General features: G+C 36.0%; 1 long non-coding RNA gene across 3 annotated transcripts; it reads right to left on the bottom strand.

The window, feature by feature from the left end:
* Positions 1-43934: 43934 nt before the first annotated feature.
* LOC106019855 (uncharacterized) lies at positions 43935-118787 on the bottom strand. Of its 3 annotated transcripts, XR_005261835.2 has the most exons (6): positions 118355-118787; positions 107838-107912; positions 72360-72518; positions 59052-59160; positions 57549-57645; positions 43935-48934 (listed from the first exon to the last, which is right to left on the bottom strand). It is a non-coding gene; the product is annotated as an uncharacterized lncRNA (long non-coding RNA). The 3 variants fall into 3 exon arrangements; XR_005261836.2 differs by lacking the exon at positions 59052-59160 and having other exon boundaries at positions 43936-48934; positions 118355-118784; XR_005261834.2 differs by lacking the exons at positions 57549-57645; positions 59052-59160 and having other exon boundaries at positions 43937-48934; positions 118355-118782.
* Positions 118788-144179: the final 25392 nt, after the last annotated feature.

Raw genomic sequence — 144179 nt, 5'->3', positions numbered from 1 at the left:
AAATTTGGTCACTCCTCACACCATATCTAACTACATCCTTCATCTACTTCCAATGTCTTTTCTTTATGGGGATTGGGAAAACTTTCACATTTTAGAGAAACGGGGAAGAAAGCACAAAATGGAATTAATGTACAATTTTCAGAACTTTATTAACCTTTTGAGTGACCATGCTGAGACTAGCAACTAGTCTCTTTTGGATGACAGCTCCGTGTTTGGACTCCTTACTCCTGATGTCCTAATTGACAAAAAAACAAAACAAAAAACAAAACAAAACAAAACAAAAAACAAACAAACAAAACAAACAAACAAACAAACAAACAAAAAAAAACGTTTCAAGAAAGCTGTCTTGTAACCATTCTCTTCTGACAGATCTGGTCATTTTCTATTGTACTATACATTGTGTTTACATTCAGAATCATTGTAGGTAATCTGGGTATAGGTTTAGGTGTATCTGTCATGAAGTACCTCTTTTCTCTATTGATTGTACAAATCTTTGTTTTCTTACACAAGGATCATTTTAACACTGAGCTGTTATAGAGCAAGACATAACAGACAATATGCACCCCTGAGTAAACAATTTAACTTTAGGTAAGGAAATGAATTTTAGCCTATCTCCTTCCATAAGCTGAAAATAAAAATGATAATGAATTGGTAAAATATATAATATATATTATTACATATTATATATATATTATATATATATAAAATATAATATATATATTATTGTTATTTTACCAATATAATATATATATATATATAATATATATAATTATATATATATATATATAATATATATATATATTATATATATATAACAATATTGGTTGTAAAGGATTTTAATTTTAGAGATGAGCTTTCAATTACATCATTATAAATCCTGAAAATGAATTGAGACATTTTCAGAAGCACAGCCTTCTGAAAAATCAGCTCTCATTCTTTCAAATGTTTTGAATAAAAACTAAGGTAACACAAATGTTTAAATAGATAGCTCAGTGATATGTCTTTTTTTCTTTAATAATCACAGTTATTAAAGAAACCACTCTATTTTTTATTGTGTTTTAAATGGGCACAGAGAATTAGAGTCTGATAATGACCTTTGTACATCATGCTGCAAATTGATTTTGATGACCTTTCACTCTAAGATAATTAGGCTTCATGCACATTCATCTTGCTCCCACAGCACTGAGACTACACTGGGTCCTCCAAATTCCCACCTCTCATGCATTTTGCCTCTTGCTCTCTGTTGCTGATTTGTCACTGTTGGAGAACATTTTATTTATTTTCAAGAATTGCAGTTTATCTTCTGCTTAGATGTCAGTTCTTATACAGTTCTTTATGTCAAATTTGGTGTGAAAATAACACACTTAGCACTAGTTTTTTCTCTTTTCATAATGGAAGGTTAAAAAGATCAAATCATAATGACAAATAGTTTCTTAGTCACTTCTGTGCCTACCTTATATTTATTTTTGCCTCTAAGATAAACCTAAATAGATGGTTTGTTGACTCTCAGCCTAAATCTTTATTTATTTCTCCACAAGCTCTATGTGCTTAATACCATAATTTCTGCAAAAAAATACCATGATATCCTAGGGAAGTTTTGGGTTTTTGTTTGTTTTTTTTTTTCTAGCAGGAAACAAAACAAAACAAAAATACACCAAAACAAACAAACCACAAATGTAAATAAAACACTAATAAATTAAGAATCTATTTTTATTGAAATGTAATGACTAAAAGACAAAAAAGTAATGCACCCTACCAACAGAACATATTGAAATAGTCTAATCTATCTAATAATCTAATCTATCTTTAATAGAACATTTTTCCTTTGGCATCAGATGTTCTAAATATAAATATCATATAGCGAAGCATACTTTTTACTTCAGAATATATAATGTATCCATACAATATCCCCAGTGTATTCTGTGAACTATCAGAAACTTTCTGAATATGAACTGGTAAAAATCACATTTTTAAATGTAGGTATCCTAAAATGTAAAATATATTAAGTCTTACAGTAGAAAATGATGATAGATTTAAGTGGTCATCTGTCTGTACACAATGACTTATTCCTAAATACATTATTATAAGCAAGATTTTTTTTCCATCTTTTGACAACAGAAATAAATCCTATGTTTCATATCTAACAAGTTAATATGTTTAACTGATGCAACAGAGTTATTTCTAACAGAGTTGTTTCTAGACTAAGAAATATCAGAAAGATACACCTGCATTGGTAATTGTAATAATTGGATTGTACAGACAAATCACCCAAAGTAAATATATTTTTTCTTTGTATGCCTGTGTTATGGGCCTGAGTGGAAGATGAGGCTCTGCAGTGCCGGAGCTCTGCAACCAAAGATAAAGGCAAAGTCCTTTAATCCAGGCTGTCACAAGCAAGTTGATATGCACGTGCAAATGAAGAGAAGACACAGACAGAGACAAATAAGCAAAAAATTAAGGAATAGTACTGTTTTGTAAAAGGGTAGAAAGTTTCAGCTCCCTGTTCAAAAAAATAATTATTATTTACTTGCCCTGATGTCAATTCCGGGCAAGTCCTATTTAACTTAAATCCAACAAGAAAAAAATTGTGTATTTCTGTGTTGAAAGAGCAGGATGTGAAGGTCTCAGCGGGTTAAAAAAATCTTAAAAACATACAAGCTTAACGGGACATTCATGTTGAGATATTTTTTATTATTAATGTTATTATTGTATTTTCCAGAAAAGGGAAAGTCCAAGAGAGGTAAAAGTCTGGAACATAGCCAGAATGTGTTTACTGTCTTATAAGCAGGACGGAAAAGAACTTTCTATGTTTCTTTCTGCTTAAGATTTACTAGGGCAAGGACTTTGTGTTCTCCTTTATTCTGTACATCTTTAAACACAATGTCAGTTCTTAATAAACAATAAATAAAATAATGGCTTGGAGAACATATAAAAAGATGAGTAGGGAGGACATACTAAATTATTCATAAATGTTCCCAACAATGTCACTTTCCAATTAAAGTGTCATCCTATCGTCTGTGTGGGTGAGACAACAACCTTCATCTCACAGAAATGTGACAGCACTAAGAGCAAAAGAATTTTGTCATATTTTAGTACCTAGTATGTGATAAAACATTTAGAACAGATTTTCAGTAGTGGATTTTTTTTCTAAAATGTTTTGCCTGCACCACTGAAACTCCAGTCATATATGTATTATGTCTAGGCTAAAATTTGATAAAGATTTTATTTGAATTTGAGTAAAAACTCATGAACTACTTAATAATTGTCTGTTTGAACAAGTCACTATAATCAGAAATGATGTAATAATTCATAAAAGCTACCTGCCACCCAGTTCCCCTCTATCACAGACCTACTGACTTAGGTTAAAAGGCATTATTTTTGATCTTTCCCAGAAAATCAGGAGCAGTGTGGATCCTCATATCAAGCTGTGCAGACTTGTTTATGTCCATGTCTTTGAAGACTTACTATATTCCTGCATTTATACTCCATTACATGAAAGTAAAGCCTGAGTTATTTCACTAATCTTCATACAGTTGTTGTCATTTGTCTTCTGCTTCAGACAGAGCTGTGAATATTCTACATAATATGTGCATATTCTACATAATATGGGGCTGTATTTTCCATATCTTTCCCTGCTTAGTGTTTTCCTAGGTTCCTACAAAGACAGTGAGCAATAGAGTGAGAAGGAAAGAAAAACAGGTGAAAAATGTGTCTATTCTTCCATACCTGAGGAAATTATTCAGAGGTATAGGTTATTGCTCTTCTCCAGTGCTTCTCTTCTGAGCCTTGTAGCATTAACTATGGTTCTCAGAATTACAGCACTGGGAGCCAGGAAGCAGTATTACAATAAACAGTGAGATTCATTGCAATAAATAGTAGGTTTCTAGCTATCAGAGCCACAAAATTTGAAACACTAAACTCTGGAAGACTGAAATACAGAAAACAAAACAGAGCAGCTTGAAATGTATATTGTTAAATTTCATGATTCCTAAACATATCTCCTGACCTGCATGGAGATGACATATAGTTTGTGCTGTTAAGGAAGATTTCTAAGGTTCATCAGACTTAGAATCATAGAATCATAGAATATCCTGAGTTGGAAGGGACCCTTAAGGATCATCAAGTCCAACTCTTGACACCGCACAGGTCTACCCAAGTTCAGACCATGTGACTAAGTGCACAGTCCAATCTCTTCTTAAATTCAGTCAGGCTCGGTGCAGACTTCAGGCAAAACTCCATGTGACCTAGCTTACAGGTCCTGGCGAAGCAAGAATGTACTGAGAGAAAACTCAGTTTTTCTTACTCCATAAGAAAAGCTATTATTCTGAATTCTATTCTGAATTCTATTCAGAAAACTTGGAAATAAACACCGGTGATTTTGTCCTGCAACAGCTTTTTTTTTTTTTTTTTTTTTTTTTTTGCTTTTCTTTGTTTCAGAGATCTGAACTATGGTATAAAATTTCATAGCAGTAATGCTGTGCTGATCTTAATTTCCCACACATTACAGAGATATCTCATCTTCATGTAATTGATTTGTTCATTATATAAACAAATAAATCAAGGTCTAAGTATCCAGGTGAGGAAATATCACTAATTTCAGTTTGATTTAATGGGTAATAGGCATGAAACAATCTGTTGGCAAACTTCAAGGACCTGATTTTTTATTTATTTTTACAGCTGAAGCTAATAGTGGGTTTTCAGCATATGGCAGATGAATATAATATTCTGTGAAGAACACCAATACACATAATATTACCTTGATCCTACTTTTTATTTACAGCTGAGCTGGTGCGCAAACCTTTGAGCTGGCTTCTTAGGGCATACTGCACAATCACTTTCATGTCAGCAAGCTTTGGCTTGATAAATTAAAACACAAAAATGCTGGGTAAAGCACTGCAGACCTGCACTATTCATTTTGCAGCAATTTTCACAAGGCGGCCTCAAGAATGACCTGCTATCTTCCTCTTCTCCTTATCATTTTCCCATCTGGAAAAGTCTGAGCCATGTGGTACACCAGGGACTAAGTGGTCTGAGACTGCTGCATTCAAAGACCATTAACAATCATAATTCTTAAAACCACCACCCTCCTGCAGACAAGGTTAATAGTAGTCTATAGAACAGGTAGGCAGGTCAGGTGTTAACTTTTACTAAAATAAATACGAAGTGAATTGTTTGATTTTCTTTGTTACATCAAACATAAACCATAAATAGCAGTTTTTAGAGGCTGCTACTGAAAGTTACTGTTGAAAACATGGAATTTTAAATCTTTAGGACCTTAATGGAAGGGGAAGACACCCTTTGCATACATATCTTTTGGATTAGGTTATTCATTTCTTCTTCTGAAACTGAAAGACATCTCTATTTTCACAGAGGCAGGCAAGTATAGTTAATATAGCAATTATCTTGGAAGAATAACACAAGGTGTTAAAATCCCCCCAAACTGGAAAATGTTTCATTTTCAATAGAGAGGGACAAATCTGAAATAGACACTTATTAATAACATCAACTAGCTGTCAGTCAGTTCAAAGCCATAAAGAGAAAAATATCCATGCAGAAATTAAAAATAATGTCAATTTTTTAAGATCTATTTTCCCAATTAGAATTTGATTCCTAAATGAAATTCAAAAAAGTTATATGACAGAAAATAAAATGTTGGGGTTACATAGTGTGGGGTAGGCACAAAGGTGATATCACTAATGACAATTTTCTACAATGTTATATGATCTAAAAGAATAAGAAAAAAAGACTGGAACTGATGTCTGTAAAAGAGAGACATTAATTAGCATCTAAGGAACTGATAATAATTCACTAGAGTGAATCTATGAAAACAGGAAAAAATAGTTTGTCTTAATGGTAAAAACATACACTGCCTATTACCAAGTAATTATAACTGCTATTATTTGCTAGGTTAATAAAAACACTTATGATATTTCCACTAGTACATTAGATAGATCTATAGTTATGCTTGCAGACATGCATACGCACAGAAACATACACATATTCTACTTCAGAAGAATGGCAAATATCAATGCTAAAACAAAATATTCCACCTGACAGCCCACATATTGTGGTGAACTGAAGATGTTGGTAAATTTGAAAAGTTTGTTCACAAGAAAATATTAGGATTTGAGTGTTTAAAGTATTTTAAACAGGAACACTTTTTTCAAATTTTTTTTTACCTTATGAAATGGAGGAAAATTAAATATATATATATATATTGCTTCAATCCATATTTATTTGTAACACTAGTATTTTTCATTGCATTCTACACTCTTCAGTACATAGAGATCATACCAGAGATTCCGGATTAGTGAACCCTGTCAATATATTCTTGGTAAATTTTTTGCAAATTTTAGGCCCTTTTTTGAAACTTCTTGCCTCCTCCTTTTTCCTGAAGTCCTGAATTGTTCAGTGAATTGTTAAGGTGTTATGGAGCCTTTCACTCTGTGTCACTAGTTTGATTCAAGTCTAAGTCAGCAGTGAACCAAGAGTCATTACCATCTGAGGATGGCTTTATGTTCTTTTATAATTAGTTGGTGGCTTCAGACAGCTTCCTTTGAGGCACAGGTGATAAGCACCTTCACAACTGATAATTGTATGATTCAATATTAGATGAGAAAGATGAATTTCTGACCCATAGAGCAATCTCTCCAAGTCAGAGAACAGGGATGCTCAGGCTGTATTAAAATATCTACAAATTATGGATTATTTTTTTTCTTTGTGTAGAAAGTAATTTGTTTTCCAGAGCTATTAATCTCTGTTCTATTTTAAAAGTACCAGAATGAAATAAAAGTGAAGAATTTATTGGAGTCTATAGTCAACTTGTCAGTAAGAAAACTCTTTTAATCTGATAATGAAACTCTACCCAATTATGAAAAGACACCTAATGACTGAGAGGTTTGCCTTTCTATCAGTGGTCATTCTTAAGCTAGACTTTTCTATATTTTTATATTATCCTCATATACATAGTATTAGATGTTCTGGATAATTTCCTGTCCTTATCCCATGTTTTACAATTAATACTCTTTGATCTATACTCTTCATAGTAACATATAGAATCATAGAATAATAGAATCATTAAGGATGGAAAAGACATCCAACGTCATCTGGTCAACCATCCCTCAGCCACCAATATTAACCACTAAACCATGTCCCTAATCTAAAAAAATAACTGACTTCATCTTAATCTCATTTCATCAAGGGTTATCTGTCAAAATACTCAAATTTACTTAATAAAGAAATCACAGTTTTACCAAACAAGAAAACTGCTTTCTTATGTAGTAACACAATTCGCCTGAGCTTGGTGAAACTTACAATATTATTTCTCTAAAATAACATAATGGATGACTTTCCTAATTGTTTTCTTCAGCTTTCCATTCTACTCCTCCCTCTTTTATATATTTATATTTTTAAAAAATCAGTATCTATTTAACATGCTCCATTGAAAACATGTAATATGTATATATTTTGCACATAAGATTCTGCATATTGCAAAATTAACTCATTGCTGATTTTGACATGAGTAGCTATAGATTCAACTGATCAACCAGTGATCCAGTGCTCTTATTGATTGAAAAAACAAAACTATTAACTGAAGTAATTCAGAATAAATGTGAAGGTTCTTATTCTGCAGAACACCTATGTATATAAGTAGTTTTACATGTGTGAGTTATTTCATTGCTTTTAATATATAATCCTAACATCAAACATCAAGCCTTAATTTAATGATTAAACTTTATTATTATTATTATTATTATTATTATTATTATTATTATTATTATTATTATTATTATTATTATTATTATTATTATTATTATTATTATTATTATTATTTTAACTCTGAATTTGTTTGCTCTGATAGCTTAACCGAGAATTTAACTAACTCTTTGGATATGATGGGAAAAGCACACAGTCCATGACACTGTTGATATCTTTGTACAAAGTTCTGCTTATAAAACTGGAGCATATAAAACAAAGTACATTGAAAATCCTTACAGTTCATGTTAAAATTTGAGTTTACTGAAAAAATGAACAAATCCTTTTTGGTATAAGATGTTCTAATTGAATGTGTGTTCTAACTGAATGACAGGAGGTGATGCAATAATATATTTTAAAAAATAATAATATATATTTGTACATATATATATATTTAAGTGATCCAGTGAATCAATTTGAAAATGTAGTTAAAAAACAGGCAATGGAAAGGAGAGGATGTCTCATGTGCAGACTGAATTTTGCCCTCTGGAGAAATCCCAATGACCACACAGTTCAAAACCCATTACGGTTGTTCCACAACCAAACTGATCAGTGTCAAGAGTGGAGGTAGGGAATAGACACGAAATGAGACTGAGAAGTCTTGATGGTGCCGGCTGCTCTCTAACCTTGGCTCAAAGATGTGATTATTAAAAAAATAAAATAAAACAAGACAATAACAAACCACCAGAAAAAAAAAAAAAAAAAAGATAATAACAAAACAAACAAACAAACAAACTAAAGAGCAAGAGAAAAACAAGTAAGAAAAAAAAAGTTAGAAAATAGGACAGACGTTAAAATATTTCTCCTTCCATATAAGAACTTTCCTCTTTCAGCTGCTCAATTCTCATTATTCTCATTTATTCCTTATTAATAAATCAAATTATCAGAGCAGTCTTGTAGACATCAGCTATGGGCTTCCCAAGGGAAAGTTAAAGTCTTTTTACCTCCTTGAAGAAATAAAAAATATTGTCTTTAATTATTATTATTTCTGTTTTGTTGTTGTTGTTGTTGTTGTTGTTGTTGTTGTTGTTGTTTTTGTCTCCTTATTAGCTTTTTGGGGTGATACTGCTGTTCATTCTTTCTGCTCAGAAGCAGAAAGAATAATAAATTGAAGGCTTTCTATAGAAGAGTAGAATGAATGTATATTGTTAATGAATCAGAGAGATTTATTGTTCTTAACATAAACATCTGGGAAGCAGGCACAGAAGCCTGGAAAATATTATGAAATGACTAATATTAACACGAAAAAGAAACTTCCCACTAAAACTTGTTGTGGCTAATGATTTAAAACACTACTTACTATTTAAGTGCTGCTGTCCCTAGAACCCATATATTTTAAAACCTAGGACATTTAGTGGAACATAGTTCTCCTTTTGGAAGCTCTTATTAAATACTTCATGTTAAACACTGATGTCAAAGGTTAAGAAAACACCCCACAAACTGAGTAAACTATGTATTTAAGTAGTCTTCTTTAAATTATTAATTTATGTTCACACTGATAATAGATCTTTGCTTCACATTTGGTAAAACTACTCTAAACTATCAAAGTTAGGCTGCATCAAATGAGCTTTAATGGATAATTTAAAAAATTGAGCACTTGTAAAATGAGAGGAGTAAATAGTGCAAAGTGTGATTAGATTCAAGAGATAAAACAAACTCACAGCTGCATCTCACCAGTCTAAGATTTACAGTTGTGCCTGCTCATTGTTTTCACTTCTTATGTAGTGTGGTGTCTGTATCTAAGAAAGCTAGAGACAAGGAGTATTATACATTCACTGATATCAGGAAGAAGGTATGTTATAAAATGAAAACTAACTAAAATCTTTGTTGCAATCTATAACTAAAATAGAGTATTTCTATATGGCTTACATTACTTAAATTCACATTCTTTCTTATTTATTTATTTATTTTTTTATATATATATATGCCTGTGGTACTGTGGGATTTGGCTGGAATGTAAATACCATACAGTTTAGCTGTTCTCACCTTCTTTAATGTCAATTAAAATTTTATTCTGTCATTGAAATCTAAGTGAGCTTTAAACTTTTTGAAAATTTGGGAATTTATTTCAAAACAAACCTCCATTCAATTTAACTGCCTCTGGTAATGATGAAAAAGTAATTTATTAGCTGATCTAATGTCTCTTAGTTGAGGTTACACAAGCCAGATGAAACTCTGAAGGAGCAAGCAATCAAATTTATAGTGAAATTTACCCTATAGGACGAGATGGACCACTGGAGCTTTCCTTTAACCACTGTCAAGCTCAACACTGACTAGAGACACTTCCAAAGCTCTATACACACTTGGAAATGTGACCTGTCCTCAACTGGCAGAGTGACATTACCTGCACAATGCTTTTGTAGGATCTCTGGTACAAGAGCTGGGAGGAACTTAGGGGCCAGAATATAATGGCCTCCAACTACCCTCGAGTACTGTGTGCAGTTCTGGGCACCACAGTATAAAAAGGACATGAAACTGTTGGAGAGTGTCCAGAGGAGGGCTACGAAGATGGTGAAAGGCCTGGAGGGGAAGACGTACGAGGAACGGCTGAGGGCACTGGGCCTGTTCAGCCTGGAGAAGAGGAGGCTGAGGGGAGACCTCATCGCAGTCTACAACTTCCTTGTAAGGGGGTGTCGAGAGGCAGGAGACCTTTTCTCCATTAACACCAGCGACAGGACCCGCGGGAACGGAGTTAAGCTGAGGCAGGGGAAGTTTAGGCTGGACATCAGGAAGGGGTTCTTCACAGAGAGAGTGGTTGCACACTGGAACAGGCTCCCCAGGGAAGTGGTCACTGCACCGAGCCTGACTGAATTTAAGAAGAGATTGGACCGTGCGCTTACTCACATGGTCTGAACTTGGGTAGACCTGTGCGCTGTCAAGAGTTGGACTTGATGATCCTTAAGGGTCCCTTCCAACTCAGGATATTCTATGATTCTATGATTCTACCCTGCTTGGCAAAATTTTGCCAGGCAACTGCTACAGCAGAAATTCTACATTTAAAACAGTCCTCATAATGTATGAGAGGACCTGTTCACAAATTTGTTATACAAATTTATAGGGTATTCGTAGCACTTAAGTCCATCGTTTACCAGACCAAGAGATTCAGTGCAGCTGGGTTCAATCCTGTGGTTCACATTCAGTGGAGGTTCTTTTAACGAAGTGGTAGCCTCTCATCTTGAAATGACATTACATATCACTCATCACTATCTGTCAGAAGTTATATCAGTATAAGTAACAGCTGTTGCATCTTCTGGATGAAAAGTCTCAATGTTTACCTTTAAAATGTCAACCCTTCTGCACAACCAGCATTCACAGACCTGTTTATCAGTTTGTTCCTGGCAGCCCTAGAGGTGTGTTCAGAATAAATAAGAACAGGACAATTTAAATACAAGGAAGAAGCTGTTGTCAAAATCATATGCAGGTTTTACTTCACAGGCCAGTTCTCAAAGGAATCCTTCCTGCAACAATAACACATGACTATGATCTACCATTTACTTGGAAAGGACTGACATAATTTTGATAACAGACCTCTACTGAGATTAAAAATGTCAGAGTTTCTCTTCTTACATGACTGCAAAGAAACAGGAGATCAAAAGAGTGGGATGGACATTGCAGTTGACACTCTGCCCAGCATTTAATGGACTGTTATTCAAAGAGTACTACGTGCAACCCATGGTGAAAATCCGGATTCCATGCTAATCCTCAGTGACAGTCATCAAGATGTCTGACATCTCCAGATAGCAATGATGCAGGGGAGGAAAGGTAAGGCTTTGGTTCTCCATGGCCACCATAAAACTCAAACTCTGTATTGAAACAAGTTTTAAATAAACCAATACACATTTATATTTTTTTCCCCACGTGGAGTGTATTGCATGTTTCTGAATTTAAGAGCTTAGAAATTTACTTGTGCAACTGTATAAATGATAGGTTGACTTTGCCTACTTAGGGCTATTGCAATAATGTTTGTAACTAGATCATGAAAAGATACAAAAGATAATCACCACAATCCTTAGCTGTAGTGGATTAACTACTTAAGAATTACTTGGAAGTCATCATCATTCTCCAGTACCAGTTCTTGTATCTATGTTTTTCCTAGATAAAATACTTTCTTACTTTGTTAACTTGTCTAGAATTGTAAGTATTGTAATTTATTTATTCAAAATAGCTTTCTAGGACTACATATTTGTTGAAGTAGGAAGCATGACATGAGAATACAGAAGTACCATTAACAGTGACTTTCACAGCATATCCACACCAGGATCCATTTCAACAGAGCTTTTAAAATCATAGGGGTGTTTGAAGGAAACAATGGGTGCAGAACCATCTTTCTCTGCTTCAGATCCTCTCTACAGCAGGTTTCAAAGCTGGATTCCCAGAGGGACTGAAACATGTATGTAATGGATAAAATGAATAAAAAAATTTAGCTACAAATCACTTCTAAGTGGTAAGGGCATGTAGTCCATGCCTGGTGTCATGGCTTTGTCTGCAGGTAGGAGAGTAACACACATCTATTTACATATTTATTACATATACAGAGGAAAGAGAAAGATCTTAGAAGGTGTAGCAATTAGTGCCTTACTTCATAGCTGAGAAAAGCAAATAAATATTATGTGTGTCCTGGAGGTTACCTGACATGACAACTGTAAATACAGACCTTCCAATTTGGGACACAAACCTCTGGCACAGGCAGCTTCTCTTTCTACAGTGTCTCTTTTGACTCTTCTCTTGCTGAATAGGAATATAGCTTGAGACTGCCAATCCAGCACCTACTGAAAGCATAACATTCACTAAAAAAAATAAGAAAGAAAAAACATTTTTCTTTTGATTTACAGACCATGATCTGCCCCTAACTGTGCATTGTCCCTGGTAATGATCCTCCACATTAAATAAATAAATAATTAAACACACAATTAATTAATTAAAATAAATAAATAAAAATAGGTAAAAAAACAAAGCACATCTAAAACAAGTTCCTTTTTTTGTTATCATATGTGTGATATGTGTGAGCACAGACTTGATCATACAAAAGAATGAGCAGGTGGGACATGGCCAGGAAAAAAACTAACATTAAATCACATTCAATCATTGAAATTACACAATTTTACTGGCTCCTTTGGCCCTTTGTTTGGAACATTTGTGGAGGCAAATATTATTTGTAATTATCTGCAGAATAATTACAAGGGAAAAGCAGACTGTTTTCTGTCTCTCTCTGTCACAGACATCAGGAAATGGTGATGAACTTCCAGTCTTCCAGGTGTTCTTCCTAAAGATTCATTGACAAATGGACTCATTGACAAACGGTTGCACATTCCAAATGTTTTCCATCAGTAGACACCTATGATTATAATTATTCATTCTAAACTGTGGATTTATGATAAGGTATTATAATGCAAAACACAACTGAAATTTGATTTTGTTGTTGCAAAAAGAGAGGGAAAAATAGATTTTCTGAGGCAGACTGATAATTAAACTCAGGAGCACTGACAGAACAGCTGAATGCAATGGATAAGTAGTTGCTATCCTGCAATTATATGTTACAGTATTAGCAATCTCAGAAATTGTTTGCTACTCCATCAATGAATCTATCTGGATCATTGAGTTAAAGAAAAAAATCATCTAATTTCATTATGAGTCTTGGGGGTATGATGTCTGCTTTTATCTCTGCGTTAACAACGTACTTCATTTACCTCACTATCCATAGTGGGTTGTGGTTTCAAAGGAACAGCTTTTCTACATTTACACGTAACATACTTCAAAGCATATGATGTATGTTCACTCCACACAAGAGCTTGGTAGTGCCCAGTATACAGCATGTCACCATGCAAGTGATTTGAGAAATAATCTACTTGAAGAAAAAAACAGTTGTGCTGCTTCAGAGACACTGTTTAAACATGTTTATGGGTGGTTCACTGACAAAAATTATTTTTGCCCTACTAGAAGAGGAAGTTTATTAACAGTGGAATCCTTCTGGGAAAGAAATTTTTGACATTTCACAGTATAAAACTTTTGTAGAGATAGGAGCTACACAAATGGTACAGGTATCTAGGTGGTGAATATATAAATATGTTTGTTACCTGTTATATATAACAATGTCTTTTTGATGCACAGACCATATCTAAAACAAACAAACAAACAAACAAAAAACAATACAAGAAACAATTGTAAGAGGTGTTTTATATTTTAAACAATGGAGAGAGTGAAGGGAGGGGAAGGATGCAGGAAGACAAACAAAAAAAACCACAAGCCTTATTTTTGTAAACCCTGACATTTTAGCAGGCTAGGACTGAGACCCTTTTGTAGTTGCTTCCTAATTTGTTCATTTTACACTGTCTGAGTAACTAGATCAAAAAGCAGTGTCAAATGCTCAAAGCAGTGTTTGTCAGCAGTTCTTTTTTTATTTCAAAGCATCTGAATAGAGGAAGGCTAGTACTGTATTTCCAAACAGACATAGGAAGAAGGTTCTTGTTGGCAGCCCCTTGCTGCAGAATGAATACACACCATGAGTATAGACCATTTGTCTGCTGATTACAGCAGACCCCAGGGGAGTTGATGTTAGCTCTCATTTTCGCCTCTTTCTCTCACAGTGTCTCTTTGCTCTGGCAGTCTTGCCTCCCCTCCTGCTCCTTGCCTCCATTCCTCACAGCTTTAAGTTGATCTGACTTGGCAGTGGTATATTTAAGACTGTTTTCCAAATTTAAAATCAGACTAGGATGTTTGAAATGTGTTACTTTGCCTTGAAGGTTTACACAAGAAGGGAAAAAAAAAAAAAAAAAAAAAAAAAAAAAGCAGCTATTCTCATCTGGAATTCAGCACTGATCGTAATGAATGTATTTGGTATTCATGTGACTCTCACATGTATTTCCATAAGAGTGCTACTGTAATTTAACACTGGTACTAAAAACACTGAGGGGAGAGGGGCACTTAAAATAAAATGTCATGGAATAAATAATAAAGTATATACATCGTGTCTTTGCAGCAACTCTACAGTTGTTTTAGTACTTGATTTATAAGCTTTTTGTCCCATCCCCCTCTCATTTCCATAGAATTTTCTCAGAGAAAAGATGAGAAATATTCTTTTACTGTGCTAAATATGTGGCTTTATGATTCAGTACTCCCAGGGGCAGTGGTGATGTATGTGCTATCAAATTACATGGATTTTACACACCTATTTTCTCTAATATCCAATAAGAAATGTGTACTTACTGCAGTAACCTTGCATTACTCATGCTATAGTTCAGAGAGACAGAGCACACTGCACTAAATACATTCAGTAGTTTCCTGTCTCATTTTTTTTCCTTTCACGATATTTTAAAAGAGAAAATAAGTGTGCTGCTCTAGCAAATCATTTCCAAAGTTCCATAATTTATTTTTAAAGTAGGGTAAAAGGCCAAATTTCTGTGACAATGAACTTCAAAGCAACACTAAACCACAGCAGTGGAAAATCAGTTCTTCTGATGTAAATTTGCCCATTCTTCCACTTTTCTCTTTTTCCACACCCTGATTGTACTTGGCAGTCTTCTCTTTTTTTTCATGAAATAGTTGTTGCTGGAGCAACACAATAAACAAAAGCTTGTAATATTTAATTGTGGAAAAATCTATGCATATCTCTGTGTTGCTCCTATAAGCAGCCCTTCTAGAGTCAAAGGCTATCTCCACTCTTCAGTGATTCACAGACTTACAAGTTTTCTCCTCCAAAAAATTTGTCAGAGAACTCAGCTTGTCCACCCTAAAATTAGTGGAAAATGGGTGGTTCCTGCTTCTGAGTAGGAAAAAAAAAAAAAAAAAAAAAAGAATAATGGAGAGAGCAAAGTTGGGGTGGGAACATAGACTTGAGAAAATAAGGAGGCTGGAAAATACAAAATTCCTCTGTTAAGGCAAATATCATCTTCCAGCATGAAGTTCCTGTTTCAAATGAAGAGTTTAGGAATGAAACACTGTCTCCTGAAATTACCCTAGAAAAACATACAGAGAGCTTGGGACATAAATTTACTTGTTCATTTAAGAATGGGACCTATTCACTTGCAAAAGGAAACAATTTCCTTAAAAAAAGTCCCTAATAAATTCTCTACTCAAAGAATTTGGATATCTTGGAAAGTCCCTGATGATCTCTCTTCAAATAAGGAGATTAGGAGGAGGTCATGCTGGTTGCACCAGACCTTTTTCTGGAACCTTCCAGAAACATGACTTGCCACTGATTTACATGGAAGTGTCTTAAGGAGTCTCACTGGAGACAGTACTTGAATGTATGAGAAAAGAGAACTGAATCCTACACTAGTGACCAATGTCAAAGAAATACTTTAAATTGCTGTCCATTTCATTACTCATCATTATAAACATGAAAGGAGATTACATCATGTTATGATATACATTCTACTCTCCATAACACAACATAGCTTGGGCCAAATAAGACGTTTACATTGCATGAAGTAATATCCCAGTCTTTACCCTCCATTTCGTGAAGCCTCACAATCATGAGCGCTGGTCCTCATGGGGGACTTCAATTACCCAGACATCTGCTGGGTAAGCAACTCAGCCAGGCACGAGCAGTCCAAACGGTTCCTACAATGCATTGAGGACAATTTTCTGATGCAGGTGGTGGAGGAGCCAACGAGGCAGGGGTTGCTCCTGGACCTCAACAAGGCAGGGGTTGCTCCTGGACCTCATTCTTACCAACAGGGATGGCCTTGTTAATCATGTGAAGGTTGGGGGCAGCTTGGGATGCAGCGACCATGAGATGGTGGAGTTCCAGATGGAACTAGGCAAAGGAAGTAAGGCTAAAAGCAGGATTGCTACCCTGGACTTCTGAAGAGCCAACTTCAACCTCTTCCGGGACGTGCTTGGGAGTATCTCATGGGATAGGCTGATAGAAGGCAAGGGTGCTTGTGAGAGCTGGGCTACGTTTAAGCAGCACTTCTTCCATGCTCAGGATCGGTGCATCCCAAGGAATAGGAAATAGTGGAAGGGGGGCAGGAAACCCGCATGGAGGAGCAAGGAGCTCATCAATAAGATCAAAAGGAAGAGGATGGTCTATGAAATGTGCTAAAAGGGCATGTCCTCTTGGGAGGAGTATAGCTGTGTTGTCAGGGCCTGCAGGGATGCAACGAGGAAGGCTAAAGCCCACCTAGAGATGAGGCTTGTGAAAGAGATAAAGGATAATAAGAAGGTTTTTTTCAAGTATGTAAACAGCAAGAGGAAGACTAGGGATAATGTGGGTCCCTTGCTGAATGAGGAGGGTGTCCTGGTAATGGGAGACGCTGAGAAGGCAGAGATACTGAATGCTTTCTTTGCTTCAGTCTTTGCTTCAAGGACACTCCCCCAGGACTCCTCACCCCTGGCAATAGGACAAAGGGTCTGAGAAATAGAGGGCTCCCCCCTGGTGGACATGGGAGTGGTTCAGGAGCATCTGAGTGGGCTCAACACACAAAAATCCATGGGTCCCGATGGGATGCATCTGGGTGTGCTAAGGGAGCTGGCAGATGTGATTGCCAAACTGCTCTCTATCATCTTTGAAAGGTCCTGGAGAACAGGAGAGGTGCCTGAAGACTGGAGGAGAGCCAACATCACTCTGGTCTTCAAGAAGGTCAAGAAGGAGGATCCAGGAAACTACAGGCCAGTCAGTCTCACCTCTGTCCCTGGAAAAGTGTTGGAGCAGCTTGTTCTTGATGTCGTCTCCAAGCAATTGGAAGAGAAGAAGGTTATGAGGAGTAGTCAGCATGGATTCAGCAAGGGGAAGTCGTGCTTGACCAACCTCATTGCCTTCTATGATGGCATCACCAGCTGGGTAGATGGGGGGAGAGCAGTGGATGTCATCTACCTTGACTTTAGCAAGGTTTTCGATACTGTGTCCCATGACATCCTACTAGCAAAGCTGAGAAAGTGTGGGATAGATGAGTGGACAGCAAGGTGGGTTGAGAACTGCCTGACTGGCCGAGGTCAGAGGGTGGTGATTGGAGGAGCAGAGTCTATCTGGAGACCTGTAACTAGCAGTGTTCCCCAGGGGTCGGTGCTGGGTCTGGTCTTGTTCAACATCTTCATTGACGACCTTGATGAGGAAATAGTGTGCCCTCAGCAAGTATGCTGATGACACAAAGCTAGGAGGAGTGGCTGACACACCAGAAGGCTGTGCTGCCATTCAGTGAGACCTGGACCAGCTGGAGAGATGGGCAAGAAGAATGAAATTTAATAAGAGCAAGCGTAGAGTCCTGCACCTGGGAAGGAACAACCCGAAGTATCAGTACAGGCTGTGGGATAACCTGCTGGAGAGGAACTCTGAGGAGAAGCACCTGGGGGTCCTGGTGGATGACAGGTTGACCATGAGCCAGCACTGTGCCCTCGTGGCCAAGTGGGCTAATGGGATCCTGGCGTGCATTAAAAGGAACATGGCCAGCAGGTCAAGGGAGGTGATCCTCCCCCTCTACTCTGCCCTGGTCAGGCCTCAGCTGGAGTACTGTGTCCAATTCTGGGCTCCATGGTACAAGAAAGACAGGGATCCCCTGGAAAGAGTCCAGCGGAGGGCCACAAAGATGATACAGGTCCTGCAGCACCTTTGTTATGAGGAAAGGCTGAGAGACCTGGGTCTGTTCATTCTGGAGAAAAGACGACTGAGAGGGGATCTCATCAGTGTATATAAATATCTGAGGGGTGGGGGACAGAAAGATGTAGCCAACCTCTTCTCAGTGGTTTGTGGGGATAGGACAAGGGGCAATGGCTGCAAGTCAGAGCACAGGAAGTTCCTCACTGACATGCGAAAAAACTTCTTCACGGTGAGGGTGACAGAGAATTGGAACAGGCTGCCTAGGGAGGTTGTGGAGTCTCCTTCTCTGGAGATATTCAAGGCCTGTCTGGACGCCTACCTGGGCAGCCTGCTCTGAGGAACCTGCTTTGGCAGGAGGGTTGGACCTGATGATCTTTCAAGGTCCCTTCCAACCCCTTCAATTCTGTGATTCTGTGATTTACACTGTACATGCCTGCATTTTACATAAATAGAGAAATATTTTAGATATTTTTTCCCTTTTGCATTGAGATATGTTATGAAATACAACATAATTACAGCCAGACTGTTTTTGATGACTTTATCTTGATTTAAAGCAAGTTATTTTTCAGCGTGATTTTACAAGTCCCAACTGTATTTTAGTGGCCACAAGATTTAAAGACAGAATGATTTATTTTTTCTAGTAGCTCCTTTATAAGGGTGTGGGGAAAGCTGTCATGGTTGAAAATGAAATAAATCCCCACATCATGAAAGAATGGTACAGCAATATGTTACTCTCTCACTATCTCTCTTCTTTGAGATCAAACTGAAGTGACGGGACTAAGATAGCAAAAGCATTGCATAAAGCATGGCTTTACTTATTTCTTGATCCGACTGCAAGATTTGGTTACCTCTGTTCTTATAACACAAGAACTTTTGTGAGCAGAGATCATTATACATGACAACTACACAGCTCCTGACAAATGTCTACACTGAAGCCTTGCAAATATCTATGATCCAAATACATATTTTTAACATGGCTGCCATTATTCTCTGAAGACTTTTGAAATAAATTACTTTTCTATTTAGACTATATCATGGAATAGAATATTCCTTTGCAAACTATGTTAGAAATGTTACTCTTTAACATATATAATCAGAAATTCAAAATATAAACAGAAGATTTACAATACAATAGACATAATAAAAATTAATTGGCTGTCCTACAGGCTTTTTTATTTTTAACGTGATTATTATTTTTCATTTTTACCTACACTGAGGCTATAGTCTTATTTACATTTCCCCTAAACTGTTGCCACTGAAAAAAGTACTCCCCTTTTTGTCCTTTATATCTTCCGTCAGTCCATTTTCAACAGAGTACTTTCTTAGTTGTTCAAATAAATAGCCTCCTACTCCACTGAAAATACATCACATTCAAAGTGATATAAGCAAACTTTGCCTTTTTTTTTTCTCTGATGTGGAAAACGTACCTGTGCTTTGCTTATCTACTTACTGTATTTCATTGATAATTGTTTTCACCTGAGGACTGATAATATACTAAAATATATTAGCTTTTTCACCTAACATATAGTCATATGATCAAAACCACCACTTCATCCCACATTACTACTGCATTTCAGTCTGAAAATGCCTTTTCAGATGCAGGAAGATATAGAAGTATCCATGAAGTTACAGAGAATTAAATAACTGCTAAAAGAAAAGATGAAAAGACTAAGCTACAGAAAAAGACACTAAAAATTGTATGCTGAGCTGGAAATTTTTTATCTTCTTAGGATAATTTTTTGATATCATAAAATTGGGTAGAGAAAATAGAAATTGTAAAAGTAAAACAATAAGAGAATCATTTTCTAATTAAAATGATTGAAGAGTGGTTACTTGATGTAACCACTATACTATAGATGTCTACTAACCACTGTGCTATAGATGTCTGTTATATTCATAGCTTTCTATTTATAATCGCAGACTTATAGAATCATAGAATCATAGAATATCCTGAGTTGGAAGGGACCCTTAAGGATCATCAAGTCCAACTCTTGACAGCGCACAGGTCTACCCAAAAGTTCAGACCATGTGAGTAAGCGCACGGTCCAATCTCTTCTTAAATTCAGTCAGGCTCGGTGCAGTGACCACTTCCCTGGGGAGCCTGTTCCAGTGTGCAACCACTCTCTCTGTGAAGAACCCCTTCCTGATGTCCAGCCTAAACTTCCCCTGCCTCAGCTTAACTCCGTTCCCGCGGGTCCTGTCGCTGGTGTTAATGGAGAAAAGGTCTCCTGCCTCTCGACACCCCCTTACGAGGAAGTTGCAGACTGCGATGAGGTCTCCCCTTAGCCTCCTCTTCTCCAGGCTGAACAGGCCCAGTGCCCTCAGCCGTTCCTCGTACGTCTTCCCCTCCAGGCCTTTCACCATCTTCGTAGCCCTCCTCTGGACACTCTCCAACAGTTTCATGTCCTTTTTATACTGTGGTGCCCAGAACTGCACACAGTACTCGAGGTGAGGCCGCACCAGCGCAGAGTAGAGCGGGACAATCACCTCCCTCGACCTACTAGCAATGCCGTGCTTGATGCACCCCAGGACACGGTTGGCCCTCCTGGCTGCCAGGGCACACTGCCAGCTCATATTCAACTTGTTGTCTACCACGACCCCCAGATCCCTCTCTTCTAGGCTGCTCTCCAGCGTCTCATCGCCCAGTCTGTACGTGCAGCCAGGGTTTCCCCGTCCCAGGTGCAGGACCCGGCACTTGCTCTTATTGAACTTCATGCGGTTGGCAATCGCCCAGCTCTCCAACCTATCCAGATCCCTCTGCAAGGCCTTTCCACCCTCATTCGAGTCCACAACTCCTCCAAGTTTGGTGTCATCAGCAAACTTGCTCAAAATGCCTTCTATTCCTACATCCAGATCGTTTATAAAAATATTGAAAAGTACCGGCCCTAAAATGGAGCCTTGAGGGACCCCACTGGTGACCGCCCGCCAGCCTGACGCAGCGCCATTCACCATAACCCTTTGGGCCCTGCCCGTTAGCCAATTGCTCACCCATCGTATGATGTTTTTATTTAGCTGTATGGTGGACATTTTGTCCAGTAGGATCCTATGGGAAACCGTGTCAAAAGCCTTGCTGAAGTCCAAAAAAATCACATCAGCTGGTTTCCCTTGGTCCACCATACGGGTGATCTTATCATAAACGGAAATCAGGTTAGTTAGGCAGGACCTACCCTTCACAAACCCATGCTGGATGGGACCAATGACTGCTTTGTACCCCAGGTGCGCCTCAATATGTTCGAGAACCATCTTCTCCATGATTTTACCAGGCACTGACGTGAGACTGACAGGCCTGTAATTGCTAGGGTCTTCTTTCTGACCCTTCTTGAAAATTGGCACAACATTTGCCAGCTTCCAGTCTACTGGGACCTCTCCAGACTCCCAGGATCGTTGAAAAATAATTGAGAGAGGTTCCGCGATGACGTCCGCCAGCTCCTTCAGCACCCGGGGATGAATCCCATCCGAACCCATGGACTTGTAGGGATCCAGGTGGAGTAGCAAATCCCGCACACGTTCAGGGTCGGTTGGGAGTTTGTCATCCCCACCGTCCCGGACCTCCAGCTCAGGGCACCCTGGGTCCCGAAGGCCATCATCGGCATTGAAGACAGAGGCAAAGAAGGCGTTAAGCGTCTCTGCTTTGCCTATGTCATCGTCTGTGAGAAGACCTTCCCTATCAAGGAGCGGCCCTATGTATTCTTTAGTTCTCCTTTTTCCATTCACATATCTAAAAAAACCCTTTTTATTTTCTCTCACAGACACAGCCAGCTTCAACTCTAGGTGTGCTTTAGCCACACGAATTTTCTTCCTACAGACACGAACAGCATCCCTGTATTCTTTCCATGTCACCTGGCCCTCCTTCCAGTAGCGAAACACTCTCTGTTTCCGCCTAATCTCCATAAGAATGTTCCTGGTCAGCCACGCCGGCCTCCTGCCACGCCTGCCTGACTTGCGATATTTAGGAACTGCCTGTTCTTGTGCTTCTAGGAGGCATCGCTTAAAGAATGACCAGCACTGGTGGACATCGAGGCCTTCAAGAGCAGCTTCCCAGGGGACCTTGCTGACTAGTTCCCCGAGCAGCCTGAAGTCCGCCTTCCCCATATCTAGGGATGAGGTTTTGGTGGCACTTTTCCTTCTGTCACCGTAAATTTTGAACTCAACCACTTCATGGTCGCTATGACCGAGGCGGCCACCAATCACCACATCTCCCACCAGACCCTCTCTGTTTTCTAACAACAGGTCTAGGAGGGCACCTTTCCTAGTTGGCTCCGTTAGCACCTGCACCAAGAAGTTATCATCTAGATATCATCATCATCTAGACTTGAATAATAGGTTTAGATTTGGACTGAGATATGAATTATGTATAAGTGCAACAAGGTTACAGAAAAAGATACTCCTCATGGTACTACTGAATAGACTTTTCTAAGTTCTTTTATCCTACTTCCTCTATATTTCCATAAAAATCTGTTTTTTTGGTAATATAGCTAGACCTTGAATCTGTTTTTAAAAAAAAAAAAAAAAAGTAAAATCTAAATATTTGCTCAGCTTTAGATTTTCAAACTGTCATTTGGAATAATTGTACCTCTTTTCTCAAAATGTGTATGTGTTTAATGCATTGCTGTGTAAGAGGCTTAGAAGGAGCATTTTTTTTACTGAAATAGCTTTGTTAAATTTTAAAGATGAAATTAATAGAGGTGATGTCTCTGCTTTCCAGAATGGAGTTGATGTATTCCAACATGACTCTTTTCAGGATTTTGTCATTCAGTTGTCACTTTACAAAGCAGTGGCATCACAAGGCAAGCAGCACTGTAGTAAAACATATTTTTGTAGGAGTGAACATTGCCAGGCCAGTGTCAGCATCCTTAGTTTACGAAGTTTAAAAACTTTTCACCAATATAGAAAAAATAATGTACATTGCTTTATTGGTTTATAGAGAATACATGTAATTCTAAATTTCAGCTTAGGCAACCTTTTTCTGAGCTGGAAACTCTCATCATGTCTTGGTAAAGTATATGGTATTGCTTAGGCCAAAGGAAAACTTCACCCCAGGAGAAGTTCTTTTCAACATGTATTTTATCTTCAGAGAGAAATAATTAGAGATACAGATTGCATAAATTCTGTTATTTTAACCTGACAGATACTAGAGATTTACAGAATGCTTCCCACAAACTAAATTTACATCTTCTAATTTCAGAAGTTCTTACAGCATACAACTCACGGTTTAAATTGGATGAGTAACTAAGAAAAGATGGCAGATGCAATAAGAAATAAGTCATGAAACTAGATTAAATAGGGGAACTATTAGGAATGTGAACACTTTCCAGCATTTTTTCCCAGAAAATTACTAACCAGATGTATTTAATAACAAATTACAAATCCACTAGCACTCAGAATTATTAACAATTCAAAGGATCTTTGGAATTAGCTGTTTCAGTCAATGTTTAAGCTATTATCAGAATAGACACAAACGACTATAAATGTGAATGATACTTCTAGGTTAATTCATAATATTTTACTATACTATTTTAAATTATTTAAGTCTATACACAGGATTAAAGACTATTATTCTTAATGAATAAATAAACAAGTAAACAAACAGGTTTTGAGACAGAAAAATATCTCAGGTGAATTGAGTTTCTAGTTTTGAATATTTGTACCTACAGAAGAGATTTAGCCTTGACATGGACCTTGAATTTCCAGGAAAGAGGTCTGCAAGAGAAGGTCCTGAAAACCTGTAATATTTGCTGTCTATTATAATGATCCAAAAGTCTGTGCTGAATCAGAAGTGGAAATGTTAAAGTAATTACCCTGGAAAGTCAATTTAATGAATGCCCAAGATGTGAAAGCATTATTTCTGTAATCTTTTCTATTGCTCAATTTATCATTTTTATTGTTCATTTACCTATGTTATATAGTTCTGGTATGAATTATTTTCTCTAATACTCGTTTTTCGTTAATAAGACTTGTTAGATAGCTAGTGAAAAGATCTTTAAAGAGAGACCTTTGTACTTGAGAAAACTTTGAGATATAGTCTGTCTAAACTTAAGTCAATTCCCCTTTAATGTTTTTTGAATAAATAAATAAATAAATATATAAATACATGTATATCAGGAATATTTATTTGAACAAGGACTTTCATCTCAGCTGTTTCTTTTTACTTTTCATTTGGTTTGAAAACATGGCCATATGACATATGAATGTGTGGCTTTCAGCATCCAGTGTACGGTCTTCATCATGCAAAAACTTACCTGTAATTTATTCATAACAGTGCTTTCCTAACTTCATAACTGAAGCATGAGAGACTCATCCTAATACAATGTTTGTATGATATAAACAAAAAATTCTTTCCTAAATTCAGGGGTAAGACAAATTAGCTGGTGGAGAAAATGACCTTCATTAGGAAAAAATGGACTATCAAAAGCGGCTCGTAGGTCAGCATGTCATTACTCAAATGTTCCATTTTGAAGAAGTTTTCTGAACAAGCCTGCAGTAATCTTGCATGTTTGGGAGTGAGCATATAATTCTTGCCTTTATATTTTTATGTGATAATGTCACTAGCATTTAAAAATAAAATACAAAATAAAATAAAATAATAAAATAAAATAAAATAATAAAATAAAATAAAATAAAATAAAATAAAATAAAATAAAATAAAATAAAATAAAAAATTAAAATTAAAATAAATGCCTTAGAATCTTCAAGCTGTAATAATAAACATTGTGGTAGGCACCATAGTATAGAAGAGCATATTTTTGCACATTTGCAGTTTAAGTGTTTACCTGAAATAGACTGATGAGTAAATGGCAAGTTGTAAATAGGTAAGATGCAACTATTAGGAAGATGTTATTAGAAAATAAAATTAAATAAAATGGGTTAATAATGGAACAACAACAAGAAGAAAATGGAAAGAAAAAAATATATATTTTAATAAAATGTTTTGAAAGCCACAGAAGTGCTTTGCTTTCATGGAGTGCTGAAACATAGACAGATACTATAAAGTCCTTATGGTAACTGGCATGACATCTATGTCCCAGCAGGAAATCAGGACACACTTATAGCTATTCTGTATACCAGTGGTACAATCTTTCCCCACATCAACAAGAAAAAAAAGGAAAATTAATCAGTGACCAGTGAGAGAATTAGGGACTGTCTGGCCCATTCTCAAGAGTGAGAGAGATTAGGTCGTACTCCTATAAGATAATACCAACAGTTTTAAAGGCACAGGTTAAGGATGGCAATAGTGAATGCAGAGTGTAAAGCCATGACAGGGGCAACAATGTAATGCAATCAAAAGCATACAAAGTATTTCATGAGATTAAGACAAACAAAGTTGCATGGGCTTGTGCCAATAGCTTTCTTAGGCGTTTCTTGGCAAGATGCATTTTCTTGAACCTGCACCCAAGCCCAACATTAGCAGTTACTAGTGGGCATCCTTGTGAGTGAAATATTGTTGGTGTGCAAAATCACAAAGACCAATTTCTCCCTTTTGTTTAAGCTATGGTATGCTTCAAGCCTTGAGAGACTGGTTATCTATTCACTCTGCATGGCACCCATAGGCAATTAATATGGAAAAGAAAGCCAAGTTAAAAACTTCAAACATGGTCTTGCCAGTAAATATTCCACAGGGGACAAAATTCACAATCCAGAAATGTGAAGAGTTCATTTACACACATAGGACAAATAATGGCTTAGCAAGAATTGGTTTACAATCCTTGTAGACTCCTGTAGAGCTAGTAAGTCTAGAAATACCACTTGAATGGAATCATATGATAATCATATGATTATATTTTTGATGCATTGCATAGCACTTAAGTATAAAAATAAAAATGCATTTAGAGCTTAGGCTGTCCTTTATTGTACCAAATTAAATCGGATTTAATGCCTAGTTGTGTGTCATGCAGATCAGATCCATTTGTACAAGACTGTACAGAGTGGAGCTGGTTCAAGTGAATGAATAGCTTTCTCATTACTTCACCCTATTCTGCTGTCTCTTTTCCTGTCCTTTGTAATGTAATGGAGGACAGCTGTGGCAGTGAAGTGAATATTAACTAACCTCAGTGCCTCAGCAGATTGTGACTTTAATCCCTGAAAATACCACTAAAATCAAAATTTAATTACACTCAGCATAGCTCTGTTAATGCCTGAAAAATATTTAACAATTAGTGGTTGGCTTAATTAAGCAAACTGTCTTTCACAAAGCAACCTGAAATGTTTCTCCCCTTATTTTATCCCTCAAACTAATTAGTCTGATGTAAGCTTACAGCACTTCATTTAGTGTCACTGAGTCTGCTGCATTGCTGATCCACTTTCTGGGCTTTAACAGGCTTTAATGGAGAAGAAAAAAAAAAAAAAAAAAAAAAAGAGTGAGAAAGAAAGAGAGAAAAGAGCAAGGGAGAGTAAGGGAGGAAGGAAGGAAGGAAGGAAGGAAGGAAGGTGGTTCACTGAGCCCTGATACACTTTAAAAATTAAAAATCCTGTCTAGTACACCAAAAAGTATGATTATCTATTGCTCATAAGTGGTTATGTACTTCAGGATTACTTAGCTATGATCATATTATTTATATGGGTTCAGTATGTGTTGAACAACATGTTAATTCGTGTATAGCCATGTCTATGAGAGCACAATGGCTTACAAAACAAGAACCTAAAAAAGATGTTTACATCTAAGTGTAATGAAAAGAGTCAGCTTTGCGTGGCCTGATTCAGGTATTTTGTTCTGAAAATCTCTAATAAAGAGTGAGAAATACAAGGTAAAATGTGGCTCAGAGGTGATTTTGACAGTTGTCTTACTATTTCGATTAACATAACATTTCTTTGATCTTGTTTGTTTGTGCTGTTATGGTACAATATCAATTGCTATTGTATCTTTGGGTTTTAACAAAAGTTGCATTCCTGAATACCAACAATTGCTTTCTCTTTGCTTTCTGAAAATATAAGAGTTGCAACAAACTAATGTAAACTTTGGTTTGAATTACAACGTTTCCAGACAGTATCCTAGAAAAATAGTGTTCAACAGTTTAAAGTTCAAGATACATCATTTCAGTATTTGAAACATTAATTTGATGACACATTTACCATACTGTATTGATTAGCACAGATTCATTTAATTGTGGTGGCAGGTATTTGCCTGAGGATAGTTAATTATACATATTTTCAGCTTTTCAGGATAAAGTCTTGTTGTTCTTTATTTCTACAATTGATGTATGTAAGATTAGTTCATCCATTTATGAAGTATATAGATATATTTTGGAGGAACATGTATATCAGCATAATAAGAAATAATGAATTATCTCAATAGGGACCATTGTCTATGCAGAAAGAAAATTTAAAAATATTTTTTATCTTTAGATGGTTACAGTTCATACCACACCAGTCAAGGTTTGGGAATTCATAAAGTTCAGTTTGAATCTACTGGAAAGCTGCTTGAAAATAAATAAATAAATAAATAAATAAATAAATAAATAAATAAATAAATATATATATATATATATATATAAATATATATATAAACACATTTATATTTTATTTATTTATTTATTATATTTATATTTATATTATTTATTTTATATATATTTTACATTTATAATTATTTTTTATATACAAAATCTTAGCCATGTATAGAAATCTATCACACTCACATTATTTAGAAAGTTAAAGGACTCAGGTTTACTGCTGACCTAGCTACATAACAAGTAAAATGTGTTTGAGAAATGAGATTGCTTTTATCTAAATATACAAAACTGAGGTACAAAACTGAGATATTTTTTAAATCAGATTTTTTTATACTTTTAATATGTTTGACATTCACTGGGTTTTACAGGGACATGGTCTAGCTGTTTGATTTCTAAAATAATGGATATAGTTAATTTTTATTGATTTATTTCGATCTGATACCTATTTAGTCCTGTATATATAGGCTTTTCTCCGTTTTAAAACGCCACTTGATTTAGTAAAAACTCTCTTTTGTGGCAAAGACAAAAGAAATAAGAATTCTTATAATGAGAAATTGAATGTCTGAAATAAAATTATACATAGTTTGGTACAATTCAATATAATTGGCAACCTTAGCTTCCAGGCTCATGGTTGATTGAGGATGGAGATTAAATTACCATTCATAATACTGGAGAGGTGGTCCATTCAAGTCATGGCTGAATGTTCAAATACTGAATGTTGACTGAAAAAGAAAGCGAAACACCTGGCAACTGTATAAAGCTTCTGGGAGCAATTTAATTTACTATGACGGGGAGAAAAACAAATCAACAATAACAAAACAATTATATTCCAAAACTGAAGGAGGTGTAAAATTTATTTAAGCTATCCTAAAAAAAAAAAAAATTTAAAATAATTTCTGTAACATTTATATCAACTTCACATGCTTTTGACTACATCATCAAATAAAGTAACTATTTATCTGTGAATGTACACCTGCATTACCATTAAATTAAAATTCACCATCATATTCAGTTCTTACAGTCTGTTTGCTCACTGAAAAACACATAACTATTCTCCTTAATGATATAAAAAATCCACTTATAATGGTCTATTATACATCCTTTCACTTCTCTGAAGGATTATTATTATTATTATTGTTATTATTATTATTATTATTTTCTGTTAAATGCTGGAGTGTTTCTTATATGGTCCAAAGACCAATTAAATGGTCTTTGGATCTCACTGTATGAGAACAACATAAGAAAGAAAGAAAGAGAGAGAGAGAGAGAGAGAGAGAGAAGGGAGGAAGGGAGGAAGGACTTGATCAAATATGATTTACACAAGATCCATTGCTACATTTTTTCAAATGAGCAATTTTCCACTGTTTTCAGGAAAAGATCATGGTCCCTTTTACTAAGAATCCCACTTGCAAACTCCAGATTAGAGTTTTGAAGGAAGTTCATTAGTTTTTTATTTTTGTTTCCCCTGCTTTTCCTTCTTTTGAACTGTAACTATTATAAATCTGGAAATTTTGAAGCTGAAACAGCAAACAAATTTGTTTGCATCTTTACATAAATGTATATGTATGTACAAGTACACACTTAATTGCATGTTCTTCTAAGTGCTTAAAAATGTATTTCTGTCATCTGTAACACTCAATATTCTTGCTAAATTTAAAGGGGAGAGTATGTGTATGATAGACAAAAATGATCTCTTCCTTATGCTTACTGGTATATATATATATAGCATATATATACATATATATATGTTATGTCTAGAAGTACAGATTGTGTAAATTAGCATATCTCTATTAACTCATTATAAGAAAGAGTCAAGTAGGGAATCTCTGCTACATAAATGTGCTAGACTACTGTCATATAGATGACCACAAAGGGGTCCTTCTTAAACTTCGTAGAAAGGGAAGCATGGACCAAAATCTGGAAAAGGGAAAGTCTTCATTAGGATTGTACAGAGATTTGTGTGCATGGACTTATTACGTAGCTGTTACTATAATTTATCTTAACCCTTGACCCTTCTTGCAATATTATTTCCTGAATGAGGAAAAGAGAGTCATATAATTTAAGATTTTAGTTTAAAAAAAAATAAATAAAAATAAATAGCCAACACTCTGCAACATCTCTCTTGGACTTCTTCCTAGCTGAAAGAATTTGCTAACATTGGTGAACTTGCAGGTTGGATTTTGATAAAACTGTGAATATGACAACAGAAGCTTTACACTTTTCAGTTAATAGCTTAAAATCCTGCGCTCCTTTTCTAAGGGATATGATAGTGTCCACAACAATACAGTAAAGAAAAAACAAAACAAAACAAAAACAAAACAAAACAAAACAAACAAACAAACAAACAAAACTAGATCTTATAGATGTTTTATACATGAATCCTGAGATAACTCAGTTAACTCATATCTGAGTATGAGTGAATTTTGGAATTTTGTTACAGCAAACACATATTTCACTTAATTTACTCCTCTTTTTACATATTATTCTTATTTCTCTGGCATTTGCCAGTTGGCTGAGTCTTTGGCTCATATATACATACAATAAGTGCTTTAAAAAAATCGAGAATATTTTCAAGTTGATAAATGTACCTGAATAATACTAACAAATAATCTGAAATCTTGGTGAAAACTTCTGGAAAGATAAAGGATAGATGATGTTTTTAATGCTTGCTTAACACAGAGAAAGAGACTACAGACAGCCAAAATATGATTCAAAACTAAAAAAAAAAAATAAAAAAATTCAAACAAAATTTTGTCAGCCTTGAACTGTTGTAGAGAAAGGTAGGTTGAGATAAAAATTTATACTTTCACTTTGTATCTTAGAATTAAATCTGTTCAATCATGCAATCCACAGATGTATTTGGAGGTTTTGATGAGTTTTGCAGCAAAACATTAAGTATTAATTAGGAAAGTTTCCAAACCTATTCAGAAAATTAATAGATCTAGGAAACGTATTGAATTTGGTTTATATTTGCTTGCTTGATGATTTTTTTTTTCTTTTTTGGGGTTGGGGAGAAGGAGAAGAGGGAGTGAAGGTTAGACTAGACCAAGCTCTCTCTAACAAATAACAGTGTTACAAATCTACAAATCAGAAGCATTAGTGTGGGTCATATTGACATATTGAAAGGTGACCAGCATCTTTTATATTTGTGAGGTGAATCAAAATTGAGTTGCTTTCTGAGTCAGGCATGTTTTTAAACAAACAACAAAAATAAACTTCGTTTTTCTTGATTCCTAGTCACCATGTTGCAAGTCAAATCTAAACTATTTGTCTTGCGTTGTATAGCTGAACCATTATGCATTATTTACAATTTTTTTTTTTCTAATATTCAGGAGAGCTGTGTATATAAACGGCTTACCAATTAAACACCTATCTAGCTGATATCATAATTCTGGTGTCTACTACAAAAATTCCATTTATCTATTATTAAGATGGTTATTAAGAAAAAATAAAGTATATTTTTTACTATACTGTGATTGTACCAACCTGTGGCATAGACTGACCTTAAAAAATATGGACCATGTATTTAGTTATAGAGCAAATAACACTAAAATCCTTGCAGAGAAAAAAAAAAAAAAAATAATAATAAAAAAAAAAAAAAAAAAAAAAAAAAACTGAAGTTATTTTCCATATGAAAACCCAATGAATTTGGAAGGTGGAAGTTGTGTTATTACAATGGCATTTAAAAAATATCAAGTAATGTATTATCTATGAGATGATTTGGGGATTAAAATGTGAATTTCTTAAACAACACTTTTGTCTCAGCCAAAATTAACTTGAATGTGTTTAGGAGAGTTTAACCTCCTAGTAGATGTTTTTGCAAGGAAGAAGCTAAGGAAGGGAAACCAAAGAAAGGTGTAACAGAATTAACACTTAGTGTGGCTAATTCTGGTTCACTTATTAAATCAGAAAGGGCACAGAAACATGCATCACATAAATAATGCTATGAAAAAGGATAGAAAGAAGAGTCTTGTCTAACAAAGCCTACTTGCAAGTGGTACTTGAATAAAAAAATGGAAATTTATTTAAAAATGATAATTCACATTGTTTCATTGGTTTCTAAGCCTTTTCATATTTTCTCCAAACACAAAAGTTACAGAAAGGTGAATAAGATTATTCCAGTAACATTTCCGGTACTGTGGAATACTTGGAATCTTACTAAGACTGTTTTTACAATCCAGCAAATCTCTCAATGCAATTTCCAATGTAATTTCCAGACGTTTATTGTATAAGTAATACTAAGTTTCTGAGCTTATAAATTTTCTGGTTTTGGTATTTTGACATTTTTGACATTATTGAAAAACAATAATCTTAAGACTCCAAAAAATAACACCCATTATCACTATACTTTTTCTTCATGCCAGTTGACCATATGTACACCCATTATCACTATACTTTTTCTTCATGCCAGTTGACCATATGTAAAAAACAGCTATTGTATTTGGTAAGGCTATTTTTCACAGTTACTAATTATCCCTTGTCAGCTCGTTCAACATCAGATAGAGAGCATAAACTTTACAAGAAAACAAACAAACAAACAAACAAACAAAAACTACCAGTTTTAGACCCAACTTGGAGGCAGTCATGTTGATATATTCCGGTTTTTATGAACAAGGAAGTGAATCCAAAATACAACAAAAACACAACATGCTGGAACATAAACATAGAGCTCACATAACCTCTGTGCACTCAGGATGAAATGTGTAACTACATTAAAGATGTAGTAATTTTTAGTTTTGATTCAGAAACTGCATTTGTATCACCTGTATGAAGCATTATATCAATGAGACATATGTCACTGTGGTTTAGACAATTTTGGACAATTTGCATTTGTGATCAGTCTGTTTCCATAACTCTTACTAAATGGACTCGTGTCATGGAACAGTTATGTGGGAAATGGTTGTGTCAAGGGGGGGACAACCCTCTTTTATTCCCCACACATACGGACATAGCCAGGAATAGAGGGACTGGAGAGATTTAGAAACAAAACTACATCCTTTGCATTTGCACTTCACAAATTCTGGATCTGGAAAGCTAGGCATTAATAACACAAAGGAGCAGAAGCCACTTTAATAAACCAAGGTCCCAGAAGTTTCAGCCTCTGGGCAGTACAGTCCAGTATCTTTTTCCCTCCACAAATTTCCCAGGTCTAAATCTTTCTGGGCTCAGACTTTGGTTACATCACAAGAATTTCATCCTTTTTCTGAATTGTTATAACATGTTGATATCAAACAGGATCAACTGATATGAAACCCAGAGACTGATGTCAGGGGTTGTCAGACTCTACGTAACCTTAATACACAGATATTGACATCAGCCAACAACGTAAAAGAAGAGAAATTAATGTCTTTGTGGCAATTCTGAGAGCATCATTGAGGAAAATGGACATTTGGACACCGTGAATGTCAGGTTGTACACATAATTAGGATGCATGCATGACTAGGGAGTTACTTGAATGTTAATTTTCAAAATGCTTTAGGAATACAAACAAATTCGTTGATCAACTGGAAAATAAGTGGGAAAAGTTCCCCAGAACCATTTAGCTGCCCCCCAGTACCCTGATGGTTTGTAGCCTCTGCTTGGGAAGGGAGAGGTCCTCTTACATTGTTTATGCTAGTCTTTTGCAAGTAGAATGCCTAAAATAGTATCAGGTCTTTATTTTGAATCATCTATTTTTTTTCTGTGAATAACAGACCTGAATTTCTAACTCAAAATCACCATTATTGTGTCATAGGTTAATTTCCATTCAGCTTTCAAAGTCTGTCTTGAAACTACTAATGTTCCACTTTCCTGTGTGAAAATCATTCCAGGATTTTAGCAATCAGACAACTAGAAATGTTGTCATTTTTTTTTTGTTTAAATAGACTTATGACAAGTGCATAACTGCCCACCTTTTACTCATGTTTTCTTTTTGTTTAAACAGTTGGACATCCAAAAGTATATAGAACTGACAATGCCCCTCCTCAACTCCAGCCTCTTCTTTTGTAGGTTCACATGACAAGTTATTTTTAATCCCTCATCCTCAATAGTCTCACAGTTTTCCTAGAATTTTAGGCATTTATATTTCTGTTTTAAGTCCTTTGGAAATAAGAATTTTACTCAACAGTACGAGATTTTACTTTGCAGACTGGTACTGGTGTGTTGACAAATCTGCTCTCTTATTAAAAACAAAAACAAAACAAAACAAAACAAAAACAAAAACACAACCAAACAAAAAATCTTGCTTGCATACAATCTACATTTCATACAACTATTCTGTACCTTGGATTGAATTTGAAAGGTGGACCATTAAGTGGATAAGGAAACGGCTTCATGGCTACATTCTGAGGGTGTAGGTCGGGGTCAATACCACTATGTCCAGGTGGAGGCTGGTGATGAATGGTGTATCTCTGGGACTGTTTAACATCTTTATCAATGACATAGACAGAGGTATCAAGTACACCCTCAGCAAGTTTGCAGATGACACTAAGCTGAGTGGTGCAGTTGATACAACAGAAGGAAGGGGTGAGGTTCAAAAAGTCCAAGTGCAAGGTATTGCATCTGTGTTGGGGCAATCCCAAACATGAACACAGACTGAGAGAAGAACTCATTGAGAGCAGCTCTGCAGAGAAGGACTTGGGGTTCTGGTGGATGAGAAGCTCAATATGAGCCAGCATTTTGTGCTTGCAATCCAGAAGGCAAACTGCATCCTGGGCTACATCAATGGAGTATGGGCCAACAGGTGGAGGGAAGGGATTGTCCCCCTCCGCTCTGCTCTTGTGAGGTTCCACCTGGAGTGCTGTGTCCAGTTTGGAGCCTCCAGCACAACATAAATGTAGATCTGTTAGAGCAGGTCTAGAGGAGGGACAAAAAGTTAATCAGAGGGCTGGAGCACCTCTCCTATGAGGAAAGGCTGAGAGAGCTGACGATGAAGAGAAACAAGAGAAGGCTGCAGGGAGATCCTCCACTGAGGTTTGCACACCTCGACAGAAGCTGTTAACTCTATGGCATTGATTATGCATTTATCAGATACAAAGTTTTTGTCTGGAACAACCTATTTCTGATGTCTGTAACTAGCCATGATTTTGCCTGCAACTTGCTTCAATCATAAAGTGAAACCATAGGTCAGTTTTACTAAAAGGTTATGATACTCAGTGCCCAGTTGCAGCATAACATAGTTACTAGATGTTATGTGTGCCGGACTGATTCCCTGTGGTGAATCAGTGGAGAGTAAGTACTGGATATGGGAACATTGCTTATTTATACTCCTGGCCAGCACCTATGTGCCATATGTAATCAAGTTAAAAAATACTCCACTTTTAATCTAGTAGAGAGAAAAGAAAATACAGATAAAATATGATCCTATAGTTCTTTCAAACAAGAGGTCTTGTATCAATATAAACATTTTAAATGTATACTATGAGGTCTTTACTCTCTACATTATTTCTAATTTCTACCTGTAACAAGAAATTATTGCACTTGTATAATTTAAACCATAATCCATATGTAAGATTCAGGATGTCAACAGTATATGGTCTTTCCAATCAGAGTCACAAAACACATTGTTTTATAAATTTAAATATCTGGAAATCCAAACAAAACTAACTTTTAAGTAGAAATAAATAAATATATATATATATACATACTTTCAACACATGCAGCAAACTTAGACACATACCATGAAAAAACTGTTTTATTCCATCAGTGTGAAAATGAGATCATGGGAAATTAAGAGCTTTGAAAGATTCAGATATATGTTGCAGGTAAATCTTAAAACCAAGAGACACATTCCCAACATTTTATTGTAACAGTGTTGTCTTTACTCACTTACAAACTACAAGAACAGAAACATTAGAAGCAAGAGTTTCTGTCTTTCTTCCTACTTTACATTAATCATTTTTGTCTGGGTGAGGAAGACCAAGGATCACACTCTTGTCACTGAACTGTACTGATGAGAGGTTACACATGTTCACTTCCCTCACAGCTGGAGGGAGAGGGCAGATTCTTAATGTGGCAAGTCTCTAACAAGTCAGAACCACTTAAATCTTGTATTTCGCAGAGTGTGCCAAAGTGAACTTGGCTGGGCTTTCTGTAGCTGTGGACCACAAATTCTTCAAAAACACCTGAAGAACTGTGCATCATATGCCCATAACTGGCTTGCTTATGTAAGAGAGGAAAAATATTACTACTCCATGTTACTATTTAAGTCAGAATTGTTGAGGACACAGAAAGAGATGTGTTAAAAAGACCAAATATCAAAGACTTTTTTTTTTTGTTTCCCCCTCCCCTCCTCCTTGGGATAAACATTAGAAAATCTATAAGGGAAGAAGTAGATCACATCCAGAAAGCACTTGTCTGCAATTACAGACAGGGATCAGAGAAAATAATAATAAAAAAATCATGTTGAAAGATTATGAGCAGAACAGGTTAGTCACATTAAGTATCTGTCATGTAAATTTAATCCAAATAATAATAATAATAATAAAGAACAAAAAAGATTATAGAAGTGGTATACATGTGAAAAACAAACAAACAAGCAAACAAACCAGGAGCCAGAATGATATAGTATGGGGCCATTGTTACTGAATTATCCATTTAACATGCACACATCGTGACAATGACTGAGACCAGGGTAGGTGCCATGTAGGGATAAGTGGTTCCAGTCAGCCCTAGTGATACTGCCATTACCAAAGCAGGCACAAAATCATGCTTGTCCCTGCAGTCTCATTGATACTGAGCACCTGGATGTGCACATTAAGCTGTATCCCAATAAAACAGTGGGCATTTGTTAATTACATAAACAAACAAACAAAAAAAAATAGTTCCTGATGCCTGGAAATGATGCCTGGTATTTAAAGCTGCTTGGAAGTATCAGGAATCCAAAATGTTGATAGCAGTGGTCAAAGCACAGGCAGGTTTCTAATAGTTTCTTGGAGCGTTGTTTATAAGTCTCAGTTTCCAATATCCAATACTCTGGGGCAGACCTATCCATGCCAGTGTAACTAACTTTTATGTCTTTGCAAAATCCTGCACTTCAGAGGAGGAACCAGCAAGTCCTGGACTTACAGGAGCTGAGATTTCAGTTACATGACTCATGTGAGCATGAAAGGCCACAAATAACAAAGCTGCAAGACTTTCTGGCACTGCATGGTCTAATCCTGGTTACACAAGGGAGTCCAGCCAGGAGCTAGACAAGTTGGTCAACAGTTACTGGAGTCTCCTAGAGCTTTGGTCTTTTTGAACATTCACAGCGAAGTGTTTGGGAATTCATCATCTATGTACTCACTAGCTGTTCTTTTAAGTTGTCTTGCAGAACTAAGTGAATGTTTGAAAACAGAATATCACTGAGATGTTCTAATTTAAAAGCCAAAGGGAAAAAAAGACATAAAGGGTGATCTTAGCCTGGATCAGTGGTCTGAGCAGCATAACAAGCAATGAGAAAGGGGTAAGTCAGTGCTTGGTATCAATGCAGGGTTCTGATAAGAGCATCAGGTGGCCTGCAGCCAATAAAACAGCAAACGGTTGCTACAGCCCGGAGCAGTCTTCACCTAATATTAGCTATTATTGCAGACAGATCCTCTGCCTATTACTTATCTTGTACTCCTGGGCAAAAGGTACATTCAGGTGTGGTGCTGTGGGAGTGTTGTGGTACTACTGGAGAATTTTGTGACTCGTGATGTTGTTCAGGACTTTAAGAAAGGAGAGCCATTATCCACGATTATCCACTAACTGTTATGGGCTTGGGCTCAAGTCAATATATTGTAAGAAACATAAAACATAACTCACTATAGGACATCTGAGACTAAGAATCATTTTCTTTAGCTCATTAAAAAAAAAATGTTGATTTATTGCATATTTCTTCATACATTTACAGAGTTGGGATATCTGTTATCATAAAGGGCTCTAATTGCAAATATACCACTTGATTATCCAAAACCATTTCAAATATCTTTCCAAGGGGATAATTATTGTATAATCTGATTAAGGTAGAATAAAAAGTCCACAAGGTCTGACTATGGAAAATCATAATAACACCTGTAAAAAGGCTGTATCATGGCTTTCCCTTCAACATTGTCACGCTTCAGAAAATAACGAAAAAAGAAACAAACCTTACAAGGGCTAAGAAATGTTAATCTCACATAGCATTAAAAGTTCCACAAACAACATGAAGCAAGCAGTGTTTGCTTAGAGCAGTTAATGAACTCAAGGCTGGTGTAATTCAGATGTACATTAGCTTGTAAAGTTTAAAGGACTAGAAATATTGGCTAGAAGTGAAGTTATAGGTCTTGTTTCTGCAGAATAAGAGGAAAAAATCTGAGAAGGCTGAGTTCTCAAAAAGTGTGGACTGATTAATTAGTTGCCAAAAGTACACAGTGTTCAGGATTCATGCCTGCTGTTTATTTAACCATCACTTCATTCATTGACTATGGAGCCTAAGGAAATACAAATGATAAATTCTCTAAATGAATCAGAAACTGTCTAATGCAGATAGTTTACCCTTTAAAGAAATACAGGATGTATGCAATATTACCCAGATGGAAAATAGAAACAATGGTTAATTATTTATTTCATCCCTTTGGTTGCTTTAATATCTTCTCCACTTTCTGTCAAACTATTTCTCTTTAACCACTCTTCCTGCATCAGTAGAGAATTTGAGCATATGCCAAGAGTGTGTTGTGGGTTTGATGATGGAAATTTTGCTCTATTCTTCAATTCAGAGCAGTCAAGCTAACATTACCTGGCAATACAATGAATTTATTTATTTAATTACTTGAGAAATGTATTCCTTGAAGAGTAGAGAGGGTTTTGCTGCTTTGGAAATTTATTTATTGAAGATTTTATGTGTAGTGGTAGTGAAAGCACCCTGAAGTTTTAAGGATGCATTGTCCATTATACAAAAATGCCATTAGTGATAGATTTAGTCACATCTGTTAACCATTAGACTATGTAAGAGGTAAAAAAAAAAAAAAAAAAAAAAAAAAAGGTTCTGATATCAGCTGTCAAAATACTGCTAAAACAACAGAAGTTCTTTAAAAAGCTACTTTAAAGCCTAGTAACATGCAGATTATCCAGTTCTCCCAATGTGAACCCTTCTGTGATGATATTCTGAAATCAATCAATAAAGAAATAAATATAAAAAATTATATATTTTCTCTCCAGATCAGTCCCAAAGCCCTTCACAATTATGTATCATCCACCTGTTTCTGAGGTTAGAATTTAGAGTCCTCTTTCCAAGATTTCTCAAACATATTTCCCTCAGTTTTTCATTTTTGTTTTTATATATTTCCAACCAAAACTGCTCTTAACTAAGTCAAACAAGACCCAAATATGGTATACACGTATATGTGTATGTATACTTATATGTATATATAAGGTGCTAACAGAAAATCTTACTATCCAAAAGTAGCTGAAGTGGGTGGGATGTGAACTAAACAAAATCATCCCATGCCCTCTGCAAAGTGTGCTCATCAGTTTGTCACACTTTCTATTCCTGTCAGGGTATAAAATTTATGTTTGCCAAGATAAGCTCCTTTTTTTGTGTGTGTGTTTTTTGTTTGTTTGGTTGTTTGTTTGGTTGTTTGTTTGTTTGGTTGATTTGGTTTGTTTTTAACAGAAAAACTTGCTTTTTCTCAAGTTTCCTAAGGGGAAACAAAACTGAATGTTTTATAGAAATGTGAACTACTTTGGTCTCTTAATAGGAATATAGTGTAACATAAAAGCAAATGTCCTCAGATTGTTTGAAAAGGCCTGTCAGGACAGAAGAAAATAACAGATAAACTGGACTGTTTTCAAACTTCAGTCTTTGGACTGGTTTCCTTTAACAGTTCTGTTAATAATACTGGTATGATATTCCAAATATGTTCCAAACATGCCCTAGAGAGGATCATATTAGAAAGCATATATCATTGCACAGAAGAATCATGAACAGGCTCACCCTGAAGAATGATTATCTAAAGAACAAAGACAGAAAAGTCAAGGTCACTTGGAGTGAATAACAAGATCTGCTACATGTTGTGGGCTCCTCAGTTTTGAACATTTGAAGAAAAAGAAGAGATGCACACATTTACTAAAACAAAACATATGCAAGCTCCCAATAAGACCTATCATAAATAAATAAATAAATAAAAATAAAAACTGTGGTACTTAAAAAAAATATTCCTACAAAGCTAACGTTTATATTATTACAACAAGGCATATGTCAGAGAGATTACCTGGAAAACAACTCGAAAACAATATTCCCAGAAGATAAATTTAAAGAGAATTAATTCACCTTCTAGGATGGCCTTAAAAATAAAGCTTTGTGTTTTTTGTTTTTTGTTTTATTTTTTTGGACAATAGAATGTCTATCTAATATGAAAATGCTACAAAGTAGTTGGCTTCTTCAGCTTAAGTAATGAGGGCTGTAATCTGTAAGGGCACTAAATTCACATCAAAAAATACTGAAGGGAAAGAACAGTTTAAACTGAAACAGAAATAAAGTTGAATAGACTACTAGTTATTTAGAAAATCATACGAAAATGACCCTGAAGAACTGGGGCTCCCAAGAAGCACTCCCAAACAAGTTGTTGGGAAACAAAAAAACAAAATACTGACTTACACTGTATTTATGAAAGGCATTATCCAGCATGGTTTCCAGCAATATCAGAGGACAGCAGTCAAGAGCCCAGCAACTTACAGTATACCAAAATATATAAAAATATATTTTCTAAATATATTATATATTTATATATATTATAAATTTATATATATTATAAATATAAAAATATATTTTTATATTTAAAAATATAAATTCTCTAGGTTTTCTTCTTTTGCTTCTTTTGCTTTAAATATAGAATATGTGTTCAGGGCCACAGTTTTTGTTTGTTTGTTTGTTTGTTTGTTTTCTTTTCCCAATTCACCTTGCAAAGATATTTCTAAAGAAGATATTTGCAACAGAGAAATCTAATCTACACACATCTTCAAAAAGAGGAGGTGTGCAGGGGCTGCATAGTACTCCAAAATGTGAGTTACTTTTGCTCCATTTCATGAACTTAATGTTTCACTTTAAATTGCAGTGTTCATTTTCTATCAAAGTAAATATGGGTACCACAGCCTTTCAGGACTACAACAGTCTGGTCTTTCATTATTTCTAATTAGGGAGTTTTTTTACTTTCATGCCTGCCCATAACTTCTATTACTGTTAATAAGAATTCAGTTTGTGCATTGATCTGAGAACAGACCCCTCAGATATCGTGTAAATAGCTTTACAGTTGACTGGTCATTTCTGACCAACTGAGCAAACTGATATCCTCATGCACCACTACTTAGCAGAAGTTGTAGCTAGACTATAAAAAATTATGTCATGGATTCTAAGGGTTAGTGTAGGGGGAAATAAATAGCTTAGTTTAGTATAAAAGCAGCATGAAGGCATTAGTTCATTTCATCCTAAGTTAATGTTCACATTTAGCCCTCCTAAAGCTGTCAGATTTGAGAGACATTTCACCACCTCAGAAAACACAGAAAGCAGGATTCACTCCCAAAGACAAGCTATCTGTCTTTGGTAGGTTAATTATCTCCATCCATAAATAAGAAGAGAAAACAGTGGGAATAAATCTTCTCTGGGAAATATCTGGGTTTTTTCCCAGTATCAGTATAGAATGTATAGAATTCAATGACTAAAATCACGAGCTGAATCACACTCAGGCTATAAGCCACTGCAGGGGAAGCCTTGAGTTAAAAACTACAACTTTCTTTTGCATAGCGTATCTAAAAATGTATCAAGAAATATTATTATCCTTTTCTTACTTAAATTATACAAAATGAATATAAAATTGCATATCTGATTAAACAGATAATTTCTGAAACAACAAATGTTGGTTAAAAGACAGGTGATTAATGGAAGAATATGGTAACTAAACTGGAAATAATCATTTTAAGAAACTGTTGCTATTTTAAAAGCAGGTGGTTTATACAATATTAGCATAATTATTTATAGCTGTGGTGCCAGAAATCAGTGATTACTATGGAAAAAATCTGCATTTCCCTGCAGTAACCTTACAGGATTTCTCAATAATAAACTACTATGTTCTTTTTTCCAGGCAGTGTGGAGAAAGTCCCACAGCTGTAAATACTATTCTTTTTTATTAGCGTTATTATTTTGTTATTTCACAGATATAACACAACAGAAAACTGAGAAGCAGTTGCATAAACGCAATTCAAAAGTAGAAACAAAACAAAACAGTACAAAACAAAAACTCTAAGCTTGTGATCTGACTGCTCTATAATCTTGCTCATTATCACAAGCCTGGATGAACATATAAAGCTTACAGTGAAATCTGAGCCTACAAAAACATGAAGAAAAACAAATTTTGCTGACCTACAATGTGGGAAATACAATCTGTCCCATGTACAGCTGTTGAGATTATAAACAAGACCAATTCTAAACCTCCACTGAGGACATGACAGCAGAGATGAAGTAGCACTTTTATCTGTATTAAAAGTAATAAATAAACAATTTAAAGAGGAAAAATAAATTATCAGAGAGGAAAAAGGCTGTGAAATAATTTGTTTTCCTTCCTGAAAAGGCTAACTATTTGTGCATATGATATACAAATAAATTCCATTTTAATTCTCATGTGATAGATAGGTCCTATTGTTTTGTAATTAATTTATTTCTCACACCTTTCTTTTTTGACTCTGAGCAAACTTCATCAAAAGAGACTGTTACAAGAAACTCAAGCACTCTAAACCATAGTGAGAGTCTCAAAACAAACAGTGATTCCATGAAAATATCCCAGTGGGTGTTGAACAGACATTGGAGCTCTAAATAAAAAGGTGATAAAAACATACCTGTGATACAAATGTTCTTGACTTAAAAACAAACAAACAAACAAAACGCTGTGGAAATGCATTTTTCAGCACACAGTACCTAATTTTAAGTACTTTTCTTCCTCTCCTCAAGCTTTATGTTATTATGTCCTAAAGTTCATACTAAGTGGAATCTGTAATATATGTCTACATGTATATTCATACATACATGTTATTATGATTTTATCTCCTGTGTGGGATTCAAAGGAACTTCCATATGAATGCAATCCTTTTCTCCCTGTCATTCTCTTTCATTCAGTCACACAAAGAAATGAAGACCCAGTGAACTTACTCACCAGGTGGCTTTTTTCTTTACTTAGAGCAACAGCTATAGAGCTTTATTTAGTTTGGGCTTTCTCAAATACTAAACTTGTTAACACTCATCAAACACAAGAAAAATAAAATATCACATTTAATTTCTCTATCTATCTCTATGAAAGGGCTCTTCAAAGAAACAACATGTTCCTAACTAGACAGTAACAGGTACAGTGCAAAACATATTTACTAGACTTAAAATATCTGGAAAGGGCACTCAAATTGAAGTATAATCTTTTTGTTTGTTTTTTTTGGCATGTAACCGTCAATATATTCATAGGAAGAATTAGTACCCTACCCACCCTTTTACAACAAGTCTATCAAATAAAGAATGTTTACAAAAGACATAGACCTTGTTTTGGGAGAAAAGAAACCCATTTTACTCCAACCAAAGCAGAGTGGTGTGTACAGCTGGTAAATCTTCATTGCAAAATCAGCATCAAATTGCTAAGGCCACAAGCTACGTTAACACAAGTCACTCATTAATTTGATGGGTGAAGGTAAGATTTTCAAACAGCAGGCTTCTCATTCTAGTTTTTGTTTTAATCAGCTAAATAACGAGGTGGGGGTAGTGTGGCTTAACCAGGCCAAGAGAAGAAGAAAGCAGAATCATCTTAAAACACCAATCCTGGATTTAATAGCCTACAACAAAACACTAAGCAGGTCAGCTTCATGGTTCAGCAATTCCTAAAAGCCCTGTCTACTTCTCAACAGCTTATCTGCAGCCAGTGTGTAAGATCTACCAATGAGATCTGATTTACAGCACTAAAGGGCTTTGCTGCAAAAATGAAGGGCAGGACTGATACACTAATTTCTATATATTCTGTCTGTACACACACATATTAAAAAATAAAATAAATAAAAAAATCTCAGAAACTTTTTTAGCCTTTATGATAAGGATCTCTTTCATTGACATAAGGAGGTCACAGTGCCTGGAAAAATTTACATAGAACTCTGCATCAGTCTGGTTTGTTTTTTTTCTGGGTCAAATTCAGAGTTTATCTTGTTAAGCTATCTAATTGAACACAGCCCATGTGATACAACAGAACTAAGTGCATTAAATGAGGAGGCAGTGGTGGTGGTGGAGTATGTTTATTCTTTTTGGTGCTGGGTGGGTGCAACTTCCTGGAAATTCCTAAATTGCCTTTGGGTGGCTATTTTCATGGCTGGAGAAAAACATAAAAAATAAAAAAATCCAACTTCTGTAATACATTTTCTGTGCAAACACACACACACACACTTCAAAGTCAGTTTAGTCTGTTGTGATGATGAGATGGTATTATACCTCGAGCACAATGAACATGTCCTGATCCCTCTTTGCCTGGGGTAAATCTGGAATAATTTTATTGTTGTCAGATGAACAATGACAGATTTACATTGAGGTAACCAAGATCAAAATCAGACCCCAAATGTCAAGCAAGGTAAAACCACAAACAACATGATTTAAACCACAGTTGCAATAACCAGGGCCCTATGCAGATCTTAGTAAAGTGAATTATATATGATAACACTTACAAGTTTCCTAGTAATATTAGATTTGCCTTTTTACATAAATGCTTAAGTTATGATAAAAAACAGAACTATGTCAGTTCTTTTCAGTCTCAGCACATTTGCTATTAGCATAAGAAATGCTGCTTATGGCAGAGGCAGCCGTGCTTGAAATTTCTGAATTAATGGATTTGATTTCCTCTTGAGACAAACCATCAGCCTTTCAGTAATGGAAATAGATATAGTTGGTAAAACAAATAAAAAGCTGGCATGCAGATAAAATGGGTTTCAGTTTAAAATAGTAATGTTGTAATTGAAGTGAACAATTACAGGGTTGCTCCTAGGCACAAAAGAAATACCATGAAAATGAAGTAATGTTTTTGTTAAGTATAGTCATTTCATGAAAATGTAGAGCTGCAGATGTCATCGTCTGGAAAAAGGAAAACTATACTTACTCTCCTTTGCTGAGATTCTTTTATAACATTTTCCTGATTTTAATAATAATTACTAATATTAAACCTGGATTTTATATGGGGAAAGAGGAAAGAGAGAGGGAGAGCAAAAGCTATTTATCTGGTGCTAAGCCAAAAGTGCTTGCTTCCTTTTCAAGGGATTTTGGTTATCAAGGGTCAGAAGCTTTTAGTAAGAATTTTAGGAGAGCAGGGGGAGGGAAACAGTTTTCTGTTGGTAGAAGAAAGCCATCTTGTTTGCATTCTTTGTCAGGGCTGTGATACTAGACAGCACACGCAGGGAGGGAGGGATACTGGCAGTGTGGAGGGGCAGCTGTGAGATGGGGGACGGGCAGGAAACAGGCTCAACATCCGATCTCTTTACTGAAGACGTTTTCTCTAAGTGGGTCGAGCATCTGGCTGGCTTTCAGCTATGTACACTGCTGGAGAGAAGCAGAGACTTTCGGTGTTTGAGAGCTTTTCATGTTAATGTGTAATGGTAAAAGTAATGAAGCACGCTGAATGCCACCAGTGTAAGTGTCACCTCAAATCTGAAAGTGCATGCATTAACGCCATGCCAACAAAATATTCTGTCCTGTCCTGTGTTTCTTCTTGTTTCATTTTCATGACTGAGAATGTTCTCAACACAGTTCATTTTAGAGATTTATTAATTAACAGGTCATAATTAGTGACTTGACAAAGTGCACACGGCATGCCCATCTCCTTGAGATGGGCAAGCCATGCCTGGTACAAACAGTGCTGTCCACTGACAGTATCTATCCATACATTTGCATTTACAACACCATGTTGCCCAACACAAGACACCACTGGTGGCTCTGGAATGAACATGTTCTATGGCTGTGCAGTTCCATTGTTCCAGGAGCAAGTTTTCTTGCATTTTTGGTCTGCTGGTGTATTGGCAGGGTTAACTGTGGTGAGGTGTAGGGCAGCCTGGAGTCCCACAGTCACCTCTGTGCAGGGCTGGGTCTCTCCTTGAAGGCTGCAGCTGCCTCTTCCTCAGGAGCCTTTCGTGAGAAGATTCTAAATGCAATGTTTTGTTATCTTTCATTATTTAATTATATCAGCCTCCAGTGGCCTGTGTGGTATTTCATGCATCTAGGCAGAGCTCTGACACATAAATGAATTTTCTACAACTACTGTGTCAGGCATGTCTGTTCTGCAAGATATAATAGCAGCCTATTTACATATGTCACTCTAAAGTGCTCACGAGGAGATTTTACTGCTTTCTTCACACTCTTGCACTTATGTAAATACACCCACACAGTACAGGTGGATTTCTGAATCATCAAGTGTTTCTCTTCCATTAGGAGACAATTTTTGAAACAAATTAATACAAAGTGCATCATGGTTTAAATGTGTTTATTACTTTATTTGGTGTTTTAAAAGCTCTTCTGAAATGTTTTAAACAAGATGATGTTCATCCATAGAATTAAATACACACTTAATCTGTGGAGGAAATAAATGTCTGACATAAAGATTTAAATCTTTATTTTCCTCCCTTGACATAGTGGCTGGTGACACATAAATGTACTTTTTTTTTTTTTTTTTTTGACAGAGTAATAAAAATCTCATTATCTCTGAATAGGCAGCAATTTCGTTATCTAATCTTTTTACCAAAAGGTTAGTTAATTAATCAGAAACAAATCCTGATTATTATTTCAATAAAATTAGAAAGACAAATCACCAGAGTACGGCTAAATAGGGCAGGCCTGTGGTTTAACCTGCCTCATTTACATCCAAGTACAATGATTGTCAGGAGCTCGCACTGAGCAAACAGCCCCGAGAACATAAGCCAGCAGATGGTTTTCTCTCGTCGCTAGCCTTTCCTCTCCTCTAATGCCTCTGATCCCATTACCTCACTGAATCCGTTGCCAGGGTAACTGTTAAATTGCTGTGAAAGGCATGGTAATAAAGTAACCTGTCACACTGGCAATAAAAGCAGCAGAATTTTCCTGTTCACTGAACTTTTCAGCTCATCAATACTCACTTTATGGAGAAATTCAGCACTACACACAGGTCAGCTGCAGGAATTGTTCCATGAGGCTTTTGAAAAGCAAACCAAAGTTCATGTAAACATAGGAAAGGTATAATTAAAGACAGGACTTGGAGATGCACAGAGAGCTAATACTTTGCTATTTACTGTAGGTTAGGAGGAGATTAGAGATATTCAGGCTTCTCCCTTTTCTAAGCATGGTACACAAATAAACTTTACTGCAGGCACGAAAGTGATTAATCCAAAATCATTTTGATAGTGTTTCAGACAATTACCTCCTTGCTTTTAGCAGCTCTATTTTGACCTATTTGCTAAAGGGGATTTTGGTATCACCATAATTTAACACCAGAAGGATTCACTTAAAAGTATTTTCCACCATTTGTCTACATTCCATTGTTTTACAGATTTTTGAAGCAAGCTTTATGTCTTTAACAGGTTTTTGCAATATGTGGCTGATTCCATTAATAAAACCTTAGTGAATGCAATCTCAGGAAGGAGGGGAAAATAATAATAATAAAAAAAAGACAGTCATTTACCACATCTGAAAACACTTTTTCCAGTTTTCTAATGTAATGTATCTTACTACATTTTAGATCCAAAAGAAGAAGAGGAGTTTCAAAAAGAAGAGGGGTTTCAGTGAGGGCTTTTGTTTGTGTGTTTTGTTTTTCTGTTTTGTTTTGTTTTTCCTAGAAATACATGATTAGAGTTTTTTCCATAGGGTACAAGAACTGTTTGCCACTGATCAGAGTAGCAAAAACATGCCATGTGGAAAGACCCTTCTGACTTCAATTAGGCTCACAAGAAACTGGAAGAACATGCATGAAAAACAGAGTGCATACCTAATCCTTGTTATTAGCCGTTTGCAAACTCTATACTTTCAGCCCCATTTGGTAATTCCATTAATTATACAACAGTAACCTTGGAATATATAGGAGTTTGCTTGTTGAGATAACTTCTTTCTCTCAATCTCCTTTAAAATTTGCAGACACTTACAGCTTGTTATGAAAAATCAAAAACATTTATTTGACTGACAGCAAACATGAACTACAGAGCCAATTCCAGTTACAGGCCATAGAAGAGATATGTCTTAAAATAGGAATCACAGTCTATAGTCCTGAGAGTAAGGATTTAAAGTAAGGTCAAGCAGCTGTGGTAAGGCCAGATTATATCATTTTGAATGAGGCCACATTTGCTGCTTTCCTAAAACTTCTCAGAACTCCAAGAGCTGTATGAGGCAGAAAGGACAGGAAGATAGTCTTAGATATTTTAGTGACTGTTTCTATAATGTCAGATTTCAGTTTCTTGTGTAGACCAGCCTTTCTCATAGTGCTGGAAATCTTCAGTAGAAATTTCTATGAGGAACAAGCCAACTGCACTGTAAATTCACACCCTTTATCAGAGATATGTTTATTAAATATAATATGGTCACATAATAAAATACGTATGGTGACATAAGATAAAAGAATTTATGCTGATCTCTAATCTAGAATTAAGCTGGATCATTTCTGAGTTTCAGAAAACTCTACATTTCTCTGATATCTGGCAGGTATAGCACCTCCAGTTATAGCTAAAATTGGAAATATGTCTTCAAACAAGCTTGCTCTTTCAAAAATTCTTGCTCTTTCCAGGTGATTAGTAGAGTTAGCAACATTCATACGAGATCTTCAGACCATTTGGCAAGTGTAGAAAGCCCAGCTAAGATACCCTGGGCAGAGTCTTTGCTTCTTAGTTTTTTGTCTTTTAAACCAGAAAATGTCAGGAAAGGAGATGTGTGGATTTGTGTTTTTAATATCTGCCATTGTTCTAATTTAAAATTTACTGTAAAATGTGTGCATATGGTATTGTTTGTGATTACACTTTCGCAGCATGCAGACATAAATGAGATGTTGACATAGATAAACTCCTTCCTTTTAAAAAGTGTGTGAATAGTCATGAGCAACATTTGCTAGCTCATTTTCCCGGCTCTGGTCTGAATGAGCAGTGCAGGGTGTCTGTGCTTGGTGTGAGCTTGCTCTGCCACTCCGTAAAAGCTCCAGGGTGAAGCAGCACAGTCTTCCAGTGGCAGCTCCTCACTCCAGCTTGCTTCTACCATCCCCTCAGATGCAAGTACCTGTGCAAAAAACATTAGAGTTCATGTTAGGCTTAATAATAAATGGCTAAATTCTTGGTTGACCATAGGGATATATCGACACACTGTGGATTTCCCTCACTGAAGCATGCAAAGTTACGGTGCCAGAAAGAAAAAATGTTGTCAGAAGAACATTAGACCTGTGGTCTTTGGGAGAGAAAGAAAGAGAAGTAACTGTGTCCCTTCTTCCATCAGGTGCTGTGTCCTTGCCATTTTCCTCCACACACTCTGGCTGGGCTAGTTATACAACATGTGGTTCCTTTCTCCTCCGATTAAACTCATCACCAAGTGTTGGAGCGCCCCCAGCATCAGCAGCACTGCAACCCCCATGCAGCTCTATTTGTCACTTATTAAGGATTGCAGGGGCCTCACGCTGGCTTTTTGCAGGTGTGGATCATGGCCTTTCAGTTTAATTAAAATAGACAAATGAAGGTGGAAATGGTACAGGCCTAGGTCCACCTGTGGATTTTCTAACTTCACTGACCAGAGTAAGTATCTGGCTGCCCTCAGTAGCCATCACACCAAAGCAGCTTGCTTTTTAAAAATAGCTGCACATTTAGTGATTCTGGTGAAGTCAGGACACACTTGCTTGGAAATTTTTGTCCCTTCTCTAGCTTGGTTACAAATTAAAACCACAGCTCTATCAGAAGCAAAAATCCACCTCCCCACTCTCCCATATGTAGTGTTTATTTATTTCACCTCTTTTATCAGCTTGAAATAGGATTATTTTCCTTATTCCATTTCTTTCTCTGAACATTTTTCACTGTCTGTCATAGTTGTTGGTAATGAAGTTCAAAGAAAAAAAAAAAAAGGCATAGAAGCAATTTTAAAACATATTGAACTTCTCTTTCACAGCACACTTTGTAGTGGGCCAAACTCAACTGAGAACCACAAACAGGGAGTAAAATAACACACTGTAGCAGATTTCAATGGAGTCATATTGATTTGTATCAGTCAACTAACCAAAATGCACCTATTAATCTTTGTGGAGTGAAAGAATTGGAAAGAGTGAAAGATCTGTCTCTCAGGATTACTATATGGTTTATTTGATCTTACCTATGCTCTTGATTGATCCTGCTAGCTTATATTGTATCCATATCTTATTCTAGGACAGTGGAAAAATGCAAAAGTACATCTTTCTGTTTTCTTTTGTAATGTCTTACATCATGCTCTCTGTATTGTCCCTTTATTCATTTACAAATTAAAAATTTACAGCTCTCATATCCAGCATGGGCAATTATGTATGAACATCAATCCAATCACTTACTCTGAAATAAAGGTTTATGATGCAAAGCAGTTTTTGTAGATCTTTATATTGCTAGAGACCAGAGTAGTGATGGGAGAGGGAACAACAAAACCCTACATCAACCCTGCATTCTTGATTTTGCTGCTGTTTTGAGCTGTGACTTCCTGCTCCCTAAAGACAAAAGATGCATCAAGCAGTGCCTAAACCGTATCCCCTTCAAACACTGGGAATGAGTATTTCAGCAAGTTTTAGCTTTCAGCAGCAACATATGTGGCAGCAGCTGTGCAGTCGTACTTCGAGACCATGGGTACTTTGGAATCCAGTAAGAAAACTGTGACTAGCATATAAAGAGCAGGAAGAGGGAAATTTTCTTCATTGAAAATTATGCTGAGACTTGAGAAGCTTAAAGGACTAACAAAACAGATGGCTTGATTCACGTGCATCTGATATTCTACTCTCCAAAATTTGAATTGATTTTTTAATATATGTGAAATAAAATATATATATATATAAATATACTTCTAAATATATATGAAAGATATTCTTATTAAAAATCATCCACAATTTTAGCTGAGTGGTGTGCATCAAAGTTTTGCACCAAAAGAACATGTCTTTGATCCCTGACTAGCTTCGTTTCGTCTCCCTCTACTCAAAATATTCTGTGTAATTTTGGTTTCTATATGTTATCAACAGAAAATTCATGGTCACAGATTGAAGATCAAAGATGAAATTTAATCTTCAGATTCGGCTGCTCACGCTTATAAACCACTCAAGCGCCACTCCTGCTCTCTGCGACAGCAGTAGAATCCTTGATTCAATTATAGGTTACAGTCAATGGGGATCATGCTTTAATCTGTGTACAAACAAAAGGATGAAACAGAAACATGTATCCATTCTAAGGATGATACTTTATTATAGTGCAATGTCAGGCAGCATTGCAATAATACAGTCTGGTTTCAGAAAATAGATGAGATTAAATTGTCTGCTAGGTTATGCCTGCCTGTTATGTACAGACTGGCACACATACTGCTCTGTTTCTCTGTCATTTATCTGGCTCTCACAAAGACTCTGATCCACTATATACCGTGTGATCACACAAATTGCAGTGAGTCTGAAGGATTCCCAGCATTATGCAGGATTAGACCATTATTCTAAACATGATAGGATTTTTCAAATACCATTGAGTTACTAGATGTTATTCAAGGGAGTAATTCCATTGAAATAAATGATATTTTTGCTCAAGTGTTAGCATGTTCACATATCAGGATGTCTGGAATCAGTTTCCACATTTGCCAGCATCTTTTTAACACTCAGTGTTAAGTGTTTTTTCCATGGTCAATTTAAAAGGAGAAGTAACTTTGAAGACAGCAGAGCAGTCCATGGTGATGACAGCCTGCCACCGTGTTGCAGTAAGACACTTTTATAAATCACACTGGCATTCCCTGAGCTCCATTATTATTATTCCAGTTTGGGAAAGACCTTAAACACAAGCTTAATTTGCAGACACGTTTCAAATAACATGGGATTTTGGCATGTGCTTAAGTGCTTCCACAAATTGATTAACTGAACAGTGATGGGAGGCAACAGCAGAGCAAAAGTCTGTTTCTGGGAGTAATGACTCTTCTCTGGGTAAATTCAGCACTTCTGGCGCTGCTGCATTGCTCCCACCTCCCTACAGATTTCCACCCCTTGGAGTCCAGTGGCCTGAATGCTGTGACAGGGGGCAGAAGGAGCAGCCAGGGATGTCTCCCTGCATCCTTCTTCCCCATCTTGCTCTCTTTGGCCACCTTATGCACCTGCCCCTCAGTTACAGAGGGAAGCCTGTCAACCTGCAACAGAGTTTTTCCTGTCAAAAGAACTAGGCTTATTTTAGTGATCCAGAGAAAAGTTGTGTTGTTGATGAATTGTTGAGCATTTTTCTCTCTCCCTCTCATATGCCGGTTCATTATGTCAAGTGAGGCAAAATGACTTGGCAGAACTGCGCAGCAAGATGAGAATTAGAGAAACATCTTTTGGGAAGGAGAGCAAATTATCTTGGCACCATGTGAGAGTACCTAACTGTTCACTAAATTCTCATATCATCTATAAACCACCAGTAACCCACTTGTCAACTACTGGAATAATTTTAACATACTTCATTAAAAAAAAAAAAAAAAAAAAAAAAAAAAAAAAAAAAAGTATTACTTTGATATCTAATGTGATTAAGGTTCTAAGCTTGCACTTTGTGAAATTTCTGTGGTTCTTTTTTTTTCATTTCCTTTGAACAGCAGTTGATAAAAAATATAAATTTAAACAGATTAATTCAAAATATACTGGAATGAGCTATAGGAGAAAAAAATAGGAAATATCCTCTGCATAATGATGTTTCACTTAGGAAAAAGAACCTTTCACAAGTTGCCCTGCAGAAGAAGCTCCTATGGGTCTCTCAAGTTACACACATCTTTCATGCCTAGAGATGACTAATGGAAAGGTATGTGAAAAAACAAATGGCTTGCTTCCCGCTGGTATGTTTAGAGCAGGTTTTCAAGTCTTGCTTACAGTGGGTGCCATTTAAAAACCATCATTTTTCAACAGGTACCACACAGTTACCTCAGTTGTTTCCTGCAAGGCTATGGTACTTCAGACACAGCTCAATGACAGCACTTGGCAAACGCTGGCTTTTAAGTGGCAACCAGCATAATTACAATATTCATGAACGACGGGTGAGCAGTGCTGACTGAAAACGACCCAGGTATCACATCTCATAGGCTGGTGCCATGCCTGCTTTCTCACACCACACTGCCAATGCCGCTTGGTCCCAAGCAGCAGGACGCCCTCTCCCCAGCCTTGCAGCAGAAGCTGTCACAGTTGTCAAACTTTGCAGTGGGTTTTATAATGACATGGTTTTGAAAGGACAACCATGAGAGGTCAGCAAGTATGTTTTCATGCTTAACATAAAGGTGCGACTCATCTAATCTGCTCTAATTCAGTGCATGGTTTTCCCTGGTGTGATGGAGATCAAGAAATTAGTAGGTTCTCAAAGAAGGCATGAATTTGGGTGGATGTAGGTCAGGCTATGAATGTCATAAAGCAACTAACTTTATAACAACACACATTCATATTCTTTCTTTAAGAGAAGGAATTAATTCACTTTAAGAGGTACAATTCACATTTGAGCTAAAATTCATATATCGGAGTGATTTTGTCATACAAGCTAAAATTTTACACTGACATTCATAAAAAATAATTGTATTGAAAATAACTTTATACAATTTTTCAATTTGCAAAGACAAATTCTGGATGCCAGATTTAATGTTATCTGTGCATTAATGTTATCATATTTTCATCATCTGTCATGAACATTTCTATGCTCCAAGGGAGGGGGGGGAACAAAATAAAACAAAACAAACAAACAAACAAAAGAGATGCCAGTTCTAGTTTGTTAATGAAGAGTTTTCTTTTTGTTAAAGGTCTTAATTACAACTACATAGACCAGCTGGACCAGCTGAAATTCAGCTCTCATTCTTTGGCGATGCAGTGAATATAGCAGTGTGTTATATTAATGTTCAGTGTGTAAGTAGTGGTTCATCCGAATAGTTTCATTGAAAGCAATGCACCTAACTTACATGAGTAAGGTCTTACTAGACTGTAATATATTTATACTCATGCTGAAACCATGACTTCTTGTTCACTGCTACTTAGTTTATCTGCTACTTATTAATCACTGGCATCATCCCTCAGTTTCACTGAGGCATATCCAAAACAGGGAAATGAAGCACTCTCTGTGATATGGAGGACTCTAAATAGTCACTTAAATGCAAATAGTGGAAGTCTGCTGAACCAAAGACAATTAACTGAGAAGTAAACTCATTGTTCCATCTCTAAGTCATTATTTCTGTGGTAGTAGAGAAAATGAAAACTCAAATATTTATGTGTCCTAATACCATACACTCCAGTGTATTCCTTCTTGCTCCTCCTGACATTTAGCAAGGCAAACTGGTGTAAGAAAAGTAGTGTTTCTTCAAGGTTGTTGATGTATTAGTTTATGGATAACTAGCAGAAGTTCCCTTTCTGCAAAGATTGTATTGCTCATCTACATTTGGCCATGTTTGTCAGGTGTTCCTCATAAAGAAGGGGCAGGAATGTTTTTTAAATGCTTACTTTCTCCTCTGATTTACCCAAGTTGCTGCCTGAAGTAAAATTCTGCCCTGTTGATACATATTTGGTAGTCCCAAATACATGTTAACCAGTTTTGTTAGTGCCCAGTATGTCCTGACTGTGCATGAGGGCAAAAACTATCATTAAACCTGAAGTCATAGTCCTCAGATGTGTGCTGTCATCATAACCATTTGTTTACCTATATATATATATATGTTTATATATATATATATATATATATATATATATATGTCCAAGAACAGCCACAGGGAATTCCTCTAGCATATGGCCAGCCCCTTCAATGGCAGCTAGCGTGCCACCACCTTTGACATCATTAACAGTAAAGGAAAATATGACCACCAAACAACACAATTAACCTTAAGGTTTTTAAAAAATATTTTGGCTGTAGTACACTTGTTTCCCTCAGAGAAAAGCATAAAATTATCAGAATAAGCTTTTTCTCTACTATTCCAATACAGAAGACCACTGTGAGAGTCCTGAACAGCGTAACAGCAAAATGGTGGAACCTAATTTTGTCTTAGATTTTTGTGGTCCACTTGTCTCCATTAACTATATCTTTGTCTACTTCTGTTCATTAAAACAAAAAATAATAATAAAAAAAAAAAAAAGAGGAAAGGAGAAGAAAAAAGAGACAAGCGTACAGAAACAGTTGACAAATGCTAATTAAGGCAATAGAAACCTAACTACTGGTATTCAGTTTCCTTTTCAGAACAGGTCATGAAAAACTGGACTGATTGGGGAAACATACATATACAGTTACTTTGTTGTTACATTTTACTTTCTGTGTTATCATAACATTTTAACTTTATGCTTATTAGACATATCATATTTAATTACATTATTATGTCATGTTAATTAAATAAATAAATAGATCTCCCAACAGCCACCAACCAAAAACAAAGTAGCTGTTCTAGCAATGCCTGCAACCAACTAATTACATCAATTTACCAGGATGCAAGACTAAAATTAGACAAAATAGGAGAATTGATTAAAAATAATCGGTATAAAATCACCTAAAACAAAAGAAAAAATAAAGTACAGACAGGCAATATATACAAATAGGAGAGGAAATTTGGGACTTAGCAATTTAATAAACGTTTTTAAGCTTTGCTGCTAATTCCAATGGTTACTCTGACAGTATATCTGAAATAATTAAATACTGTTTCTGCTGTTCTGTTGACAAAGAACTGGAAGTTATTCCTATAGTACCTGAATTTGATCTCTGTAGGAAGTTCCAAAAAATAAAGCTTATTTACAGCAGGCAAATGTCTCCCCCCACATTTTGCAGCCTTGAGAAAATAATAATAATAATAATAATAATAATAATAATAATAATAATAATAATAATAATAATAATAATAATAATAAAGGCTCCTTATAGGAGCAATGCTGCTATCATGCTGGGTCATGAAACTAATTATGTTTTGTGATGCTGGAAATTCTCCATTTCTGTGTGAAGAGTCACTGCTGCATGATAGATGAATGTTGGAAAGGCAGTACATTGTGCTCTTTCATCTCTGTCACTGCATATTTATTCTGACTCTGCTTCTAAATTATTCATTTTCTTTAAGCAATCAATATTAATAATCTGATTTGCTCCTTGGCATTTTTAGTCACACTTCTGTTTAACTGAGTGTAAATAAAGGTCACTTGGAGGCTTCCTGCTGCTGTTCTGAAGGTCTTTGCCTAATTAATTCCCAACACTTTTTTTTTCCTGTGACTCTGATTAGCAGTTGCAATCAAGTTCAGCAATTAGCTGCCTCCTTGCACAGTGATTTGCTCGCTCCGCCTACACGTATAAAGCTACATTTAGTCGCTACTCAACAAAGGCATAAGGAGGAATTTAAATTCATTTGTTTTGTGTTCCCTGACCATGCAGAACAGATCAGATTTGTCACTGCTTGCACATAACCTTTGCTCATCTATATCATACCTACTAATCATCCCTGATCCCCCCAACAGACTTCATAAACATAATGAATGGCCTCTCCAACAACCTGCTTGTGATATGTCTAATCTCAGCCTCTTGTATATAGTGTTCAACAAGGAGCTACAGCTCATCAAATCAAATTCTTAGTTATTTAAATGTTTCTGTGGTTTAGCTCACATCAAATTACTTTTAAAAAGGAGCCTACTTCACATTTAATTGATTTATCTTTGTCTGCAAGGGGCTGAGAGACAAGTCTTGTGTGTAAACACTTCTAGAAATCTGATTTGAATTCAAAAGACTGACAACATATACATGCTAGAGCTTGAGCTTGTGTGTTCCTAGCACACAAAATTGGAAATTTCAGTACTACATTTATTATTAAGGAGGAGGGATTAAATTAGGAGGGATGTCAAATTTGTGTTTGAGACTGTTAATGGGTGTCAATCTACTCTAGGTACTCTTCAGAACTCTGTATTCAAAGAACAAGGAACAAAAAATGAAGGATTGCACTAAACACTACAGAAATATCATGAGCATTTCTATATGCATCCCTAATTAGTCTGAGAGTTCCCCATTGTTATTATTGTACACTGGGTACCAATTTCCAGGCAAAAATGTTTTATGAAATATTTCCAAAAACAAACTAACAAAAAAAAAACAAACAACAACTCAGTAACAGGCAAATAAACAACAAACCAACAACCAAAAAACAAACAAACAACAAAACAAAAACAAAAACACATTCCAAAACCACCACTACCACCACCACCACCACCAGAACATTTTTATTTTCAGGGATGTTTATAAATTGGTTGATTCCAGTTCTTCTAACTCAAACAGAGATTCGATGTGGATAGTTGCATCACTTCTGACAGAGCTGTTTCCATTATCTGAACAGAAAATTAACAAGTGCACACAGGAGAAATTCCCCTTTAGTTAATGTCTATCTCAATGTATTTACCATTTTTGAATGATCTACTTGCTGGTATTAAAAAAAGTTTCAGAACTGTATCTGTAAGAAAGATTACCATGATAAAACTTGCGTCCACAATATTTTTCATTTATTTATTTGTGTGTGTGTGTGTGTGTGTGTGTGTACTGCAGTTCTGGATAAATAAGTAAACATTAGGATTGACAAACACCATCAGAATAGAATGGATATTTCTGCATATTTCTCTTTAGGACATAGGCAGACTTCAGAAGAAGAAAACAGTAGGTCTAAACTACCACATACTTGGGATTGCGTAAGAACTATCACCTACCTTTCACAACTGACTGCAAAAATTTAAATTTTTCCATTTCAATTTGACCTGAGCTTGGGTGGTAGGAGTGGTGTGTCCATATGTGGATATAAGTGCCCTGAAAAATACATCAAAATTTAACCTGGTTACACTGCAATTACAATTTGCTAAACATATAAAGATAGTTCCTTGAACCTGAACACATTTCTCCTGCTAGCACCTATAGAACTGCTCTTCTGACAGAAGCAAGCCAGAGCATGCATGCCCCGAACAAGCAAATTTTCGTTTTCCTTTCTGTTCTGGCAAGTGTGTTCGTTTAATCTCACAGGGGATCTGACAGCTTTCCCTAGCTCCTAAAGCAATACTTTAGCACTCATTGAAAATTGCTGTAAGCGAAAAGCAGCAAAGCTGACTGGCGTTTGCATGCAGAGACGGGCAACCAGGACACTAAGTGCAGGCAGTCTACTTCCACAAAGTGCAGGGCACAAAATCAAGGAAGGCTAGAAGCAACTGTTCAATCTTGGACTGACTACTTAATGAACATAAGCACACAATATAGACCATTTGTTGTCTAGATGATATCATTTTGAATTATTATATAAGCCATCCAGTGCTTTGAAATGTAAGCATGTACACATATCAAAGTACTTTTAGCTGCAGTGGCTTTGGGTTGTAAAAATCACACAGTCCAAACAGATCACTCATTCCTAGCATGGCAACTTTCCAGGTTTGTTTTCATCCCAAAAGTGAGCATCTTGGAACATCACAAAAATAACAAGAACAATAATAAGAAGAAATAAAATAATAAAATAAAATAAAATAAAATAAAATAAAATAAAATAAATAAAATAAAATAAAATAAAATAAAATAAAATAAAATAAAATAAAATAAAATAAAATAAAATAAAATAAAATAAAATTAAAATATTGAGCTATTTGAGATTTGGGTCGATGAAATATATTTTTCTCACTGTAAAAATAAAATATTTTAAAAATAAGAAAAAAGAAAAAAGCTTTTCTTGGGGAGATAAATGAAGAAATTTATGAATGAAGAGTATGTGCTTAAAGAAGTATGAAAGAAATCCAAATCTATAGTTACAGAGCTACAAATGTATGAAGATCTTCTGTGGTGAATTCCTCTGTTGTCAAAAAGGTACATGAAGTACACAGCTTTTCTTTACCAGTTCTTTCCTGTAAAAATAGTGAAGTAACGTGTGTAGAGACCATGGTAACTAGTTTTTTTTTTTGTTTGTTTGTTTGTTTGTTTTTTGCTTGTTAACTGACTGTTGCATGAGATCACATATCACTAGTGTTTTCTCAATAGCATATAAAACATCCAGAGGTTTGGAGCAAGGCACTCATGCTAGAGAAACATGCTGTCTAAGTAACCTTGGAAAAAAGATTTAGCTCCTCACGTTTGTGTAATTGCATTTATAACTACTCTTTGGGGAGGTATTATTTATAAAAGCCTTCCTGAAAGTAATGCCTTGCAAGCATGTAAAGGATTAAGTAGATATCTGTTACCTTGTGCTTGAGGGAACAAAGAAAGCTGCAAGAAGGAGAACTTTTTTTCCCTTCTGGCCTGTGTTTTGCTTCATTCCACAGAGCACAGCGTGTGCAGCAGTGGCTGAGGCTGAGGAAGCAAAAGAAAAGCAGAAGTCTTGGGTGGGCTGGAAGACACTGCCTGCAGCACACCTTCTCTTTACACATATAGCAGTTATTTAAGAGGATGGCTCAGTGGAACGACACTTTAAATCTTTATACTAGGAGCTCATATCCCACTGAGAGGTGAATCAACCCTTATTTTCATTCTTCATGTGCTTTGAGGACAGTTTTACACAGTTTTATTGTGATATTTTCCACAACTTAATCCACAACAGAACCATAAACCTATCCTCTGATACTGTATCCAAAGCTTGTAGAATAGGCAGTGCAAGAGTAGTAATTTACCTGCATTTGCTAAGCATTTGCTCTTCCTTTAGATCCTTAAGTCAATTGACTGTCCTCTACATAAGCAATGTCAGTACTGTGATACTTTGTATATTAGTCATGTTGGGAACAAAGGGCCTTAAATACTGCACTTTCAACATGGTATATGGGAGAGGCTGTCTCCTAGGATACTAATTTAGTCTAATGACATTGAATAGTAATGTCCATGGCTTAACTGCCACAGCATTAGCATGAATTCTTCTAGTAACAAGTAGATTAATGGTGATTAGGCAGGGACTTTTAATATGGACAATCTTTTAATAAGTCACAAAGTGAAGATGAAAGAGATTTTTGTTGTTGTTCAAAAGGTCCTACATTGCTTTACTCTGCAGTGTTGGTCAAGGGCAACTGAGTTCATGGACTTCCCTGATACCTACCTTAATAATGCAACTAAGATACTGTAATTACATTATTTGATTTAATTAAGCTGTGAAGCTTCAAAGTCTGTATAATTTGTATATTATTATGATTTTTTCCTTTCTCACACCCAAATTTTTCCTGTAAAAACAAACAAAAAGAAAAAGAAAAAAACAACAACAACAATAAATTAAATGTATACGGAAGCTGCATTCATGGAACATTAAGTTTACATGGTGATCTACTTAAATGTAAAAAAATGTCAAAGTTAAGGATGAATGCACAACTGTAACGATATCCTCCTGTGTGTGTGGATTATAGCAGTCTTCGGTTACAGTCACACAAAACAATGCAAGTCAAATTCCAGGCAAATAGACTATGGAAGTCATCTGAATGAGTGTTTCTCCTAACCAAGACAAAGAGACAAAGAAAATAAGACTACTTGGCCCGTTAAAAAAAAAAAAAAAAAAAAAAAAAAAAAGAGAGAGAGAGAAAACTTGACTGTTCAGAGAATTCCACTGGGAGAATACAAATGATTGTGGCCTCATATCTTTGCTTCTATCTGTTGCTACTGATGAAGTAATGATATTTATGAGAAAAGTAGAGTTCATATTTTTTTACATCCTTATGTTTTTTATATAATGAATTATTATGGTATGTAGTAGTTGTTCATTATCTATGGCTTCTCCCCCTTTGTTCTGTACTGGAGAACTAGTCTGAACAGAACAAGAAATCTGATTAGTTGTCAATTTGAGGATGACAAAGAAATGTCCCTTTCTAAGGGGGTCTAGCAAGTGTATCTAATAGCTTCTTTTCCCTTTGTATAAAACCCTGCAAGCTCTGTTATATCTTAGTAAGGAACAACAGCAGATCCTTTTATTATTATTTTATTTTATCTTATTTTATTTTAATTATATATATTTTTTATTTATCTCATTTTATTTTACTTATTCTTTTTTTTTTATTTTGCAGATATTATTGCAATTTATAGTCACCGTACTGTGTGGATGAAAAGTTCAAAGGACCCAGCTCTTAACAGTGGATAACTTGGATGACTCAGGAGATCTTTCTTTGAATCTATTAAATGTCAAGAAAAAGACATCTTAAGTCTGCACAGTATGAAATATTTGAAGGGTACCCCACATGAAATCTCACTGTTTCCCAACCCTTTTGACATTTGGATCAGGATGCAGCAATGTCATGTCTTCAGATGATACTGCATACCAACACCAACTCAAAATATTGTCAGTATGAAAATCAACACTACTCTACAGTCCTGTTACCTTAGAAAAAGCATAAATATATCTAACCTTCTGTTTCTACATTATTTGAAAGGAAACAAAATGAAGTGTTTGGGAATGGCAAGAATATTGGTTCTTCAGTAAAATTAACAGGGATTCAAACCTTTCACCAAAAATCAATTCCTTTATTATTCTTGTGTATACATGGATCAAGAAAACTAAATTATAATATTATTCTGTGGAAGAATCTCATGGAGCTGGCAAAATCTAAGAGTGATCAAATAAGTGGTTCTGAATATAGTTAAAAGTTAAGGTGGTCTTGCAGCACCAGGCACTCTAGCAAATTGTGTGAAAGTATGCCAAAGTTACAGGAACATATTTTCTCCTGGAGAATGGAGGTAGTTAATTCTGGTCATAGCAGTTTTGATGACTATAATAAGATCTTTCTGATTTATTGATTTTAGAAAAAATGCAAATCAGGAAATAAATGTGCATTTTTATTGTCCTTGAGTTGGAAAATGTTTTTCTCTAGGTCTAACTTTCAAATACAGTGTAACAGAATTTTTTTGTATCAGCTCTCCAAAGGGGGTGCAGCACTGAAGGCACAGCGGCATCTGTTGCTAGAAACCCATCATTTCCTCAGTCTCAGAGAGAATGTACATGGCCTTCTTTGAACCAAACCTTACAAAACTTCAGGTAGCATTAAGTTCTAAAGCACTTTACTGACTCAGAATTTAAGCACAGTTCTCAGAGGAGCTAAAATAACACTCAGATCACATCATCAGTGACACAGGGTCAGGTGTAGACTGTTGTTGGAAATCTCTGTGTCAGCAACCCCTTGCTTTACTATTAAAGGTATAGATGAGAGAAAGGAAAGCTCAGATGAGGATCTATTTTACTTGTTTAACTCTTACATCTGTTTGGTATGTTAAGTTAGCTGGTGAGTGGGACTATCCTGACACAGCTCTTCCTTCGTAGCATTTTCAAGAAATATATTTATCAGACCGTGGCAGGCTCCACTGCTTCACGAACTAGAGGACAGGGAATAATCTCTGAAGCCCTGTGGCAGAGCAAGGAAAATGCACTGAACAACTAGCAAAAAGGTCTCCTGACCTTCTAAACAGAATAATTAAAATGAAAAATATAGAAGTAAACCTTGAAGACACAAATATGATTCCACCTGGAAGAAAAGGTGTTTATAAAATACTGTTTTACCAAAAGGTATTCATAAGATACTGTAAATTCTATTTACTTATAAGAAAACAGCATTGTGAAGAGCACTAGAAGGAAAGCCTAAGAAGGCTAGGAGAAAAAAATTATAGCCAGGGTGTATACTTTTATGGAAAAGTTTCTATATTTTACAATAATGTTTCAAGACTGTCATTTTTCTGAAGATAACTTCACAGCTCTGGGAAATGCATGTCACAATATGTTGCTTTTTCTGCTCAGCCTCTGTTACTTCTGTTTGTCAATACCCAAATAAATCCAGTTTCAGCGTCTGGCTTTAAGATAGACATTAAGTTGGAGAATAGGAAAATAAATAAATAAATTAATTAATTAATATTTAATTAATGAATTAATTAATTAATTTAATAAATAATTAAAAAAAAAGCACAGCCACACAGCCACAGAAATAGGTAATCTGTGAACGACAAATTAACCCCTAAACACTTTCCAGTTTATCCCCACTAGTGAGAACAAAAATGTTTCCTATCTGTAGTCTTTAATCTATTCACTGTATGTTAATTTTGGAAAGGATAATACAGATTATGTAGCAAAGCTCTTCATACTTCATCTTTACAACCATCTTCATATTTCATCTTTACAACCATCTTCACACTTCATCTTTACAAACATCTTTACAACCTCATCCTATTTTATACACATAAGTGGCTTTCTCTAAACTTTAGATAACTCCATTTGCAAAGAGAAGTCAACATCCATTAATTTGAAAAATCCTCAAAGATCACTCCATTCATAGGTTTCTTTTAAACTTTTTTTTTTGACTAGTTAACAAATAATTTCCTTCTTTCCTCAACACATGATATTAGCATCATCAACATGAAAACTGATCATTTTAATTCAATTATGATACCTGTTTAATTAGGAGCTATAAAGAAGTTTCCACAATGCCTGTCCACAAAGACTGCTTGCAGAAAGAGAAAATACTTCAATATCAGTTCTTGCAGTGAGAACATATTTTGACCTCAAAGGTCATGGCTCTTCTCATATTCTTTACTGTTTTAAATATGTTAAATAAGCATTTTCACTTAATTCTCATGCTTGATCATTGCTTCAGATTTGTAAGAGAACTTTAACAAATTTATTTCATATTCCATGAAGGCTTGGGTCAAGTTTTTGAGATCTAACATGTCTGAGGAATAAGTACATGTAACTACCAAGCATCTAGTAGACAGATTATTGATGTCCATAGAAAGTTCCTTTATAGCTAATGCACCTTATCATGAATTTAATCACTTTATCATGAAGTTTAATGAGTATTTTCTGTTGTATGATGGTTTGGTTCTTTAGCATGTGAGATTTGGAGAGATAAATGGCAAAGTGCTTTTTTTTGTTGTTTTTGTTTTTGTTTTGTTTTGTTGCTTTGTTTATTTGTTTGTTTAACCACTCCTGTGAGAGAAACAAAATTTTAAAAGTATATGAGGTGTGAAGTACAATTTCAGTGCTCTGTATTAATTTTTGGTTTTCATCTACATAGGCAGTTTTGATTGTGTGAAACTACATAAGGCCTTCTGTGACAAGTGATAACTACTGCAAGTGTTTTTTATTTTAAATATTTAAGCTAAAACATTTGAAATCTGATAAAGACAAACTTCATACAAAGGGAAACAAAAATCAAAATTAAAAAAAAATATAAAATCAGAGAATATCAAACTTTAAAGTTCAGGAAAAAAAAAAAAAAAAAAGTAAAATATGGAGTCAAACCCTTTTCTTTTATCCAGTACATTTCCAACTTCAAATCTCAGAGATCTCTAGAAAGTAGGAAGAGACGGTCAGCATCCTACCTTCCTCTAAGTTGTTTCTTTTTCAGGATTTCAGCTGTTAGAATAGTGATCTTTATGATATGGGATGGCAAAACTTTCATATTCAGTTTTGTCTTTTTTTTAAAGTATATGATGATGTTTCCTCCTTCATGTAGGCTTTGCCAAGTCTTTCAGCCCACTCACAGCTTCTAATTTTCATTTTCCTTCCATCTCATCCAAGGTAATTTTAATCTCCATGATATTAAGAAGTCAACCAATATTGCTTCCTTTATGCTTACCTTTCCTCATATAAGTCAGCAGCCATTCTCCTGACTGCCCCTTGGACTCCTGTCTAGTTTTTTTCTCCTTTTGTCACACAAGATCAAATTCAAAGCCCAATGAAGCCCAGGGAAAATGACTTTAATAGCTATAGATTGTGTAATAGGTTATCTCTTTTGTTCCAGTGATTCACAGAACTCTGTCTTCTCTCATCCTCAATTTGGACACAGACACTCCAACCCCAGATTACATCTTCCAAAATTATCTTCCAAAACATCTAAAAATGATCTCTGTTTCTCCTTTAGCCTTTCTTTCATTCCTGTGTTCTTGGTTCACCCTTTGGTTTTTATTTTTTATTTTCCTATTTTATTCCATTATCAATATAAAAACTCTTAAATCTGCTTCTTAAAGTCATGCAGTTTATTCAAAAATTATACCATCCTCTCTGCCCTATTTCTCTGTGACGTTTTTTATATTCCAAGGGTGTGTGGTATGACACTGATAGACAGCTAAGTACCACACAGCAGTTTTCTCCCCTCCTCTCCTCAGTAGGACAAAGGTTGTTGGGGACAGAAATGGGAATGGAGGGAACAAAATAAAACAACAAAAATATGCATGTTTGAGCTAAGAGAAGAAATGAGAAGAAACGAGAAGAAGTTCTTCACTTAATGAGAAGAAAAAGAAAAATCTAGATGAAAGCAGAAACAAGTATTTTCTATTTCCCAACAACAAGAGATGTGCAGCCACATCTTGGGAAGCAGAGCCTCAATACACTTACTGGTTGCTCAGGAAAACAAACAGCTTCAAGAAAATCTTTCCATTCTCTTTCTCATTCCTCAACTTTTATTGCTTAGCATGACATCACTTGCTATAGGATATCTCTTTGCTTGTTTTGGGTCAGCTGCCCTGGTGATGTCCCCTCCCCACCTCCTGCCGACCCCCAGGCTTGGTGTGTGTTTGGAGAGAATCTTGACATTGTGCCAGAACTGCTTAGCAAACTTGTTGCAATAGCAGTGTTGTTCTAGCTACAGGTGCAAAGCACAGAACTACATGGACTGTAGTGGGGAAAGTTAACTTCATCCTAGCCAGACCGTGTACAGGGTGGTCCTTGTGTGTACTAAAAAATGGCAGTAATGGTCCCATTATCTTTCTGACCCTGCCTCTCCCATCTGCAAATCTCTTTGTCACCTTCTTCACATTCCACCTTCAATTTACTTTTATTAATTTTGCCCTCAAAACAGAAGAAGGAGACAAATGGACTGAGTGGATGATTGGCTGTGAGGCTGGTGCCATGTACAAAGTTTTGTGTTCTACAGCCTTGGATGTACTTTTGAAGGACTGGGCATATTGATGTTGGAAGGGGTGCAGCTGACCAGGAGGGGCAAGAGTGTTCTGGGCATTACGCTAGCTGGACTTATCAGAAAGGCTTTAAACTAGATGTGGTGGGGGAAGGGGATGTACTTGTGAGTGAAGAAAGCATACCTGAAAACACTCTAAGTAATAACAGGGAAATACGTGGTCCCAGTGCAATCAGGAAGGGTTCTAGAAATGTGATACAACTGATTGTCTGATGGAAGTGCCCTTACAGCAATGCACACAGCATGGAAAACAAGCAAGAGGAATTGGAAACCATGGTGCAATTAGGCAAATATGTCCTGATTGCTATCATGTAAACATGGTGGGACGGATCACATAACTGAAACATTGGAACAGAGGGCAACAAACTCTTCAGAAGAGGTCGGCAGGGAAGAAAGTGAGGATCTATTGACCTCTACATTAGGGAAGTGATTGATTGTGAAAAGTTGCCTCTGAGAAACAGCCACAGACAGGTTGAGAGCTTATGGATGAGAGTTAAAGACCACTTCAATAAGTGTCAGCTTGTGGTTGGGGTTTACTACAGGCTGACTGATCAAGGGGAGCCTGTGGATGAGGCCTTCTTGCTTCAACTACAAGAAGTGTTGCACTTGCACATTCCCATTCTGATGGGGAACTTCAACCAACTGGACACTTGCTGGGAAAACCACACAGCAGGCTGTAAGCAATCCAGAAGACTCCTAGAGTGCATTGAGGATAACTACCTGGTTCAGGTATTAGACAAACCAACTGCAGGAGAAGCATTACTTGACCTGGTGCTCACTAATGCGGAAGAGCTTGTTAAAGAGGTTAAGATTGGAGGTAGTCTGGGCTGCAGTGACCATGCCCTGGTTGAGTGTGTGATGTCAAGGAATATGGACCTTACAAAGAGCAAAATCAGGACTCTGTACTTCCAAAGAATGAACTTGAAGCTATTTAAAAACCTAGTAGCTGAGATTCCCTAGAAAACCATTCTTTGGGTCAAAGGAGCTGAACAGAGCTGGAAACTCTTTAAGGATGTTTTCCTTCAAGCACAAGAACTTTTCAAGCAGACAACTGGGATGGCTGAGCAAGGACTTGCTAGTCAAACTGAGGCACAAGGAGGAAATGCACAGGCAGTGGAAGCAGGGACATGTAGCCTGGGAAGAATACAGGGGTGCAGTTCAGATATGCAGTGATGGGATAAGAAAAGACAAGGCACAGATAGAACTGAGCTTGGGGAGGGATTCAAAAAATAACAGGAAGAGATTCTCAGAAATGTTGCTCAGAAATGAAAGGCCAAGGAGAGTGTGACCCCCTCAATGGATGAGAATGGTGAACTGGTAATGACAGGCATGGAGAAGGCTGAGGTAATCAACAACTTCTTTTCCACAGTCTTCACTGACATACAGGCTTCCCAAGTCTTTTGTTTCCCTGAACCTGTAGATGGAGGCTGGGGGAGCAAAGTTCCACCCTTTGTAAGTGAAGAGCATGTTCATAACCACCTGATGAAACTGAACAGGTACAAGTTGATGGGGCCTGATGACATGCATCTGAGGGTCCTAAAGAAATGGGCCGATGAAGTTGCCAAGATTCTCTCTATCATATTTGGAAAATCCTGGCAGTCAGGTGAAGTGTCTGATGACTGGAAGCAGCAATCACTGGAAGCAGCAATCATTCACATTTTTAAAAAGGACAGAAAGGAGGAACTGGGGAAATACAGACCTGTGAGCCTCAATTCTGTGCCTGGCAAGATCATGGAACAGATTCTCCTGGAAGCAATATCAAGACCTATGCAAGACAAAGAGGTGATCTAAGACAGCCAGCATGGCTTCACCAAGGGTAAATCATGCCAGACCAATATGGTGGCCTGTTATGATTTGGTGGTTTTACTTGAGTGGGCAGCTGAGCTCCACCAAAACCGCCCTCTAACTCCTCCCTCCTCAAAGAGGAAGGGTGAGAAAATACGACGCAAAGAGCTTGAGGTTTGAGATGAGAATAATTTAATTAAAGGGAAAGGGAATGGGGGAAAAAAAAAAAAAAAAGCCATGCGGAAGCACAGAGAGAAAGGAAAAAAAAAAAAAAAAGTTATTCTCTACTTCCTATCAACGAGCGATTTTCAGCCACGTCCTGGAAAGCAGAGCCTTAAAACATGTAGTGTTGTTCAGGAAGATGGCCCCCTCCCCCACAAGAGCCCCCCTTTTTATTGCTGAGTGTGACAGGTGCTATGGAATATCTCTTTGGTTGGTTTAGGTCAGCTGCCCTGGCGATGTCCCCTCCCCATCACTTGTCCACCCCCAGGCTGGTGGATGAAAAGCTCGACATGAGCCAGCAGTGTGTACTTGTAACCCAGAAAGCCAACTGCATCCAGGGCTGAATCAACAAAGGAGTGGCCAGAAGGTGGAGGGAGATGATTGTCTCCCTCTACTCTGCCCTTGTGAGGCCCATCTTGGAGTACAGCATCCGGTCCAGGAGAATACTATGGGAGACCATGTCAAAGGCCTTGATGAAGTCTAAGCAGACTCCGTCAACAGCCTTTCCCTCATCTACCAGGCAGGTTACCCAGTCATGGAAGGAGATGGAGTTGGTCATGCAGGACTTGCCTTTCATGAACCCATGCTGACTGGGCCTGATCCCCCAATTGTCCTGCATATTCTGTGCAATAGCATTCAAGATGACCTGTTCCATCAACTTTCCTGGCACTGAGGGCAGGCTGATAGGGTTACACTTCTCCAGGTCATCCTTATGCCTGTTTTTATAGATGGATATTACATTAACAGGTCTCCAGTCATCCAGAACCTCTCTGGATGACCATGACCACTGATAGATACTGGAAAGTGGCTCAGCTATCACACCCACTAACTCCCTCAGCATCCTCTTATGGATATCCTCCGTTTCTTTTGTCTCCTTCTGCTATTCCCTTTGTACTTCATCTACTCTGTTCACCACCAAATTCCTCACTCAGGCAATTTTTATGCCCTAGCCCTCTCTTTTTTTTTCAAATTATTCACAAAACTACCTTTACTTAAAAAGCTTATTCTATCTTTGGTTTCCAATTAGGCTTCCTAATAACTTAAAATCAAATTAATTAAAAAAAAAAAAAAAATACATGCCCAAGAGCAACAAACCACATGGATCACTTTATCACTTAACTGTTTTCCATTTCCTGATTCCTTCTCAAGTATTTTTACATGTCACTAGCTAACATAATACTTATTTGTTTTTCCAAATGAATGCATCTCTTTAACCTGCACATCCTCACTCCTTTACAATCCTTCATTTTATACTTGATATATAAAACACAAATCAAGTAACTGGAATGGTTCTTCTGTCTGTAGACTATATTGATTTCCATCCATGTTGCGTATTTTATGAGAAAAAAAGTGAATAATCCTTGACAGATTTTCTAGTAGGTAAATCTCATCTGCCCCACTAATTTAGACACTAATATATTCTGTAGATTTAAAACACAGTCTTCTGATAAGTTTAGCATTGACTTGGTTTTGGAGACAGTACAGCTGTGTTAATTTGTATGAGCAGGGGGCACAATTAAAGAAGAGGTCATTTGAACAGATCACCCTAGTTCTCCAGTGTTCCTTGATGTATGAAAACACCCCCTGGGGACAGGACCAAGCCTTTGGACAAGAGCAACAGACTAGTAGAGCAGTCTAAGTGAGGGAGGGTAGAGTTAGTGAGAAGTCAGGAGAAGAACAAAGATCAAAAAGTCATTTCTTCCAGCACTACTCAAAGGAAAATTTGTCTTTCCAAAGGTTCAATGTAACATAAAAAGAAAAATATTTAAACATTACATATATAAAAATAATTCTACAAGATTTTTTTCCAGATTTTGATGCACATTTATATTCAAAGATCTTGTATTTCTTAGAAATGTGTCATGTTTTGTAAGCTTTTTTCTAGTTTGTACAAACCTTATTGAAATTGCCCTCTGTATTTCCCTACAGGAATGGCTTTTGTTTCCCAGTATTTAAAAACATCCTTCCCTCAAGTTCTCTACCAAAAAAAAATAACTCCTGTCCAATTCTCATAGTTTCAAAATGCATACACCCTCTGGAATGTACTGTTGTAAGACTTCTTCACAGTTTTGTTTTACTGTCATTAAATAAAGCTTAATAATAAAATAAAATTACTACTTTTCAGTGATGTACTTTTTGTTATTATTTTTGTTGTGAAATTGCAATTAACCAGTAATTTTTTTTTTTTTTTTTTTTTTTTTTTTTTTTTCTAGCTCTTAATCTAATTTTTAGTTTTATGTCCTTACAAAGGAAAGGGGATGACATAGAGGAGAGGTCTGGATGTATCATTCTGATAAAATTTATATATATATATATAAATACACTCAGAGATTAATACCTATATAACCAACTACAAACACTGTTATTTTACAAGTAAAACTCTTCCTAACTGTTGAGAAATTCGTAGTAGTTGTCTTCACTCATGAAAATTCAGGGAGTAGTATGCGTTGTTTTCAACAATAAGTCAATAAATAAACACTGATTCAATTTTGTTTCCTTAATTTATTCTCTTTTGTATCTCAGTCTAAAGCAATTCAAATGAAAAATGGACATTTAGAAAAACTTCATTTTTGGTTTGGAGAAATAATATCTATACAGACTTAATTTTTGTGACATCCAGACATTTTTTAAACATTCACTAATATGTCTAAGACTAAACCCTGCCACTGGTCAAACTTCCGATTGTTCAACAAGCAGACCTTGCTTATGTTTGGAAAAAAAACTGCTTTCCCTGTGATCAAGTCAATAACCTAGAAAAAAAAAAATCTGTCTTCAGCCTCTCTTCAAGGGATGTCATGGCAATCTCAGGCTTGTTTAAATAAATTAATATACTACAGCAATGTTAATGTGAGAGAAACATATACTCTGTTCAAATTTACAGCCTACAAAACATAGAGAAACATTACTAGAAATCCATCTCCAAATGGGGACAGAGGGAGATAGAGGAGACCACAGGTAATTAACAGAAATATGCAGGCTCTCCATCAAAAGAGAAGGTAGGAAAAGTAAGGAACGGGGTGACCATGAAAGCTGTAGGGAGAATGATATGTACTTGTGGGGATATGGTCATAGGCATTGTTGTGGGTTTCCTCAAAAGTTTTAGTTGCGTGGACAACATCTGAACCACTTGGGTAACTCCCCAAAACTTTGACTACTGCTAATTGGAACAGTGTCTGTTGTCTTGCTTGTTAGTCCACTGTCTACATTTGCACTCGGGAGGGCAACGCTTGTGAGGAGTGAACTGACGACAGAGCAAGCAAGGTCTGTCCTTCAAATTAGCAGATCCTATGCTTTGGCATCTCACAGGATTCTTAGAGTGGGAGTTTTGGGAAGAGACCCTGTGTGCTACTCAACAGATGGATTGAGAAAATCTAAAAAAAAAAAAAAAAGTAAAAAAAAAAGTAAAAAAAAAAAAAGAAAAAGAAAGTGAAAATCCACACGCAAACAAACAGGATGTTAAAAAATAGTGGAATAGGGGATTTGTTTGGGTTGAAGAATCCCCTTCCTTCTCCTTCTTCATCTGAATCTGTTGTTAACAATCACAACTGTTGTGAAAAAAATGAGACAGAAATAGGTCTCTGAAAATAAATGCTTGTACAAAAAGCAAAAATTTGAGGTTGGAGGCAAAACACAATGGACAGAAAGCATGACTGTGCCACTTTGCTAACAAAACAGAGCCTAACAATTTTACTAATGGGGATTATTTGACAAAATAGAGTGGAATAATATACTTTACTTTACTGGACTGATAAATGGAATTAAATGGAAACCAAGTTTGAGTGCACAGGGTCAGACTGGGATCCTTTCCATGTGTCTGTCTTAGGTGCATTACCTATTTTCTTACACTCCAGGTTCACATCATCAGAAGAAAATGAGTACCATGTGCAACTTTAATCTCTGTTGGTCTGCTGAAGCAACCTAACAATTGCATCATGCAGCTGGTCAGGACCACCAGACATTTCTGTAGGTTTTGTAGATCTTCACACTAGATGTGGAATTAGACTTTTTATCAAAAAAAGCACCACATCTATTCTGTTTCCTTCAACTGCATAGCCCTGCATCTGGGCCTGTCAACCTATGAACCCCAGTGGATAAACAGAAGCTATTGAGAAAGAATTTGCCTACCTCACTATAAATAGACACTGTTACCCTTACTGTCTTCCCTTTTCATGACTAAACTGACCCTTAGCCATAGATCTCTGGTATAGACATAGCTAATTTCATCAAGCAGTAATCCTACTGCTCATGTAGGGAAAAGCAATATGAATCAGGAAAAAATGACATAACTGTAAGAGAAAAACCTCTGAAGCACTCATATTAACTTCCGTGACTGCCATTTTAAAGAGATGAAAACTGGGTGGGGTTTGCAACTATAACTTAATGTGTGGTAAAGCTAATTAAAAAATGACAAAAGTGCTATGAAAGTTAGACAATTAGTTGAGGGAATACTAGAATGGCAGCTCTGCTTTCTAGTTTGTTATGATATTGTAGGTTTTTAGAACAAAATTTTTCATACATAACAGATTTCTCATGAATAAAACCGGAGATTTCTGAGGTTTAAATGATTCTTATCAATTATTTTTATAGGGGTAACATGACAGAACTGGAATAGCTTACCTGTAAAAATGGAAGCTTCAGAGGGCAGGGTTCAGAGGCCACTGTTATATGAAGAGCACATAATAAAATCCTTCAGATGATTTTGCCTATCTGTAGGATGTTTGGCTTTCTGTTTATGCTTATTTCTGGAAGTGAAAGACTCTTTCATACATATTAAAACTAAAAAGAAAAAAAAAAAAAATGTCTTTTTGAACTCAATGATTCCGCAACTTAGTTACAGGCAGAATATTTGAAACATTGCAAAGATATGGAAAATGCAGCATCTCTCTGCATATCAGAAATTACAGTTAAAATCCATGCCCTCATGTATAAATTAAAATCTTTTCTGAAAAAGCTTTTATTATTATTATTATTATTATTATTATTATTATTATTATTATTATTATTATTATTATTATTATTATTATTATTTTCATTTCAGAATGCAATAAACCAAACCACTCTTGCATGCTGTGTAGCACTCAGAATTGTACTATAAAATGTGAAAGTCAATTTAAGGACCATTTAATGAACATACATATAATGAATATCTCTTCAAATACACATAAATGCAAGCATACTTATATTTTGATACATACTATCTTATGTATTACCTATTGTATACAAAGAGCACATACATTCTTCTTTTTTTCTTGTTTGATGACTCAGAACATGACTAGACACGATAGAAAGCCTTCCTTATCAAGCTGAGGCATTTGAGAAGACTGTCAGTGATAGCTGTGCAGAGATATAACCCCTACAAAAGCATGCAATTCTCCCAAGTTTGCTCTCGTAAAAGATTTATTTCTATCATAAACCATCACCTGTCTCTCGGTCCTCTGACATTACAGTGCTGTCACAGCCAGCATAGTGGAATGGTTTGTGTTTTTTCTTTTTTGTAAATATGAAGATTGACAGGCAGTTGACAGTGCTAAAGAACAAGATACAACCACATATATAACATTTGTACCGTATGAATTGTTACAACAAACAAAACAATAAACTCTCTTTTACCAATGGGGAAAACAAAAACAAAACAAAACAAAACAACAAAAAAAAACATATAGAGAATGAATCACATGAAAGGTTTGTATATAAAAAAATAAAAATAAAAATGACCTGGTTGGGAACAGACGTATTATAAAATAATTTCTAATCAGAATAATTTAGTATTTTCTTCTTCAGACTGTTTGTTTTTTTTTTTCCTTGTATATTTTGATGCCCATTATATGCTGTTCATGTAAATTTTGTGTCAGAACAAAGCCAATATTTGCTCTGCCTTCTCAGCATCTAACTCTAATGGTGAATCTCTGCCTTGTTGGTTCCTGTTGGTTGACTACTGAAGACATTTAGGTGCCTGATATGGCCCTCTTAATTGTACCTAAGCAAGACACCTGAAGTGGAGTAGGCATTATAAATATCCCTCCCCCATCCCCCCTTCCTGGCGTTGTGCGTCCTCTGCTCCGAAAGGTCTCATGAGACATTGCTGACTGTGGCCCTTATTTACTGATTTTTGCCAATACTCATTGTGAAAGAGAATATGAAGGATACAACATTTATACAGAAGTCTCCTTATTGTGACCTTCTATATCTTTAACAATCCTGGCAATCTATTCTCCAGGGGCTTGCATAACCTAGTAAGAACAGATGGATTTCCTTTACAACTGCAGGTCAAAGGTAAAGGAGCATGTTCTCAGATGTGTCACTACATGAATTAAAATGTAGTAATGAATTTGTGGTGTACTCTGTGACTTTATGTTAGACCTTGACCTTAATATCACATTTAACTGAGCACAACCATAGGTCACAAATTAGAAAGGTTTAAGCAATCTTCTGCTCTATCAAGGGAACCCGATTTAATCAGATCTGATTTAGTATGCTGCTCAGAGTTTAGGGAGCACTAGACTAATATTACTAAGAAAGAAACTGTCACCATAGTTTCAGCTATGATGCAACAAGGCTTTGGGGTGCAATTCTAACACTTCGCAGAAGCTTTCAGTGAAACATTAAGATATTTTTTCTTTTTATTTATTTTAATGAACATCTCTATGAAACTGTTCTAATATATGTTATGCTTACAGCTTACAACATAACAATTATGAAGAATTATGTCACTGAAGTTGTGTGTTTCATTGCTCACTGGGATAATAGTCACAGGAAGGCAAGCCTCCAGTACCAAACACACAAGGAGTTAACAAGAAGTTGACAAGGAGTTAATAAGTCATGCATCTCAAAAACCTTGAAGGTTCACACATGGGACGGGATTTCAGGGAAGTCCTGCGTACCCAAGGGTGGAAGTAGAGAGACAGAGTGACTTGTTGCCCTTGAAACTACCATCATGGGATAAGCACTGACTTCAGTTGTGCAATCCTGATCCTGTTACTGTTTTCTTTAAAAAGAAAAGGAAGAAAGAAGAGAAGGTGTGGAGAAATGGTGCCTGCAGCTAGGACTTCACCTGAGTTCAGCATTGATTCTTTTTGTGTGTGTTTTTGTTTGTTTATTTGTTTGTTTACTTGTTTGTTTCAGGTACACTATGATGGCTGCAGAAGTATTTTAATAACTGTCAACTAAAGGCACTGTTAAGTAAATATGCACCATCCACACATACCATTTCTCATCTGAGGTGTACAAAGACTCTCCAAATACAAGATTGTACAGAAAATATCTTAAACTTTACGTGTACTTGCCTCCCACACAGTGATAGAGAATTTGACTTTGACGGGCTTCAGTTAGATTGAAAAAAATAATTAATTTGATGACTTATCTGTTGAACATAAAGGACATACAATACAGGTACAAATATGAATACATCTGTTAAATCCAAATATTCTATGGAGTATAGTGGGGTTAAAGTTCCCTCCAAATTATGTTCCAAGTTTTTGCTGATTAAGTGTTGCTTTTTTATTATTATTATTTTATTTTATTTAAAATTGTATCAATTTTACCATATCTAATATATATACAATTTTACCATATCAAATGTATATAATACAAGTATATATAGTATCAGGTAAAAATAAACTGATTATTATCTACTATTGTGATCCCAAGTTCATTTACAGTAATTCTAATTTTAGCCTATTCCCAATAATAGGTTCACTTAAGTAACATGATAAGTGCTGAACCATCCCAGCAGGATAAAAAGTAGTTTGTAGTGCTGTGACAATCCTGCTGGTTTTGGTAGTACAGTAGTGCTCTACGATAAGATAAGATAAGATAAGATAAGATAAGATAAGATAAGATAAGATAAGATAAGATATAAAATAAATTTGTCTTACCTTAAAATGGAAAATGGAAAAGTGGAAAAAGTGGAAAATAGGACATACAGGCCTGATATATGAAAGACAGTGCAGAAAAATCCCCTACGTCAGTGGAAGTTGTTTTTATAGGTCTTGCTTGCATAAAGATCTTTTTAAAAATATTGTTTGTAAATATTTGACTTATCATAGATAGAGGATCTGTGACAAGAAAACTAGAAATTTGATACAAAAAGGGAAATAAAACATTTGGCTGTTAAAAATTTTAGATCATTTTAGAAGAGCCGTTTGGAAATTCCAGAAAATAGATTTTTATACTACAGAATAACCTTATGTTCAGCAAAATAAAATTACACTGAAGAATTGAATTGAAAAACACATACAAACATTTTGCAAATTAAATACAATGATTCATAAGATCAAAACCCTTGTATTAATCATTGGCTTTACTCATGTAGCCCTCAGCTATATATTCCTATCATAGTCATTTCTCAATTTTAATAGTAATGCTGAAATGGTTAAAAGACAAACACAAAACAAAGCAAAACAAAACATTTTTATCTAATGGTAATAAACTTTATATGTCAACAAATAATGTACCATGTGATTTGCAAAAGAGATCTTCCAACATTTTAGCTTGAATCAATAATACTGAAATTAGTCAACAATTGGTAGGAGTTTATGCAAAATCTTTTGAATGAAAACATGAATCTCTTAAGTAAAGAAAAAGAAAAGTTCCCAACTTTTCCGTATTTCTTGCTAGGCACACCTAACCATATCTCTTGGCATTTGTGCATAGGGGAAAAGAAAGCAGTCAACATCAATCCACAAGGAGTTCCACTTCAGCTAATTGACTGCACAACATTTTTAGAAAAAGAGTAATGAACTTAAATTTCCCACAATCTATTTAAATCTTCTCCAAAATTTACAGGTACCTGAAAGCCCAGAGATTTAAGGTAAAACCTTAAAGAAGGAGAATAATGTCACAAGCAGGGATAGTCTTATCCCTCAATTTCCTTTAAAGTTATTTGTGACATTTGAGATTACAAGCAGTTGTAATTCTGAATGGTTACAAAACCTCTCAAGCAACTATTTCTTTGACAATGGTGAAAGTCAATGAAAACATGTTTTGGAAAGTTACAGTTTATTATGTCTAGGTACAAAAAATCAAATTATATGTAATGAGTGATTGAAATAAAAATGAACAATGCCTAGCTGTCTTTTAAAAGTCTTTCATTTACATATAAAAACTAGTAGTAGAACATGTAAATTAAATTTTTGAATAATGAAACCTCTAGTGTGTGTGAATGAGAAATGACATATGAGTAAGAGCATATTATATAGATATAATTTTGTTTCCCTTCAAAAACAGGAGGCTGTAAGAGGCTGCAGCGTAATTTATAGAACAGTTGTAAAACTATCTACATTAGGCAAACTTCACATGCTTGAAAAATTCCAACTGCTTTTTGGTCTATTTTACAGAGACTGAGCTGTAACTTTCTGTAATATAGGTTTTTTTGTTGTTGTTGTTGTTTTTTTTCCCTTACCTTTATCTATTAATTCATAAAAAGCATCCAGATAGGTCAACAGACTGCGCATCTGGACCAGCATATCTTCAAAAGCAGAGAGCTTTCCTCTGAAAGGAAGGAAATAAGAAAAATTGCAAAGTACTGCTCTTTGTTCTCAGAGTTACAAATTGGATTTTGAACTGGTATTCAGTTTCTGAATTACTGCTTATCTTGGAAGAAGTATCAAAGCCAGATATTTCAGTGTTAACTGATTTCACAGAATTACAGAATCACAGAATTTTAGAGGTTGGAAGGGACCTCAAAAGATTATCAGGTCCAACCCCTCCCACCAAAGCACATTCCCTAGAGCAGGCTGCCCAGGTAGGCATCCAGACAGGCCTTGAATATCTCCAGAGAAGGAGACTCCACAACCTCCTTGGGCAACCTATTCCAGTGTTCCGTCACCCTTACCATGAAGAAGTTCTTTTGCATATTGGTACAGAACTTCCTGTGATCCATTTTGTGGCCATTGCCTCATTGCTTCCCTTTGCTTCCCTTTCTTCTCAACTGTTCATATTCCCTGTCAGTTAAGCATATTTCCCAATGCTTGTCTTCATTGACTATTCAGTCACCAACAAGGAGATCTTAAAATGATATTATTATTTATAGTCTAAGATATAGCTGCTATTTAGTGATGTCTTTGATAATGGAATTATGGATAATCTAAGGTGTCAGAAGTTTCTCACTTTTAAATTAGATTATAAATATATACTCCATTACCAGGAAAGAAGAATAAATTGCAATGCAATGGGAAAAATGTTATTTTTCCCATTGGTTATGCATGAATTAGAATTCATAGACTCAAGTCTACTTATGAATATCTTCCCAGTTCTCCAAAATGGATGCCATTTTCTCTAATTTCTCTAGCAGACTTAAATTTGACTTTTCAAATAATAAAAAGTGAGAGGTAATTTTCAGGCTGTAAAAAATAAAGTCTATGGTCTGAAGATCCAGTTGTCACTACTACAGTGTTTTCTTCTCTCTGTTTTTTTTTTACCATAGAGTTTATTTTTTTGTTCTATTAGTCCTTAAAGACAGGGCCCTTTTCCCTGTTACTTGGACACAATAATAGAATTATAAATGTTTTGGATTGGAAGGGACCTTAAAGACCATCTAATTTCAATCCCCCTGCCATGAGCAGGGCCACTGTCCACTAAATCAGATTGTCCAAAACCCCATACAACCTGACCTTCACTGCCTCTTAACAATATGTAGGTTAAGATCCAAGAACGGAAATCCAAGAAGTCTATTTTATCTAGAGACTTACAATTTTTTATTGGCTATTCTCTCACTTTTGTCATACATGTAAACTAGGAAATACAAAAATTCTTCACATATCAGAACCAAGAATATCAGTCACTCTAACCACCTTATCTCTAACAATGTTAGCACCTTGTCCTCTAGAAGTGGAGACTTAGTTGCTATGCCATTTTTCCTCTTGACTATCAAGGTCCTACACATAGGTACAAAATGAACCATGTTTTAGGCTCACCTGATGTTCCTGATTTCTTAAAAACTAATCCAAAATTACATTATTCTTTGGATAGATGTGCCTAAGATTTACCCAATACAACGTTTCACATTTACTAGATTTTATTTTCTTTTTCTTTTGCTGTGTTATTATCCACCCATAACTCTTTGTTAGATAGCTTTAGTAGAAATGAGGATGGATTTCTCAAAGTAGTTTCAGCTAGCAGTACTGGTGTAGTTTACCCCCTTGCTACAGCATGCTTCCCACCTGAGCTATGCTGCAAGCTGTACTGGAGAGAATAAATAAATAAATAAATAAAATATTCATTTTAAAATGTTCATATAAACTGTCCTTTCACAGTCACATGAATGTTTACGCTGCACAAGGAGCAGAGGTGCACACCAGTAAAGTGTGACAGGAGCAATCACTGAGTAGGACTGCCTTGAGGCTGACCTGCCACTGGAGATTGCATCTTCAAAAACTACAGCACTATTAAACCAAAGAAATATCTCAAAATATTTGTTTTAAAGGACAGAGAATCAATAAACCTCTGATTAAAGAATATAAATACTAAAAATCCAAAAATTCAAAACATATAGAAGGTAATGAAACTATCAATTTTAGAAAACAGGCAAATAGAAAGTCCTCTTTTACTAACAGGGACCTGATTATGATGCCAACATAACCCAACGGAAACTCCACTGAAATCAGTATAATCAATGTAATCAATATTATTAGGTGCAATCAATATGTGTATGCTCAGAAAATCCAGGAAATTTAAAAAAATAAGCATTTCCATTTGTCATTGAAACACACAAATGTCCTCTAGAAAATAGAAATCTACTTACATATCTGTAAAAGGAGAAATTTCTATCCCATATGAACTACTGACACCAGAAAAAGGCATAATAATTAAAATATTTAAATATTCTTTTGAATTTCTAGTTATCATCTATCCCCTTCCAGAGAAATCATGGACATTCTCAATCCTGTGATGTGATGAGCACATAAAAAATATTTGCAGGGCCTCCTTTTGCCCTCAGTGACCTTGTGAGTGTGCTTGACACAATGAATATACTGAAATTTATTAAAGTTTAAAATACGCAGTTCAGTGCTTCTGTGGCTGAAATGATTTTTCTATTTTTCTATTAAGTGGTCTCTATAATAATCTACTAGCATTTTAAACTCAACAAGTACATTGATTTCTCAAGCTGCACAGTTCCTGACACTTAAGATCTCAGATATTTGACAACACCACGATGAACTGCATCATAGAAGACATACTGTTAAACTTAGGGTTTTCCAAATAACTTTTCTTTTTTTATTTTTTTTCCCTCTGAATTAAAATTTATTTAAAAACCCTTATCAAAGGTCTAAAATACAGCATCAGAATGAGTGGGTCACAGAGTTAGGATTGTTAGGATTTTTGGTTTGTTTTGGATGGACTTTGCGTTAAATATATTGGCATAAAATTCAGGGCAAGTACATTAAAAATTTTAATAGTAATTAATTGGTAAAATACATAATTATAATACTAAATATATAACAAACTATAGACATTCTAATCTGAAAATTCATTACAGATACCACCATCTGTAGAAACCAAATTCTAACCTAACCAAACACATTTTGACAAATTCTATGGGTTGCTATCCTAGTGGTTCGTGTAAACCTTAGAGTGATTTGCTTTCATATCGAAACACCTGGTTTCAAGTTGTAGTGTGAATGTTTTGCACAGTGTAACTCAAAAACTGCAAACCGCAAGAACTCGTGACTAATAAGCAGCACATAAGTGACAAAAACAAAACAGTAGTATAAATGAAATGCAGTAAATCAAGACCAGATGTAACACATAATAAATCAATCAAAACTGCCAAGAAATTACTAAATATAGGGAATTTAATTAAAGCCCCTATGGTGTCTCTAGACAATTCAAGTATAAACATTAGCAAAGGCCTCTTGCTTTTTTTTTTTTTTTTAAAGCCCTACTTTTGCTTGCCTGTCTTTCTGTCTTTCCTGATTAAAGCAAGATCCATGGCAGCAACATGACAAACAAGCACCAGACACTAAGGAAGAGTGTGCTGTGGCTCACAAGAAGTACCTGGGGCATGATAATACTGATTTTGGGGAGGGGAACATAGGAGCATGCTCTTGGTCCTTGTCTCTGTGGGGTGGTCAGAACAGGGCAGCAATAATTTGGTGTGTCTCTGAACACTGTTGCTGTGCTCCGCTGCTATTACCTCCCATTCCGGTGTGTGCATTACTGTACAAAGAGCACAATCAGCTGCATGCACTCCCAGAACAGAGGAGTGGTGCATGCTTTTCCATTGATGGAAAATAAGTTAATTTCCATGTTTAAAGTTCAAATCTGTCTTCCAGACTCCACAAAAACAAACCACTGTAGGATATTTTTTTCCATAAAACTTGCTACATAGCCAAAAAATAATTTCTACCACCCTTAGTAGCATTCTGCCTACTAGTTACCACTGTGCATGTTTGGCTATAAGGTATGAAGATGATGCTTCTTGCATTAAGTACTTTTGCCTTGAGTTATTGACACATTTTAAATTATTCTGCTTTATGTCCATTCTTAATAGAAGAGAAATCAGCTACAAAAGATCTTTATTAACTGACTGCCTCAGGTGCCAAGCAGAGATTCATGATTTAACAGCTCCTCCAAACAGACAGGCATATAGCTTGTTAATAGGCTTGTTCAGCCCTTTGGCATCTGTGTGGTGTAAGTGGATTATGGAGGTTTGTTTGTCTGGCTATCTTTTTACACAGTGTTCCAAATAATTGTCATAAATATCCCCACTACCTTAACCCAATTAATGAAATGTAGTGAATGTAGTCCACCATATCTACTGGTCTATTGATTAAACATTTGCTTAGGAAATACATAACCATTGCTACCCAATGTTACATACTGTGGTTCTCTTTTCACTAGGAGAATGGAGATACATCTAAGAAATAAAAAGGAAAAAAAAAATCTGTCACACAAGAATTTATTTTGTTACTGCTAATGTTTCTTTCTGTCACTACTTTTCTGAAGACAGGTTTAATAGGAAACATATGGATTCATTATTGCTGAAAATCTACCTCACTTCAGACAATCATTTATTTGCTTTCTAGAAAAAGCTATTTATGTTGAAAAATTACGCTCTGGCAGCTTTAATAGCCAACTTGAAATCTTCATAATGGTAACCTGCATCCTGCAGTAAAAACAGTCAACACAGAAGAGTTTAGGGAGCAGTGTGAATGAATATTGCTCATACAAACAGAGGGAAAGGAAGGGAAGGGAAGGGAAGGGAAGGGAAGGGAAGGGAAGGGAAGGGAAGGGAAGGGAAGGGAAGGGAAGGGAAGGGAAGGGAAGGGAAGGGAAGGGAAGGGAAGGGAAGGGAAGGGAAGGGAAGGGAAGGGAAGGGAAGGGAAGGGAAGGGAAGGGAAGGGAAGGGAAGGGAAGGGAAGGGAAGGGAAGGGAAGGGAAGGGAAAACTTAATTTATGGTAACAGCACAAGGGTAGTGAAAATTAACAAAAATCTTGTGAAAAACTATTTAAATATAAAATATTTATGTTTTCAAGACTTCATGTATTTCAAATCCCCTAAACCATGTTGCCATGATTTTATGAATACTTAATGCTATAAAAACATTCTTTTGTGATCCAATTGAAGTATTCAGCATAAAGAAAAATGTCACTTACACCAGATGATTAACATCCAAGATTCCTGAAGCAACAAGCCTGGAAATCAGGTCCAGGAGTAAAAGCAACTTGCTGCCTGAAACTGGGGTTGCTGTGTCTTTGAGAACAGCAGCACTGGAGATACCCGATAAGGATGCTGGCTGTACTACATTTAAAAACAAGAGGAGGCATGTGTTGTGGCACTCTGCAGGGGAAGATGTATGTGCAGAATGATTCAGACACACAGTGCCAGTAGTGCAAGGGAGTGGATGTGCTAGCTGAGCTGTACAAAAATGAACAACAGTAAAACAAATAACCCTTTGTGCAAGGGCAGGCACAGCCCAGAATTAAACAAATGGATGTGAATTAGAGCTTGCAGTTAACTACACTTGCTTAAAAAGGCTACTCTTCCCCCTGGTTGGCAGACGCCACCCCTCTTGTGTTGTTCCTCTGTGTCTACCTGGTTTGCAGGAGAGCAAAACTTGTTCAATGCAGCTGTCGACACCAGCAGAAAGCACTGAAGGTTCCCATTTATTTCACTATTTATGAGACATTTGCTGGGTGCAGCCAGTGGCTTCACAATGAAAAAGATCAAACAATAAGACCCTGTCAGATTTTTGGCAGAGACACATCCAAACACAGAAAACCAAATTTAAACACTATCGTTTATGCATAATTCTTTCTTGGCATATGTCCTCAGGTACCACAATTTGCAGATAGAAAGCATTTCTTTCTGTTTTTTATTTTCTTTCTTTTCTTTTTTTCTTTTTTCTTTTTTTTCACTTCCAAATAATCTGTCTAGAAGTGTATCTAATCCTCCTTCTCTCCCAGAAGAGAATCAGCCTTGTCAGGGTGGGGCAATGTGTGTGCTTGAGATGCCAGGGCCTCAGCTTACCATGCAGTTACACTGGTGCCAGCTGCCACTGCATGGCACACAGGCAGACAGGTCTCCATCAGACCCAGCAGGTGCTCTGCTCTGACCACTGACTGCTTCTATGGTGTGTGGCCCACAAAGCACATGCAGAAAGGCAGTTGGAGTCAGTGCAGACAGGGGAATAGTACAGCTCAGAACTGCCGGAGCTTTCAAAGGTGAGTTTCGGAGCTGATTTACGTTTGGAAAGCCTTCTTGGTGTGAATAGTTCGTAAAGCCTATGACCTAAGTACTTGCCCACAGGGCCAAAATAACATTTATGTAGCATAAATTAATGTTTCAACCACTAATTCAATCTGGCCAACTAATTCTTCTGGTTTTGACAGTCTGACCTATGAAACAAAGTAGAGTTCTTGTTGTGATGACTCACAATTCTGGCTGTGATGTGTTTTGGAGTCACATGCACCTCTGTGAACAAAGAGTGCTGTTTGTCAAGCAGCCATAAAAATATATCTCTAGAATATGTTTGGATCAGTGCTAATTGAAACTTCCTTTTTATAGGAGCCTGATTGAAACCAGCTGTAAGAGTCAAGCAGGAACACATTTATATATTACAATAGAAACCTGACAAATGCAGGAAGAGGCAGCTGAGCAAATGTTTCTAATTGGCTGGAGAGACTCATAGAACACATGATGGCTTGAGACTTCCCTGGAGGGAAATCTTTCACTGGATGTGGATTTTTCGCAAGCTTTTTTCTCTTCTGATTTCCTCTTCAATGGAAGGATGTATTTAAGTTGTGCTCTAAATTCAGAGAGACTTGAGTGCTTTTAATGATGCTACAACCAGAGAACAAAAAGGTAAAGCCAATCTTTGAGAGCAACAGTCTTTTCATTGTCTCTTTTCAACAAGTATGATCTGTAACTTACCCTATCTTACAAAAAAAAAAAAAAAAAATCAGTGGTGAGATGTAGCTAGCCAAATATAACTTTTGGATGGAAAATAAAAGCTGGTAGCTGTCCCATGATTTTTAACTTCCCCCATCTATCACCTGGTCGCTTCACCACCTGATGTTAGACTGCTAATTCCACTCAAATAGTTTCTACTCAAATAGATGCTTTATTTTTCACCTACAAATCAACAGATGATTGTCTTCTACCTTTCCAGACCTAGTGGTGTCTACCAAAACTGCTCATGGAGATCTATATATTCATAAACTTTATGGCTGATTACTGCATCACATGATGCCAGTGAATAAAGCCATATGCTTTGGAAAAATTCCAGGTCAACCAAGCTATGGCAGCCTGTGTGTTTAGCATACTACCACTTTGAATACCTGTGCTCTTCTGTCTGTAGATTGCCTCTCTTTTAAAAAACAAATCTTGTTCCAGGTTCTTCTTATGACTTTCAAAGTAACCCATATGACTCATTGCAAAGACCCAAACCCCAAACTGTCCAAAAAGAGTGGGAACAAGAGATTCTTGATGCTAGCTCGGACAGCTTTATTAATAATATGTTATTTGTGATCTCCATATAAAACAGCTATATAACGAATGTTATGAGACTATCAGAAAGGTAATACTTCCTATAGTACAAAATGTTTTTGTTTTTACAAAGCCATGAAAATGTCAAAATGCAAATCATCTTGTGAGAAGAGAGGAGTGAGAAATAAAGAGGAGTTCTGCTGAATTTCTGAAACAGTGTGAAAACTCTGTATACCACTACACTGATCTCTCTCGTAACTCAGTCACACAAAACTCCATGCTTGATATGCATTTCCCTGTCTAAGAAAATGCACAATATGGTCAAATAAAAAAGTAGATAGTATAAGGAAAGAAAGAAAAAAACAGGTATTCTCAAAATACGTTCAGATAAATCTGTTGTCTCAGAATCCTCAGGTCTAATGAGCCTAAAGAGGAATTGCAACGTTGTCCCTCTCTAAAGGTAGCAACCTAAGCTGCTGGATGAGTACCTAGATATGGCAGTACGGAAATAGCCTAAAGGAATCCTTGAGTAACCGATAGAACAAGACTTCTCCAGGGAAGGTTTGTAGACAATAATTGTTTTTGTTTATTTGCTTGTTTGTTTTGATTAGATCAACTGACTCTGAACATTTCCTCAGGTGAGAAACAGAAAAGCATACACTGGAGTGTTTATTTTGCATTGTGTTTCTGATATAATAATGAAGAATGTAACACTCTTTTCCACTAAAATGAAACCATACTTGGTTGAGTGTTCATCTAGGTAAATTAGAAGGGCTGAAGAGGTTGCTGATGAAAGGCATAAAGTAGGGTTGAAGAAGAAAAGCTCTGTGATTGCCTGCAAGACAGCGTAGTTATGAGTGAGAATTGCATATAGCAGGGGTCTATTTCTCATGAAATTATACTCCAAAGTATGCTGATAGCACCCTCTAAGAGATTTTGGATAATATTCTATCCTATTTGTGTTTAACCCATGGCTTGCCCAAGAGGACCAAGGAGTAATCAACCAATTTCCCAACAGAAGGGTTGGTCCACTGATCTTCTGACTTGTGGGCTTGCTCTTTGCTCTTCCCTAGTTTACGTTGTACTAGATGAAAATCTCATTGGTATGGTCAGAACTTTCACACAAACTGTCTCTTTACGTTTTGGCTTACACGTGGAAATTAAAAACAAACAAACACACACACACTAATGAACTAAACAATTAAAATACATATACTCAAATTTGCTTTATCTCAGTGATTTTTAATATACCCACTCATTTACGCACAGATACACAAAAAAATAAACAGTTAACCAAGAAACTAGCCAAACTATTTTTTCCACGTCCTGGGAAAGAAACAGAGGTGAAGAAAAGAATAGCTTGTAACAGTTGTCAGCATTGTTAATATTGATTATCCCTGACGGATTACAAATTTTCTCACTGTGATTACAGAGAAGATAGGATGTATCATATTTCCAGACCTTTTATGACTGTTATGTGTTTTCTGTCAACTGGGGGCAAATCTGCAAATGTATTCTAGTTGTATGTAAAAGATTGTCTGGTGAAAAACCACTCTGGTAAATATTCAGAAAGATCCCAAGGAAGATTTAACCCCCTTGCACTCTCCAGTGATATAAAATACAGGTTTGTATTTACTGCATTTCTTGGTGTGATGCTGGTAAAAGAATAGTTTTCAGTTTGTTGAGGTTACTGCAATTGTTTAAGCAAGAAAAGTTTCGTGGCTTCTAGATATGTTTGCTATGACACACTTGCATGAGGAAATGCCTAGAGGGATTTGGGAGCCATCAGTGAAATACAATAAGGTTCCTTAATAGTTTTGATTATTGTATTATGCCAGGATTTCAAAAGTATTCTCCAATATCCGTTTTGTTTCTGAATGCAGCTCTGCAGACAGAGCTAGTTTCCTTTTGTGGATGGACTTTGTTGTGTTCACCTACACAATAGTAGGAATAGTATAGTTCAGTTCAAGCAAGGGTTTTTTATGTCTCTGATTCCCTCTTTAAGGCCTGCCATTAACATTTACTTGTTAAGTCAGTGCCATGGTGGGTGACAGCCACCCACTTCTGAAATGTCACACCTCCCACCAAACAGCACACAAGTTCAAAACTTTCAAACACTGTCCAAAGCTGTCTCTGTCTTCCATACAATTAATTTAATAAAAAGCAATATAGCAAAAGGTAGTTGATGGTTATTTTTATTTTTTTTTTTTACTTCTATTCTTGTCCCATAAAAGAATCTGTGTATTTATTCACTAACATTGGATTTTTTTAAGATTAGACTTCTTTACAGTAAATGTTTTTTTTGTTTGTTTGTTTGTTTGTTTTCTGAACATACAAACAGTGCCTCTTAGAAACAAGCTGAGAAATATTTAAATTGCATGTGTAATGATCAGCTGCAAATTTCATGATATGTACATTCACAGAATCACAACAAGGCTTGGGTTGGAAAAGACCATAAAGAACATTTAATTCCAACCCCCTTGCTATGGGCAGGGAAGCCACCCACTAGATCAGATTGCCTAGGCATGCTAAAGTTCTCGTTTCAAAATAAAAATATCCTCAGGCAGGTAGATGAATATTGAATTTCCCTGGGCATGGTATACATTTCTAACAGTCATAGCAACTGATAGTGAAGAACTGATCAGTCGCTATGACTGATTAAGTAAAATGTGCTGCACACCTTAAAGACTTGGATTTTAAACACTGAAGGATGTACCATTAATAAATAAATAAATAAATAATCTTATGCCATTAAGAAATGTATAAATTAAGTCGGTTTGCTGGACTTTTAAAATTCTTTACACATCAATTTAATAGCATGTCAGGCTTGAAAGTGAAAACTGTGAGGCTGATTTGATAAGATATCAAAAGTGCATTTGTTGAGAAATGTATGAGAATCATTTTATATTACTTTTTGCTGGGAGGGAAGAGGTGGAAGCAAGGTAGAGAGAACTTGTATAAGCTGTGTAAATTACACCGACTTTTGTGGAATAATACACAAACACCATGCTCACATAGTATACATGTATGTATGTGAAGGGGAGGATTTTATTCACCTAAAGTACCTATTTGCCACCTCTTTTGATGTGACTAGAGCTCTTCTAGTTTCATAACCTTAACATGCCAGACTATGAGGAGAGAACATGAAGGAAGAAGCAAAATGCTATCCTTGAAGGTGCAGTGAAGCAAATGGAAGAAAATCCATTATAAAAGGTCACCGTTTCTTACATCTTATATTACAACCATATAATTCAGAGAGGTAGGTTCTCATTTAGGAAATGTTCTTTTTATTCACAAGAGAATTTACCTGTAACCCAGGGGATAAAAAAAGTTGGAAAAAAGTAGAAATCAAAAACAGTATTTGGAATGAACAGAAACTGAGAGATAACTGCTATTTAAATGGACTCCAGCAGAATGGTAAATTAAATAACCTGAAATGCCCAAAGCAGAAAATCAAAAGTACAACCCCAAAATGAACCCCAGAACCTAGATGTGGTGGGCCAGAAGAAGGTTTACAGTTTGCCTTTCATGTGAATTTCATGTATCCTCACATTTTGACGTTCAGACAGAGAACTAGGTAGACTATCAGCAAATAACTTGGGGGTGACAAAGCTCCTTTAATGTGCTTGGATTTGTGGGGAATGTCTGAGTGTTGTAGTATTATTCTTTTATGCTTAACTCAAGTGCAACACACACGTCAATAGCTCTGTGGTGTAAAAAGGCACCCTGGACTCATCACAGATGTTCAAGGGATACTAGAAGACAGAAATATTCTTCCCTTCCTGTCATAGGTGTGTAATGAAAAATTTTCCTCCCTTATTTTTCCTCACGAATAGTTTGATAACAGCTGGTAGATTTGCTGGGGAAATGCATATGAAATCTAGTCATATGAAATCTAGTGGCAAAAATTGCCACTTTAGCAGTATAGAAGATTACTGTACTGGAAGGCAAAACCACATTTATTTTATTTTACTTTTTTAATTGAAAACAGCTGAAACAGGCTGGCAATAACTAAGGACAAATATTGCATTTTACGCCTGCCAGACAAAAGGAATCTGGAGCATTGCCTCTTACAGAGCACACCTATGTCTGTTTTCTCAATAACATGGCAATTTTACCTGTCAGCTTCCTTCCCCACCCGCTTTACTAAAAGCTCATCTAGAGGTAGCTTTGAAGAGGTGGATGGCAATTGAAAGCAAATCTGCCAGAATGAAGAGCCTGACTGAACAAACAAGCCATGACCGAGACATCATAAGTAAACCATGTCAAATAAACAGGAGAACTACCAGCACGGACACATCAAGACAGCACAGACCCAACCAAATATCACTGCTACTCTTCTTATACAGCCTCTTCCTGTGACTGGATGTCTAGGGAACAGAGCTAGAAATTTAGGGAGTGTTTGGCAGATGAAATGTCCCTGGATAACCTTTCCTGTACTGAGCAGCAGCTCTTTTTCCTTCATGTTATGTGCTATGCATTTCAAGACTTCCTCTGTCCCACACACTTTCAAAGAAATTCATTCCACTCCAAAGTAAATTCTATTACTTTACATTTAAATCTGGTGGTCTTTTCACTGTTCTCACCTCATTCTTTGATTCACCTTCTTATTTTAGACTTATTAACGAGAGGTGAAAATACACATAGGCTCTCAGCAACTTTATTGCCAGTGTACATACTGAGATCTTCAATTCTGTCCCCTGATGACCCTTTATTTAGAGTTAAAACACCCGCTTTTCTGTGGTAGAGGATGCCACCTACCTATATTTGTGTCTGCAGGAAGAGCTGCAGTCACCGAAGTCCCTGGCATTGTTCAGCGATGGTTCCCATACCCAGGCTGCAGCATCCCCACCTTGCTATGGATCAAGATTTGAGCACAAACAAGCCTCCCTGAAAGAACATCTGAGCATTGGGGAGAATTCTGGTGATTTCAGATTTAAAGCAGGGACTTAACCACAGCTTTCTGGGATAAATTCCATGACAGCAAGCTGTTGGTTCAGTGTGACTTCCATATTTGTAATCACAAGTAATGAATTCCACTCAACTTGCCTGATTTTCCTCATGGCTCATGATATCTTTCTGTGAATGTCAGTGGAAAGAATAAGAGAAGCGTACATCAACATTGATGATGACTGTATTCAGGATAGAAAAATCCAATAACAAAATACTAAAAAATAATGACATGCATTTAAATTAGATATTAAAAATTATTTTCATAATAATGTGAAATAACTGACATATTCTTACATGTAATCTTAAAATTATTATTTTAAAGCTGCCATTTAAATTATTTGTTAAGAGAAATATGTCTGCTTCAATGTCCCGATTGTCAATATGCAGGGAAAATTTTACTCTTTCTATTAAAAGACCTCTTCTGGGGAGAAAGACTTTTGCCATTTTGGTGACATAATTTATTTCTCATAAATTCTTTTTATCTACTATATTTCCTAAATCTGTTTGAAGTTCAGACAGCTTTAGATAGATGAAGTCACTAGCACACACACACAAAAATTACATAAAAAATAATATTTGAACCTTTAAAATATAATAAATAGTTTCTACATGATTCAACAAGGGAGTCTCAAAAGAGGAAATACAATTCCTCTGTGTTCTCCTGAATTTGAATTATATTTTTATCTGTCTTTGTGACCAATTCCAAAGTTCGAACCTTTGACTATGGACAACTGACATAATATAAATGACCCATATTGCTCAATCAACTTCTTCATGGAATGTAAACAATACGCATAAAAAAAAAAAAAAAAAAGTATGCCTTTATAGGTAATGATGCCCAGGCTTCTTGACATATTTAGGTCATATTACATGTTTTTGGAGGCTTGCTATATAGGTCTTTAACATACACTCTAACATAGCATAACCTCATTATCATAACAAATGATATAGTTATTTAATATAGACTATTTAACATAGCCTAACATAACTGTGTTGCAGTACCTTGTAAAAAATAACAAGCAACCTATTAACAATATTTTACTTTGTATTGTAGATACATAGAAATTAATTCTTCATGTTATTCTTGTATCTATTTGCAACAAATCTGTTTATTAGCAGATAACTTTTCAAACATTTTTTTCAGTGTGCTTAGCCTTATCATACACAGAACACACTGACTCTTTGGTTGATGCTCTCCTTCTCCTCTGCTAGTGTAAGTGCACCTGTGAAGATTCTGATGTGCTTTCCTTTAGGTGCACAACCACAATGTGCAATAGTGGTTTTGTAGCTTTTCTTCATTTTTGATTGCATCCCTGAAGTACTTGCACTGTTATATTTATGTAAGACAATGAAAACTAACTAGTGGACTGCAGGCAGAAGCTGAGAAGATACATCAACCAAATTTTCTTATGTGTGAAATCAGAGGTCTCATAGTGGAAATGTTTTCTTCATATGCATACTCTGATCAGACAAATCATTTGGGCTTCACATACTGAGCTTGCCACTGAATTTCAAGAATTCATGAGTTTATGATAACTTCTAGCTTACCCTATTGCCTGGGAGATAATATAGCATCATCTTGCATTTTCCTTTCCTTTGCAAAAACACTGAATAATGGCTAAGATTCTGGTAATTTTAAGCTACTTTTGATGTTTTCACTACATTAACACTAGCAATTATTCTATTTTACCAATGTTTATAGATATATGAATGAAAACTACTAAAAAATTATTGCAGAAAACATTTTAGTAACAAGATAACACTGCAACATTAATGAGAGCTGTGCTCAAATGCGAGAGAAAGGATTTCACTTTCTCTTTGCCTTGGGGACATTATCAAGCAGACATCCCTGGTGGATGGAGACAGGCCTTCCCATTCATTTTTTGCTTCTTAAAATATACAGCTACGACACCTCCTCCACAATAAGGTTTATGGCCATGAGAAAACAACAAAAACAATCTATTTGGAAAAAACATGAAGGAGAAATGTGCAAATATTCATTTCATTAAGTTAGAGATATTATAATGGGATGAGTTGTGTTGGTCTCATTAACAAAAAAGAACTTTCTTTCTGAAAACCAGCTGGAATAATACAAGCAACTGTGTGACATTTCATGTGAAACTGCGCCACTTTCCATGTATTTTATTTCTGTTTTTAATACTTACTAGTCATAGAGGAATAACATACCTCAAGGGAAAAATAAATAAATAAATAAATAAATTATTGCGTATTATCTGTAGTAAAATGTCATTGGGCTAAATGCTGAAGCTCCAGAAAATAAATAAATAAATAAATAAATAAATAAATTGTTTGAGTTTCTGAACATTTACTTGAAACATTTTGTTTTTTCTTTTGTCATTTAAAAGCAAGAAGGTAAAAGATATCATATACATCTATCACACGTTTTCCTGTATATTAGGTAGGTAATTATAATGAGTGAGTTCACATTTTATTATGTAACAATGTAATTTACCATTTCAAATGAGTGCTACTCAGATCCAATGTAAAGTATAATAAAGCTGAACTGTGTCAATATTTTCACATGTTATCACAGGCATAGGTAGTTTCCAGAAATACATCTTCTATAGAAATATTTCCTCTTTTTCTTCCTTTGCTTCAAAAGAAAGGAGTAGAGTTCTGCAGACTCGACAACACATTTTTCTGTTGGTTCTAAATGGGGGTAGTTTCAAGGGCATGATGCAAAACAGAGCATTTGTTATCTGATAAAAGATTAAAACAATTATAATTGTAATATCGTAATTAATATTAATATTGTAATTAATACAATCAAAATCAAAATAAACATAGATAGTAGCAAATTTGAAATTCACAGTTTCGTTAAAATGATCTTTAAAGTTCATAAGCCTCATATGAGTTAGAGGCATCATCCCCTCATATGAGGCACCATCCCCTCATATGAGTTAGAGGCAATTTCTCATTTCAGCTTAATATTTTAATGCAAAATATAGAAAAAGACATTATTGTTGTTCATCCACTGAAACCAGACTTTTTTATTTTATTTTTTTACAAAGACCAAGTTTTGCTTCTTTTCAGGTTAGTTCTTTAAAAATTGTTTATAAAATTGTTGTTTATATGTTAACCTATTATTTATAGAATAATTCTGACATGTAATTAAGACCTTGCAAATGGTTCATAAGATAAGTTTTGAGTTTGATACACAAAATCAGTGTTGTTTTGATTCTTTTTTTTGCCATACAATTTACAAAGATAACTTCCCGACTACAATTCTTAAAATTATGTTTGTACTTTCCATAGTCATTTTTTTGAAATCAGAAATATTATTTCATAGTATTTATTATGTTTATTTATTGATTGATATTATTTTCTTTAAAATTATTTTAAAAAAAAAAATGCTGAATTAATTCATGGAAAAAAAATCTGAATCAGAGATGCTACTGTAATTCCATATGAAACAAAACCAAAGAAAATATGCCTAACATTTTTTAATAAGCAAAGATATATAGTTTATATGCTTTTATATTGCATGATATTAAAATATTTTAAAAGTTTTTTTCTAATATTAATCCCACCAGTCTACAAATCAGCCATTGTCTCCATTGGATTTTTCACCCAGTTTCACCTAAGCCAGAGATATCATGATATCATAATAAGAAGAACTTTGCATATTCTTGTCTGTTAACACTATTTCCTTGATGAAATTAAAGATAAAAGTTCAAAGGTACACAAAAGAAAGTGCATAGACATAACAAACATGCTTAAAGGGAATTGAAGATATAAAGAAAAGATTGATCAGGCTAAACAATTTATCACACAAAGTATACTATGTTGATACAATTATGCAAATAGAGAAAGAATGTAGAAGATGTTTTTTAAATGGCGATGAATGTGAAATAATGATCAAATAATTAAATAAACTAATAAGATAATCAGATGATTAAATAAAACTTAAAAACTAAATAAAAATTAAATAAATTAAAAATAATTAAATTAAAAATTAAATAATAATAAAAAAAGACAGATGAGATATTGGTGATTTTCCTAGTTAACATGTATGTTGTAAAGATATGATAAGGCTACCACAAAGTCTTTTAAAAATACTTTGCTATCAAGCAAGATAGGAAACACTTTTAAGACTGGAATTTTTATGTTTGTAAAAAAGAAACTTGCACAGAAGGAGTAACAAAAAACAATGCAAAAGGTCTAAAAATTAAGACTCCTTCACAGAGCAGTGTTTGTGTTTATTGATGTGTTTATTGTGTTGTGTTTATTGATGGTGCTGAGTTGAAAAGAATAATCTCTGAACTCATTTTCCCCAAAAGACAAAGGTTTTAGTTTATTTCCATTGGAAAATTACTCATCTGCTGTGAGATTCAAACCAAATTATGTTATTCTTATACCATTGGGACTATTCAGCATGAATGTTTTTTTGTTTCAGCCTATTTATGATATTTATGTACATTTATGCCCAACTTCCAGGTCCATATTCCTTTGAAAGAATTGCTACCTTGCAAACTACTGAAGTGAGAATTTTGTATAGTTCTATTTTATATTTAATTTACAAGACAACATTAAATAAGAATAAATTTCATTCTTTATGGTGTTAGTGATAACATTTTATATTACTTTATAAAACTTTTTTTTTTTTCTTACTGTAGCTACATTTTTTTTTCTTTATTTTTAACATAGTTAAGAAAGAAAAATATTTGCAGTTTGGGATACCACCGGTCAATAAAAACATTTTAAATAGATAGAAACAAAACAAAACAAAGCAAAGGAAATTATCATTTCAGTGAAGATTTAAATCAGTCAAATAGAGATCAACAGGATTTGAATGTTACCTTTTTAACATTAAGGGGTAGAGAAAAACTTTTCATTTCCATGTAAAATCTTATAGAATTTGTAAAGGAAAGGCTGAGAAAATATAAATTTATGAAGTGACTGCTTAAAATAAATAAATAAAATTTAAAAAATACTGCTTTCAGATCTTGAACAAGATATGGCATTTGCACAGCTTTGGACCATCCTACACCTACATACCTAAATGTAAATACACTCCAGTGAAATGAAGCAAAGAATCACACAAAGGATCACATGTGCATCACGCTAGAAATGTTATAAACAAAAAACGTGCTTGTTCAAATCATAGTCTTTTATGACAAGATCACACAAGATCAAAGAGCCAAAACCTACCTAAACTGGAAGACACCTAATCATCTAATTATTATCATCATATTATCAATATTATCACCTAATACCATAGGTACACTCAGAGGGTATGTCACTTCGTGATGCTGGTCCTGCTCAAGACTTCCCATCCCTTATGGACAACATTTGGATCTAGGTGTGGCTTGAAATCCATCAGCATCACCAAACTGATTATCACTTACCATTTCAGAGGATGGGTTTCATTAAAAATGGGTTTCATGAAATCCATCCCCTGAAATGGTAGGAGGCTGGTTGCTCTGGGACCTGAAAGGGAGCCTTAATTTTGGAAACTATTTTCAACCTGTGTAAGAATCAAATCCTGCTTTCCTCCAGGGTATTTCTTATGGTCTATCTTTGTTAGGAGAAAGGAGTGCATTAAAGAGGTTAATATAGTATATGCGACAGTAATGTGCTACATTGAACAGATTAGATTACAGTACAGTGTAAAGGTTTTGTTTGGATGTGGGATTTCTAGTAAAGGAGGGGTGCATTTTCTACAGCACAAGTAGGAAAAGAAAAAAAAAAGCAGTTAATTTGGAAGATATGTTTAATACTAGATCTAAACAGTAACTTTTCATGACAGTCATTTCATTAGGAGCTAGAAAATGCTGACAGATTTTTCACCTAATCATGTGAGAATATTTAAATCTCAAATATATAACACATTTCAAAACAAAAATACCTTCAAAGTCACACACTAATATGCCTTAAATAAACTGTAAAAATATACCACAGTTCTAGAACATTAAAATTCCACCAGGCAAGCTGCAAATACCAAAATGTAACAGAACAAAACCTTAACTATTTGTTTCCACTCAGCCAAAACGTCCATTGGTCAATGTTGGTGCACAAGTCAAGTATAACAATGATAGTTGCCAGGATTTTAAAATAAACCCCTCTACAATGATCACTGGCTGAGCCAGAGTAAAATGCTTTCTTGCTTTAATATTATTTCAGGAAATGTGAAGTATCAAATCCATTCCACCTTAATAACAACAACAACAAATTTACTTTAAATTTAAATTTCATTTTACCTTTTACAATGCTTTACACACAAGTGCACATCCTTCACAGAATCAGGGAATCACAGAATATCCTGAGTTGGAATGGACCCATAAAGTTCATTGAGTCCCACACCTGGCACCACACAGGTCTACCCAAAAATTCAGACCATATGACTAAGAACATAGTCCAAACGTTTCTTAAACACCAACAGGCTTGGTGCTGTGATTACTTCTCTGGGGAGCCTGTTCCAGTGCGTGACAACCCTCTCAGTGGAGAACCTGTTCCTTATATCTAGCTTAAACCTCCCCTGCCGCAGCTTGACACCATTCCCGCGGGTCCTATCATTGGTCACTAAAGAGAATAGATCAGCACCTGCCCGTCCACTCCCCCTCATGAGGAAGTGCCCCTCAGCCTCCTCTTTCGCAGGTTGAAAAGGCCTAGTGACATCAATTGCTCCTCGTATGTCTTCCCCTTCAGGTCCTTTACCATCTTGTTTGCTTACACTGCACTTAATACAGGGAGAATATTTGTTAATCTTCCTTGTTCTTTGATACTTCTTGCAGCTCATACTTAACAAAGTTAGATATTTCTCCTTAATCTGTGTTAGTGCAGTTATACACATGAAATGAGTGAATTGTTACAGCAGACTTTGGTCTCTGTTTAGAAAATAGATTTGTTATTAACACTTATTCCTTAATACCGAAGTCTATATCATTGCTCCAATTTTGTGAACCATACAGCTAAAGTTAGGTCTATGTTTGGATGAAGATTCAAAATTTTTAATTTGGCATTTAAGATTTTAATTAAATCAAATGTTTATAGCCAAGAATCATAATTGCTGACAGTAAATTTCTATTTGTAAAGAGGAAAAAAAAAAAAAGCCAGAGTTTGATGGAAATGTAATCCTATATTGAATTGTTGAGAATTACAAGAAATTTTATCAGTCTTTCAGCAGGGATTGAATTTAAATATCTGTTCATTTTGAGGAAGTCAAATTCAGCACGTATGGATTCTGGTACCTTCATTTTCTAGAGAGAACTGTCTTGTTGTTATTAACCCCTGGTATCTGCCTCTGTATTGATCTTTTAAAAGTATAGAGATTCAAATGATTACTGCTGTTTAAGATAAAACTGAAAATGAATAAAGATTATAACAGAACGTATTTAACTAAAATAACCCATTATAATTATTTTCATTTTGTGTACATTTCCATACATGAACACACATGTGTACCTATATGCCTATAGATACAAAATATGATGGCTGGTGAGAGTCTTGTAGATCAATTTTTCATTAGTGAGTCAGATTAAAAATATCCCTGCCTATATTTGCAACAGTTTTAGTTTTAATTTAATAAATTCTCCCTCTAATATAGCCCCTAAAAGGGAGTGTATGGCTACTGAATCAAAAGATTAAAAAACACGTATGCCACAATTGCATGTATGTCCCAACAGAGTCTTTCATATGCTGTAGTTTACCCCATCACCCAGTTTATCACATTTTCAAGACCAGTGGCCATTCTGCACAGTACCTGGTAGAGGACACTGCCCAAGCAATAGCGATTCTCAGCAGGCAGCTCCGGAGCAAGCCTGGTCCCTGCTCAATAGCCATCACCTCACAGCTGACCCAAGATCTGCTTTGCCTGTCAATACCTATAATAAACCACATGCTTCTTCTGACTAAAAGTTTGTGAAATGGGAAAATAAAGCTATTAATAATTCATGTGTCATGTAAGTTTTTTACACAAGGAACACCAGAGAAACCAAAATGTGAAGCAGGATGTGAGAGTTGGAGCACAAATGTAAGAGTAAGAAGTATTGCCTATTACTTTATAGAAGAAATTGTCCAGTGCCTGGGAAGAAAATCAGTGAAGCTGAAAAGTAACTGAAAGTCTGGATAAATATATCTGTTGTCTTCCAGGATGTCAAAGGAGTGTGGGATGTGCATGCATCATATAGCAATTCCTCAAAGGCTGTAGGATACATAGAATACAGGATGCTAGCATGGTAAGTTTTAAGGGCTAACTAACTTGACTCTTTGGAAACATTCCACAATTCAAGTAAATTTAACTCATATAGGACTTTTACATTTTTTTTTTTGAAATATTGCAGAGGTATAATTATATCATTCAAGGATAGTGTTTAAGTAAATATTTGTTTCTTAAAATATAAAAATAATAAAAATTGAAGTAATGTCTTCAAGATCATCTAGGCATTTAATAAAATTAATCCATCACTGCAAGAGTGGTAAAATGGTAACATTCAATGGAGTGAAAACAGCAGGCTGTTCAAAACCAGAAATCATGTCAGACAAGTATTACGGTCAATCTTAGACCAAGATTTATAAATGATGTCTGGGACAAAACAGAACATGATGCTTTGAAAAAGACAGAATTTAGAAGTAAAAACATAACTTGAGGTTGAAAGCAAACATAATCCTGAGTAAGTCTAAAGCTTGTTCAAAAATCACCATTCTTCAGGAAATCCTCAGTGATAAAGGGCTGAAAATCAAGCCCGATTTGAGGGGATAGGAAACTGGCTGTTAAAGTCAGTTTGGAAAATCCTGCTCCTGCTCTTCACTGTTTTTCTGAAGTGATGACCTTCAAAGATTCAAGATACTAAAATAAAAATTAGAGATTAAGATATTTTACACTTGCAGACCTGCAAAATGGGAACTGGTACAGATGATAAAATTACCTGAAGAGGTTCAATTATACCCCCTAGAATATCCCAGTAGAGGCACTTGCAATTTCTATTTTTCAAGACAGCATTGACTTCCTTATTTAAAGCTCTCTGAAGCACGTTACAGTCAGTCTCTATTATATCTAACTAGAGCTGACAACTGTAGCACTAAAGATACCCAAATACTCTAGTCACTATTTTTTTATATATTTATATATATATTTGTATGTACGTAAGGACAAATTTCAAGCAATCAGAAGTTTAATAGAATAGATGTCTGAATTTCTATTCTATATTGAAGATCATAGGTGTTATTCACCAAGGATATACAATACACATCTCAGCCATTTTTGGCAATTTTACTTGTAAATTACTGTAGCCGATTTAGAATGCAAACCATGTCCCTTCCCTAAGAAAACACTGCCTTGTAAAAGGCAGAGCAGTTTTTCACTTTATGTCATATAAAAGATAACAATAATACAATGAAAGGAAATGTGACCATGTGGCCAGGTACAATAGAAAAGAAAAATGAAAATCCAGTCTACTTGGATTAAACTCTGGAAGGTCAGGTGCCTGGCAAAATGTGTTCTAAAATAGTAGACATAAATGAAAACTACCATAAACAGCATAAAGGTATCAGTATAACATGCTTCAAAGACTGCTGTGAGGATTAGTTTCTCTAATACAATAACTCAGCTGATTCAAGCATTGGTATGGGATCACTTCATGGCATCATGTCACGTTTTGTAGGCTTCTCTTTATATACTGATAATACCCTACAATTTTAAACACGCAGGCACTGCAATCTTAATAAAGTATCAAGACTTGGTAGAGACCATCTATATTGACATCTTGCATGTGAAAACATACAGTGTTACTAACAAGAGCTAACACAACCTTTAAGCTCATCTGCATTCATTGCTGAATTTAATTTGATCATGTTTAGCTGCAGCTTTCACAGCAGACATGAACATTTTTACATGTGTTATCACAATGTTTATGTGCTGTGGTTTATAAGAATAAAATGGGGAAGAGACACACAGTCTCAGGCTATATACCCCTTTATGTTCAAATCAAAAAAGAAAAACAAAATTAGCAGCAGATTTTACCACATGCCAGCTGATGATTTTGAGCTTCAATGAGCTTGGGAAAATTACCAGCAGCAGGCAACTTAAACCTCCTAGCAAAAATTTAATACACCCATCCTCCTTTCAATTGCACAGACCTCTTTTTCCAAAAGCAAATATGCAGCATCATTTGTATATTAACAGAGAACAAGTCTGATTTATAACACATACTATAAAATTAACCAGTAAGGAAAATTATCAATAGAGTCCTCATACCTTAGACAAATTTACTCCATTACAAATAGTAAAAGCCTTAAGTGTTCAATTAGCAATGAGTAACTCTCTAATGATTATGATATCATGTCGTAAACTAGCTAATGGGTCCTAATGAGTGGAAAAGTTCACTAGAGATACATATGTTTTAAGAAAATCAATGGAGGCTGTGGCACCTAAATGAGTTTCAAAGTACAGCTTTCCAGAAATGTGATATTATTAGGATAAAATCATATACATATATATACATATATATACATATCTATATATATATGTATATATATATAATGTAGTTCTGTAGATAAGCCCTTTTTAAAAAAAAAAAATATATATATATATATATATATAGTTGTTTTTTTTTTTTTTTTTTTTTTTTTCCAAGTCAGCTTCCTGGTTATGAAAGTTGTGGTCTGTTGTTCTAGCTGGGCCAGGTTCAGGATTATGACAATGTTTGCCATGTGGAGCCCTGCCAGTAGGAGACTGCTCCCTTCCACTGCCTGTCCCCCAGTCCTCCAAGATTAAGCTTAAAAAATATAAAGATAAGACAACACCAAATGCCAAGATCAGTATTGTCTGGTAGAAAGTGTGTCTGTGCTGACAGAAAAACAGCTACAGCAGAAACAAACCAGGGTTGTAACAGGGTTGAGCTTGGTCATGTCCAGAACTGGTCATGCATCCATTTCGTCTGTGGAAGAAAAAGGGCTTTGCTACAGAACTACATTAGCAGTAGGTCATGTTAAAAAGGTTGTCCAATGACGATCACTTATGATCATCACACACTCACTTCAAGAAGTAAAAATACCTGTTATACTTCTCTAAACACCAGCAAATGGGAATATTTTGGCTTTCATAGAGGTTCCCTTAGTTGCAGTTCATCTCTGGTGGCATGGGCAACATACTCAAAGATCCTGAACTAGGCAGCCTCACTTTTTGCCAGGCTTTGTTTTAATAATAATAATAATAATAATAATAATAATAATAATAATAATAATAATAATAAATCCTGGTGTTTTGTCCAATGTGACTAATCAACTCTATATAACGCAGCTCTTTACAATCATTGTTTGAAACAAACCTTAGACATTCTGTTCACTGTATGAACTAAGGACAGATAAAGGCAGTGCATGACATCACTCTGGATTGTTCAAGTGCTGTTATTCTTTGCTTCAGAGGAATTCATTAAAGTATATATACACCCTATTCATCCCTACTAAAATCTATTCAGGATTGTGTGTTATGTCATATTCACCTTCCACCATCTTCCAAAGGCTGTAACTCTCAAGAATACCATATATATAAATAGGCTTTAAAAAATATTATAGAGAAAATTTCTCCCTGAACCCAGCATAATTCTCATCAAGAAACACTTTTAAGTATTACAGAAAGCCAAATAGATGCTCATATCTTATGGATCAAGAAAATTAAGAATCTATTGATAGATATAGTCAAATAAATAAATAAATAAATAAATAAAACAGCTTTAAATAAGTGGAACATCTCAAATAATCACGTTAAAACACTTGTTTATTTTGGTAGGCTATAATAGGATTAAAACACAGAGTGCTTCTGAAATGTAAAACATACTTCAGTACCAGGGGAAGAAAATGCTGTTACTACTCAAGGCAAATCAAGGAGATTATTTAATTAAGATCGCTTCATCCTTTGAACAAATAAAGTAACCTGAATCTGTTTTCTTCTGACTTTACTTGTTCTGCTTCCCACAATTTTATTTGAATTGTTTTAATCAAAAGTACAGTTTTAATCATTGAGGTTGGAAAAGACTTTCAAGATCATCTGGTCCAACCATCACCTTACTACCAATGTCACCCACTAAGCCATGTCCCTAAGCACCACATCCAGCCTTTCCTTGAACACCCCCAAGGACTATGTTCCTTGGGCAACATGTACCGATGCCTGATTACTCTCTGAAATTAAATGTCTCATAACTTCTAATCTGAACCCCCCTGGTACAGCTTGATGTAATTCCCTCTAATCTTACCACTAGTTAGTTACCTGTGAGAAGAGGCTGACTCCCAGCTCCCCACACTTTCCTTTCAGGTAGTTGTAGAAAGCAATAAGGTCTCCCTGAGCCTCCTCTTCTCTAGACTAAACATCCCTTGTTCCCTCAGCCGCTCCTCATAGGACTTGTGTTCCGGGTTCTTCACCATCCACATCACTTGTTTTCATAGCACCTACCTTATGCTTATTAATCATTTCTAATCTTCTTTGAAATAAAACAGGGGCAATCTCTTGTGACCATATCTTCCAAAAATAGGCTCCTTGTTTACTTTTTTTTTTCTTTCTCTCTTCTTTCTTACCTTCTTTATGGTCAATTACATTGTTTTCTGCCCTGCTGTTTCTTTATAATTACAACTTTTTACAGCCACGTTCTCAAGACTATATTCTTCACTGGTAAGATCTTGTTATATCTTCAAATTGGAAATCTTCATAGTAAGTGGCTCTCTCTTAGCCATCATACTACATTCAGTGCCTACACTATGCACATTTTGCCCTGCATTATCCTAAAATGGCAGTAATCTTCATAGATCTTTGTTATTCTTCAATGTTTTATGACTAGCAAAATAATTATTACTTTGATAGTACAGGTAAAGTATTTAGAACAGTGTGAGATATATTTGTTTGCAGCCAAAGCTACTTATGGATTAATGATTATCTGAAAACACTAATTGGACCTTCAAAGGAGTCATGCCTCAATACACAGATGTAGAATTCTCGTAAGTCTTTTCTTTTCTGGTTCATTGTAATTATCTACTTTCCTGGTTTTTGTTTGTTTGTTTGCTTGCTTGTTTTGTTGTTGTTTATTAGTTTCTTTTCTGTTGTTGTTGTTTTGATATTTTTTTGTTTGTTTGTTTGTTGTTGTTGTTGTTTTTTCTTCCAGAAATGAAAACAAATAATCCAAGAAACCAGAATTTCATTTAATTACATCACAGAATCAAAAAGACCATTGCTTTGGTCTTTTTGAACACCTCTGTTGTACATCTGTGTTGAAGAACACATGACAGGATTTGTGTTTGCATAATTAATTATTTTTTCTTCTACAACCAGTAAGATTTTTTATATATATATATATATATCTCACATGCAATTTTTCTTAAGTTAAATAACCCATTTGCAAATATTGTGCAGTATTACTAAAACATGCAACAAGATTTTACCATAAGTCTATTTTTTTCATAAGCTTTGGAGAAACAGTATAGTCAGTACCACTACTGAGTGCCATTATTTCCCAGTCCAGGAAGACATGAATACAATGAAATTTATCCCTTTGCAATATACAGGGTTATGTATTTGTATCCAAGAGCCATCTGAAAGGGAGACTGATCTCAGCATACTGACATAAACTTTGATTTTTTTCAAAGTAAAAAGGAAAAGCAGGAATGTCAATATGCTAATAAATTAGGAGAAACAGGTACTGAGGAACTAAAAAGAAAAAAAAAAATGTTCATGTGCAGAGCTTTTCTTGCTTGTTATTTTCTCACTTATATAGATTGGGGGTTTATACCTTCAAAATATTTTAGAAATTAAAAAAAAAAAAAACAAAAAAACAACAACCAACCAACCAACCAACCAAACAAACAAACAAACAAACAACTAACAGAATTACTACGATATTAAAAAAAAATACATTGTTGTAGTACTTTCCATTTATACTAATATTATCAAAAAGGTGTATATAGGAACATAACTAAAGTTAATATGGCATAGAGGCTATTTTTGTAGGTATTTAGTACACAATAGCACATCTTAGGTCTATTTTGTAAATGATTGGTAAAAGCTTTCTTATAGCCAATATAAAAGCATTGCATATACGTATATGAACAAAAATTCTTGTTCACTCAAAATAAGTCTTCTTGAACAAATGGACAGCAACATTGCTTGTTAACAAATGGACAGGTGGTCAGTAGAGCCAAGATTTACAGGCAGAAGAAATTTATTGAAAAAGTTCTTTATAAACAGATAGAGCAAGGCTGGCTACATGAATTAATCTTCTGCACACACTCACAGGCAGATGCTTTGCAAGAATGGCAATCCAAATGGAGAGCAGAACAGTGTGGACATTATGCAGATAAATATATTACAGACTGGGAAACTTTGGGAAAACTGAGGAAGACTCAGGTCTAGATTACAATTTTCAATACAGAAACCTGGTGAGAAGTTGATTTTTTGCAAAGTGTCCATCTATAAGAAGTCTGATTTGGTACCAGAACATCAGCATTGAAGTGTTCCTATGTTTAAATATTTAGACTTAACAAGTGATCACCCTAGAAAAAGCCATTATTTAATATCTGTTTAATCAAATGGGAGATGACACACTTTTTTTCTTGAGTATGACTGATCTCATTTGGTTAGTCAGGTACTTGTTGGGCATAAGACTACAGGAGTGGTTAAGCAAAAAATAATCATGAAGTGGGAACCTCAACTCAGAGGGAAGAGTTCAGAGCATCTGTAGTCAGAGGGCTACAGATGAGATCCTCTGAGGCTTCCACTAGGCCTGTGATTTCTGATTTGGATCCAAAATGAAAGAAGGAAAATTTGAGATGATAATAATAGTGCACAGAAACAAATTTCACATGGAAGGAGATTGTGCAAGGTAGGAATCTTTTCATGATGTCTAGGCTACCTCCTGAATATAAACAATAGAAGTATATGCATATGTTTCTCAGATTTCATAGAATCATTAAGGCTGGAAAAGACCTCCAAGATCATCTGGTCCAACCATCCCCCTAGGTTAGTAGGTCTACTAGAGATTAATGATTCAACAGCAATTCTGTAATGATTCTATGATTCTAATGATTCTACTCTAGGATGTTTGTGTGACTTCCAGCAGCTGCTTGTAGAATGCCTCATCCATCTCTTCACCCTGGTTTGGCAGTCTATAACAGACTCTCACCAGGATGTCCTCTTTGTTAGATATCCTCCTGATTCTTATCCTTAGGGACTTTACCTTATCATTCCCAGCCCCGAGCTCAAGAACACTGAAACACTCTTTAATATAGACAGCCATGCCACCACCCCTCCTTTGTTACCTGTCCATCTGAAAAGCTTATAGCCATCCATTGCAGCACTCCAGTTGCAGGAGTGGTCCCACCACATTTCTTTTGTGGCTTTGAATTTATTTCATCCTGTCTTACTCCACATCACTCCACACTAAAGCAGCCCCATCAGTGTGCAAGGATGCATCAAGATTTTTTTTTTTTTTTTTTTCTCTAAATGATACCTTTTCTTCCCTTACAGCCACCTCATACCTCTTCTTTTTCCATTTCTTTCTGAACAAATGAGAAAAGATCTCTTTGGAGCAGTTCTTCCTCTAGGTAACAGGAGGTTAACTTGTTCTTGAGTTACTTGTGTCAGTATTTCTTGGAAATTCTGTGCATTCCTGTGTTTATGTCATAGTAGTAGGCATAAGCATATGACAACATATTAGAGAGGAAAGGGAAAGGGACAATAATTTCAATGCTTACTACATAATCTAAAATTTTGCTGAATATGCTAACAGGGAAAAGCCCACCCCTAAAATAAGCTTTCAAATTGAGATAAGTTTTATAAAAGAACATCAGAGAACAGTGATAGATGTTTGCTCTTTGCTCAGTCATGTGAAAGTACTGTTTAATTATGGATTAATTTGCAGTTTTAGCTTCTTGACTGGTGTCATTCTTTCCATTTTCTTCTTTGAGATCACGTTGAGCAAGGGTGATATACAGATAACATTTGATATTATTCACCTGCCTATATTCTCTAGAGAACATCAAAAAATATATAGGGAGGGAGGGAGGGAGGAAAACACATCACCAACATTTGAGTTTTTTATTAGGAAAAGAAGATAAAACAGCAAGAACTGGGTCTGAAACAATAAAAGTACAACTCTCTCCAGACAAGAGATATGAGAAATACACAAGATGCCTATTTTACTTTAGGACCTGAATTTTAAAAATATATGAAATTCTTTGCCAAAAATATATAAAACAGAACTCTTGTAATTCTAATGATGTCATTTTTAACACAAAGGAGTCAGTATCTAAAACATTATTTATTTATTTATTAAGATTAATGTGACCTAAAGTGTGGTATGCCTTTTTTTTTAAAAAAAAAAAAAAAAAAAACAAAAAACCCTTAGATTGTCTCCTTTGCTATGCATTTGACCCTAGAAGGGTAATCTAACAAAATAAAACATCTTGTCCTATAGGAAATATAACGAACTTTGTTACGTCTTGAAGCACTGATGGAACAGCAGGGAAAAAAAAAAAAAGAGTGTTTGTAATGTAAGACCAGTATTTGTAAACAAAAACATGCCCCACCAGCCAATGAGTATGGTTTCAGACCTTTGCATTGCATTGAAAATTTAACACGTTTCAATATAGTATGTCAGGATCACTCTTGTGCAGAGCATCTTCTGGTTAAAAATAATACAATAGTTAGAACTGCTAGCATCTCTGAACCATAATGATTGTCTTTAACTTATTTTTAATGTTAGTTTATTCTGCAAGAGAGTAGTTCAGAATGATTTCATCAGGTGTGTCAATTTCCTGGGAGATAAACTATTTTTAACAATGCTTTCTTCCAAATATATTTTAATTATCACTAGTGCATGAAAGGAACAAATTAGGAACAGATTCTGTATCTCACCTGTGACTAAGCAGTACTTTTCTATAGATGTAGTTGAACTGAAGCCATGACCAAGAAGACATGACCAAGACTGTCAGTTTGGCCTAAAATGATAATATTAGTGTACTGAGAACAACTTGATAGGTTGCTGGAGGTGCTGAGAAGAACCAAGCTGTATTTCTCAAAGAGCTTGTTTACATCCCCCTGACAAGTCAGTCTGGGAAACAATGGTGACAAATGAAAACAAGAAGCAATGTGGACTGAACACCAATCAGTGCTCAGAACAGTAAGTGCCTCTTCTCTATTGCATCTATGGTTTATTTTTTATCTCCCTGTTGTTTTTCTATGCAGTCATGTTAAGTTGAACATTCCTGAGATTTTAGATGAGAATAGATGACCAAAGTTCTGAGCAACAGTGCAGTATCCACTGCAAAGTATACACGTTCATGATACAACATTATTAACAACAACAAGTACTCATTAACAACAGCAACAAAAAACTTATGCTTAATTGAAGTATGATTACCACGGTGTAACACAGCATCTCTGTGCTGCAATCCTTAGAAAACATACTCTACAGACAAATTTCTTTAACCTAGGTCAACAAATGTAACTATGACAGATACCATAAGAACCTGAAAACAGAAATGACTACTTGAAATTCTGCATTAAACTTCAAAAAGTAAATTATAGATATATCCTTCATAAATGTATATTTTTTTCATTAACATCACTTTATATACTTTTGCAAATTACTCCAACAGAGAAAATGCTTTGCTTCACTTATGGAGAGTAGCTAAACCATGTTTTGTTGTCAAAAACAACAATAATCCTGCAAATATATATTTGTTTGTTTGCTATCACATCAAGCATAACTATACCAGCCTAATAGAGGTAAATCGAAAGGCAACATTTTTGTTGTAACATATAAATCACTTCTGCAATATCCTTACTTCAGGTTGTCTCTGCCAGCTGTAGCTACAGCCCACCTTCTCCACCCATCAGACATAGATCATCAGCTGTTAAATGCATTAGATTATTGACAATTATCTCAGTTATTTCCTGTGCTAAACTTATTCACCTCAGCAGAGATACATTAATAGAGCTGTTTCTTACAGGAATCTGAATAAACATTATACCATTCTGTAAAGCTTCTCTCTACTTACTCCTCTCAACATTTACATATGGCAGATAGTTCGATCTTTCCGATGTAAACAGGTATCCAGCTGCAGATTTGGTTGCTATTTAGTCTATTTCAACCAAAAGATCACTTTTGTGAAAGGAAAGAAGTCCATAAGATTGCTACTCAGATCTATATGTTTTATTTATTTATAAATGAGCAGGTAAAGCAGACAATTAAGTGGGTGATGAGACTTACCAATGACATCAGTCATGGAATCCACTCCATTGCATGCAAAGAGTAAAAAAGAGGATACTTCAGCTTGACAATTACCTGAATGAAGGGTTACAGCTGCAGTTAATAAAATTACAATCAAGGAGTCATTCCAGAAAAATTATCAAGCAGCTGGTTTAAAAACAAACCAAATGAAAGTACATTTGCTTCTAATCTTTCCAATAAGCACGAAAGCACGATTAAGTTCTTGGTAGTGGTGATGGTGTTTTGTTTTGTTTTGTTTTGTTTTGTTTTGTTTTGTTTTGTTTTGTTTTGTTTTGTTTTGTTTTGTTTTGTTTTGTTTTGTTTTGTTTTGTTTTGTTTTGTTTTGTTTTGTTTTGTTTTGTTTTGTTTTGTTTTGTTCTCCTTTTCTCCTCTTTTTTTTTTTTTTTTTTTCCTTCTTTACTAGGAAGGTGTGTGAGGATTCAGCTAAAATTGTAACTACACATTCCTTAGCTGTAACATCAGGAATTAGAATCTAGGCTTTTATTCACCTGATACAAGAAAGAAGGAAGATGAAGTTACCATGGGGAGTGCTGAAGGACCTCTGTGAGTTTCCCAAGTGGACAACTGTGGTCCCGTGCAAGAAACCTACAGGACTAGATGCATCAGCTTCTCTTGAGCACTTAGACTTGCATTCTCCCCTCTGGAGCAGGAATAGATATGTATTTTAAGGGACTGTTTGCTAGTTTGGCTGAGATGCATTTGGTTGATTTACCCCCCAAAATGTTTCCAACACCAAGTCCCACAGTTCAGCTTCTATCACCTTAATTCAAAAAGTGAATCAAGCCTATTAAGTTTCTCTAACACTGGAAAAAAGACTAAGAAGGAGGATTAAATACTTAGTAATACCATGGAGAAATATAAACTACAGGTTGGTAGAATTTTTTCCATCTTATGGGAGCATTTTGTATTAATATGTGGCCTCAATGTCTCCTTTTGTAGTCCAGTACTGTAAAAGAACCGAATCACTATCTTATTGAGCAATCTGTAGAGAAAATAAGAAAATGCAAATGTTTCTCTATATGCAACACATAGACCATCTGTAAGTCATATCATCTTTTTTTTTTTTTTTTCCTTAATATTGCATACTCTCTACTAAGAAAGACTGAGAGCTCAATCTTTCCCTTTTGGCTTTCCTTAGAGCAAGCCAGCTGCCTCATGGAGCTATCAGCAGGGTTTATTTTTCCTGGCTTGGATGCAAACCCCTAGTTATTAATATGGGAGTGAGCTCTGCTAGCTGACAATTTAAGATAAAGTAAATTGGAAGTGACATAAAGGAGCGTGTGGGTGTTAATGTGCGTCACCAAGGTTCTTTTCTGACATCCTGAAAGGTCTTGTCTGTATGGCTGACACTAGCAACCTTTACTAGTGACCCTGTGCTATTAAAGGGTAGGCACTCTCATTGATTTGTAAAAGTGACAGATGCGGCATGTGGTTGTAAATTAGCCATGTGAAGTCAGTCTCCAGAGATTTCCAAGCATGTTTTTTCCTTTGCAATGATTTGTGTTCTTCCATTTACCAAGCTGCATGAAGTGAGGCACTTAACTCTTTTTCACCAGTCATCTCATTGTACTTCACTTTTTTTTCTGATTCTTTTCTTCTTTTCCCACTCTCCCTAATCTGTTATTATTCACAAGACTAAACTTCTCAGTTGTTTCTTAAGATGCTTTTCTTTTTCTCTTCATAGTATTTCTAAAGAAGGTTAACAAAGTTATATTAGGATAAAGTTGAAATCTCTTCCAAACCCTTAAGCCCTAGCTTTTATTTACAAGTACATATATTTATATATATACATACGTGTATATATACACATATGTTTATGATTTTTTTCTTATGACAGAATTACTGTTCTGATGAGGATTTTATTATTAATTGTCACTGGTCACACAGAGTGCAAAGGGAGAGTGAGTGAGCTTCCAAGTATCTTCAGTTCTTACAAAGAAACTCAGGTGTGATGGAATAGCACCATTTAAGAAAGGGAGAAGTTATTTTTTACAACTACAGCTGCATAATGCAAATAATAATGGGAAATAAATTTAAATGTTTCTAGCCTCAATTAGGTAATTCACATCAGCCTTTTAACAAGTATCTACAGTGTTCATATGACATTATGGGGACCTGGAACCACCACATATTCCATTCCTACCAAGTAAGAATTAAGCTACAGCAGACAATCTACCATCTCTCTTCCATGAATTTCCTTCCATGGAAATTCAATCATGCCATTATAATGCTGATTTTAGATATGTATTTATATTGCAACTTATTTGCTACAATAAATCAGAGTTCCATTCAGGTAAAGATTAGCTGGATGATCAACCTCTAATAATTAAATGCAGGACATTAAACACTTATCACAGAAAGTATCTATGTGCCATTTGCTACAAAACCAAACCCAAAGCAAAACAAAAACATGTCAAGACAAATTATTCCTTGGTCTAAATGTCACCAGCTGTAAAAAGCACCATGACAAAATGTGCAGGTTAAAAGGTCATGACCTCATAAAACTACTATTCTAGCTCCTTATCCTAAATCACTTCCAATTATGTATGGTAAGTTCTTTCTATTTTGAAGTAGAAAACACATTTTCTGAGAATTTCAAGCTGGGCATTCAGTGTAGATCCAGAGGTGAAAGGTTCAGGGTTTTAGCTGCTAAGCCGCCAATCTCTGTCCTCTCCTCTTTTCTCTTTCCTTTTGAAGTTATTCACAACAGTTATTTCTAGTGAGTATTCATTCAGTGAGGAAAGCTTGTGCTGAAACTGTCTTCCACGCACTTTAGGATTCCAACAATTCATAACATTGTTATTTTTATTTCTAGATTCAGCCAAATGCACATAGGTACCCTATTAATGCAGTGGCATTTGAGACTGAGATATTTGTCCATAAATTTGACTTTGAATAAATAAATAAATAAATTAATATTTCCAAATCTTTTCCATGCAACAAGGATGGGTCATATTTGATCACAAATAGATCTCAGTGCACTGTGATCACTATAACACCTCACTAGTTCACCTCTATGCTATCTCATATGTGAGTCCATGACAGACTTTGCCAGGGGAAGCTCACTTTCTGAGAGAAAGAGGAAGTATAGAAATGACAGGACCCTTTAGTGTTAAAATTTAATATGAAGCTATATTACCATAATTATCACAGTGGAAACCACTGTCTCATCAAGCAGCCGGATCCCAGGACGTGGAGTTAATTATTTATGTGTTCAGAACTGGTGTTTTGGGTACATTTGGAAGGCTGAGTTAGCACTGTAAGGGGTTGGAAAGGGTTTAAGGATTTTCAGTGTCTTTCCTCCCACCCCCTCCCGTCCACTCCCCTCCCTTTTCCCTCAGTAGCTTCTAAATGTTTTATAATTATTCATTTTAAACCTATTTCCTGGTCAATCATTCTGAAGCTGCTCATTCCTTCCCTTTAATAAAGTCCAAAACTGACTGTTACTATGGAAACTGCTACAGATGTAACAGCTGCAATTCACAAGAAAGAAAAAGAAGAGGAAAATGGATCAAGAAGTGTCACTTGCATTATGCAAAATTTCATAGTGATGTATGAATTGCGTGCTGTGAATAAGGTTCTTTGTGAACCCAAAAAGTTAGAAAGGTCACCCTAGTATTAGAGGAAATGATTCCTAAGTCAGTAAATGAATTGTTTTCAAATTTTTTTTGTGAAAAAAAAAGAGTTATTTATAATCTCTTTTTTGAAACTGTTTTTATAGAAATATACATATATATATATATATCATTTTTTCTTTTAAGTGTCTTTGCCTATAAACAAATTTTGATCTCTCTTTCCCTTTTTTGGGGGGGTTAGGAACACTCAGAGAGAGAAAAAAAAAAAAAAAAAAAAAAGTTATGCTTTAAGCACAACTGACATGTGAGCACCATTTGTTACCAGGTGGTCAATTACATCTTTTCTTTGCATATTTAAAGGTATTTTATGCAACTACTTAAAATCTCTCCTGAACATGTGTATTACGCAAAAGAAAATGGGGCTGTGAAAACTCAAAATAATGGAAGAATTGTAGTAAGCAAAAGCTGTGCAGGAATGTACTCAGCCTGTTTCCCTTATCAATTGCAGTATTTTTACACCCCCATAAATTTCTCTGACTGCAAGCCAGTTTCTGCAGACATAGTCTGGAGAGCCTCAGAGAGGGAAGGGAGAATCAGGCCTTTTGTCTAGTGCTCAGCTGCCATCAATTATTTAGGAGAAAAATTATGTGACATTTTTCTTTCAATTATGCTGTTTAACAAGGCTTGGGAGTTAATACTGACCAGAAGATGTTTTATCCAAGATATGCTGTAAAATACTCTGCACTCTGTAGAATAGATCTCCCTTGGCTCTCAATTAATGACTGCAGCCATGCAACCACACTAAACTGACTAATCTGACTTGACTGGAGCTGAATGCACCTCAGTGTTTTTAATTATTTTTTTTTTATTATTATTATTATTATTTTCCCTCATAATATATAGAGAACTGTTTGTGCTGGATGTGCAGTAATAAAAATTTGTCAAATGTGTCAAAAGACTTAACTTCATAATATAATTCTTCAAAGAGAGGGTTGTATAAAAAACAGAAGGCATGCTGCTTTATTATTACTGTGGGGACTGCGTGATCCTGTGCCTGACAAAGATCTGTTTAAGATGTATGAGCAGTGTTGTGAGTCTGTATCCAACAGCATCCTTATTGTTTTTTCATCCAGCAGTTTAGACTTCAGCTTGGAAACTCACTCCTGCCTTTTGCCCTTGACTTAACAGTTCTGCACAAGCGGTTAAGTACATTCCCAAGCTGTGCATTTTACACACTCTGAACATTAAGCGACAATTTAAATATTATGACATGCACTGAGGCATGCATCAGATATAAAGAGGAAATTCTTAACAAGTATATTTTTAACAAAGTCTTATTTCCACATGAAGCTCTCTGCCTGGCATCACAGCTTCTGAAAATCTGTAGCGACTCACTCACTGGAAAACTCAATGGAAGTGCAAATGTAATCTCTAGATTTGACAATCACCTGCCCCCTTTACAGCTCCATTACTTGATGTTTGCTAATTTGATATTAAATCATGGGACTCCTCTGAGAAATAAGTTAATTCATTCCTTTTAATTTATATCTTGTTTTTGTGTTCAACTATTGTTTTCTTTTAGCATGCTCAATCAATATCCCTATCTGACTTATATATAACTTATATAACTTATATTATAACTTATCTGACTGCTTTTGTTGTGTTTTCTTTGCCTCAGGATTGACAAAATGCATAGCGTAAGAGTTCCAAAGTTGTTAAATTGCATGTCATTGCCCATTGTTCATTTATGTTGTACCACAGATTTCAGATCAGCACTGAAAAATCAATTCTGACATGAGCCAAACAAGTATTTCTTGATGTTCTGGTAAAAAGAGGCTACATTTTCAGGAAAGCCTTAAATTCTGTAAAGAAAATGTGTCTTCAACTCTGTTTCAACCATTTCACTTTTGGAGGCATAGTCAACGTGATTCCAAAACAACTACAGAAAATTTACAATCTGTATTGCTTAGTTTATTTCTGTTCTTTCATCACTTGTAGGCCTTAGTATCCAGGATGATTGCTTTAAAATGCTGCATTATCTTTGAACCATGATACTCTATACATATTAGTGTAATCCCAGATTAAGAAGAAAAGTTGAGGAATGAGAGGGATGAAAGTTATTCAGCAAAGCCAAAGAAACTTCCTTCCTTACAAGTTTGGTGTCCCTTTGTGAAACAGACTCAAAGTTATACAGAGCATAAACAACAACCTAAAGAACTGAGAGTGCAGGAAGAGCTATTTGCTGTAAAGGACTAAAAAAAATAATTATGTAAATGACATAAAGCATTTGGAGTTTCTTACATCAGTGATTTGTGCATGTTGTTTGCCCTGTTGCTTTGTCATGGACTGTATCCCCCCTTTAACACTTCAACCAGAGAGACACCTACGTGCAGGTAAAATACAGTATGCTAAGCTGTCTGTAGTCAGCAAGATGCTACCTTAGATCACAGAGATGAGCTCTGCAATGTTTCCTGTAGAGGTACAACCAAGAGAAGAAGCAGCCAACAGAGAGCTCTCAGCCACATTTTTACTGTTCCAAAGTCCTCAGCAATGCCTCAAAATATGTCTCACTTCCAACAGGCTATGTATGCTATAAACCACTGCACCGCCCCTAGCAGAGACAGTGTGAGAGACAGACAGAAACTCCAAGCAAACCCTTTTTGCTAGAGTTTGCCTCAAATGGGGAACAATTTTTGCAATTCAGAAAGGTGTTTGTTTGTTTGTTTGTTAGTTTTTGGGGGCGAGATCCCCTTCAGTCTGAAAAGAGGGGGCCAGTGTGGGATGAGGATTTTGCCTGGGGAATAACAGTATCTTTCCCCAGATTGATCTACTGCAAAAATTACATCTCGTTAATAGAAGTTAGGAATCAACACTTTGAAAAGTTACATTCAGAAAGCAAAATCTTTAGAAATGAAAACCAGGATCCATTTCTTCTTTCTCAAGTGAAATCACAGTACAACCCAAGGAATTTATCAGCAGCTTACACTGTGGCAGATGATCTATCAGCAGACAAGGCTCTATGAAATCATCTCACTCTGTTCACAAATATGTCATACATTAAGGTTCCCTTTGAGTATCAGGAACACTGCTTCTTTTCTTAAAGAAAGAATATTTTTTATTTTTTCAGTCTTGTAGCAAATTAGAAATACATAGAAATATTTTGACAGAAACCTGGTCTAGATAATGATTTTTTCTTCACTTGTTCTTATATCTTTCTTCAAAAGATAAATTTAAAATATGGCCACAATTCCTCTTAAGTGTTTTATCAGAAATAGAGCATAACATTTCACACAGAAGAGGCTTTTTAAACATTTGTATGGTTCAATGTGAAAAATTTCCATTATCCCAGAGGAATTTAGTGGAAGAGTGAAATCTCAGTAGCATGAAATCACCGAAAATGGAATGGAAATTTTCCCCCCACTAAATTTTCCGTATAAAAATATCCCTTCTCTTTTATACACATATATTAAAAGCAAGATGTAATAAAGACAGAAATAAACTCTGTGTAATAATCATAGTTTAAGCATTTAACATACCTTGTGAATTGTTGAGCTATTTTATTTTGTAATAAATATTGAATAATTGATTTATCTCTCTGTTTCCAGTAATTTGTTCCACATTCTGTGTACTTGCTATTTTATTTCCTTTTCAAAGAAAAGGCAGTAAGGAATGGAAAGAAAAGACAGTAAGGAAAGGACATACTTTGGTTATAATTATGCAGAGCTTTATTTAAGATGAATTTCAAGGAACACACACCTTTTTTTTTTTTTTTTTTTTTTTTTTTTGCTTTGAAAGACTATTTCTATTTGAAAAATAACATATATTAGTGTACGTATGTCTTTTTTTTCATTAAGACCATTATTTTCCGTATCATTCAGTATCATTACACTAGTGAAAAGCACTCCACAACATCTGCAAAATTTGCTGCACTTATAAAACAAGAAATACTTTGCTCTCTTACGTGGTGTGAAAGACAAGAAAAATAGAATAGAATTGTGAGGTGAGTCTAGCAGAGTTACATATCCATAACCACCCCATGAAATACAGTGGTTATTTATTTTAATGATTCTGGCTTTAGATGGCCTTACTGTTTAATAATCTCCTCTAATTCTATTTTATATCAAGGATATAAATGCTAATGCTATTAGAAGATGTTACTGAATCTATATCACAATGAAAAATACCCAAATAACTACATGTGCGCAAAATAAAGACCAGCTGCAAGTCCCATGTGAATGTCCAGTTAGTGTAATATATAACTCATCAGTAACAATTCCAGATCTTTATAAAGGTAACCTCCCAAGAAATCAACGGGTCATATGACAGATATTTTAGCACATCTACCTTCAAGAGGAAAAAAAAAAAAAAAAAAAAAGTTTAGGGGGAATGTATTTCTAGGACAATAATCAGTCTCTTTCAGTCACAAGGCAACTGGTTACTACTGGTTACTACATTTGGGTTAAATTCCAATGTTGTCTTTAAAACGTTACAACACTGCTTAAGATTTGAGATGGTATTGAGCAATTGCTGAAAGGTGCCTTGAATGTATGTAATGTTTAGAGGAGCAAATCATGACATTAATTCAACATTCCTTTGAAGAAATATTCTATTTTTTTCTTGATGAAAAAGTAGTGCACAGTATTAGTGTTAATGACATTGTGATGTTAAAAGTTAATAACAGAAATGTTTTGTTTTCTTCTGTTTTGTTTTAATTAAACAGGAATTAATCTAAACTTTGGAAGTCATTATCCAAAATAAATGAGTATTAGAACCTCAACAGAATAATTTTGGAAACTCTTCTTAACTAACAAACCAATTAACTTGGTTAAAATATTTAATCATTCCTTTACAGATAGAACTCACACAGAATTTCAAGTGAGAATTACCATTATCATTTAAAAGAATGGAAAACATCCCACAGATGTCTCTGCGTGACTTGAAGAAGAAAAGATGGCAGCCAGAGAAGTAGAACTGCACAGTCCCCTTAGGGATTCAAAAATAAAAATAATAACAATTAAACAAACAAACAAACAAAACACGCTCTGGCTCTGTGCCATCTTGTGAAGCTGACTACCTGTACCTGTCAGGCATCATGATTCATGACAGACAGCAGAAAAGATGCACAGGTGCTGTGTTATTGTGGAATGAGAATAGATTACAGTATTTAGACAGCTTTAGTATCTGGTTACATACTGGAGACACTATATATCAATGCCAAGTTTAGGATATTGTAGAGGTTCTCTGGTAAACTCAGAGATCTCTAGAGTTGTACAACTCTTTCTATAAGTGTAATAATTATCAATGTGATAATATGTGCCTGGGCTTAATCCTCCCATTACAGAACATATGGGGCTGCTCACAGAAGTTTTATATACCCATTAAAAAGGGAATGTGCATGTTCTCCATAAAATACAGATTTCCATCCTTTATCTGTATATATAATAATAATAATAATAATAATAATAATAATAATAATAATAATAATAATAATAATAATAATAATAATAATTAATAAAAGTGTTGTCTTGCAGCTCTGATTATTTTTCTGACTCTGTTCACAGAGGTTTGGCTCCTCAAGCATTAGCAATTCTGGATTCCCCCAAGCATAGACACAATCTGTTGGCTGCAAGGTGTCAGGACAGGTCACACCAACCTGTCCTATGTTACTGAAGCCAGAGGCAGGAGCACACAAAACAGGAAGGACCCAGAGCCCTTCATGAAGTGAACTCCAACTGATACCTTGGTTGAGCATCGTTTGAAGAGGATAACATTTTCATTGTGTAACTCTATTTTGACAAAGAGAACCCAGGACCTGAACACAACCAGCATGAAAAACCTTTGTGTATTAATTCCTGGCTTAAGAAGGACCCTTGCTAGAAATGCCTGAAGAGAAGAGAGACAATATGTCTTTCTGCAAGGCAAGATGTGATCTCTGGAAATCCAACAAACCTAACCTAAATAACCATTTTAAATATACATCTTTGACTGTGAAAACTTAACAACTTGCGCTAGCCATAGGGCAGAAATATAGAAGTGTTTAATGCAAAGAAAACATCAAAGGGAAAAGCTAAGTTTCAAAGATAGGACTTCTAAAAAGCAATACCACCATTCTCCAAAGCTCCCCAGGCTCTTCTCTAGTGGCTGTCTCAAGTGGAAGTGTTCAAGGGGACATAGATCAACCAGATTTGAAAACAGAATTTTTCAGTGGCATTCTTCAACATTCTAGATAAGACTGGGGGAATTTTTTCCTGCTACTGTTCTGTGTCTTTATTCTAACTTGTTGTGGTGCTGACATCTTCTCTGGAATCACCTCATGATGATTCAACTCAACAATCCTGTTTTACCTTTCAGGTCAGTGCTCTCACTAAAGTGGGGGAAGGTTGAATTACCCTGATTTTGTGGTATGCTCCGTGTTTTAACATCCAGTCAGATATGAGACCCTCCTCTTCCTTACTTGTTTCAACCTTCTCCTGGTACTAAGTGTACCAGTAGATATTTTATGTATAAACATTTAGTTATATTATCCCAGTAGTTATTTTATACATAATTATGTATACATACATATATATAGTTTAATTTAACATTTTTAAATTGAAGTGGAATCAGAAGAGTTTTGCTAAAATTAGCCTTTTATCTGAATACAGTATTGACCAAAGATGATATGGTTTTGATTCTGAAAGACCAAAACCACATTATAACTAATCTTAGTATGATTCTTATTGTAACCAATTGTGTAGAATGCTTTGCCTCACTTCCTGTAGTCATGACATTTTATTCATGCACTATAACTTTTAAGCATACACTGTCATACTGTTAATATACAGTAAACAATATAACTGACTTTCTTAAGAGCTCCCTTTCTCACTTCTCAAACCTCCACGAATCACAATAAAGGCATCTTTGAGATTATATTTTTCTTACCTAAGAAAAGTCATCAAGTTGATCACCATCTGAATCTTTTCAGCATTTCAAAGCCATCTTCCATCTGTATCTTTGCCAGAACAGTACAAGGGTTTCCTTTCAATTTGTAGTTGCACTGGGGAAGTATTTTGATTTTTGATTTGGACTGTGATCTCCCAGAGGTTCCAGGGTTTCTGGCTGAAAGTAAGGATTCATGTTTTATGTTTCCTTGCAGCAGAGCAGTACTATGCACTGCACACTGTGCTTCAGCCTATAGATTTTTGAAAGCATGTCCGGTACCTATTTTGTGGGTCTTTGGACACTCAAGCATGGTTTCCTGAGGGAATGAGTCAGGCTGCACACATTTTCAGCCTCTCTTTGTTCCACAAACTATGTAATACTCTCAGAGACTACTCACAGTAATATGTGGTAACAGACTGAAGTGTCTATATAAAAATATCTGAGTATTTGGCACCTGGTATTATAGCCTGCCCCATAAAGCCATGCTTGCATTTAAACAATTCCTGAACTCTATACCATGACTTACACAATGCTGGGTGGAGGATTAAATAAAGCCACTCATATTAGGGACCACAACTTGTTCTTTCCCGAGCAAAGTCAATCACAAATGAATATGGATCTGAAATAATGCTTTAATCTTAATAACTCTTTGGTACCCCTGTATATCTTAAACTCATTGTTTTAAATAGTGCACAACTGCCTATACCATGTGGGAGGCACAGAGCCAGCACAAGCAGTTCCAAACAGAGCAGCCTTCTCAGTGTTCAGCTGGGAGCTTTGTTCAAGCACTGACCCACTTGAAATGGCAAGTGTACTGAGCCTCACTTAGTAAAAAGTATAACATGGAAAGTATAACCACACATCCATTGTCATCTTTGAAAATCTACAGAGGTGACAGCACAAGTAAGCCTAAAACTACTTTAAAAAAGAAGTAATTTAAAATTACACATTAATGGTTACACACACAGAACTATTAAACTTGCTATTATTTGTAGGCATACAGAATTAGTACATTGTTTTGTGTATTTACTTCACCCTTCACCACCACGACTGCCAAAAGTTTGCCAAAATGTGTTTTCTTTCTTTCATTTCCCCTTTGCTGCTCGGAGGACTGTTAGATTCTTGTGCGTGTGTGTGTGTGTGTGTGTGTGTGCCAGTTCAGGCTTATAACCCTGCAGTTTGAGTTTATCTTGGCTGTAAAACGCAACAGTAATTTATATGCTCCCTTACTCGGCGCTCCTCTGAGGCACTGCCAGCTGTCTAGCCAGCAGTTTAAAGAAAGAGCTGTAATGAGCATGAGTGTGTAGGGGGTAAGAGAAGATGCATGCAGCACACAGCCATGTTCCTGTTTCCTTAGCTGGTGGTGGTTATGTTTAAATGGCATTACAGAAAACTGTCAGCGTGGTGAGATTCTCTGTACACACACCACACACCTCCTCCCATGGATTTCTCATTCTGTTCTTTCATTCCTCACTAAAGAATAGGTTTAAAGGATGAGACAAAGCCTGGAGCAGCTGTTCTGTGATACAGAATGTGAGTTATGAGTGTAAAACCTTGCTCCCTCCTGCCTTTTTCCCCTTTATCAAGAGAAAGCTCTTTGAGCAGGCAGACAAAGCCTGATGGTGATCTTGATGTACTTGACACAGGCTTTGATTTTAGCTTGCCTGAGATCTAGTTTTTGATGTAATACAGTTGTGAGTTTTATTTCTTCCATAGCTGTGCAGTATGCTTATTTAAACTTTACCATCACTGTTGTGGTGGGAACAGAAAAAAAAAAAAAAAAAAAAAAAAAAGTATTTTACCTGTAACTCACTTCAGTCAAGGACTTTTTTCCCTGCCGTTTTCTTTAAAACGTTGTCATATGCATATGTAAAGCAAAAATTACACCTTCACTCAGTCTCTGTGTGTTGCAGAAATCCTTCAAATAGCCCCAATAATTTTCCTGAAGTCCATTAAAAAATGGTAGGTTAGACTCTGATCTCCGTGCGACCAGTGTGAATCCAGAAAAAAATCCCATGTCATCCCACTAGGATCAGTAGAATTCATTTAGTATTACACTGAAGCAACAAATGAAAACCTGGTTCAGTGCAACCCTTCCACTTACATGGCAAAATACTTTCTTTTCCTATAAACTTTCTTTAAAAATCAAACCATCCAATCTTTTAACCGGAGTTTTTGGACTCTTCAACACACCAGCAGAAAAATATGGATTTGATTCCTGCAATATTCTTAAAAAAGCTGAGAATTATGATCTGAGAGAAGATATCTTCAGTACAGAAATACAATTCTCCCTCAACTACCAACAGTATTGCATAAGATTTAATTAGATTTGAGCTATGGTTTTCCTATATAGTGCAGCAGGACAAAAATTAAGACGTATAAATAAAACAGAATCCCAGAAAATGTTGAAATCATCTTGATCATGGCAGAGCACGGGGAACAGCTATTTCTTATATGATAATTTTAATTATTGGTCTTACAAACAAAATACCATGGAAAGGGAATATCCCCCTCAATCATAACACACAGCCTGTTCAAATTCATGATGTACAAAGTGTTTTGGAGTATGTGAAACCCACAATAATGAGAAACTAATCTCAGGTGAGAGTAACTAAGCTTCCTTAGGCAGAGGAATATGCAGATAACCCACAAGTCCATATATATTTTGAAGCACAATTTAAAGTGTGATCCCATCTGGAAGGTCTTGGCTCCTATGCTGTTTATTTTAATAAATCCTGGCTAAGTAGTTAAATGTAATAGAGCCCTCCCTCAAGGTGCAATTTTCACCATGATTCAATAAAAATAAACCTACAAATGCATGATCTCGTCTTTCACAGAGCCCATGAACAGGTTTGTTTAATCGTAAAACAAAGAATCCTAGAGGGGTCAGAAATATAGACAGGAAGTAACAAAATGAGATTCAACATGAAAAAAACTCAAGTTAATGTGTCTGAGGGAAAATAAATTGAAACAGATATTCAGCAGGAGGAAAGCACTTGCAAAAGAGAGAAGGTAAAAGAGCTCAACCAGAATAACAGAAAACTGAACATTAGCAAAGAACTTGTGATACAAAAGTGATGACAAAAGAGACCGCTGCACTTTCTGAAACAAAATCTGTAATTTCTTTTATGCAAGGGGTGGCACCAATTCAGATAAAACAGGGTGCTGTTAAAATGTCCAGGCAAGTTCAGAGAAGATCCTAAATTCAATAAATAAAAGATCTTACAGCACAATGAAAAAAAAAAAAAAATGTCCTGAGCTTTCTTCTGAGTATTTCCATGGGCTTAAAATGCACCAAGATAAGCTAAGTCTCAAATGGTAACTGCTATGATTAACTGTAGGATACAGGCACCAGGGAGACATGAGAATTATTCAGGCCAAGGACCGACTCCTCTGAGCCTCTCTTCCTCTTCATTGTCCACAGAAGGAAACAGTCTCAGATCAACAGGAAACTGCATGGTGGTCTGCAGGATGGAATCACACAGCGTTCTTGGTCCAAGAAGGTGTAACTATGATTCAGAAGATGGAAGAAGGCCAAATTAAATGTAGACTGAATATCAGGGAAAAATAAATAAATAAATCCCTACATTGAAATCTAAGTCCAGCTTCCCAGAAGACTTGGAAGAAAGTATCACCATCTGTTGGATTACTTAAAACAAAGGAGTTTAACACACTACATTGTAGAGATTTGGATGATTTAGATGATGGTTCTGACTACACAGGTCTCATACCATACTAGTTATTCAGATTCTGACTTGAGGTATTTGCATAGCACAAGTTGAAGCCATGAATTATCTACCAGCCTGCCTTGGTGTTCCAAGGAGAAGTAGATTCCCCCACGTTTTACTTCAGTCAAGTCACTGGGCTAAAGACCCTTTACACTCTTCTCCACTGATTTAGCACAGAGGACCCTTTGTGGAGGAAGCCAATACCTTACACTCTAGATGGAATAAATGGGACAAGTTAACTAATCCCTCTCTATCACAGCACCATATTTTGGACTTAATTTGTTCTGTCCTTTTCCATCTGGGAAAGGATAATCTAGATTCTTATAAGCTACTAGAAGCAACCATTTACTCTGAGTTTAAACTAGATTACTGCATTTCATTTGAAACTGTTCTGACTTGCTTGATTTATGGGAAGATGTGTGTGTGATGCCATAGAAATAATGACAAAATTCCTGGAAACACTTCCAGAACTTCTGGCTACTTTAGGTGGATTCAGAAGTACATCAAGCTTTGCTCCATCCTTATGGGTGTTGCCTGTCTCTATTACCATGAAGAAATAAAATAAATGATAACTCAAATGCTCACTACCCCAAAATTATGCATGATATAACTTTTCCTATTTACATGTTTTCCTTTTTTTTTAGTTAGGACTAAGCTGTTAAAAACAAATGTGTAAATTTCCTTTGCTACTACAACGTTAATTCATTGAACAGGAAGGAGACAGATCTAGTTATGACAGGAGTTTTTTTTGTTTTGTTTTGTTTTGGCAAATATGAGGCATAAATCACTGTTTTCCTCAGAAAGATCTGGTTCATATTTTGAAGATTTTATTTCAATCAAGTAAAAATTTCTAACTTTCATATGCTAATGATAAATTTTGAGATTTTTAGATGCCTAATTTTTATAATCCATACACTTTATGCTATGAAATTCAACAAAAAATAAATGGTTGAGACAGTGCTTCTAGAGTTTTTGGCCACCATTCTGATTGGTTGTTGATTTTGATGTTATTTTTTTAATAGAAGCTGATTTACAGAGACGATAGTAGTCATCAAAGAAAGTAATGACATGCTTTCTTTGAAAGAAAGCACCTTTCATGTCCCACAAGTATATGATCAAAATGAGTAATTGGATGAAGAGCAGATGTCAAAACTAGAAACATATAGTCATGGAAGCAGGCAGAGAACAAAAGATGTAGAGGTAGTTTTGAAAGTATCAGCCACTTTTTAAACTGCCACCTGCTAAGTAAGCCGCTTTCCCTGATAGTTGAGACAATCCATAAAAGGACTCCTGACAGGTTTCTGAGACAAAAAACAATATAAGATGCAGAACTGCCATTAACTGCTTTTGATTGGAAGCAGATTGTTGTCCTGTCACATCTTACCTGTTGTATTTTACGTCTTCTGCTGTGAGCCAGCCCTTCTTGACTTCTTTTCTTCAGGACTGCTTTCCTAAACACTGAGAAAACTGCTCTTGTTCCTGACACTCTGTCTGTTGTGATAAGAGCAGTTTTTAGCCCTTTTCATATTCCTACACATTTGGTTAGTTTTTGTCTGTCTATTTTTCAGTCTCTGTCTTCCTATCTACCTGTTTGAAGACTGGGATGCTTGCATGGCAAATTTAGGCTGCTACTAACATACTTCCTTTTCATACTTACCTTTGTTGCAATTGATACCTGTGAATTAAAGGTTGAAAACTGCCACAAAGGAGTATTTCAGATTCCTATGCTCTCAACAGAGCACCCACCTCCTGCCAGATTTACACAAGTGTTTAGTTTAAGAGTTTGGAAGCCAGCAAATGCAGGAGTTGAGCCTGGGTACTTGGTTACTGCTCAGGAGGCAAACAAAAGGAAGGAAGTGAACAAATTAGGGGGAGGGAGAGACAGATTAAGTTACCAGAGACTCTGACCCTGAAGGCTCAAGAATTAAAGTCCGGGAAAGCAGAGGCACTAGTTAGCTGGAAATTCCTTTCAATTCCTTTAATCCCTTAGGTCAATTTAAAGGGAAATGATCTGACCGTTCTGCATCTGCTAGTGATTGAAGGCAAATAAGGAGCATTGTGTGATTTCCAGTTCAAGAAGTATATAGTACACACAGCTTTTGTGAAAGCAAATACAGCAAATCTCAATTGACCTCGGCTGACTAATAAATCCTGAGATGCGTCTAACATATGGGAAGCTGTTGCTGGTACAGACTCCCAAGAATGAAACATATATATATATATATGTATATATATATATATATACAAATATGTACACTAGTCTCAAAAGTGAAGAGAAAGAAAAGGGAAATAATTTATTGCAATTAATATATCTGTCTGAAACCCTGAGTCCTCAAATTATACTGAATATCTAGTCTACTATAATGTGAGGGAAAGGAAAAGGGAAAGGGAAAGGGAAAGGGAAAGGGAAAGGGAAAGGGAAAGGGAAAGGGAAAGGGAAAGGGAAAGGGAAAGGGAAAGGGAAAGGGAAAGGGAAAGGGAAAGGGAAAGGGAAAGGGAAAGGGAAAGGGAAAGGGGAACAAAGAAAAAGAAAGAAAGAAAGAAAGAAAGAAAGAAAGAAAGAAAGAAAGAAAGAAAGAAAGAAAGAAAGAAAGAAAGAAAGAAAGAAAGAAAGAAAGAAAGAAAGAAAGAAAGAAAGAAAGAAAGAAAGAAAGAAAGAAAGAAAGAAAGAAAGAAAGAAAGAAAGAAAGAAAGAAAGAAAGAAAGAAAGAAAGAAAGAAAGAAAGAAAGAAAGAAAGAAAGAAAGAAAGAAAGAAAGAAAGAAAGAAAGAAAGAAAGAAAGAAAGAAAGAAAGAAAGAAAGAAAGAAAGAAAGAAAGAAAGAAAGAAAGAAAGAAAGAAAGAAAGAAAGAAAGAAAGAAAGAAAGAAAGAAAGAAAGAAAGAAAGAAAGAAAAAGAAAGAAAGAAAGAACGGAGGGAGGGAGGGAGGGAGGGAGGGAGGGAGGGAGGGAGGGAGGGAGGGAGGGAGGGAGGAGAGATTGAGCTTTGAGATTAAGCTTTCTGCTACACATCTGTAACTGGAAACAATCTTCCAAGGCTTGTTTATGTAATGACACCATACAATAAGAGCCTGGCTACAGAGGAAAGCTTTATTGGGCCTTTTAATAAATATTACTAGTGTACAGCTCTGGAAATGATCCCATTTGGGCTTGTAATGTGCAGTGATTAAGGGCTAGACCAGACTAAAAAAATAGTTAGGCTTTCCAGAGACACCACAGAATGTTCCATGCCCTCCAGACCATCTACACATTCCTCTGAGGTTCGCCATAACCACCATGCATGGCAGCCCCAGTGATAAGCCCTCTGCCCTAAGTGTGTTTCTTTCCTAGGGCCTGGGGTTCAGCCTTCATGATCAGAGGACAGACTTGTCATGCCTTTTCATGACCTAAATCTACAGCAACACATGGTTAAAAAACAAAAACAAAAACAAAAAAAAACAGAGATGCAAACTAGCAAACACTGCAGAACAAGGATCAGCAAGTTGCTTGAACATTTGGGTACACAAGGTCCTTGCATACCATTTTAAATGTTTGATTTTACTTAAAAATTAAAATGTTTACTTTTTATTTAATTAAGAAACACTTTCTGCACTTTCTCTATTTTGTATTGGCATTTCTTGTGCACCATTTTTAATTTGAAGACGGATTTTATAACTGAGTGTCTTTGCAACAGGATTACCTGATTTCTCTTTTAAATTAAAAATAAATAAATAAATAAATCTAATTCTTTAAGTCGAGTGCTAAATTGTTAAGAACTTATTTATTGACACCTGGGAAAAAATATACATTTCTTTCTTACAAGTGGTAAGATTTCGGCAAGAAATTGAGTAACAGAAATAATCACATTAATAATAGGAAAAGGATTTGTAACATTAATTTTAAATGTTGAATTCCAAAAACAGCTGAATTATTTTTCTTGATATTCGAAAAGCTGTACTAGTTCTTGGCAATGTTCTGAACTATCCTTTCATTTCTTCAAGCTGACTTGTTCCCTACAAATCTGCTGAGAGCATTATTCCAAATTCTTCCAAAGGAAACAAAAGAGCATGTCTGTAAAATTAAACCTCATTTGAAGCTGGTTTCTAAGTGAAGATGTGTAAGATGATGTGCAAGGATATACCCCCCCAAAATCATGTTCATGCAAAGGAGATCACATTCAAATGGAAAAATATATTAAAACAAACAAACAAAAAACTAATATAGTAAGTAAAACGTGTAATTTGCAATCAGAAAATTCCAAGTGCTTGTAATGTTCCATAATAAGATTCTATCTTTTTGTTAAGGTCAGTTAATGTCAAAGACACACAATAATTATATCTTAAAAAAGAAAGAAAGAAAAAAAAAAAAAAAAAAAAAAAAAAAAAAAAAGGAATAAAGAAAAGAAAAGAAAAGAAAAGAAAAGAAAAGAAAAGAAAAGAAAAGAAAAGAAAAGAAAAGAAAAGAAAAGAAAAGAAAAGAAAAGAAAAGAAAGAAAGGAAAAAGAAAATAGAAATGTTCTAAAAAGACCTTAATCTTACATTTTCCTCCTTCAGCTAACAAATTTCACCTCTTAGGCAAGCTGCTGAATAAATGTTTATAGTTGAGGGTGAATTAGTATAATACACTAGTATACTGATCACATCTCTTACAAGAGTTAACAATGAGGTACCAAAAAAAAATAAAAAAACAGAGGCATGGTTAGTATAGAGAGATATTTGTAGAAACATAGGGAAATATATTTTGATGAAGTACTTTGTGAAAGCAGTTAAATAGAAAGCTTAAAGAAGCTTGAAATATCCCACTGTCCTGGCTCTTTCTCTCTCTCTTTGTATTTGGAAATGCTGAACATGAGGTCAGTCTGCAGTGAACCAGCACCTGCAAGTGCATGAAATCAGAAACTGAGTATGCAGAGGGGGAAAGGAAAAACAAAGAATAAAGAAAATAATAATTAAGGCATCACACCAAATTCTTATCTCACAAGCAGATGGACAAGAGAACGTGTTTTTCAACTGGACTTCAGTTTCCAGTTCATTTCCTTTAACATTTAACATCTGAAAATGAAAGATCTCAAAGATGAAATCCTGGACTTTCTTTTGCTTCTGTGTCATAAGTTGTCTGTAATTTTGTAACTTTATTTAAAAAAAAAAAAAAAAAAGAATTTTGTTCATACTAAACTGAATTATCCATTTCATTTAATATTTGAATTTATTTTAAATTTAAAAAAAAATACTAATTTTTAAAAATCAACACACACAAAAAATAATCTTGTAGTACTCTAAAATTATAGGCAGTTCTGAAAAATTTCATTTTGAAAAATTTAAAAAGTTGCTAGACTGTAAAATAAAAAGTTTTCCTATTACTCCAGGTGTCTTCTTAGGTGAGTTCAAACTTAATAATTTACTTATTTAAGTCTTCCATCCCCATTCTCAATATCACTTGAGAAAAAATCACACAAATTCTAAGTTACTTACAAACAAAGACAAATATTGTCAAATATATGTAGATAGATAGATAGTAGGGAAATAAAAAATAAAAAATAAAAAATACTGCAACAGATATCTTGTAGCATAAAGATAATCACAGCTAGATACATAATTTGATGAAACCTGTAGCCAAATTTTGATTGCCAGCAAGCAATGCAAATATGATTTGTAGAAATTAACATCATAACTAAATATAGTGGTATTATGGGTGTAAATAGAGTCTGGTGCTAGCTATGGCACAGAATGGCCACTGCCATTGTGTTGTTGTTGTTGTTGTTGTTGCTTTTGGTTTTGTTTGGTTTTCCTACAACATGGAACTAAAGAAATCAATTAGAAAAGACAAGAAAAAGAAGGTAAAAGTAAGCACAATAGGACAGCCTATGTCTTCTCTGTTTTAGCTTTACTCATTATGCTCATCTCCAAAGAAGCATATCAAGTTCTCAACTTCTTTTAAGGTTCTCATGTATAAGTACTTTTCCCTGCCATACATTTATCCTACTCACCATAGCAGTCACATGTGTACTTTTCACACTGTGAATAAGACAGCAATTGTTTGTTGTCAGTGAGGAACTACAGAGGAACAAGTTCCAGAAGAGACAGTCATAGCTCTTTAATGAAGGGCTCTTGCACCAACAAAGCATGAACTTGCCCAGACTGAAAAAGAACACCTTTGCGTGATTGCATGTAAAATAGTCTGCCCGAGGACAGACAATTATTCGCACAAAAACTAATGACAAATCCTTAAAGAGAGCCTCCAAAATGATTTCTTATTCAATAGTACATGCTATTGAAGTGGAAGTGATATAACAAAAGGCTTGAATGCTAACAATACCACCAAGAATGCCTCTAAACAGATCAAAAGTGATGATGAGACTCAGAGCAAGGGTGAAGGAGTCAGAGGCTCAGATGGCATTTTCATTAATTCTTCCATCAAGGGTCAAAGGATCAGGCCAGGACAGATTCATTCTACAGATGAAAGTAGGCCTGCACAGATGGTTCACCAGGAGGGCTTTAGTTTCCTTGATTTTGGGAAGATGTTCCCTGAGTGGAGTGTAGATTCTGTGTAATGAAAAGCGGTTACAGAATCTTTGCATTCACTAGCTTTAGAGAAGAAAGTCTTCTTCTGTGACTGACCAGGGACAAGAAAGTATAATGATTTGGTTAAAGTCCCATATCCAAGAAGGATAAAGTTACTCATAGTAACATAACAGAATGAAAATAAGTTGTGTGAGATGATTTATTGTTATATGTTTCAGATTTCTAGTACTGATACAAAAAGAACAGGAAACAATCTAGTTATTTGTAGTAATTAACAATAAAGATGCAATTTAACTGATCTAAGAGACATTTGTTAGGAAAAGTGACGTAATTGGAAGGAAAGAGTTAGAAAATATTGACACATGTGCCAAGTAGGCAAGTCCTACATGTAAGGGGAACACATACACCATCTGAAAAATCAGTTTTCCAAACACGTAGTCCTGGTATTCTTCATCCTTCTGGATTCTCAGGAAAACACAGAAAACAAGGACAACACAAAAGGCACCGATAAACTGGCAAGGACAGAAACAGGCATCTTTAGAAAGGAAGAGGAGTTACAGAAGACTTTAGTCCAGACATGTAGCTTCTGTTATGAGGAAAACAAACAAACAAAAAATAATGTTGAAACAGCCAAATATGTTGGCAACATAATCAGCAAATACTATCAAATGAGAAAAAATAAATAAATAAATAAATAAAGGAGACAGTAGTCAGCAAGGGTTTGTTAGGATGAAATTATGTCCAAAGATTCTAATTTTTTTCTGTGACAGAATAACATACTTCATGAATAAGCAGAAATGACATATTTATAATTAAGTAAGGCCCTTGACTCTGTCTCATATGACATGCTCATAAGCAAGCTAGCAAAACTTGTAGAGATGAAGTTACTCAAGGTTGATGTAAAAATTATTGGAAAGCTGTATTGAGACAGCATTTATCTATAGATCACTGTAAGTTCCTTAAGGAAGGAATGTACTAAAGCTGAAGAGATGTACTCTGGTCCTGCCATATCAACATTTTTATTAAAGATCTAGATCAGAGGGTCAGAAACCATGTTTATCAATTACTGGTTTATTAATACTAAAGCTGGCAGGGGCTGGAAACATTCAAATTGATAGAGACATATAGAGACAATTGATAGAGACAAAAGAGACACAGAATGCTTTGTGTTGGAAGGGACCTCCAAGATCACTTAGCTCCAAACCTCTTGACATGGACAAGTACGCCTTCCACTAGACCAGGTTGCCCAAAGCCCCATACACCAGCCACATTCCAGGGATGGGGCATCCACAGTTCCTCTGGGCAACTCATTCCGGTGCCTTACCACCCTCAGCATAAAGAATTTCTTCTTAATGTCTAAACTAAATCTAGAAGAGGGTACTAGTTTGAAACCATAACCCTTTGTTCTTCCAACTCCCTGAGAGTGGGAAGCCCTTCCTGGCTTTTCTGTAAGTCTCCTTTAGATACTGGAAAGCCACTATAAGGTCTTCCCAGAGCCTTCTCTTCTCCAGGCTGAACAACCCCAGCTCTCTCAATCTGTCTTCATAGGAAAGATGCTCCAGCTCACTATCTTCATGGCCTTCCTCTGGAGTCACACCAACAGGCCTATGTGCTGAGGGCCCATAGCTGGATGAAGTTTTGTAGGTGGGGTCTCACATGATCTCATAAACTGAATAAAAGAGTGATGCTACCAAGTATGAAGACCATAGAAAGACTAAGTAGGATAACTGCTGAACACGAAGAGAATGAACAGTCTCCTGGCGAGCAGTCCTACAGAATAGAGTTGGGAGGCTATAGCCTCCAGAGGCTATTGCCTAAGCAAACAGCCTCTCCTTATGACCCTCTCTCATATGCACATGTAAGCAAGCAAATACCAAAACCAAACAAACAAATCCAACCAACCAACCAACCAAAAAAACTTCAAGTAAAAATATAAAATATATGAAGCAATTCAGAAAAGTCCAGAGGAGAAAAAAAGGAATACTTAACCCAGAGAAGATAAAAAGTGATAGGAGAACATGGTAGCAAGAGAGAAGAATACATTGTTCTCAATGGCAGCATGTCAGCTAGAACAGGAGTCAATGGACTTAAATTGCATAAGGGAACATAAGATAAATTAAGAAAAATGTCTTAAGGATGAAGAAGGTGAAGCACTAGAATGGATTGCCTGGGGAGCTTGTCAAATATTAATCACTGGAGAAATTCAGAAACAGATTGGTATAGTTTATCTTGACATGGGGCACAGAACAGACTAGGATTCAAGTCCTATTTTCTGTGTTTTTGTGTACATAGCTGACTACAAAATATTTCTGCAGCCTAGAAATATGGCAACTGAATGAGAATATAAGATCCTCAATTTGATAAAAAACATTAATCAAAGCAAGTGTGTGCCATCTTCAAGGCAGGGACTAGAAATAATTTGAGAGGAAATAAAACATCAAGGTTTACTTTCTATCTTTATAAAAAATACATTACATTTATGATAAAGGTCTCACTTCCATCATTCTGTCAGAAAAGATAGATACTATAGGAGGAGCTCCATCTGCTTCTTCAATGTACTGATGCTATTAAGATGAAATAAGTGTACAGAAGACTATCAAATGCATGTGTGTGTCAGTAAGAGAAGGAGAATCACTGAGAATAGGAGCTCTTAGGCAAGTTGTCAAACCCATTCTGGAATAGAGGACTCTACCTGGTATGCTACAGACTCTGTACAGGGAGCAAACATAATCAAAGACACCATTGATATAAGGTACAGTTAAGATCCACATGGGAGAATGAAGTCCAAGTTGGAGAAAGAAAACAGAAAAGCACAGCAACTTTAGTGAACATAGGCCAAAGAATGGTCTAGGCCTTGGGATGGATGTTTCTTTTGTACACTTTCCTCTTTGTAAGTTCACCCTGCTTCAATGTTGACAACTGTTGTAAACTACTGCACTGAGTGCCCAAGATAGAGCAAGAAAATTTTGCTTTTTTTGTTCTGAAAATCAACTTTCAGTGGCTTTGTGGAAAAAAAAAAATTATAAGTGGAAACCCAGATATATCACATTGCCATGATACCACAGCAAACAAGTGAAAACAAACCCTGCAAAAGTAGAGTAGACATTGCTGGGATTCTGTTAAAGCCACAGGAGGGTTTAACAGGCTGGTATGTTTCTTGTTTGTATAGAAGACATGGAAGATTTATGTCTGCCTTTAGAATGACCTACCAGAAATATTTTAAGTGGAAGAGATGGAAGGACTAACAATACGAAAAAAAAATATATATATAAAAAAAAATAAGGGCTGAGGGGAAGCAAGAGACTCTGAGAGGGACTCTGATCTGTGAAGAGTAAAGGAAGTTGACTATATACAGGTTTTTTCTGCAACAGAACATCAGCTGATGGTAGTGAAAAAAGTGTGCTGGATTATGATAATGCTTATTCTTCTATAAATCTGGGAGGTTTTCAATACTGCAAGTGACTCTTCAAGGATGTAATACATTTAAGCTCCATTTAATTTGCATAAAACAAACATTTAAGAGTTATTAACAATGCGAAATACTTTCATGTTCATAAACTACTATTAATTCATGAAATCATTAAGAGACATTCAAGGACTGAGCTTGTGTTTTCAAGATCACTTATTATTTTAATTGTAATGAAGACCATACAGAATTTTTCAAATGCCTTTTCCCTCTGTTCTGCATTACCTTGCAATATGCAGAGTACAAGAAAATTAAGTTAAGCAAAAGAAGGGATCTCACTGTAGGACCCCATTGTTATTTGATATGTAGCCTCATCCATTGTCATGACATAGTAAGTTCAGGAGTTGCTGGTTATGGATCTAAGTTCATTGCTGGTAATATATGACTCTGACTCCTATTTAATTTATAGAATATATCTTAACTTCTAATGAAAGTTTAAATTATAAAAAGAAAAAAAAAAAAAGTATTTGATTATATTTTGACCTCGGGGCCTCCTATGAAAACAAATTTATAAATCATGCCTGAAATAAGGAAATCAAACAGATTGTTAAAAATTTTCAATATTAAGATGATTAAGGCATCTTATTGCCGCTGTATAGGACTTGTTAATTCCTTCATTATGCTATCATTTTCAATTCATGAGGTAGATTTCCATACAACTTTTCCCTTTTATACAGAAAAATCTGGTTTCAAAATTTCACCTACACTAAATTAAAATTATTCTACAGGCAGCTGACAGAAGTTGCGAAATCGTCGGCGCTTGTACTCGTGGGGGACTTCAACTTCCCTGACATATCCTGGAAGCACAACACAGCCCAGAGGAAGCAGTCTAGGAGGTTTCTGGAGAAAGTGGAAGATAGCTTCCTGACGCAGCTGATTAGTGAACCTACCAGGGGTGGTGCCCTGCTAGACCTTCTCTTCAGAAACAGAGAAGGACTGGTGGAGGATGTGATTGTCGGGAACAGTCTTGGGCAGAGTGACCACGAAATGGTGGAGTTCTCTATTCTTGGCGGGGCCAGGAAGGGAACCAGTAAAACCACTGTATTGGACTTTCGGAGGGCTGACTTTAGGCTGCTCAGGACACTGGTTGGTGGAGTCCCATGGGAGGCGGTTCTGAAGGGCAGAGGGGTTCAGGAAGGCTGGGTGCTATTCAAGAGGCAAATCCTACCGGCACAGGAGCGGTCTATCCCCATGTGCCCAAAGATGAGCCAGCGGGGAAGACGACCAGCCTGGCTCAACAGAGAATTGTGGCTTGAGCTTAGGAGGAAAAAGAGGGTTTATAATCTTTGGAAAATTGGGCAGGCCACTAGGGAGGACTACAAGGATGAAGCGAGGCTGTGCAGGGACAAAATTAGGAAGGCCAAAGCTCATCTGGAGCTCAAGCTGGCTACTGCCGTTAAAGATAACAAAAAACGCTTTTATAAATACATCAACACAAAAAGGAGGACTAAGGAGAATCTCCATCCTTTACTGGATGCGGGGGGAAACTTAGTTACAAGAGATGAGGAAAAGGCGGAGGTGCTCAATGCCTTCTTTGCCTCAGTCTTTAGTGGTAAAACCGGTTGCTCTCTGGATACCCAGTACCCAGAACTGGTGGAAGGGGACGGGGAGCAGGATGTGGCCCTCACCATCCACGAAGAACTGGTTGGTGACCTGCTACGGCACTTGGATGTGCACAAGTCGATGGGGCCGGATGGGATCCACCCAAGAGTACTGAGAGAACTGGCAGAGGAGCTGGCCAAGCCCCTATCCATCATTTATCAGCAGTCCTGGCTATCGGGGGAGGTCCCAGCTGACTGGCGGCTAGCAAACGTGACGCCCATCTACAAGAAGGGCCGGAGGGCAGACCCGGGGAACTACAGGCCTGTCAGTTTGACCTCAGTACCAGGGAAGCTCATGGAGCAGATCCTCTTGGGAGTCATCATGCGGCACTTGAAGGGCAAGCAGGCGATCAGGCCCAGTCAGCATGGGTTTATGGAAGGCAGGTCCTGCTTGACGAACCTGATCTCCTTCTACGACAAAGTGACGCGCTGGGTGGACGAGGGAAAGGCTGTGGATGTGGTCTACCTTGACTTCAGCAAGGCTTTTGACACCGTTTCCCACAGCATTCTCCTCAAGAAACTGGCTGCTCTTGGCTTGGACTGGCGCACGCTTCGTTGGGTTAGAAACTGGCTGGATAGCCGGGCCCAGAGAGTTGTGGTAAATGGAGCCAAGTCCAGTTGGAGGCCAGTCACTAGTGGCGTCCCCCAGGGCTCGGTGCTGGGGCCGGTCCTCTTTAACATCTTCATCAATGATTTGGATGAGGGCATTGAGTGCACCCTCAGTAAGTTTGCAGATGACACCAAGCTAGGTGCGTGTGTCGATCTGCTCGAGGGTAGGAAGGCTCTGCAGGAGGATCTGGATAGGCTGCACCGATGGGCTGAGGTCAACTGTATGAAGTTTAACAAGGCCAAGTGCCGGGTCCTGCACCTGGGGCGCAATAACCCCAAGAAGAGCTATAGGCTGGGAGAGGAATGGCTGGAGAGCTGCCAGGCAGAGAAGGACCTGGGAGTGATGGTGGACAGTCGGCTGAATATGAGCCAGCAGTGTGCTCAGGTGGCCAAGAAGGCCAACGGCATCCTGGCTTGTATCAGAAACACTGTGACCAGCAGGGCTAGGGAGGTGATCGTCCCCCTGTACTCGGCTCTGGTGAGGCCGCACCTCGAGTACTGTGTTCAGTTCTGGGCCCCTCGCTACAAGAAGGACATCGAGGTGCTTGAGCGGGTCCAGAGAAGGGCGACGAAGCTGGTGAGGGGCCTGGAGAGCAAGTCCTATGAGGAGCGGCTGAAGGAGCTGGGCTTGTTCAGCCTGGAGAAAAGGAGGCTCAGGGGTGACCTTATCACTCTGTATAAGTATATTAAAGGAGGCTCTAGCGAGATGGGGGTTGGCCTGTTCTCCCATGTGCCTGGTGACAGGACGAGGGGGAATGGGCTAAAGTTGCGCCAGGGGAGTTTTAGGTTAGATGTTAGGAAGAATTTCTTTACTGAAAGGGTTGTTAGACATTGGAACAGGCTGCCCAGGGAGGTGGTTGAGTCACCATCCCTGGAAGTCTTCAAAAGACGTTTAGATGTAGAACTTAGGGATATGGTTTAGTGGGGACTGTTAGTGTTAGGTCAGAGGTTGGACTCGATGATCTTGAGGTCTCTTCCAACCTAGAGATTCTGTGATTCTGTGATTCTGTGAAAAGGTATTAATATGCTTGCTCCTAACAAGCAACCTTTAAACTTTTTTTTTCTAACTACTGTGACAGCTTGTCTTCCCAAACTGGGAGGCAGAGAAGTCCTTTTCAATCAAGTGTTTCTGATTAGTCTTGCCTGAGACAGCAGAGAGATTGACACCCCATGTTTACAGATTATAGGAACTGAGACTAGGAAAAAAAATATAAAAAATAAAATAAATAATAATAATAATAAAAAAAATGTATTTCAGATTGGCATTATGTCTGATCAGAAAACCATAAAAAGACATCCTGACAGGAACCTCTTATCTGATTAGACACTAACTTTCCAACCACACTTACCAATTCAATTAGTACTTGCCATTTGTTTATTTAACAGTATTTTGGCTCCACTCTGTTGGCTTTTTTCCTAGTAGTCTAGTTAATTTATTTGCAGCAATATTAATTAAAGATGTAATCAATGAATTATATTAATTCACTTTCGGAGGGCCAACAATAAACCTATTAGTCTCCTAACTAAGCTCCCAACCATGAACTTTGTGCAAAATATAATTCTGTATTCCAGTTTGGGAAATAGATCCAAGTATCACAATAAAGTTCTTTTCATTTGATGAGACAAAACCAAACCTCACTCTTTCCATTTGCAAATGCACATATAGAAAGCTCAGAATATCTATTTAATGTTTTTTGAATTAAAACTACTGAGTTAGACCAAATTCAGGCCTGCTGTAATTCACTGAAAATCAGTCACATTGGATGGAAGTTTTATTTATTTATTTATTTATTTATTTAAATTTGAAATATGAATGTTTCAAATTATAACAATTTATTTATTTACTTATTGATGCCTCAGTCTTGATGAGACTGTAATCTGGGAACAGCCAAGTATATAGTAGTAGTGCACATCAACAAGTCATATGGCTTGACCTGTTTCCAGCAACACTACAGAGGAATTCGTCCCTCCAAAACACTGCAACATTCTTTCTGATGGGGTCTTCTCTTTGATTGCTTGGTTTTGCTTTTTTCTCACCTAACTATAGATGGAGAAAAAGTAAAAGAGAATCTACCAGAACTACACCACCATATGCCCACCTAGGGAAGCTACAAGACTTCAGAGCCAGTCAATAGTGTAGGGAATAAAAAGTAATTTGATTACAGATGCTCAAGTAGCATTCATTTTATTCTTATTAGCTGAAAAATGTCTCTAGGGATTGTATGCTAACCTTCTCAAAAGCAGATAAATAGCTCTATTAAAAGCAGAGTAGTTTGTTCACGTTCTGTAACATCAGAACATTTTATGAACCCACAGAAACTGTAAACAGAACATAAGAGAGAAGAAACATCTTCCTCAGACTTTCTACAGATGATTATATTTGTTTTTGGTGATTTGTAGTCCTGAAAGGGAGTTTATACATAGAAAAAATATTGAGGAATTGTGTCAATGTTTCTTTTTATTTGCCTTAAGGGTCAGACATACTAAAAAAGGCAACATAAAACATCTTTATTTTTTAAGATTAAAAAGAGTGAAAAGCTTGAATACAGTTTATTGCTTGATATATGCTCATCAAATTTAAAAATAAATAAAATAATTAAAATGTTAATACCAGGTTACAGTGGTCTAAACTTAAAAGATTTATAAATGATAAAATAATATTTCTTTGTAGTGACTCATAGTAAATTGAATAATTTATATTTCCTTTAATTAATAAAACTGAATTTATTTTCATAACTCCTCATGAGAATATTTTGGAAGAAAAGCTAGGAATAATATAGACACAGTTTTATAACAGGAAGCTGAGTACAAACCATATACACTATGTAGCAGTAGTCAAAGTACAATGTACTTCAAAGAGAGAGTGCTGCCTTTTCAGTAGATTTGCACTTAAGGATTGTATTGAACCTAGAGAACGAGGCATAAACATATGTGTGCAACTTCTACGGAAATTAATGAAAACAAAGCACAGACCTCTAAAGCCAAAAAGAGGTTTTAAAGGCCAGATGTAAAGCTCAGTGAAGTTAGTGGAAGTCTTAAATGAGCTTTGGATCAAAGCCAAGAGTTTACTTTGCAAATGCTTTCAAATAAAATAAAATTCTGAAAACAAAATAAACATTTCCATACTTTTTTTTTTTTCTTTGTAATAAAATATTACAAAGATAAATTGAGAAGATATCATTACTGAGATGGAAGCAGTTTTGCATGGAATTTCCTTTCCTTTAAGGAAAATACATTTTTGGCTCTACAGAAAATGTCATTTCATTAGTTTCACATACCAGTCATACACAAAACACTATCTGATGGCTGAAGAAAACTTAGCCAAGAAAACAGATCAAGGAGAGGTCTGTTGAGGCTGTTATTTCACAGGCTCACAAAATGGCAAGCAGAGAAATGCCAAAACCACAAAGCTGCAGTCAGGAGATGAACTTCCTTGAAGTTCAGGGTCACTTCAGCTGGGAGGTTCAGCTAAGCCCAGCCCTTCAAGGAGCTCATTTGCTCCTCACACAGCATTTGAAGGTCTAGCCTGAGTAATCTGCCCTTTAGGGACTCATCATCAGCTCTAGGCTCATTGGTGCTTGTGAGTGAGAACCTGCGGCTGCCCTTGCGCGTCTTGTGTGTCTGTGGACTGTTGCGATTACATGTGTCAGTACAGCTGCATATTCTTTTTTTAAATACTTTCCTGTCTGCTGTCAGTGACTGTAAATTTAATGAGAGCACCTGCTGCCCTCTTGCCTAGTTAATTCACAGTGATCTGCCTGAACTAAAGGAAATTTCAAAAAAGCCTCTGTTCTTCAGTAATAAATTACCAGTCTATATCATGGCCTAAAGGGCCTTTGATTCATGTAATATTACACTTACACTAAGCTCTGCTGGCAGCAGGGACATTTAGTTTCTCTAAGTAGACTGTGGGGAAGGAGAAAGAGGCAGAAAGGAAGGGAGAGAAAAAGAAGGGAAGTGGCTGGTGAGATTAAATAAAAAGAGAAGATCAATTGCCTGAGTATTGACAGCTGAGGGAGGTCTTTGTCCTTGACCTATTACCCTGAGGCATTTATTCACTAAGGGTCAGCCTTGCCTACTAAAAATTCACAGTCTCAATTGACAAGCTACAGTGTGGTGAATCATAATTTATTTATTTATTTATATATATTTTAAGAAAACAAAAAGGTAACAACTTATTTCTTCTGAATTCTGGATTTAACTCACATTTATCAATAAAACAAATGTCATTCTACTTAGACAGTAACACTGTAAACTGAAAGCTGTAATGCCTGCACCAATTATCTTTTTATGGATTTCCTTAAAACGGAAACAATAAATCAGGAAGCTTCAGAGAAAATAATTCTGGAATAAAGAATTTATTAGACTAGAGGAAGAAAAGCAGGCAGCTGAAGTGAATATAAAATAGAGAACACTGCAAAAGGGAATAGGTCAATTATATTCCTTTGCAAAAGCATGTGGTGTGAATGAAAAGTTACAGTCACACTAAAAAAAAATGAAACCCAAAACATAATCAGTATCCAAAAAAAGTTTATGTGAAAGTAGAAACTGTGAAAGCACAAAGCATTGCAAATATTGCAGTCTACAGTTTCAGACTGCCTCAAAATTTGTCTTTGAGGGACTGGGATGTTCTGATGTCCATAATTTGAATGACAAATTTATTCCATATGCATAAGGTTTTTTCTATAAAATATTATACTACATAACTGCAAGACAAAATAAAACTCCTATACTCTTTACTTACACCATCTAGTATCTCTACACTTGGTGTGCATATGCTTTAACTTTAAACATACGCAGGATTATCAGGACTGACTGGAACCCAACTGAGTGATCTTTAATAATAATAATAATAATAATAATAATAATAATAATAATAATAATAATAATAATAATAACAACAACAACAACAACAACAACACTAAGTAGAGAACTATGTCAGATACAGAAAGGTGGTAGAAACAGAAACAAATTAAAATAAAAATGTGTACAAAGAAACAGGAGGAATATCATCTGATGACTTGCTTTTAATTGCCTCAGGTTCATATTTTATGCACTACAAACATCCACCATAAAAAATAAATCCATGGAATCGTTTTATCTTTTGAACAAATTATTAATCTTAGATTAAGCATACAGTTAGATGATGTTATATTGTATACAACTTGAAAGAGATCTGAACATAAATTTCATGCCTGTTTCTAGCATCTGTTTACAAGACTCTTTCTACAATAAGAAGATTTTAAAAGTTTTCCTTAATAAAAGTCAAGCTTTTCACTTTGGGCATTATAACAATAATAGCATGAATCTCAAAATTACATCACAATAATTGGCAACTTTTTTGCCTTCCGTTGTTCATAGATATTTAATATAATGCAGGAATAAAACATCACCAGTCTGGTCTGGTAACATGTCAAACCTCCTTCACACTCAGTATACAGAGGTGCAAATGTCCATAACAGAACATTATCTCATTTTTTCATAGCACTCAGACATTTTATTCACTGGACACAGAACATCAGGGTTGTATGCATACACAGAATACAGTGCAAGTAAATATTGAGAGACTTTAAAACTACTCTAAGCCATTCCCTGCACCAGTCACAAACTTAAGATCCTAACAGGTTGTGGTGTTTTTTTGTTGCTGTTGTTTGTTTGATTGATTGATTGATTGAATATTTTTTGTTTGTTTGTTTTTTGAAGAAGTCTGTGATCTTTCTTTTTAATGAGGCTGCTGGAGGACTCTTTTTTCAGAACCGAGAGGCAAAAAAATCTCAGCAGGAGGCTGAGAGAGTTCAGAGAGATGTCCTATCATCACCACCCAGAAGAGTGTCATGAAATTACAGAAGTGGATGTCTAATGGATGCAGAATTGTGCAGAACTGTAATTTGTCCCCCACCCTCCCCATCTGAATACTATCAGGCAAGAGGGTCTAGACATTAAAAACCTTCCTTTTACTTTAAGACTTAAATCTCTCTTGCTTATTTAAGTTACCAATATCAGCTTTGGGTCTCCTTGTCCCCTTTCCTATGAGCAAGTGAATTGCTACACACACTTGTCTTCCCAGCTAATATAACATTCTCTGTAATTGTTCTTCAACTTGCTGAGAAATTTCGGATTCTCAGCACAACTCCCAGTCCTTGCATGGGACTGAAATTCTAATCTCACCATGATTAGTGTCCTAGAGCATCCTCATCTTTGTCCCTTATGAAAGCCTATGATTCCTTTCTTGAACCAGCAACATGACACCACCGTCAAATCCAGCAAACGTTTCCTGGATCCAGCAAATGCTTCCTGGATCATGTAGTCCTTTTCCTTTGTAATATACTAATATGCTCACTGATTTTAGTGAGATCATCCCTGAAGCAAACTGATAGTAAAAGTGTTAATACTGATCTCACAGACAGCAAAACGTGTTTATGATCACCTATACAGAAGTTACCTACATTGACAGATACACCAATTCATCTACCCCAAATTATCACATGCAGAGAGCAAACACCTGGACTCACAGAGACAATACGGTGCATATATCAAATCTTGGTATACATGCCAACCTCCATGTAACATGTTGCACAGCTTGAAAAAAGGACTCCATCCTCTTCCTTTTACAATGATCTCTTGTATCACATCAGTTCAGTCTCACATTTTATAATAATTTTGAAGTTATGGATGCAGCATAGCCATGTCTATATTTCCTATTTGGCACAGAGATACTTACTACTAAAGTGAAGGTTTATTGAGACCATCTCAAGACTTTCTCCCTTTTTGTCCAGACTGGAAGGTAGATTCTTCACCACATTGCCGTACATGAAACAGATATCCTGGGTGGAAGGCAGTCCACACAAATGACATAGTGACAAACATCGCTCCTGAGCAAGCATCCTACTGTGAGGCTCCAGCAATGTATATGAGGATGATATAATGTAGGGACACTTACAGAAAAAGTGAACATTTAAAGAAATTTAAAATGCTCACTGATGACACTGTTGTTCCCTTATTGTATTAATCATACAGCAGAGACATTACATGTTAGTATTTTTCAAAGCACTAAACCTCTGACACTTTCCTTTTAAATAAAATACATAGGAAAAGCTGTCATAAAGTCACCAACCGCACCCAATCTGCTTTCTGTACACAAACAGTCCTTTCTTATTTTTCCTAGGTGACTAGATTTTATGCATATACTTTCACTTCTTGAAGGAAAGAAATCCCAAAAGACTAGGTAGCCACACACGCTGTAATTCCATCTAGATAACAGACTGCAGAATTCACAGCTTGATTCTTGCATGATGCAAGGTTGTATGGTGCATAGAAAATTGGGCTGAACATGAGAGATTCTCAAGAGATGAATAGTTTGGCTGACTCCATTAGAGAGACTCTCTTTAAATATCTAAAAAATTCATTCAGATCACATAAAAAGTATCTGAACCTATCAAAATTTTACCTTGACTGCTGTCAAGTCTGAGTTCTGTGCTTTCCAGCTATGGATTTCTATGATTTTACCCTCAGTCTCTTAAAATGTTTGTCTGGGAACTTGACTGACATTTGTTCTTTTCCTACTGTACTTAGGAACAGTGGTAGATGCATTGCAATTACAAAACTGCCATCACTGGCTGGATGGCAGAGCTCAGACGCTTGTGCTTGGCGGTGCAGAACCTGGTTAGATGCTTGTGTGTACCCCAGGTGTCAGTACTGGGTCCATCATTGTTCAATTTATTTGTCAACAACCTGGATGGTAGAACAGAGTGCACCCTCAATAAGTATGCTGATGATCCATGTGGTGGTTTTACTGTGCTTGGCAGCTAAATACCACAACCACTCTCTCACTCCCCCTCCTTAGATGAGGAGGGGAAGAAGTAAAGCAAAGAACAACTCACGGGTTGGGATAAGGATAATTTAATTAAAGGGAAATAATAATAATAATTAAAGAAAGATCATTATGAACTAAATAATTTAACTAAAGGGAAAAAAAAATGAAAGGTGAAAAGGGAGGGGGAAAGGAAAAAAAGGGAGGAAAACAAACAAACAAAAAAACTAAAGGCTATGTGGTAGTGCAGAGGAAAGAAATTACTCTCTACTTCCCACAAATGAATGATGCTTGACCGCATCCTTGAAGCAGGGCCTCAATGCACATAGCTGGTGTTCAAGAGGAGGACCAACGTTTTCACAACGAGAGCCCACACCTCCCCTCTTCTTCCTGTTTCCACCTTTTATTGCTGAGTGTGACATTATATGGCATGGAATATCCCTTTGGTTGGTTTAGGTCGGCTGCCCTGGTGATGTTTCTCTTCTTGCTTTTTGCCCACCCCCTAGGAGGGTTAGGGAGAGTCCTGGTGCTGTGCCAGCACTGCTCAGCAGTAGACACAACACTGGTGTGATACCCACTGCTGTTCCAGCTACAAGTGCAGGGCACAGCACTGTATGGGCTGCTGCAGGGAAAGTTAACATTCCAGCCAGACCCAGAGGTGGGATGAGCGGCTAATACCCAAGAGGGCAGTGCTGCCCCATTCAGAAGGACCTTGACAAGCTGGAGGGTTGGGCTGAGAGGAACCTCATGAAGAGGAACCTGCATGAACCCTCATGCAGGGTCCTGCACCGATGTAGGAATAACCCCAAACACCAGTACAGGCTGGGGCTGACTTTCTGGAGAGCAGCTCTGCAGAGCTGGGAGTCCTCGTGGCTAACCATGAGCCAGCAATGTGCCTGTGTGGCCAAGAAGGACAATGGAATCCTGGGGTACATTTGGAAGAGTGTTGCCAGCAGGTCAAAGGAGGTGATCCTCCCCCTCTAATCAGCCCTGGTGAGGCCTCACCTGGAGTACTGTGTCAAGTTCTGGGCTCCCCAGTACAAGAGGGACACAGAGCTACTGGGGTGAGTCCAGAGGAGGGCTACAAAGATGATGAGAGGAGTGCACCTGTTGTATGAGGACCGGCTAAGAGAACTGGCCTGTTTAGTCTGGAAACAAGAAGACTGAGGGGAGACGTCATCAATGTGTATAGACATCTGAGGGGAGGGTGTCGAGAGGATGGAGCCAGTCTCTTTTAGTTGTGCTCAGTGATAGGACAAGAGGCAATGGGCATAAACTGAGGCACAACAAGTTCTGGCAGAATATTAGGGGGCACTTTTTTACTGTGAGGGTAACAGAGCACTGGACAGGTTTCCCAGAGAGGCTGTGGAATCTCCTTCTCTGGAGGTAGTCAAAACCTGCCTGGATGCCATCCTGTGCAATGTGTTCTAGGTGATCCTGCTCGGTGGGAGGTTGGACCAGATGATCTTCAAAGGTCCCTTCCAGCCTCTGCCATTCTGTAATTCTGTGATTGTTCTCTCAAACTGGAACTCTGGAAACCATCAATTAAGCAATCAATTTAGAAAGTAAAACCCAAGAATTAGTCACAGTAGCTAAACAGTAAGCCAATTCATAGGAATTTAATAAGAATAAACAACAGAATATTGAGAAAAATGACATACAAAAGAAAAACAGATTTTATCAGCGTCTACATGTATTAACTGTAAATGGAAATATCCACAGGACATCCTTCTTGCAATATGTTGCAAAGGTTAATTTCCTTTCTAAGGGAAATTAGGGGATTGGTTGCCCCTCCACAATATTCCTTTTCCACTAGCAATTTTAATACTAAACTCACCTCACAGCTGTTTCAAGAAGTAGAAGTCAGGGTTCTCTAAGTGAAGAAAAGAACATTTTTATTTATTTATTTATTTATTTTCCTCAGATCATTCAGTTAAAGTTGAAAGCAAGGAAATAACGTGACAGAGTTTAACATCAAACTTTTCAGCATGGAGCCTCACTTTAGAAGGCTAAAATGGACTTATTTTTACTGCACTTGGATTCCAAGTGAAACACTCATGCACATAAATCCCATGCAATCACATGCATACATAAATCCCATTTCTGTTTTCAG

The sequence above is a fragment of the Anas platyrhynchos genome, chromosome Z (genome assembly GCF_047663525.1).
Source record: "Anas platyrhynchos isolate ZD024472 breed Pekin duck chromosome Z, IASCAAS_PekinDuck_T2T, whole genome shotgun sequence".
Classification (NCBI taxonomy): Eukaryota; Metazoa; Chordata; class Aves; order Anseriformes; family Anatidae; genus Anas; species Anas platyrhynchos.
Note: the sequence above shows the minus strand (reverse complement) of the source record. Positions and strands in the feature narration are given on the sequence as shown.